Genomic DNA, 144179 nt, shown 5'->3' on the forward strand with positions numbered 1-144179 from the left:
GAAGTGGGTATACTGGGCATTGTTAACAAGGAACCCCCTCGGGAGTTACGAGCGTGAGGCGCTCTCTCTATGCTCACATATTTTCTGTGGTACTGGGACCTGTTTCTGTTTTTGCTTTAAATCTACATCTCTGACCCATGAGTTTAGTGTTAGTTAACACAATTGAAGGATCTAGATGACGCATCAGATTATCCCTGTTGGTCAATGAACTTTTGATGTAATAACAGTAGGTAAGGCGTGTTTCGTTTACAGTTGTTTGAGCGGGGGGCGGCCTTACCTTTTTTCCCCCTATACTCCTATTGATTAAAATGGTGTGGGATACCCCAGCATGGGGCCGCAGGTTAACTGAGTGGGGAGGTTGCATCAGTGGGGAGGCTGCACCTGCCACCCCATCAACAGCGACTCACCCACCTCCAGGCAGGCAACCCCGCAGGGCAGCCACGACCAGCAGGCACCCCCTTCACCTCACCATCACAGCGGACATCACAGGGTCTCAGGCCTCCAGGCTGTCTAAGTAGTCCTTCAGGGGACACGGCCTCACACAGGTCCCGGTGCCCATCCAATGGGCCGGGAGAGGCTGAGAGGCACTGACATCCCACAGCAACTGCACCTCAGTAGAGCAAAGGCCTCTGCAGGATCATCGCAGTGAAGCCGGAGGGCGGGGCCAGTCCCACAGCAGGGAAGCGGTGGTCGTCAATGGGGCAGCGCCGCAAGGTACCTGGCAGGAGACGCGGACAGCAGCCCCCCTCCACCCAATCGGCGGTCAAACAGGCCCAGAAATGCCCAGGCCACTGGACCACCACACCGGATCAGGGCAGGCGACTTCCCAAGGCTGCCAGAGCACCGGAGCCAAGCATAGCAGGCCAGTATCAGGAAGGCTGGTTCACTGGTTGTTCACTGGAACAGCTTACTGTTCTCGTTGTAAGCTGTATTGTTGTTTTTTCTGCAGTTTCTAGTTTTTCAAGTGTTGCCCTGTTAAGTTTTGTCCCATTGCCCATCGTTGTTCCCTGCCCCACCCCCGCTCCATCCAGCATCTCTGCACGCTCCCCCCCACTCGCCACCCCGCTCCTGCCTCCCAGCTGCTCCTCCCGCACCCCCCATTTTCCATTATGGCAGAGTGCACGAGACGCGCAGCGTTGACGCGCAGCGGGCGCGCCGATTGCGCGCCGAAAGCGCGCCAAAGGTAAGCCCGTCTGCGCCCATCCGTGCCTGGACCACGCCCAGTGCCAAACCCCCTGGCCCCCGCAGAGGCCAGCCCACCCGCCGGACCTACGAGCCAGCCACCGTCAACGCACTCAACACCGGACGGACCCCCGGCTGCCACCTAGCCACCCCAGGACGCATCCACGGACCCTTCACCTACCAATCCTGCAAGTTCTCCTGCATTCGGACCTGCGCCGCACCTGCCAAGCCGAGCACCAGCCGCAACCACCTGAAGTGCATCCTGCTCAACACCTGCTCCGTCCACAGACACGCCGTCGAACTCTGGAACCTGCTCGACACAACATCACCAGACGTCGCCTTACTCGCGGAAACCTGGATGAACGCCTCCTCAGCGCACGACATCGCCATCGCCATCCCAGACGGATACAGGATCACCCGGAGGGACCTATTCAGTCAGACAGGAGGAGGCATCGCCATCGTCCACAAGAACACCAACCGTATCACGACCAGCTCCGATAACACCTTCGCCGCCGCCGAACACCTGCACTTCCAGATACACACCGACCCCAAGACCACCCTCAGAGGGACCCTCATCTACAGACCCCTGGGACCACGCACACAATTCAGCGAAGACATCGCCGACTTCATCAGCCCGCACGCCCTCCCCTCCGCTGAATACATCCTCCTAGGGGACCTCAACTTCCACCTGGAGAGCAACAACGACCACAACACCACCACCTTGCTGGACAACCTCGCCAACCTCGGACTCAAGCAACTGGTGACCACCCCCACCCACTACGCCGGCCACACGCTTGACCCCGTCTTCTCCTCCAGCAAGGACATCTCCTTCGGCCAAGCCACCGTACTCCACTGGACAGACCACAGCTGCGTCCACTTCAGCTTCAGAAAGACCACGCTCTACCACCACCCGCAACAAGCTCCCCGCAGAAGCTGGAACAAGATCACATCCGACCAGCTCGCCACATCCCTGAGCCGTAACCCTCCCGCCAGCTCAGCTAACCCCAACCAAGCTGCCAACAACCTCACAAAGTGGATCAACATCTGCGCAGACGACCTCGCTACACTGAAGACCCCCCATCAGACCCGGCAACAAGAAAGCATCCTGGTTCACCGACGAACTCATGAGCTCTAAGAAGAACTACCGAGCCCTCGAGAAAGCCTGGCGCAGAGACCCGACACCAGACAACATGACCACCTTCAAGCTCGCCACTCGAAAACACCACCAGCTGATCCACACCACCAAGAAAACCGCATTCAAGAAATGACTAGACAACAACGCCAACAACAGCAAGGAACTCTTCAACATTGTTAAAAGAGCTCTCGAACCCTAGCGCCGGTAACAACGACATCACCCCATCGCAAGACCTCTGCAATTCGCTCGCCTCGTTCTTCCACAGCAAGATCACAGATGTACACAACAGTTTCAGCACACAGCCTACGCACCCTACGACCACACCAACGCCCCACACCATCACCCTCCGCACCTGGACCCCGATCAACAACAAAGACACCATCCGCACTATGAACTCCATCCACGCCGAATCACCAACCGACCCCTGCCCTCACCACGTCTTCAACAAGGCCATCTCCGAGACATCATCAACGCCTCCTTCAACACCGCCACCTTCCCAGAGAGCTGGAAACACGCCAAACTCAGTGCCCTACTGAAGAAACCATCAGCGGACCCCACCGACCTCAAAAACTACCGCCCCATCTCGCTCCTTCCTTTTCCCGCCAAAGTCATCGAGAAGACCGTCAAGAGACAGCTGGCCGCCTTTCTCGAGACGAATGGATCCCTCGACGACTCGCAGTCCGGTTTCAGAGCTAACCACAGCACAAGACCGCCCTCATCGCAGCCACAGATGACATCCGAACCCTGCTCGACAACGGGGAAACAGCGGCACTCATCCTCCTGGACCTCTCCGCGGCGTTCGACACGGTCTGCCACCACACCCTAGTGCAGCGCCTCAGCAACATCGGAATCCAGGAGAAGGCACTGGAATGGATCTCCTCCTTCCTCGCCGGAAGAACCCAGAAAGTCCGCGTCCCACCTTTCAGATCAGAGGCCACGGAAGTCATCTGCGGCGTACCACAAGGCTCATTGCTCAGCCCCACGCTGTTCAACATCTACATGAGCCCCCTCGCGGCCATCGCACGCCAACACAACCTCAACATCATCTCCTACGCCGACGACACCCAGCTGATCCTCTCCCTCACCAACGACCCAGCAACCGCCAGAACCAACCTTCACGAAGGGATGAAAGACGTAGCTGAGTGGATGATGAACAGCCGCCTGAAACTGAACTCAGATAAGACGGAGGTCCTCATCCTGGAATCATCACCCTCCACATGGGATGACTCCTGGTGGCCCCCTGCCCTGGGCAGCGCACCCAAATCAACAGACCACACACGCAACCTGGGCTTCATCCTGGACTTCTCCCTGTTGATGACCAGACAAGTCAATGCCGTCTCCTCGTCTTGCTTCAACATACTACGCATGCTACGGAAGGTCTTCCGGTGGATCCCCTCCGAAACCAGGAAGACGGTCACCCAGGCGCTCGTCACCAGCCGTCTCGACTACGGGAACTCCCTCTATGCCGGAACCACAGCCAAACTTCAGAAAAGACTCCAGCGCATTCAGAACACCTCAGCACGACTCATCCTGGACATCCCCCGTCACAGTCACATCTCCGGACACCTGAGAGACCTGCACTGGCTCCCCGTCAGCAAGAGAATCACATTCCGACTCCTCACCCACGCACACAAATCCCTCCACAACCAAGGCCCCAGATACCTCAACGACCGCCTGACCTTCTACACTCCAACCCGTCAGCTACGATCGACCAGCCACGCCCTCGCCGCCATTCCACGCATCCGAAAAGCCACAACAGGAGGAAGATCCTTCTCCTACCTGGCGGCCAAGATGTGGAACTCCATCCCCATCCACCTCCGCCTGACACTAGACCACCTCTCCTTCATGAAGCAACTCAAGACCTGGCAGTTCGAGCAGTAGCGGACCCCCCCCCCCCCTCAAGCGCCTTGAGACCCTTTGGGTGAGTAGCACACTATACAAATGCCTTGATTGATTGATTGATTGACTGGGTCCACCGGGCAACACCAGATGTTCACCAGAGCTGACACCCTTTAGCACAGTGTGCTCAGGCCCAGAGGCTAGGCGGGGATCTGGAGAGTTCGTCTTGGAAAGGCTGCGGGGCTGCCCGCCTTACCAAGAATCGCAAGACAGCACTCCGAAAGAACCCCCAGGGCTCCCAGGTAAGCAGGCAGGTGATAGGAAGGTCGGGGGCCGGATGGCGAGTGATTGCAGAGCGGATGACGGAGGGATTCAGAGTGCTCCTAAGGTGTGACCACCATCTTGACGCTCTTGGCCATGCCCCCAACAAATTATTAAAAAATGCATTATATGTACTTCCAAATGTCAAAGGCTCATATGTAGAGACCCAACACATATGGATGAAGAAAGGAAAAGTGAATGTTTTAGTGATAAGCTGGGGAAAACATTAGCAAATGGCTATACAATTGTTACGTGGAATATAGCCAGTCTATTAAGCAAAAAAGATGCACTAGGATGTATAGATTTCATTATTGAACATGACATAATTTGTCTATAAGAAACTTGGTGTATTGAGCACGTTTACATAGAAGGGTTTGCTTCATATGGTCTACTGGAGGTGCCATGACCTGCTGAGGTGACTTGTCTGGCTCCCACCAGGTTCTGTTACCCAGAATCCCTTGCAAACCTCAAACTTTGTAAAACAAAAAACATATTTTACTCACATTTATTTGGTGGAACGTTCTGGATTCTGCATGGATTTACAAAATTTCACACACCCAGCATTCCCCAAAGTCTTCCGAGAAAAATGGTACCTCACTTGTGTGGGTAGTCCTAGTGCCCTGCGACAGGATATGGGCCAAATCGCAATGTGGACACACCACATTCTCACAGTGAAAACTGACCCTTTTTTTGCAAAGAGCCTAGCTGTCGATTTTGAACCCTAGCTATGCTGCCATCTAATGATACATAGCAAACATATACATTTTTGAAAACTGGACACCTAGGGGAATACAGGATGGGGTGACTTGTCTGGCTTTCACCAGGTTCTGTTACCCAGAATCCCTTGCAAACCTCAAACTTTGTAAAAAAAAAACATATTTTACTCAAATTTCTGTTTTGGAAGGTTCTGAAATCTGCCTGGATCCACAAAATTCTAACCTCCCCGCATTTCCCAAAGTCTTCCGAGAAAAATAGTACACCACTTGTGTGGGTAGGCCTAGTGCCTGCAACAGGAAACTGACCAAAACGCAACATGAACACATCACATTCTCGCAGTGAAAACTGACGCTTTTTTTTGCAAAGTGCCTAGCTGTAGATTTTGAAACCTAGCTCTGCCAGCACCTGGGCAAACCAGCAAAACTATGCATTTTTTAAACTAAACACCCAAGGGAACACAGCATGGGGTGACTTGTCTCGCTCTAACCAGGTTCTGATACTCAAAATCCCTTGCAAACCTCAGACATTGTAAAAAATACCCACAAATTTTACTCAAATTTCTTTTTGGGAAAGTTCAGAAATCTGCGTGGATCCACAAAATTCCACCTTCCCCGCATTCCCCAAAGTCTTCCAAGAAAAATGGTACACCACTTTTGTGCGTAGGCCTAGTGCCTGCGACGGGAAACGGCCCAAAACACAACATGAACACACTACATTTTCACAGTAAAATCTGACACTATTTTTGCAAGGTGCCCAGCTGTAGATTTTGAACCTTAGCTCTGCCGGCACCAAGGTAAACCAAGCAAACCTATACATTTTTTAAATCTACAGACCCAGGGGATTCCTGGATGGAGTGATTTCTCTGGCTCTCATCTGGTTCTGTTACCCAGAATCCTTTGCAAACCTCTAACCTTGTAAAAAACACATTCTCCTGACATTTCTGTGGTGGCTAGTTCTGAAATCTGCATGGATCCACAAAATTCCACCCACCCCGCATTCCCCAAAGTATTCAGAGAAAAATGGAACCTCACTTGTGTGGGTAGGCCTACTGCCTGCAACAGGATATGGCCCACAACGCAACGCGGAGAAACCACATTTTCACAGTGAAAACTGACCCTTTTTTTGCAAAGAGCCAAGCTGCAGATTTTTAACCTAGCTCTGCTGGCATCCAGGGATACCTAGCAAACCTATACATTTTTGAGAACTACACACCCAGGGAAATACAGGATGGGGTGACTTATCTGGCTCTCACCAGGTTCTGTTATCCAGAATCCCTTGCAAACCTCAAACTTTGTAAAAAAAACATATTTTACTCAAATTTCTGTTGTGGAAAGTTCTGGATTCTGCATGGATGTATGAAATTTCCCACACCCAACATTACCCAAAGTCTTCCGAGAAAAATGGTACCTCACTTGTGTGAGTAGGCCTAGTGCCCTGCGACAGGAAATAGGCCAAATCGCAACGTGTACACACCACATTTTCACAGTGAAAACTGATCCTTTTTTTGCAAAGTGCCTAGCTGCAGATTATGAACGCTAGCTCTGCTGGCACCTAAAGAAACCTAGAAAACCTATACGTTTTTTAAAACTAGACACCCAGGACAATACAGGATGGGTTGACTTGTCTGGCTTTCATCAGGTTCTGTTACCCAGAATCCGTTGCAAACTTCAAACTTTGTAAAACAAAAAACATATTTAACTCACATTTCTTTGGTGGAAAGTTCTGGATTCTGCATGAATTTACAAAATTTCACACAACCAACACACCCCAAAGACTTCTGAGAAAAATGGTACATCACTTGTGTGGGTAGGCCTAGTGCCCCGGGACAGGAAATGGGCAAAATCGCAACGTGGACACACCACATTTTCACAGTGAAAACCGACCTTTTTTTTGCAAAGAGTCTAGCTGTAGATTTTGAACCCTAGCTGTGTTGCCATCTAATGATACCTACCAAACCTATACATTTTTGGCTTCTGGGCATTCCGCTGATGGGAGAGAGGACCTGTCAGACGCAACACAATACGACCAAAAAGGTGACAACTGAAATATTTAGAGGCAGTAATCAATCCAACAAAGGGGAAATTAGAAAAAACCTGTGGATGATACTGAGACCTGATGAACCCTATTAACAGCTTATTTCTTACCCGGAATCATAAAAACCTCAATGGCATTAATTGAGCCCGTATAGACAGAAGACTACGCAGATTGAAAGTAGCAGTAAAGAAAATAGACACAGAAATTATTAGTCTACCCATTCAAAAGACGTGGTGCATATTGATCAGTAGCGCCCACGAAGAGGACCACGAATATATCAAACTAGGGGACCTTATAACAGCTAGGGAGATTGAATCCTTTTCGACTTTACAGACTTGTAAAGTAAAAAGTCAAGATTTTTTTAAATACATGGCTATTTTCGACTACCTCTCTAGGAAAGTGGGAGGAGCCAGTGGATTCGCTGAGGTTGAGCTCATGAATACTCTCCGGAATAACACTACTGCTCGTATTGGAGGTATTTATCAAATATTAAATAAGGAATCCCCAGACGATTTAGAATCCATTGCCACTAAATGGCACACCAAACTTGATTCCCCCCAAAGTGTCTTTTATAACTCCTTTACAACAAATTCTAATTTCTGCCAAACTACAGGCACAACATTTTAAAACCATATTTTTTCTATATATGACACCTAGCAAAATCATTAAGTGGGGCTCTGGGAAAGGAACATTATGCCCACGTTGTTCTGAGGTAGGGGCGGACTCTATACATATATTTGCAACTTGTCCAACCATTGATTCCACCCTACTTAGAATATAGAACTTACTTGGTGAAATAACAAACCAAGCAATCCTCTTAAATCCTACGACTATTCTTCTGGGAACACAATCTGACTCTTCAAGAGTAAAAGAGGAAGGGCTGATTTTCATGGCAATGGCAGTTTGGAGGAACTACGTTTCCTCCGGATGGCTAGACTCTGAGTCTCCTTCCTATACACAATGGTTGGCTATATTAGTTGCTACATATCATCTAGAAAAAGCAGTATATGCCAAGAAAGGACGAAGGAAAAGAAGGACCGGGCTGGAAATCTGGGGGGCATTCTCCAAGTGGATTGATCAACAAGGGTAGGGGAATTAAGAGACATAGTACGGGAACTAGAAGCCTATAATACCTTTTTTTTAGGTACATTGCTCTGTTACTATACTTTTTTCATTTTTTTTTTCTTGGTCTTTCTTTTCTGTTTCTTTGTACCTGTGCCACTGGCTTTTCATTGGCTTCGAGGGGTGGGGTGAGGTTGGGAGGGGGCCTTGAAGTTTCATTCTTCACTGTTCTACTAAGAGATTGTTTCTTGTGAAAAAGCCAATAAAAAAAAAATGAATCCCACAATGCACCCTAATAGTGATGAAAAACTCGCCGACAATCCGTAATGCACATTGTTCAAAGAAATCATACAGTTTCAGTGCACCAGTATACATTTCAAAATCAAGTCCCATCCTCAGTGATATAATTCCAAGTTCCTTCTGACTCTCTAAAAAATAAACTTGCTGCATGAAATCAGTTGTTCCCCCTGACATGTGGTGTATCTCATCTTCTACGTTCATCCTTTATCTTTCGTACTTATGCGGGTGCTAACACAATGAGGCCGGTAGTTTATCAAAATCATTGGGGAGTGGGTTGCACACCTTGAATGCTTCAGTTTGTACATAATTGTCAACAAATTAGTTGAAGCGTGCTCAATGGAGACGTGCCCAGCCCCAGTGGCACGTGGTACTATGCATTTCGACACTGGGACACTGGATAGTGCCCCAAACCATCGCACAATAGCTGCTGCTTGTGCAGTTAATGTTCTCGATAGTTCATAAATTTAAACCTGTTTACTCCATATTTTCCAAATTTCATCCCATAACTTGTAAACCGTTTTACATCCACATGTAAGGAAATGCCAATTTTCTAAGTTCTCATCTTCCTGATGGGCCATCCGAACCTCTTCTATCAAAAAAACGTGCAAGCATATTTCATCAAAAGAGCAGTTTATTGCAAACCCAATGCATTTCGGGCCCCCATGGGCCCTTCGTCAGGGGGAACTGGAAAATCAATAAAACAGATGTTGAAATACACTGCGCCTCTGTATTTATAAAATTCACGAATTCATTTGTTCACAAAACATTTCAATGACACACATTGCTCTAACTGGAAATATATATTTTTCTTATCACGATTAGCATGCATTATTAAACTTGAATATGGTCTGATGTTTATCTATTAACATATGAATCCGTGACCTCATTTTTCACACCATAGCTTTAAGAATTCTGCGTTGTCGCCCCTCCTTTCAAGTTAAAGGCCCGTCTGTTTAATGCCATACATTCCTCTTTATGAGACACTAATCCCTGAACATCCTGTGTGTCTAGATAATCCTCAGGCTCCCCACCTTAACTCCTTACTTTTCCTCTCATGGACCTAACATTGTTGGTTACCATTTAATAATTCTTTACCTTTACATCAACCCGTTTCAACATTTCACTTCGTGAATACACATAATTGTGGCTAGTATTACAAGATGAAAGCCTCTTACTGGTCTCACCCTCTCTTTCTAAATGTTATCACAATGCCTGCTCACGTACCTGCTAACAAGTATCCAAACATCTCTCACCGTCTCAAAGATTGTATCCCTCGCCATTTCTCCCTCACCTGATCTTAAACCCAACTGCTGCCCCTCCTCCTAACTAGACCCTCCCGGTTTGCGTGACGTAATCACCACCTGTAATGCTCCGATTGCTTCGAGGTTTCTCACGCACTCTGAATCCCACAATGCACCCTAATAGTAGTGAAAAACTCGCCGACAATCCGTAATGCACATCGTTTAAAGCAATCACACAGCATCAGTGCACCAGTATACATTTCAAAATCCAGTCCCATCCTCAGTGATATAATTCCAAGTTCCTTCTGACTCTCTAAAAAATAAACATGCTTTATGAAATCAGTTGTTCCGCCTGACATGTGGTGTACCGCATCTTCTACGTTCATCCTTTATCTTTCGTACTTATGCGGGTGCTAACCCAATGAGGCCAGTAGTTTATCAAAATCATTGGGGAGTGGGTTGCACACCTTGAATGCTTCCGTTTGTTCATAATTGTCAAGAAATTAGTCGAAGCGTGCTCAATGGAAACGTGCCCATTCCCAGTGGCACGTGGTACTATGCATTTCGAACACTAGGACACTGGATAGTGCCCCAAACCATGGCACAATAGCTGCTGCTTGTGCAGTTAATGTTCTCAATAGTTCATACATTTAAACCTGTTTACTCCATATTTTCCAAATTTCATCCCATAACTTGTAAACCGTTTTACATCCACATGTAAGGAAATGCCAATTTTCCTAGCTTCTCATCTTCCTGATGGGCCATCCGAACCTCTTCTATCAAAAAAACGTGCTGAAGCAGATTTCATCAAAAGAGCAGTTTATTGCACACCCAATGCATTTCGGGCCCCCATGGGCCCTTCATAAGGGGTAACTGGAAAATCAATAAAACAGATGTTGAAATACACTGCGCCTCTGTATTTATAAAATTTACGAATTCATTTGTTCACAAAACATTTCAATGACACACATTGCTCTAACTGGAAATTTATATTTTTCTTATCAAGATTAGCATGCATTAATAAACTTGATTATGGTCTGATGTTTATCTATTAACATATGAATCCGTGACCTCCTTTTTCACACCATAGCTTTAAGAATTCTGTGTTGTCGCCCCTCCTTTCAAGTTAAAGGCCCGTCTGTTTAATGCCATACATTCCTCTTTATGAGACACTAATCCCTGAACGTCCTGTGTGTCTAGATAATCCTCAGGCTCCCCACCTAAACTCCTTACTTTTCCTCTCATAGACGTAACATTGTTGGTTACCATTTAATAATTCTTTACCCTTACATTAACTGTTTCAACATTTCGCTTCTTTGGCGGTGATTTACTTTTTAGCTACCGCGTCCGCCACCATATGTTTGATGGTATCTAAAAGTTCAGAAGTAGGGTCACGCATGAGCGGATGATAATTGGTGCGGACCCCTAACAGTTTTAGTATTTCTGCTTCATAGTCCGCGGTGTTGAGTACAACAACCGCCCCACCTTTATCGGCCGGCTTGATTGTGATTGTGGTGTTCTGTTGTAAACACTTTACCGCTAACCAATCCTCCCTGCTCACATTCTGCCCTTGTTGGCGAGTGTGCTTAGCTTCCAGTGCATCTATCTCATGAAGTATTCGTTGTTCAAATACTGCGACCTCAGGGCAAGAAGAGAGTTAGGTGGACAGAAAGTGGAGGGGCGATGTAGGTTGGTGTCAAAAAGGGACAAAGGGGATTTCTCTTTATCAGCAAAGAATTTATGCAGCTCGATCTTACGCATCATTTCGGACACTTCCGTCCTACAAAGAAAGTCGTCATGCTTAGGAGTGGGAACAAAGCCCAGACCCTTGTTTAATACCTTTCGCTCAGTCGGGGTCAATTCATATGAGGACAGGTTAACAACAATGCCATTACAGTCCGGTACCAGAGGTTCACTTATGGCCCCTGGTTCCACTTTCGGTCCACCTAACTCTCTTCTTGGCCCTGAGCTCGCAGTATTTGCCCTGTTAGAGAAATATAATGGGCAGAAGGCAAATGAGTATGGATATCTTTTACGCTGTATGCGCGTTTTGAAGTTCGGCCAGCTTTTTTGAAGACATGACGCGCTCGCTACTTTGCCCTGCTAGAGGAATATAATGGGTACAGAAGGCTAGTGCGAATGGACATTTTTTACGCTGAGCATATCGCAGTGGGTGTAGATAAAGTTTGGAACTGAGCCATACCATCATTGTATGGCGCTAGGTGTATCCTTTGTGATCAATTGGATGCCCTTTGTGAAATATATGGTTGAGAGTGGTGAATTAAGATCTGTACCTTTCTGGCTCACACATAATTGTTTTTCCTTGGATGCACTTACTTTCCTAGCGGGCTTGATTTTTACCAAGGTACCGAAGGACATGTGATCAGCTGACACGGGGTCCTATGTATGGTTGCCGGTACGTCTGGATGTGGCAATCATAAGGTAATGTCATGGCCTTTATATCTATGAGTTATGTGTGAGTGACCGCCCTTAGATAGCCCCTGGTGAGGGGTGTTTATGACTTTACCTCTGTGTTCTGTATTATTCCTTGATACAGGTCCGAGACATACATATAGGTGTGATGATTAAGAACTTCAGACTGCCCTGATGAAATTGCTGAATGGATAGCAATGAAACATGTTGGCACTTTGAACTTGTATGGTATATGAAAATCCATTTTTAATCTGGAAGGCTTGCAGCACCAGAATAAAGATAAAAACGTAGCAACCCTTACCATTAAACTTTTTTAAATTTTGGTTGCACTTTACACAGTACTTTATTCATTATCACTTGGTTTTGGGGTTATATGTGCACTGATTTATTATTTATAAAAGTGCACTTTGGTATTGGTTATTTTCTTTACATACTTTACACAGAGAGAGTGACCGATGATGAGAAGTGGGTATACTGGGCATTGTTAACCAGGAACCCCCTCGGGAGCTACGACCGTGAGGCACTCTCTCTATGCTGACATGTTTTCTGTGGTATCCCACACCATGCGTGACCCTGGACTGTTAGGGCGCACTAACGCAGTCCAGCCCGAGACTGTGGCATCCCCTGGCATTGCAGTGAGGCGCGGGAGTAACTCGACGGTCATCTCAGGCAGTGACGCTTCCGTTGTGGTAGCACCACCCTCCTGGGTGAGTCTGCGCTTGACACTTGCCAATCCCCGCTACGAACCCTCACCCTGCTGGGGGCTGCACATGGGACCTGGGGCGACTCCGTTGTGGGGTTGAGGAGCGGGGGTGCTCACATTTCCCACCCAGTTCGCTGTGGTGCTGGCCTGGGGAGTAGAGGCACAGCTGTTGATTGGGCGGTGGGGGCAGCCTCTTTGCTGGTGTGGCCTTCCCCCCTCTCTCCTGCTGCAAAGTGGTGTTGGAGCCCTCTCTCGAGGCATACCCGGCACCCAGCTTGACCCTGAGCTGCAGTACCTGGCTGTGGTGGCCTGGCCTGCTAGTGCTCTGCTGGGATGTGAGGGGCATTTCAACTGCCAGTTTGGGCAGTTGTGGCCGTACCTTTGGGGGTGTCCCTCTTGGACAGAACTGTGTTGGGCTGTGGTAGTTACCTGCTGTCACCATTGGTGGGTTTCGGCCACCACATTGGGTGGTGGTGTCTCCTTGGACCTGGCCTCACCCTAGTCCCTCCTAAGACTCTGGCTTCATCCCTTGCCTCGCTGGCGGGTGGCTGACTTGCGTCCCTCTGCTCCAGCGGACCCGGGAGCTTTACACAGAGAGAGTGACCGATGATGAGAAGTGGGTATACTGTGCATTGTTAACCAGGACCCCCCTCGGGAGTTTCGAGCGTGAGGCGCTCTCTCTATGCTCACATATTTTCTGTGGTACTGGGACCTGTTTCTGTTTTTGCTTTAAATCCTCATCTCTGACCCATGAGTTTAGTGTTAGTTAACACACTTGGAGGATCTAGATGACGCATCAGATTGTCCCTGTTGGTCAATGAACTTTTGATGTAATAACAGTAGGTAAGGCGTGTTTTGTTTACAGTTGTTTGAGCGGGGGCGGCCTTACCTTTTTTCCACCTATACTCCTATTTATTAAAATGATGTGGGATACCCCAGCATAGGGCCGCAGGTTAACTGAGTGGGGAGGTTGCATCAGTTGGGAGGCCGCACCTGCCACCCCATCAACAGCGACTCACCCACCTCCAGGCAGGCAACCCCGCAGGGCAGCCACGACCAGCAGGCACCCCCTTCACCTCACCATCACAGCGGACATCACAGGGTCTCAGGCCTCCAGGCTGTCTAAGTAGTCCTTCAGGGGACACGGCCTCACACGGGTCCCGGTGCCCATCCAACGGGCCGGGAGAGGCTGAGAGGCACTGACATCCCACAGCAACTGCACCTCAGTAGAGCAAAGGCCTCTGCAGGATCATTGCGGTGAAGCCGGAGGGCGGGGCCCGTCCCACAGCAGGGCAGCGGTGGTCGTCAATGGGGCAGCGCCGCAAGGTACCTGGCAGGAGACACCGACAGCAGCCCCCCTCCACCCGATCGGCAGTCAAACAGGCCCAGAAATGCCCAGGCCACTGGACCACCACACTGGAGCAGGGCAGGCGGCTTCCCTAGGCTGCTAGAGCACCGGAGCCAAGCATAGCAGGCCAGTATCAGGAAGGCTGGTTCACTGGTTGTTTACTGGATAGCTTACTGTTCTCGTTGTAAGCTGTATTGTTGTTTTTTCTGCCGTTTCTTGTTTTTCACGTGTTGCACTGTTAAGTTTTGTCCCATTGCCCATCGTTGTTCCCTGCCCCACCCCGCTCCCTGCCGCTGCTCCCCCGTGGCCCCACCCCCGCTCCCTCGAGCATCTCCGCACGCTCCCCCCACTCGCCACCCCGCTCCCGCTTCCCAGCTGCTCCTCCCTCACCCGCACCCCCCATTTTCCATTTTTGCTGAGTGCACGCGTACGTGCAGCGTTGACGCGCAGCGGGTGCGCCGATTGCGCGCAGAAGGCACGCCAAAGGTAAGCCCGTCTGCGCCCGTCCGCGCCTGGACCGCGCCCAGCGCCAAACCCCCTGGCCCCCGCAGAGGCCAGCCCACCCGCCGGACCTACGAGCCAGCCACCCTCAACGCACTAACACTGGACGGACCCCCGGCTGCCACCTAGCCACCCCAGGACGCATCCACGGACCCTTCACCTGTCAATCCTGCAAGTTCTCCTGCATCCGGACCTGTGCCGCACCCGCCAAGCCGAGCACCAGCCGCAACCACCTGAAGTGCATCCTGCTCAACACCTGCTCCGTCCACAGACATGCCGTCGAACTCTGGAACCTGCTCGACACAACATCACCAGACGTCGCCTTCCTCACGGAAACCTGGATGAACGCCTCCTCAGCGCACGACATCGGAATCGCCATCCCAGACGGATACAGGATCACCCGGAGGGACTGCGTCAATCAGACAGGAGGAGGCATCGCCATCGTCCACAAGAACACCATCCGTATCACGACCAGCTCCGATAACACCTTCGCCGCCGCCGAACACCTGCACTTCCAGATACACACCGACCCCAAGACCACCTTCATAGGGACCCTCATCTACAGACCCTCGGGACCACGCACACAATTCAGCGAAGACATCGCCGACTTCATCAGCCCGCACGCCCTCCCCTCCGCTGACTACATCCTCCTATGGGACCTCATCTTCCACCTGGAGAACAACAACGACCACAACACCACCACCTTGCTGGACAACCTCGCCAACCTCGGACTCAAGCAACTGGTGACCACCCCCACCCACTACGCTGGACACACGCTTGACCCCGTCTTCTCCTCCAGCAAGGACATCTCCTTCGGCCAAGCCACCGGACTCCACTGGACAGACTACAGCTGCGTCCACCTCAGCATCAGAAAGACCACTCTCCACCACCACCGCAACAAGCTCCCCGCAGAAGCTGGAACAAGATCACAGCCGACCAGCTCGCCACATCCCTGAGTCGTAACCCTCCCACCAGCTCAGGGAACCCCAACCAAGCCGCCAACAACCTCAAAAAGTGGATCCACATCTGCGCAGACGACCTCGCTACACTGAAGACCCCCCGTCAGACCCGGCAACAAGAAAGCATCCTGGTTCACCGACAAACTCATGAGCTCTAAGAAGAACTGCCGAGCCCTCGAGAAAGCCTGGCGCAGAGACCCGACACCCGACAACATGACCACCCTCAAGCTCGCCACTCGAAAACACCACCAGCTGATCCACCCCACCAAGAAAACCGCATTCAAGGAACGACTAGACAACAACGCCCACAACAGCAAGGAACTCTTCAACATCGTCAAAGAGCTCTCGAACCCTAGCTCTGGTAACAACAACATCACCCCATCGCAAGACCTCTGCAATTCACTCGCCTCGTTCTTCCACAGCAGGATCGCAGATATACACAACAGTTTCAGCACACAGCCTACGCACCCTACGACCACACCAACGCCCACCACCACCACCACCACCCTCCGCGCCTGGACCCCCATCAACAACAAAGACACCATCCGCACTATGAACTCCATCCACGCCGGATCACCAACCGACCCCTGCCCTCACCACGTCTTCAAAAAGGCCGACTCCATCATCGCACCCCATCTCCGAGACATCATCAACGCCTCCTTCAACACCGCCACCTTCCCAGAGAGCTGGAAACACGCCGAACTCAGTGCCCTACTGAAGAAACCATCAGCGGCCCCCACCGACCTCAAAAACTACCGCCCCATCTCGCTCCTTCCTTTTCCCGCCAAAGTCATCGAGAAGACCGTCAACAGACAGCTGGCCGCCTTCCTCTAGACGAATGGATCCCTCGACGACTCGCAGTCCGGTTTCAGAGCCAACCACAGCACCAGACCGCCCTTTTCGCAGCCACAGACGACATCCGAGCCCTGCTCGACAACGGGGAAACAGCGGCACTCATCCTCCTGGACCTCTCTGCGGCGTTCGACACGGTCTGCCACCGCACCCTAGTGCAGTGCCTCAGCAACATCGGAATCCAGGAGAAGGCACTGGAATGGATCTCCTCCTTCCTCGCCGGAAGAACCCAGAAAGTCCGCCTACCACCTTTCAGATCAGAGGCCACCGAAGTCATCTGCGGCGTACCACAAGGCTCATCGATCAAGCCCCACGCTGTTCAACATCTACATGAGCCCCCTCACGGCCATCGCACGCCAACACAACCTCAAAATCATCTCCTACGCTGACGACACCCAGCTGATCCTCTCCCTCACCAACGACCCAGCAACCGCCAGAACCAACCTTCACGAAGGGATGAAAGACGTAGCTGAGTGGATGATGAACAGCCGCCTGAAACTGAACTCAGATAAGACGGAGGTCCTCATCCTGGGATCATCACCCTCTGCATGGGACGACTCCTGGTGGCCCCCTGCCCTGGGCAGCGCACCCAAACCAATAGAACACGCACGCAACCCGGGTTTCATCCTGGACTCCTCCCTGTTGATGACCAGACAAGTCAACGCCATCTCCTCGTCTTGCTTCAACATCCTACACATGCTACATAAGATCTTCCAGTGGATCCCCACCGAAACCAAGAAGACGGTCACCCAGGCGCTCGTCACCAGTCGTCTCGACTACGGGAACTCCCTCTATGCCGGAACCACAGCCACACTTCAGAAGCGACTCCAGCGCATTCAGAACGCCTCAGCATGACTCATCCTGGACATCCCCCATCACAGTCACATCTCCGGACACCTGAGAGACCTGCACTGGCTCCCCGTCAGCAAGAGAATCACATTCCGACTCCTCACCCACGCACACAAATCCCTTCACAACCAAGGCCCCAGATACCTCAACGACCGCCTGACCTTCTACACTCCAACCCGTCAGCTACAATCGACCAGCCACGCCCTCGCCGCCGTTCCCCGCATCCGAAAAGCCACAACGGGGAGGAAGATCCTTCTCCTACCTGGCGGCCAAGATGTGGAACTCCATCCCCATCCACCTCCGCCTGACACAAGACCACCTCTCCTTCAGGAAGCAACTCAAGACCTGGCTGTTCGAGTAGTAGCGGACCCCCCCCCCCCCCCCCCCCTCAAGCGCCTTGAGACCCTCTGGGTGAGTAGCGCACTATACAAATGCCTTGATTGATTGATTGATTGACTGGGTCCACCGGGCAACACCAGATGTTCACCAGAGCTGACACCCTTTAGCCAGAGTGCTCAGGCCCAGAGGCTAGGCGGGGATCTGGAGAGTTCGTCTTGGGGATTCAGAGTGCTCCTAAGGTGTGACCACCATCTTGACGGTCTAGGCCATGCCCCCAACAAATTATTAAAAAATGCATTATATGTACTTCCAAATGCCAAAGGCTCATATGTAGAGACCCAACACATATGGATGAAGAAAGGAAAAGTGAATGTTTTAGTGATAAGCTGGGGAAAACATTAGCAAATGGCTATACAATTGTTACGTGGAATATAGCCGGTCTATTAAGCAAAAAGGATGCACGATGTATAGATTTCATTATTGAACATGACATAATTTGTCTACAAGAAACTTGGTGTATTGAGCACGTTTACATAGAAGGGTTTGCTTCATATGGTCTACTGTAGGTGCCTTGACCTGCTGGGGTGACTTGTCTGGCTCCCACCAGGTTCTGTTACCCAGAATCCCTTGCAAACCTCAAACTTTGTAAAACAAAAAACATATTTTACTCACATTTATTTGGTGGAACGTTCTGGATTCTGCATGGATTTACAAAATTTCACACACCCAGCATTCCCCAAAGTCTTCCGGGAAAAATGGTACCTCACTTTTGCAAAGAGCCTAGCTGTCGATTTTGAAACCTAGCTCTGCCAGCACCTGGGCAAACCAGCAAAACTATGCATTTTTTAAAACTAGTCACCTAAGGGAATACAGCATGGGGTGACTTGTCTCGCTCTAACCAGGTTCTGATACCCAAAATCCCTTGCAAACCTCAGACATTGTAAAAAAAACACACACATTTTACTCAAATTTCTTTTTTGGAAAGTTCAGAAATCTGCGTGGATCCACAAAATTCCACCCTCCCCACATTCCCCAAAGTCTTCCAAGAAAAATGGTACACCACTTTTGTGCGTAGGCCTAGTGCCTGCGACGGGAAACGGCCCAAAACACAACTTGAACACACTACATTTTCACAGTAAAATCTGACAATATTTTTGCAAGGTGCCCAGCTGTAGATTTTGAACCTTAGCTCACCAAGGTAAACCTAGCAAACCTATACATTTTTTAAATCTACAGACCCAGGGGATTCCTGGATGGAGTGATTTCTCTGGCTCTCATCTGGTTCTGTTACCCAGAATCCTTTGCAAACCTCAAACCTTGTAAAAACTCATTCTCCTGACATTTCTGTGGTGGCTAGTTCTGAAATCTGCATGGATCCACAAAATTCCACCCACCCCGCATTCCCCAAAGTCTTCAGAGAAAAATGGAACCTCACCTGTGTGGGTAGGCCTACTGCCCGCAACAGGATATGGCCCACAACGCAACGCGGACAAACCACATTTTCACAGGGAAAACTGACCCTTTTTTTGCAAAGAGCCAAGCTGTAGATTTTTAACCCTAGCTCTGCTGGCATCCAGGGATACCTAGCAAACCTATACATTTTTGAGAACTAGACTCCCAGGGGAAAACAGGATGGGGTGACCTATCTGGCTCTCACCAGGTTCTGTTACCCAGAATCCCTTAAAAACCTCAAACTTTGTAAAAAAAACATATTTTACTCAAATTTCTGTTGTGGAAAGTTCTGGATTCTGCATGGATTTAGAAAATTTCACACACCCAACATTACCCAAAGTCTTCTGAGAAAAATGGTACCTCACTTGTGTGGGTAGGCCTAGTGCCCTGCGACAGGAAATATGCCAAATCGCAACGTGTACACACCACATTTTCACAGTGAAAACTGATCCTTTTTTTGCAAAGTGCCTAGCTGTAGATTCTGAACGCTAGCTCTGCTGGCACCTAAGGAAACCTAGAAAACCTATACGTTTTTTAAAACTAGACACCCAGGACAATACAGGATGGGGTGACTTGTCTGGCTCTCATCAGGTTCTTTTACTCAGAATCCATTGCAAACCTCAAACTTTGGAAAAAAAAATGTTATTCACATTTCTTTGGTGGGAAGTTCTGGATTCTGCATGGGTTTACAAAATTTCACACACCCAGTATTCCCCAGTGTCTTCCGAGAAAAACGGTACTTCACTTGTGTGGTTAGGCCTTGTGCCCTGCGACAGGAAATGGGACAAATTGCAATGTGGACACACCACATTCTCACAGTGAAAACTGACCCTTTTTTTTACAAAGAGCCTAGCTGTAGATTTTGAACCCTAGCTCTGCTGCCATCTAAAGATACCTAGCAAACCTATACATATTTGAAAGCTAGTCACCCAGGACAATACAGGATGGGGTGACTTGTCTGGCTCTTACCAGGTTCTGTTACCCAGAATTCTTTGCAAACCTCAAACTTTGTAAAAAAAAACCAACATATTTTACTCAAATTTCTGTTTTGGAAAGTGCTGAAATCTGCGTGGATCCAAAAAGTTCCACCCTCCTCGCATTTCCCAAAGTCTTCCGAGAAAAATGGTACACGATTTGTGTGGGTAGGCCTAGTGCCTGCGACAGGAAACGGCCCAAAACGCAACATGAACACACCACATTCTCACAGTAAAATCTGACAATATTTTTGCAAGGTGCCTAGCTGTAGATTTTGAACCTTAGCTCTGCCGGCACCAAGTTAAACCTAGGAAACCTATACATTTTTTAAATCTACAGACCCAGGGGATTCCAGGATGGGGTGATTTCTCTCGCTCTCACCTGGTTCTGTTACCCAGAATCTTTTGCAAACCTCAAACCTTGTAAAAAAACACATTCTCCAGACATTTCTGTGGTGGAAAGTTCTGGAATCTGCATGGATCCTCAAAATTCCGCCTGCCCCGCATTCCCCAAAGTCTTCCAAGGAAAATGGTACCTCACTTGTGTGGGTAGGCCTACTGCCGGCAACAGGAAATAGGCCAAATTGCAACGTGGATACACCACATTTTCAAAGTAAAAACTGACCCTTTTTTTGCAAGGTACCTTGCTGTAGATTTTGAACGCTAGCTCTGCTGGCACCTAAAGAAACCTAGAAAACCTATACATTTTTTAAAACTAGACACCCAGGACAACACAGGCTGGGGTGACTTGTCTGGCTCTCATCAGGTTCTGTTACCTAGAATCCTTTGCAAACTTCAAACTTTGTAAAACGAAAAACACATTTTTCACTCACATTTCTTTGGTGGAAAGCTCTGGATTCTGCATGAATTTACTAAATTGTACACCCCTAGCATTCCCCATAGTCTTCTGGGAATAATGGTACCTCACTTGTTTGGTTAGGCCTGGTGCCCTGGAACAGGAAATGGGCCAAATCACAACGTGGACACACCACATTTTCAAAGTGAAAACGGACCCTTTTTCTGCAAAGAGCCGAGCTGTAGATTTTGAACCCTAGCTCTGCTGCCATCTAATGATACCTGACAAACCTATACATTTTTGAAAACTGGACACCTGGGGAAATACAGTATGGGGTGTCTTGTCTGGCTCTCACCAGGTTTTGTTACCCAGAATCCCTTGCAAACCTCAAACTTTGTAAAAACAAAACCATATTTTCCTCAAATTTCTGTTTTGGAAGGTTCTGAAATCTGTCTGGATCCACAAAATTCTAACCTCCCCGCATTTCCCAAAGTCTTCCGAGAAAAATGGTACACCACTTGTGTGGGTAGGCCTAGTGTCTGCAACAGGAAACGGACCAAAACGCAACATGAACACATCACATTCTCGCAGTGAAAATTGACACTTTTTTGCAAAGGGCCTAGCTGTAGATTTTGAAACCTAGCTCTGCTAGCACATCGGCAACCCTAGCAAAACTATGCATTTTTAAAAAGTAGACACCCAAGGTAAATTTGGGTGAGATGACTTGTCTGGCTCTAACCAGGTTCTGTTACCCAGAATCCCTTGCAAACCTCAAACTTTGTAAAAAAAACAACATATTTTCCTCAAATTTCTGTTTTGGAAAGTTCTGAAATCTGCATGGATCCATAAAATTCTACCCTCCTCGCAATCCCCAAAGTCTTCCAAGAAAAATGGTACACCACTTGTGTGGGTAGGCCTAGTGCCAGCGACAGGAAACAGCCTAAAATGCAACATGAACACACCACATTCTCACAGTAAAATCTGACAATATTTTTGCATGGTGCCTAGCTGTAGATTTTGAACCTTAGCTCTGCCGGCATCAAGGTAAACCTAGCAAACCTAAACATTTTTTAAATCTACAGACCCAGGGGATTCCAGGATAGATTGATTTTTATAGCTCTCGCCTGGTTCTGTTACCCAGAATCCTTTGCAAACCTCAAACTTTGTATAAAAAAAAACATATTTTACTCACATTTCTTTGGTGGAAAGTTCTGGAATCTGCATGGATGCACAAAATTCTACCCGCCCCGCATTCCCCAAAGTCTTCTGAGAAAAATGGTCCCTCACTTGTGTGTGTAGGCCTTATGCCCTGCGACAGGAAATAGGTCAAATCGCACATTTTCAAAGTGAAAACTGACCCTTTTTTTGCAAAGTGCCTAGCTGTAGATTTTGACAGTGTCATATTGTTTTCAAAACAGTAATATGGCGTTTTGGTTGGCCACGGTTTATGAGAAGTGTTCGACACAATATTATATGTTTAGGTTTTTGAACATATTTCAGGCGCATGCTAGCTCTGTTATGTCATGTTTCACTGAAATTGTTTGGTACAGTGATTCATGCATAGGGTTTTAAATAGTTTTTATGTTTGGGGGATTTAAGTTTGAAACATCCTCTTTGGAGTTGTCACGTTGTGTATGTACCATGAGTTTATTAGCACTTGGCCACAAGGTAGATATGGTTAATTGTAGTAGGTTTGTGCCAGTAATGAAACCCTCTGCAAAGTTCTTACTGCAGAAAATGTATACTTAATCCCTAACAAATAACAAACCTTGGAAGTGGAAATACACACACAACACCCTTTTAGCTGCTATCAAAATCAATTACATCAGAGGAAATTGAATGATAAAGATAAGAAATATAAAGCTATAGCAGTGTGTTTCTAGACCAAATGCACCCTTTGACAAATAGCCTGTTCTTCATTATGCCTAAGTGGTCTTTCAACAGGGAACAACAAACAGAAACATGACAGTTACACCTCAATGTTTACTAACTGGAAAGGAAAAGCAAGTGTGTGAAACAGGCACCATTTAAATTATCCTCGCTTGAGCGAATTGGCAAGATTCAATCTGATAAAGTGGTCATTTGATCTGTGGTGTGAATCTCTGGGAGGAGATCGAGGAAATGCTTCCAGTATAAATGTAGGTGTCCTGCATTGATAAATTCACCAAGAGCTTGAACATAGTATTGCAGTCAAATACTCACTACAGTCTCATCTCTCAGACATGAAGATCGCTGTGGTGTTCCTGCTGGTGGGCGTTAGCACTTGCTATGGTAACAAACTTTTATTTTACAGATTTGTATGTACTGCGTTTCTAAGGAAGATCGTTGTTTTATTGTCTGTCCATTTGTTAACTAACACCTTCATTCACTGACTCACACAACTACTTTTAGAGTTGATTAATTAGAAATTCAAGGCAGTGGAATAATGAAAATTGAATTAAGGGAATTCCATGCCCAATATGCTAAGATGCTTCCCATAGCCTTGAACTTCAACTCATATTTTATGGTGAAGACTGGCAGAGGAAGGCAGTCATACGTAAATGTAAATATCTAACATGTATAGAGATTCTAAGCATTTCGCCTTGTTATAACTCCATCAGCAGCAACAAGGAGACTATTAAAGTTTAAAAGGTAGGGTGGGGGTCAAAACTGTGATGTCAGGTGTCAAAAGGAATATGTCTGCACTTCCTTAACTGCTGATATTTTGTTGAATCAATATCAGTGAAAGAGTTGCACATGGAAATGAAAGAATTATTTAGCACTGGTGTGTGGCATTGAAAATACTAATGGTAGAAGCATAATTGAAGCATATTTAACTCGTATTGACCTCAATAACCTTAAGGTCCAGCATGGCACACATACCTAATTCTAAGCAAATAACATCGACTGGTATGGCATGATATAAGATCAACATGCTTCGTGACTCCATAAATGATAATGGGTAGTATATTCATGGAGCCCTCCTTTTAGTGTTGTGTTTAATTTATGCTACTCAAACATGTCATTAACCCCTGCTAGTGCACCAATAATTGTGGCTGGTTTTATAGGGATTTAGCTGAAGGTGGGTCTTCCAACTGAGGTTCCTGTTAACTATACATCAATAATATGGTATAGGCAATAAACAATATGCCAGCTGACTTGGGTCTGGTCATGGTCAAATTCACAAATCTATATTTAACAAAAGTGGTGCAATGACACTCTCTTTTCAATGACATTTCGACCTGTGAGAGGTCCCCCTGCTCTGCTGTTGTGTAACTGAACAGCAGATCAGAAATTATTGTGTAACTCGCTAATATTCAAAATTAGGACGTCTGGAGCACACATCTATGCTACTTTTCCATCTTCTCTTGTCTATGGTCCAAATCCACAAAACAGTGGGGATGATCCAGACCCAATTCTATCTTTTCCTTTAGGGATATTAGCCACCTGTTTTCTAACTTGAGTACTGTTGGATGATGGACATGCTATTGAAGCATTTTTTCAGTGATAATGTAAATTCATATTTTAGGGTTTTGAATCATTATTTAAAAACTGACTCCCTTAATCTTTTTTAATACGTTTAAGTGAAATATTAAGGATATTCTACCAAAATCGGTCTTGCAATAATGCTTAACTGTGAGATTCCTCAAAATAAATTTGGGAGTTGTAATTCAGGATCAAATCCATCAAATGATCTCTTAAATGCGATGCTATCACTACAGGTAAAAACACAATGTCACTGCTATGCAATCATACATGTTTTTTACATTAAGAATAATATTTTACTACTAGATACTAGTGTTTTGAAATGAATCATGATTCTTCCAACTGATAATATATCTTAGCAGTTCATGGTTTTTAGAAAGTGTATGTCTTTTATGTTCTAGATCCTGTAGTTTATGTAGGAATTGATGCACCAAGTCTAAAACCGAATGTGTTTGTGAGTGGGTTAATGAGAGAGTAAATGATTGACTAGGTTTTTGAGTGAATTACAACTCATATACAGTTCATTCCACACTCCTATTTAACTTCAGATGTTTGTACCAAATCTTAAAAAGCATATTGCAGACTGTCATGTATTTTTGTTCTAGGTTTTGTTCACTCACATGGTGGTGATGATTATGTTCAATTAACCAGGGAGGGTACGTTCTATAGTACAAATTGTCTTGTAACTATTGTTTATTGGAAGGTTCCTCCAAATAAATACATGTATTTAACATAAAAGGCTAATCACTATAATAATCTCTTACAGTTACATTTGTCACTTTGGGCACTACAGAAAAACCTTAGTGATCTAATCATGCATGCTCTCTGTGCATTTTAGTATAATGTGAAGACTTAAAAATAGTACATCTGTTGTAAATTAATTCTTAATCCCAGCAACTGGCCCTAAATCTGGACATTTCATGATTTTATAACCATTATCCAGTTTTAATCTAGACACAGTCAAATATATGTGTACTGTTTTTATAAAGTTTAGAAATGGAGAGATTTGTGAGTAGTGTCAGAAGCTATTTTTTTTTAAATGGAGTACAAGAAAGGTTACAGACTTTTATAGCCGACCAACTGAGATGCCCTATTGAATAATCTGGGTTCCTTCTATATCTATGTAGCACAAGGTGTTAAACAAGGTGCTATTTATCATACCTCATACATAAAGATACTCTAAGGTACGTTATTTATTGGGTTTGATAAATATCACTAATTAAGAGTTTTGTAGAATAACATGTGGATTTTTATGTTCTCTGGATATGTTATGTTATGTTATGTTATGTTAACTATTTTTTATATAGCGCACGGATGCCGCAGCCAAGAGGCGTCCCGGCGCTTTGGAGATCTGAAAAACACAACACAATAAAAATAGCTGGACAAGAAGCAGACTAAACTGTGGAGAAAAGGAAAGTCTTCAAGGTCTTCCTAAAAAGAAGCAGATCTGAAATTGAGCGGAGAGGAGCTGGAAGAGAATTCCAAAGAGCAGCCGCCAGCACTGAAAACGAGCGACCACCCACTCTGGCCCTTTTAAAACGAGGCACTATGGCAAGGTTGAGACTAGCAGAGCGAAGAGCTCTGGTAGGAGCATAGTGCAGAATAGTCTGTGCAAGGATCGGGGGAGAGGCTAGGTTAAGGATTTTAAAAGTTAAGCAGAGGGCTTTAAACTTAACTCTTTGCTCAATCGGGAGCCAATGAAGATTGTGGATGGTTTGGCGAGCTGAGACAAATTTCGGGAGGCCGACAAGCATCCTGGCCGCCGCGTTCTGAACCCTCTGAAGACGGGACAGTTCGGCCTGGTTTAAGCCCAAAAACAGAGAGTTGGCATAGTCCAGTCTGGTAAGAACCAGAGCCTGGACCATAATCTGTCTTGTCTCAGCATCGAAAAATTTAAAAATGGGTCTCAGACCATGCAAAGTACCAAAACATACGCCAGCCACGCGTTTGGTATGGGAAATAAACGAAAGCTTGTCGTCAAACCACACCCCAAGGTTTCTGACTTCACTCACAGGGGTAGGCACAGGGCCAAGATCAGTAGGCCACCATTGATCTCCCCATAGACCACTTTCCTTACCGAAAATAATGACCTCGGTCTTAGAGGCATTTAGTTGTAATCGGTTGTCCGCCATCCAGCCAGCAACCGCTTTTAACGCTGACTGGAAGGTGGGGGCGTCCATGCTGGAGTCTCCATTCAGTGCCACCGCCAGCTGCGTGTCATCGGCGTATGACACTAAGGAAAGACCAAAACTATGGGCAACCTCCGCCAAAGGCTGAACATACAAATTAAATAAAGTGGGACTAAGAGCCGAACCTTGGGGAACACCCTGAAGAATAGAACGTGACGCAGAAACAAAAGGGGGGGTGGACACTTTAAAACCTCGATCCTTAAGAAAAGAGCGAAACCACTCAAGTGCCGTCTCTCCGACTCCAGCCTCCATCAGACGATGTAATAAAATCTGATGGGACACCGTGTCGAAAGCGGCACTGAGGTCTAAAAGAATCAGCGCCGCCGTCTGACCCTGATCCAGCATCTTCCTTATGTGTTCCACCACAGCCAAGAGAGCTGTTTCAGTGCTATGACCTGCACGGAATCCATTCTGGGAATTATCCAGTAGATTCGTTTCATGCAGGTGAGCAGATAAAATGCGGTTAGCATGAGCTTCCGCTAACTTGGCTGGCCAAGGAAGAAGGGAAATGGGCCGGTAGTGTTCTGATTTGGTCGGATCGAGGGTAGGTTTCTTAAGGATCGGAATGACCATGGTATGGTATGGTGAATACTGTACACATTTCCCTGTTAAATTTAGGCAGGTTTTCCCTGTCAAAATTTAAGGAAAGTTGAGATATTTAATGTAATGTATGTTTAACGGATATGATACATACCTCCCAATTCAAAATTCCGACCAATACACAAACGGGACTTTACACACAGCTCGGAAAATACCAGCCGATTCAAAGTCAGGCCCTTAGCCTGCTAAACGATGTATGGTAATTAGCTGTAACAAGCTATTAGAGATGAGAGACTTTGAAGATTTAAGGATTTCAGTCAAATCCTGAGACTGAATAAGTTATTGGCCCAATTATGTGTGGGTGTGTGTATATATCTATATCTATCTATTTATCTATATATATACACACACACACACATATATATATATTCACTGAAAAAACCATAGGTTATAGACCATATATAGTTAGGAATTAGCATTTACAAAACCTTATTTTACTCGCACAAAACCATTGAAATTCCATATATAGTTAGTTGCACTAACTATATATCGCGCACCCGCAATCCACTGCTGATGATGTCACATATTACATCATTCATGACATGGTCAGTGACATCACTGATGACATCACTGATGACATCTCAAATGACATCACTGATGACATCACTGAAAACATCTCATTTGACATGACTGATAACATCACTGATGATATCATTCATGTGATAATACCATGAACCTCTTCAGACTCTAATATAACCTTAGATACAATCAGTGTAAACAGACAGTCACAGACTGTCACTCATCCATGGAGTTACTCACACACCTAGTCAGTTATGCCAAAAATCAATCACACCTCCATTTTCTCAACTATACAGTTATACACACCTTACTTATTCAAACATATACTAACACATATTTACTTTACTCTCTTATACAATCTCTGATACATGTTCACAATGATCCATACAGCCACTCACACATTCACTGGCTCTTATGCACAGTTATTTATAGATGTCAACTCTCACATGTACTGTGTTTTACATATGTACTTATTTTGACATGTAGCACTGAGATATCCATTCACTCACTAATACACTCATGCACAGTCAACCGCCCATACAGCTGTTTGCACATGCACTTTTGAATCTATACATATAGTGAATCAACTACTCACACATCTATGTACAGAGTCACACACCTTCCAGCCACCCATACACACACACTCAGTTTCCCATACAAATACTTGGACAACCAATCAACCCATACAGTTACTCATATAGCTACTGATCAACATATGCAGCAGTTTGTAGAACAACAGATATAATGATGCACAAATTAAAACAGTTTAGTCACTAACCCATGCACTCAGTGAGACACATTTAATCACTCACTCAATCAGTCAGTCATGCACCTACTAAATCCTTCATCCAGACACTTATACATCCACTCATTCTTCAAAATATAAGACATATTTTAACTTTACAGAAACATACAGTCACTGGATGTTGTCATCAGTGATGTCATCAGTGATGTCATTTGAGATGTCATCAGTGATGTCATCAGTGATGTCACTGACCATGTCATGAATGATGTAATATGTGACATCATCAGCAGTGGATTGCGGGTGCGCGATATATAGTTAGTGCAACTAACTATATATGGAATTTCAATGGTTTTGTGCGAGTAAAATAAGGTTTTGTAAATGCTAATTCCTAACTATATATGGTCTATAACCTATGGTTTTTTCAGTGAATTTTCAAGGTTTTGTAAATGCTAATTCCTAACTATATATAGTCTATAACCTGTGGTTTTTTCATTGAATTTCATTGGTTTTTTAAAAGCTAATATCTGTAGCTGTAAAATATACTCTTTATTACGTGACGTATCACGTAGCCACGTGAGACGCCTCATGACGCGTCGCCTCTGCAGCGCAAACCAAACCCGTAACGTAAGCGCGCCGGAGCACGCTTACAGATATATATATTTTTTTAACCTTAATTAGACAAAATCCACACATGCACATATCTTGAGGCCTTGCAAAGGCACATCAAACAAACAATCCCTACCGCTCTGGACTGTTTAGAATGTTGACAGACACCGGAGAGCCAATCAGCTCCGCTTCGCAAAGTTCCGATACGCGAAAAGTTCGCGAACCGGAGCGCTACCCGGAGCGCTGTTACAGATATAGCTGCCCGGTTAGCTGCCGGTTAGCTGCCTGGTTAGCTGCCCGGTTAGCTGCCCGGTTCGCGTACCAAGACGCGTCTCTACGGCGAAAAAATCGAATCTTTTTTTTTTTTTTTTTTAGCTTAGCTGCCGGTTAGCTGCCTGGTTAGCTGCCCGGTTAGCTGCCCGGTTAGCTGCCCGGTTAGCTGCCCGGTTCGCGTACCAAGACGCGTCTCTACGGCGAAAAAAAATCGATTTTTTTTTTTTTGCCCCGCGTGGCTCTATAATATCCCCCTCATCAATCCTAGGGGGTCAGGAGGGGTCTACCTTGCCCCCTTTCCTTCATTTCCCCCTTCGTTTTTCACCACATCTTGTCTCTCGAGAGACAAGATGGCAGCCGCTCCGGACTGTTTACAATGTTGACAGCCAATCAGCTACTCCTCCGACTCACGTTACGCTGCCGGTTAGCTGCCCGGTTAGCTGCCCGGTTAGCTGCCCGGTTCGCGAACCAAGACGCGTCTTTACGGCGAAAAAATCGGATTTTTTTTTTTTGCCCCGCGTGGCTCTATAATATCCCCCTCATCAATCCTAGGGGGTCAGGAGGGGTCTACCTTGCCCCCTTTCCTTCATTTCCCCCTTCGTTTTTCACCACATCTTGTCTCTCGAGAGACAAGATGGCAGCCGCTCCGGACTGTTTACAATGTTGACAGCCAATCAGCTACTCCTCCGACTCACGTTACGCTGCCGGTTAGCTGCCCGGTTAGCTGCCCGGTTAGCTGCCCGGTTCGCGAACCAAGACGCGTCTTTACGGCGAAAAAATCGGATTTTTTTTTTTTGCCCCGCGTGGCTCTATAATATCCCCCTCATCAATCCTAGGGGGTCAGAAGGGGTCTACATTGCCCCCTTTCCTACATTTCCCCCTTTGTTTTGGCCTCCTCTTGTCTCTCGATCCTACCGAGAGACAAGATGGCGGCCGCTACGGACTGTTTAGAATGTTGACAGACACCGGAGAGCCAATCAGCTTCGCATCGCAAAGTTCCGATACGCGAAAAGTTCGCGAACCGGATCGCTGCCCGGAGCGCTGTTACAGATATATATCTTGATTTAAACGTTAATTTCTCAAAATCCACTGAAGCACATATATTGAGACCTAGCAAAGGCACATCGGGCTAACAGTCCCTACAATTTTGCCAAGTTTCGTGTAAATCCATTCAGCCGTTCGGGCTAAAAGTGAGTCCAACCGCCCTATGGAAATTAACATGGGAAAATCGCGTTTTGGGACCCCCCTTTTTTCTCAGCCCCCCCTTGACGAACCCCCCCCAAATTTCCAGGAGCTGCTCAGAAACAAAATGTGCCATTTTCCTGAAAATTTCAGCCGATTCCGTCCACAAACGCCAAAGTTATTAGGCATAGAATTTTCAAAAGTCCCATAGAGAAAAAATCCTAACTATATATACCTACTGGCTATCGCCAGTAGGTAATATATATGTATATATGGAGTAAGAGAAAGCGTGTGGTGAAACGAAAATATATAAAGTGCAGACAGCAAATTTAACCGTCATTATTATTATTACAGGTATTGTGCACCAACATGAAGGTGGCGATTATGGTCGCCCACCCAGTGGTGTAAAGGTCCCCGAAACAAACTGTCTTGAAATAGTTCTGGTAAGTTCAACACATAAATTGCCTTTGCTTACAACATTACATGAGAGAATAGTACATAGTATATTAGCCTACAGTGAGTTAACTAATATGTAGCTTCTATTAGGATCCATTGTTGTGAGCATTTAAAATGCCCCTTATGATGCCTCAGTGTATAAGTACCTCCATGCAAAGAGGAGAGTGTTCAATGATGCCTGCAAATGGCTATGTCACTTGCTCTAACAGTAATCCCAATAAATAACCTTCACTGAAACTGAGATGACATATGTTCTGCTGTATCCCTTCAAGAGTGAGGTTTTACTGTGCATAGTGGTATGAAGCAAAAACCTATTTAAAGCTGTAGGAAGGGTGTTCTTGAACTAATGTTGTGTCAGACGTGCTGGCTAGGTATTGGAAATGTCACAATTTGGTTCTCCATTGTGTTAATCGTATATTAAAATGACAATACATAGGTTTTATTTAAACAATGTAGACAGGGCATTACGGAGGACAATTCACAGTCACAGTATTAACATACATGGGCGCATTAACTCCAACCTCTGAAATGTAATTGAGTCAAGTATCATTTGGGCATGAGAATTATGCATTAGTGATGATCTCTGGATTCAACATCAAACACTGGAGTATTTGTCCTAATAGAGAAATCCAGCTAGGACCAGGTAACTAATGCATGGTTAATGAATTATTTCTAATAAATGTACTTTAAATTTCTTTTAGAAAAAAGATGTGAAAAATCTTCTGACTGCCTTACAAAAACTATTCTGCTCCTACGAAAACTGCAAGGTAAAAATATTCTCTTCTCAATATATAGATTTACAGTTCATGTTGACATCAACGACCCCTCTGGGACTGTGCAGTCTGCATCTGAGGTTTATATGTCTCTCACAGAGGGAACAGGATTGATCTCTTAACCTAGCTCACTGGGCTAGTTGCCTTTTCACAAAATCTGTGTGTACATTTTAGATCAAAGGCATTAAATACATCAATTCCATTCAAATGTTCATATCTCCAAGATGGTGAAATGGAGTACCCTTACACTAGGTTCTAGTAATATTTGCTATTTCCAGAACTATGAAATGTTAAATTGTTTGTCCAAGCACTGTGGAAGAACACTGATTAGTATTATTCTCAGGCATTTCTGTAGCCAGAATCTAAAAATCACATCACTGCTTCCAGAAGAATTAGGGTGGTATGTATGCCTTATCAATTTCCACATAACCAACATTTCATCTAGAATTCACACAAATCTCTCTTAAATTACACTGAATGGTGTGTCTCGGTCCTCATATAAATCTCTCCTGTGAAGTCATAGTTTCAAGCTACAAATGTTCCCCAATCATGATTTTTGCTTTTAGTGCTGGTAGCCCAGTACACTGACCCACGCAGTAATGTTTGTCACTTGGTGTGACCTCTTATAAAATATATTTACAAGGCTGTATCACCTACAACTCCCTGTTTACCATGCTTAGTGCATTTCACCTACCTTCTACCACTGTGTTTTTGTGTGCCCGGCACCTCACTACTTAGCACTGTGTTCCCCATACTTATTGCTGATAGCATTTTATGTTCTGCACCTGGTTGCTGACCATTCTATGTGCTCTACACCCCATTTACACTCTACAGCAGTATGACTCCCACTATATATCAGGGGCGGTTCCTTCATTAGATTTTATAGTGTTTACCTCCCACCTCAGTTGCAAGCCCCCTCACGCATTGCCATTACCCAAAAGTATTAGATTTACTCCTCCATTGTGTTGTTAATGTATCTGGGTGGGATATGGCATGACTAATCCTGCTGATAGGTAGTCAGCAACTACAGCTTGATGCGCAGATCAGGTTTGACAGGTCTGTTACTGTGGTCAACCAGACATGATTACTTTTAGCTTCTAGAACCTGCGCTGCTAAGGAGCCAGAGGGAAACACAGCACAGCTGGCACAGTCTCATTTGAAGCACTGGGTTCATCTGGTCACACTAATTATTTGCTTTGTTCTCATTCTTAATAAAAACCACATGAAAGCAATGCATGTATTTGTTGTTTTTAAAGCTGACCTATCTGCACTGACGAGTGCTTTGAAGGCAGTGGAGGGTACAATACAATTAACAATACAATACAATACAATACAATCCCATTTAAGAAGTGCACAGATAAACTCCAAGGGGGCATTACAGCACTAGACATTACTACAGAACATGGCCCATCGCTGTATGGCTTTATTTTTAAGCCTTACATTGATTGGTCATACTTTTGTTACTAGCAGAGTCAAGTGATTCATTTCCTCACAGAAGTTTGAAGAGGGCAGATTTTTTCTGTGTCTTCTCCAGCCCAGAGTGTGTGCTTGTAGGCCCCGATGGGTAGCTGTTTTCTGAATTCATATTATGCGTACTCTAGTTTCTCATGATTCTATCTGTCCCTGCGCTATATACTAGCTGCAGTATGCATTCCAACCTCTACAGAGTTGTAAATGTGCCAAAGATGCCTTTGTTTTGTCCTCTGTGTTTTCAGCTTATTCTGGGCTCAAGACATATATAAGGGTAACCATATTTGAGATATATTGATACGCTTTTTCTGGCCATACAACTTTTTAAATCTGTCTTTTCATTTCCAAGGAAGAACAGAAATAATGTGACCCAATTAACAAACGGAGCAGTCAGAACCCAGGGATCCAATTGTAGCAACTAGGAGGCATTGGAGTGGCAAAACATTCTTCATAGTGTATAAGTCCCCTCCCAATCTGCTTCATTGACAGGAGTTTCTCTTGCTCACACATGTTCTCAAGAGCCATCATCCAGTGGGCGTGTTGAGGCAGAGCTCCCAAGGAAGTAATTTCGTACAGGGCACTATCTCCGATAGCTTTTTGAACACATCAAGATATGTAAACCCTCATCTCAGTAAAAACCACAGGAAGACTGTATTGCACACAGGGTTATTTAAGAGGCCAGGAGTGAAAACCATGACTGATGCTGCGTAGCAGAGACCTGAAGGACCAGGGTTTTTTCAAAATGCCCTGGACCCTCAGGTCTTAGCTACATAGTAGCTGTCGCTGTTGTGATTCCCGATCTTCACTTCTCCCAATCGGAACTTCCCAGGGGGTCGGCCATCAGCTCTGGTCTTACGCACTCCTGTGGCCATTTTAGGGCCAAATGTACAACCAATCCGTCACAAATTGTGATTTCTTGTGACTTGCAAAGCTGAAGGTACTGATATTTCTTAGTCACATTTTACGATTTCTAATTGGGTCACAAATTACCTGCCTCAGCAATATTTATGAGGCAGGTTGCAATTTGTGACCCATTGGCACTGGGCAAGAATAGAGGGATGGCGACCTGCTGGGGGCAGCAGCCCACCATGTCTGCGTTTGCTTTTTAAATAAAGCAACTTTTTTTTGGGAATGCAGTCCATTTTCCTCAAAGTGCAAGGTAAGTAGGGCAGTGTGTCTGTGCGAGGGCAGTGTGAGTGATGTTTCTGCATGACTGCAGGGAGAGTGCTGAGTCTTTCTGAATAAATTTTCATTTTACTTTAAAAAAAACAACAACTTATAGCCAGCTTTCAAATGTACTTGGGAGGGAGAAAAGAGCTTTCTTTTCCGCATCTACCCCCATGTTTGCTTCAAGTTCACTGTAACTTTATATTTGACTTTCTGCCCAATCACATTTTAGTAGTGCCAGATGCCACTGCTCGAGATAATCTAAACCCCAGGAACGTTGATTCTATCTGCACTACAAGTCAATGAGCATCGCTGGCCATCCCTTTGTCTCGACTGTGTCCTTTCTGCCAGCCTGTGCTTTCTGCAGCTTAGCATACATATCCACACTCTTTTCACTCTACACCCTAATATCTACTACACTCTTTACTGTACATACATCAGTATTCACCAGTCTGTGCAAATCGTACCGCAGTGTGAACCACTTAGAGTGCTGTACACATCTTAGCCTTCTAATGTGTGCCAACATTTCTGATGAATTGATAAACTAACTTTACAATACATGTACAGGGTTGTTAGCAAATTTTTCATATTAATTCATAACAGTAAGATTTGTTGATACTCTCACATGCAATGAAATATTGCAATAACATTCACAATTGTGATATTTTTAAATAGTTATTGCACATACATTATTGTCAAAAGTCTCAAAGGAAGTACAGAACTTCAGATGAGTAATTAAATGAAGCAAAGAAGACATAATCATTCTATCAAGTTGTCTTGAAGGCAACGTATCTGTTATATAGAAATAATAGTAACCAATGTCTGTGGCACTGCTGGAGGAAGGGAGAGCTGCTCCTCCTCGAACTATTGGAATGCTTTTACTTTATCTATTGAGATCCACACAGGCAGTCAGTACTATGAAACTCAATTAATAAAATATCCTTCCTGCTGAAATCATGCATCCTTCCCTTCTCTTGCAGATATGAACTCTGTATGTCATTTGTGATTAATTTCTGATCTTTTTCTCCAGGACCATGATTGCAGCCTGGAAGAATGGACCAACCTTTTAGCTGAAGTCAAATACACACTGGTAGAGTATTGCTAAAATATTTTCATATTAATTCTCTTTATTTTAAGAGGTGTTTCAGAATGATTTTTCAGTGGCAAAAATAAGATCCATCATTGCAGTATTTTTTCATTTTATAATCCTATGTCAGTGAAACTATTGCAATCTATGATATTTTAAAGACTAGTGTGCAATCATACCTTTGTATTGTTTTAGTCTAATTATTTTGTTCACAACCGATCACATATAAAATTTTCTTGTGCTGTGTCATTTAGAAAGCTTATAGTTGTGAAAACATTTGTTGTATTATTTTATTATTTTCAGGAACACACTGGATGTGCTGTGGATCACCTTCTGTTAGGTGGAAATCCAACATTGGTAAGTTCCTAATTGCTGGCTTGTTTTGTTCTCCCATTCCAGAATTATATCTTCTCTCCTATTCTATCCTTGACTCACATTTTCAGTCTTTGGAGATGTCTCACCTCGGTACCTCAGTGGAGTTCTATATTAATTGTCTCTGGTGATGTCTCCATTGAGAATCTCAGTTCAGAATTTGATGTCTCTTTCTGGTGATGTCCCCCACAAGTATCGCAGTACAGTACTTGTTGGGTATCTTCAAGGTGAGGATAGCTCTTTTAAAGGGTTTTATAAACCCTCCATTGCAGCACTTTGATAGTTCTGATAAGGCTGCACCAGCTCAATATACATGATAGCTCAACTCTCAGGTGATGATATATAGCCCTCCACCCCAAGAGGTCTAAACCCAATATGGCTCACTTAGGAGTGTGCTTCAGTCTTACTCCTGCGACTAGCCCAGATGTAAAGTCACTTCACTTTGGTGTAGCTGTTATGTACTTCTATAATTATTGCTCACACCCTGATTTTAATAACCCATACAGGGCCTAATTACGATGGCTAACAGACTTCTGTCCATCTGCCATCTTCCCGTGGATGAGGACCGCCCAGCTATAAGGTGGTGGTCCCACATTTGCAATTACAATGTAGCCACCACCACGGCAGACGCAAAAGGCATTTTTTCCATTGCAGTGGCTGCTGCTGGCTGCAGCACCTGCTGCAATGGAAAAAGGCAGGTTTTGGTTTTCCCTGCACTATGCGGCAGGCACCATGTGGTGTCTGCCACATGGTGCAGGAAAACTGCAGGGGGGAACCAATTTCCCCCCAAGTGCAAAAGCAAACTGCCCCTGCACAAGGTTTGCCCACAACGGGCCCCCAAAGGCAATTCCACTAGCCTTTCCCTGGCGGGTGAACCACCATTGAAAAGCTGGTGGAGAGCAAGCATTATAATCTCACCAGCGGTTTGGCACCATGTCATATATTATAAGTTGAGACACTACACAGAACCGGCGGGCTCTTGGAGCCAGTCGAATACGTGGCAGTCGGTGTTTCGGACCACCACGGTGCTGCCCCCATCCTAATATGGCATGCAGAAAATGGCCTCACGATGGTGGTGAACCAGCAACCAACAGCCTGTCAGTGGTGGGCTCACCACCATCGTAATGACCTCCATAGTCTTTTGACCCAAGAACTTGATAAAGTAACAGTACTAAAACGGAACATGTGTTTGGAGTTCCTGGAAGTTTTTGGCCCACTTCAATGATTGTTTGCAGCGAAAATATTCATACTGGTTCGCTAATACACGCCATTATACTTTATTGAATCTTTTTGATTCTTCAACATAGATTGGAAGAATCAGTAGCTCTGGTGTTGGTGTCAGTGCTTAGGAACAATCTCATTTGTTGGGTGGAAGCTCCCAATCAGTGAAGCCAGGTTGGTACGTTTTCCCTATCATGTGCATTACTATAATCTCACATTTTGTCAGTTATGTTTTCCATGCTTCTGTAGTATCCTCATGTGTGTCTTCCTGTTACCAGTCTGCACCATAGCACCCATGACTAACTTTAACAAGCTGTGTTGTGTAGACATCTGAGATGTTTCATGCCTTGCCATGTATTGATTGCTATGAACATGTACCAAATAATCCCTTTGGTGACATTTCAAAAGGATTTCTTGTAGATGAATACCATGCCCATAACTATGACATTCAGAGTGCTTTAAGAAGACTGGAAATCCATTCTCCTCACACAATATAAGTCTCTGCTGCTGACACTGTGGTGAATGTGCAAGCAGCACAGGGTTGATTAGAGTTGGTAAACTGTGAGCAGACGTGGGCAGCAGGCTCCATTTGATACATGGCAAAAGTCTAAATAAAACTTGGAAATGGTATTTGTGAATGGAGGAATCTGTATTTTCAGAAATCATTAATCTTGAAATAACTTTTCTAGTCCAAATTAAATTTGGATGTGGGAAAGTTAAAAATGTCTGTAGCAACATGGTGGGATGGTTATCAAATTAGGATTTTCATGGGGTCCGAAGCAGTAACTCAGTACTAAACAGAAACAGAATTAAAAGCATTTGTTTATGTAGGTTTAAGAGCTCTATCTCACATAAAGTGAGCACAGACAGTGCTAACTTAAGAAAGGTCTGTGTCACAGTTTTGAGCTGACTGAGTTCTTAAAAAGTTAAAATACAGCAGTTTTTTACCACTTTGGACAAAGGATAATAGCTGTTTGTCACTGTAAATGTAAAACAAAGCTCTCCAAATGACTGGAAATGAGGATGACGGCGTTGATGTATTTAAAATAAACAACAGCATAGAACAACACAACTGACACATAAAGAGAACACAACAGTCAAAAGAGAATACAACACAACTTCTGGAGTAAGAAAAATCAACAGCACAGTGTAATTATAGCAAAACACAACAGCCCAAACTACAAATAGAATATCACCAGATTAAAACTGTCAACACAACACTTATATATAAGCATTTATTTACACATATTGCCAACCCCAAAATCTGTTTTTGTAATATAGGGGTAAAAGTGTTTGCGCCAAGCACTTCCTCACTTATCACCAAGGACATATAATAGCCAAGGGCAAAAATGTTTTGTGGTTCAGCTCAATTTATTTCATGTATGAGATTCATGCAGTTAACATTCTTTGGATTGGAGGACAATCCAAGCTCACATCATTTACAGTTTCTCTGTTATCTTCTAGGAGACAATTGCGGCTGAAGTTGGAAGGGCTCTGCAAAAACTCCGTGACCCAGTCAGAGATCTTCTGGTAATAACTTATTTGTGTTAGAATTGCTGCCCAATTTAGCTTTTGACTGACAATTAAATACATAATTTCCTGATGCTTTGAAATATAAGGACCAATGTAAGCAAACAAGAGAGGAGGCATGAATCTTCCCTGACCCCACACTGTATATGCAGGAATTGCTGGCTGAAATCTTAAAATAAATATATTTACATGTTGTCCCAAGTTTCCTTTTAAATGAAAATGCATGGCTGTATTCAGAGCACCCTTTGGCATTTAGGCTTCTACTTTGCAATTAAACTTGGAAATTAAAGAATGTTTCCATTAAACCTCACTGGCTACAAAGAAACATGCTCAAACTATAAGTGTGTACACTAGGAAAGGCAGCCCTTAAACTGCTACAGTATCCTCCGGAGAAGAAACATATAAGGATTTTGAAGATTTTGGCTCTGTCTCCAACCATCGCTCTTTACTGACCACCACTAGATATTCTAGCCAGAGCAAGATGCTGACTTTTAATGCTGTACTCACAGAAATCCTCACTATTGTATCTTCTAAAGCTCTTTACTGTTTTGACGTTAGCTTCACTATGCACTTCTTCATCCATGACATTAGCAAATTTCTTGAAAATACAAGTGGTCATTTGATAAAAGAAATACAAGCGCTCCAAAGGCTGGCTGTCAAATGCACTTTCTACACTCAGTTACGACTGAGATCAATACCCAACTCCCATCGCTACTTCCCTGTTAAGGATCCATGTCCTTGTTCAGATCTATTTCCACAAAATTGCTCCTAATTGCCTCTCACTGTCAGAAACTTGAATCCAACTCAAATCTCCTTCACTCATCCATCAAACTATTTAACAACACTCCTTCTTTCAAGCTTTCTCATTTTGGAGGCTTTCTGCAGAATATTGTCTTGGACAGTCATTTAGAACATTTTCCATCACGCTCACAGATACATATGGGCATGATTAGTTTGTCTGGAGGATTCAGTGATATGTTGTGTAGGAGAGTAGGGTCTGCTATCCTATGGTCACCCCAAATTTTTGCTTTTTGCTTCACTGGTTTCTGACTTAATGTGGCTGTGGGCCTGCTAATCAGACCCACAGCCTGCTGTTCTCTCTCTAAATTGATGCCAATGCACTCTAGGTGCATTACGAATTGGAACTGGTTCACCTTATGAGCCCCTGTAATAGTGCACCCTAGGTGCCCAGGGCATAGGTGTATCCAAGGCCTACCAGGGGCTGCAGCACGTATTGTGCCACCCCTGGCCTGGCCTCCATCTTTGACACAACTGGCTGAACACTCAGCTGGGGTAAGTCGGTGTAACCACCTCTTACTTAGGTACAGTATGCCTGTGCCTAACCCTAAACTGGACACATATGTTCCTATCAGCCACTCCTATGGAAGGCCTCATCAATCCTGGAGGCAGGGTGCTTGGAAATATGTGAGATGGTGCTCTAGCATGAGCTGAGCCTGTCTGCAGCTGTCGGGAACCACTCCCTAAGCTGTTCCGGGATATTGCCATACCATATACTCTTAAGTGCATTATAATCCTCGCGGTTAAATGCTATCTTTGGTTTGGCTTTATCAAAACATGTCGAGTAAGGTGTCATACGAATTGGAATACTATCCCCTCGCCAGTTCTGGCGACGGGGATAGCATTCCACCCTTCTAGAGGGACACGACATGTGTGTAGCCTTAACCCCGGTTAAAGTTAAACAGAGCCTCAGCTCCACAAAATGGACGCTGCCACCACAGACACAAGTCTGGCCTCCTGCTGCTGACCGAAACTCGGCAGATGGTGGCCTGGACAAAGGGTTTCCTGCCTTGGGAGGTGCGAGCACCACCCCAGACAGGATTTTGTGTATTAGGTAGGACAGGGCTGAAAAGAATCAGACATGCCCGGGGCACACAAGGTGTCCCCGTGCATAGGCCAGCCCAAACCGGTTCTGGGGCCTTCCAGCCCCAGTCCTGGCGCGGAGCTGGACAAAGGAAAGGGGGTGTAACCGCCCCCCTTCCTGGTTCCTCCCAGAGGAGGGACCTAGTAGGTGATCCACCCCCTAGATTGGAATAAGAGGGGGAGCAGTGCCATTGCACAGCAGATCATCCCGAAATCAACTTAAACTAAGAAGAAGACTGGACTTCGACATTCTGCTGCACAGAAGACTGAAGAAGAATCTCCCTTGTGGCCAAGGAGTGACCACCCTGTGAACACAGGTACCAACCAGCAACTCGACGTCTGCTTTGCCGCCGCCTCCCGCCGGAGCCCGAGCCCAGAGCCCGACAAGAACCAGATTCCCAGACCTCTCAGAGCCCGATCCACAGTCCCAGCAAAGAAGGGACCCGTGGAGGCACCGAGTGACGTGGGACCGGACCTCTTGGAAGACACTCGTAAAGCTGACTGCGCAGCTTCTGAGGCATCCTCGACGTTGTGCTTTGGGGACTGAGAACCCCCACCACCGAGCAGCCCTTGCACCGAAGATCAGCCCCCCAGCATCTCCACGATCTGCGTGGGGCCCTTTTGCACTGTGCCACTCGACGCGCCATCCCGGCCACTAGCCACGCGGCCAGCGGCCATCTTGGCGACGAACCCGAAGATTTAAACAGCAGGTCTGGTTGCTCCAGACCTACCCAAGCTCCTGTGAAAAGGAGCACCCGCTCTGACCTTGCTGGTCCGAGTGAACAGCATCTTTCAACTTCTGCGTGGCTTGCATTTGCCAAGGCCTGTTTGCTCCGATCAGGTCGCCGACACCGCCAACAGCGAGAAGCCTACGTGGGACAGCTCGTGACCGACTCCTGGACGTCCTCGACCCCGGGTATCCACGTGGCTGCAGAAAGAAGCTACCCGACAACGCCTGTTTGCACCCGACATCACCTGGTTCCACTCTGGTTCCACGGCAGTCACTGGCTAGTGACTTTGAACACTGTCCCCTCTGCTTTCAGGTCTTCACATCTTCAGATCCACCCTTGGATCCACCGGAACTCTTCTCATCGAGCCGCCTGCAGCATCTCCTGCTCCAAGCACCATCGACCAGCGTGACGAAACCCGACACATCTTCGACCCTGTGCACCCGCTTCCTGTGGGTGAGGTAACTCAGCTCCGCCGGTGCTCCTGCACTGGTACACATCCCAAGGGCCTGTGTTTTAAGTTTCAACTCCGTAGGTCACTCGGAAGGTTCCTAACTTTCTAACTTTGTGCTTTTTACGCACCATAGACTTTGTATTGAGAAGTGCGTGCACTTTGGACACTGCACCCGAGTCCCGTGGGCCTTTCCCGACTTAGTTAACTCCAGTCTCGAATAGCTCCAGCGATTCCCAAGGCCCTAGGCCTCTTCACTTTCCTCCTGGTATCTCTTATACCACTTATTTAGTATATGGTTTAGGTGGCCCCTAGGGCTCATCCATATTGTGCAACTTTTGTGTATTTTAAACTGTCTTGTGATTTTACGCTTGTGCTTCTGTGCTCATAAAGAGTCCAGGGGATTTTATAGTTAATAAATCAATATATATTTTCAATATATATCTGTGTGGTGTCCCTTTCATTTGGTATTCAAGGGGGTTGTGTATGGTATAACAGCTGGCTTCACATGCCTTTCAGAGTTTAGCCTAAGACTGCTTTGTCCACGTTACCACTAGGATAACTGGTCTACAAGGTTGAATTACAACCATCATCATAAGGGTTGCTTGGCATGGTACAAAGTGATCACTAGAACTAGTGAGCATTATATACCAGGCCAACTTCTCACATTGGTGAGCAGCGGATTGGGATCTGAGCTTGCTGTTGTTTTACCATTACAATCTTTGAGATTATCATTTGAAAGATCATACAGGTACCTGCTAGGTACATATAAAACAAGACTAGTATACTTAAGTTCTACTGAACTTAGTTGTTGTAGAGCAAAGGGAGTAGCACACCCTAGCTACAACTACTAGATAGGTTTAGTAGGAAAACACCAGTGTAGGTAGATTGCAACACATCCACCCACACTAGAGCAATGTCTGGAACAGAGGGGTCCAGTGGACTTACTCCTGTTGAGAGTGACCCTCCAAGGGCACCATCCCAGTTTGCTATTTTTCCTTTTAAGGAATTAAGACAGCTTTGTGTCTTAAGGGGTCTGAAGACAGGGCCTACCCCTACTACAGACCACCTAAGAGAGCTCTTGGATCAGTCTGAGGCTCTAAAGACCTCTAAAGCAAACCCCACAGGGAATGCTGAAGGAGGCCATCCTTCAGAGGATGACACTGTAGACACCCCTACCCCTATCATCCTAGTAGATGAGGAAGCCTCCACCACTGGAGCTCCTCAGGTAGATGAAGAGGAAGAAGAAGAAGAGGAGGAGGAGGTGGAAAGCAGTGAGTCAGATGATGACAGAGATAGTCAGGTGCTGGTCAGTAGACTGAACCAGGCTAACTTAAGTCAACTTGGGAATGAATCAGGTAACAACCCATTCAGACCCCCAGGTGGACTTAACCAGGGCCATAGGAGGAGAAGGCATCACTCAGGTGAATCCAACACCTCCCATGTCTCTAGAGGCTCTCATGGTCACTCCAGAAAGGAGATGACTAGCCCTCAGAGAAGGGAACATGAGGCCAAGATGAGAGAGGCTGAGCTTAGGATCCAGAGGCAAGAGTTAGAGGTTGCCCTGGCTAAGGAGAAACTTGCTAGAGCAAGACAGCCTAGAGAGAGTGGGGTAATAGAACCCACTGGTGGCAGCAATATCCACAAGGATAAAGACAGGTCTTTTGATAATAGAAACCTGAGTAAGATTGTGCCCCCCTACAAAGCTGGGGATGACATCCATAAATGGATCACTGCAATGGAGAGAGCCTGCAGAGTACAGCAGATCCCTCAGGAGCAGTGGGCAGCAATCTTGTGGCTCTCCTTTGAAGGTAGAGGCCGAGACAGACTCCTCACAGTTAGTGATGGGGATTCTAGAAACTACCTGGTCCTGAAGAGTGCTCTGATTGATGGGTTAGGCTTAACCACTGAACAGTACAGGTTAATGTTCAGAGATACCCAGAAGACACAGACTCAGGACTGGTCTGAATTTGTTGAGTGTGCCACTAAGGCTCTGGAGGGATGGTTGCTGGGAAGCAAGGTTACAGACTATGAAGGATTGTACAATTTGCTGATGAGAGAACAAATTTTAAATAATTGTCAGAACCAGCAGTTGCATCAACATTTGGTTGACTCAGATTTGACCTCTCCCCAAGCATTGGGAAAGAGGGCAGATAAATGGGTAAGAACCAGAGTTAAGCAAAAGAACCAGAACCAGAACCAGGGTGGTGACCAGAAGAAAACAGACCAGAAGGGTGGGGAGCAGAAAGCTAAAGACCAGAAGTCTTCAACAGGGCCCCAAACTGAGACAGAGGGTGGGTCCCAAACTTCCAAGAAGAAGAAGAAAGAAGGTCAGAAGAAACCCTGGTGTAAAACTTGTAAGAACACCTCTCACTGGACAAGTGAGTGTAAAAAGGGTGGAGCCCCCAACACTGCAGCCCCTAAGGCACCTGCACCCACTAGTACAGTTAGCAGTGTTGGTCCTCAAGCCAAGGGTTTAGTGGGAATCACTTTGGGAACTGAAGGAGATTCTGACCTAGTCAGAACCCTTACACAGGCTGTTCTGGTTTGTGAAGGGGACATAGATTTGACCCCTGACATAAGTCCCAGTAACCTGGGCAAATACAGACAGACACCTTTGATTAACAACAAAGTGGCTCAAGCTTACAGGGACACATGTGCCAGTGTCACTATGGTGACACCTAACTTTGTGGACCCTGGACAATACATGCCAGGCGATGATTACCTGGTGACCAATGCCAGCAATGTCACTACTACACATAGTGTGGCACTTGTTAACTTTTCCTGGGGAGGGGTAACTGGCCTAAAGAAAGTTGTGGTTAGTGCTGATCTCCCAGTAGAATGTTTGTTGGGCAATGACCTGGAGAACTCTCTATGGTCAGAAGTTGAGTACAGGACTCATGCAGAGATGTTAGGGATATCATCACATGTCCTTGCTGTGACCAGGTCACAGGCCAAAAAGTGCCTCTCTGAACCTCAGGTCTTGGATCCTGGAACAATGGACCAAGTACCTCCCAAGAAGAAGAACAGGAGGGTTAAGGCTGTGCCTTCCCAACTGCCTACAAGTGAGGATCAGGCTTCACAGGAAACTGATCTAGAGACCCCTGAAGGAACTGTCCCTGAAGAACTTGAACCTGATCAGGTTGAGTTTCTGGGGACAGGGGGACCTTCTAGGGCAGACTTGGGGCAGGCTCAGTTAACCTGTCCTTCTCTTGAACCCCTCAGACAGCAGGCTGCTGCTGAGGCTGCTGGGAATGCTCAAGGTGCCCATAAAGTATATTGGGACGATGGACTCCTTTATTCAGAGGCTAGAGACCCCAAGCCTGGTGCTACCAGGAGGTTGGTTATACCTCTGCAATTTAGGGGCTTCCTACTCACCTTGGCCCATGATATTCCTTTAGCAGGACACCTAGGCCAGAACAAGACTTGGGACAGGCTTGTCCCTCACTTTCACTGGCCTCACATGTCTGAAGACACCAAGGAGTTTTGTCGCTCCTGTGAAACCTGCCAAGCCAGTGGTAAAGCAGGTGGAACAACAAAGGCCCCCCTGATACCACTACCTGTGGTGGGGGTTCCCTTTGAGAGAGTGGGGATTGATATTGTTGGTCCAATGGATCCCCCTACAGCATCTGGGCACAGATTCATACTGGTGGTAGTGGATCATGCCACCAGGTACCCAGAGGCAATTCCCCTTAGGACCACAACAGCTCCTGTTGTGGCCAGGGCCTTACTTGGAGTTTTCTCCAGAGTGGGGTTTCCTAAGGAGGTAATATCAGATAGAGGTACCAACTTCATGTCTGGATATTTGACAGCTATGTGGAAGGAATGTGGTGTAAACTACAAATTCACCACTCCTTATCACCCACAATGCAATGGGCTTGTTGAGAGATTTAACAAGACCCTAAAGGGCATGATTAAAGGATTACCTGAAAAGCTCAGGCGAAGATGGGACATCCTTCTGCCCTGCCTTTTGTTCGCTTACAGAGAGGTCCCTCAAAAGGGGGTTGGCTTCAGCCCCTTTGAATTGTTGTTTGGGCACCCTGTAAGAGGACCCCTGTGTCTTGTGAAGGAAGGATGGGAGTTACCTCTCAAAAAGCCTAAACAGGACATAGTGGACTATGTACTTGGTCTCCGCTCCAGGATGGCAGAGTACATGGAAAAGGCATCCAAAAACCTTGAGGCTAGCCAAGAATTACAAAAAGCTTGGCATGACCAAAAGGCTGTCCTTGTTGAATTTCAGCCTGGACAGAAGGTATGGGTGTTGGAGCCAGTGGCCCCAGCAGCACTCCAAGACAAATGGTCTGGACCCCATACAATTCTGGAAAAGAAGGGAGAGGTTACCTACTTGGTGGACCTAGGAACTCCCAGGAGCCCCCACAGGGTGCTCCATGTGAACAGATTGAAGGCATATGTCAGCAGGGCAGACATGGGCTTGCTCATGGCTACAGATGAGGGACAGGAGGAAGAGAGTGACCCTCTCCCAGACCTGCTCACTCAGAACCCTGAGGATGGCTCAGTTGATGGTGTGGCCTTAGGTGGCAGCCTCACTGAACATCAGCAACATGACTGCAGACAAGTTCTACAGGCATACAGGCATATGTTCTCATTGACACCCAGTCAGACTAACTGGTGTACACATGTGGTGGACACTGGTGACAGTCTTCCTGTAAAGAGCAAAATTTACAGGCAACCTGACCACGTCAGGGACTGTATAAAGACTGAGGTGCAAAAGATGCTGGAATTAGGTGTCATTGAGCCTTCAGAGAGCCCCTGGGCTAGCCCAGTGGTTCTGGTCCCCAAACCTCACACCAAAGATGGCAAGAGAGAGATGAGGTTCTGTGTGGATTACAGAGGACTCAATGCTGTCACCAGGACAGATGCACACCCTATTCCAAGGGCAGATGAGCTCATTGACAAGTTGGCTTCTGCCAAATATTTGAGCACATTTGACTTGACAGCTGGCTACTGGCAAATCAGGTTAGCTGAGGAGTCTAAAGCCAAGACAGCATTTTCTACCCCTAGTGGGCATTATCAGTTTGTGGTGATGCCCTTTGGTTTGAAAAATGCACCTGCCACCTTCCAAAGGTTGGTGAACCAAGTCCTCACTGGGTTGGATGACTTTTGTGCAGCTTATCTGGACGATATTGCTGTCTTTAGCTCCACCTGGGAGGATCACCTGATCCACCTGAAGGAAGTGCTTGAGGCTCTGCAGAAGGCAGGCCTCACTATCAAGGCAACAAAGTGCCAGATAGGGCAGAGCAAGGTTGTATACCTGGGCCACCTTGTAGGTGGAGGCCAAGTTCAACCACTGGAGAGTAAGATCCAGACCATCAAGGACTGGTCCCCTCCAACTACCCAGACTCAGGTCAGAGCTTTCTTGGGCCTGACTGGGTACTACAGGAAGGTTGTTAAGAACTATGGGTCCATTGTGACTCCTCTTAATGATCTGACATCCAAGAAGATGCCCAAAAAGGTTCAGTGGACAGAAATCTGTCAAAAGGCATTTGATGACCTGAAGAAGGCCATGTGCTCTGCACCTATCCTGAAGAGTCCTGACTACTCAAGAGAGTTCATTGTCCAAACAGATGCTTCTGAGTTGGGAGTGGGAGCAGTGCTTTCACAGCTTAATGTAGATGGCCAGGACCAGCCCATTGCTTTCATTAGCAGAAGGCTGACCCCCAGAGAGAAACGTTGGTCAGCTATAGAGAGGGAGGCCTTTGCTGTGGTGTGGGCCCTGAAGAAGTTGAGACCATACTTATTTGGCACTCACTTCAAGATTCAGACCGACCATAAGCCCCTCCTATGGCTTAATCAGATGAAGGGTGAAAACCCCAAACTACTCAGGTGGTCCATTTCCCTACAGGGGATGGACTTTACAGTGGAGCACCGCCCAGGGACTGACCATGGCAACGCAGATGGTCTCTCCAGGTACTTCCACTTAGAACATGAAGACACAACTGGTCAAGGTTAGTCTAATGTCCCTGCGTTTGGGGGGGGGTTATGTAGGAGAGTAGGGTCTGCTATCCTATGGTCACCCCAAATTTTTGCTTTTTGCTTCACTGGTTTCTGACTTAATGTGGCTGTGGGCCTGCTAATCAGACCCACAGCCTGCTGTTCTCTCTCTAAATTGATGCCAATGCACTCTAGGTGCATTACGAATTGGAACTGGTTCACCTTATGAGCCCCTGTAATAGTGCACCCTAGGTGCCCAGGGCATAGGTGTATCCAAGGCCTACCAGGGGCTGCAGCACGTATTGTGCCACCCCTGGCCTGGCCTCCATCTTTGACACAACTGGCTGAACACTCAGCTGGGGTAAGTCGGTGTAACCACCTCTTACTTAGGTACAGTATGCCTGTGCCTAACCCTAAACTGGACACATATGTTCCTATCAGCCACTCCTATGGAAGGCCTCATCAATCCTGGAGGCAGGGTGCTTGGAAATATGTGAGATGGTGCTCTAGCATGAGCTGAGCCTGTCTGCAGCTGTCGGGAACCACTCCCTAAGCTGTTCCGGGATATTGCCATACCATATACTCTTAAGTGCATTATAATCCTCGCGGTTAAATGCTATCTTTGGTTTGGCTTTATCAAAACATGTCGAGTAAGGTGTCATACGAATTGGAATACTATCCCCTCGCCAGTTCTGGCGACGGGGATAGCATTCCACCCTTCTAGAGGGACACGACATGTGTGTAGCCTTAACCCCGGTTAAAGTTAAACAGAGCCTCAGCTCCACAAAATGGACGCTGCCACCACAGACACAAGTCTGGCCTCCTGCTGCTGACCGAAACTCGGCAGATGGTGGCCTGGACAAAGGGTTTCCTGCCTTGGGAGGTGCGAGCACCACCCCAGACAGGATTTTGTGTATTAGGTAGGACAGGGCTGAAAAGAATCAGACATGCCCGGGGCACACAAGGTGTCCCCGTGCATAGGCCAGCCCAAACCGGTTCTGGGGCCTTCCAGCCCCAGTCCTGGCGCGGAGCTGGACAAAGGAAAGGGGGTGTAACCGCCCCCCTTCCTGGTTCCTCCCAGAGGAGGGACCTAGTAGGTGATCCACCCCCTAGATTGGAATAAGAGGGGGAGCAGTGCCATTGCACAGCAGATCATCCCGAAATCAACTTAAACTAAGAAGAAGACTGGACTTCGACATTCTGCTGCACAGAAGACTGAAGAAGAATCTCCCTTGTGGCCAAGGAGTGACCACCCTGTGAACACAGGTACCAACCAGCAACTCGACGTCTGCTTTGCCGCCGCCTCCCGCCGGAGCCCGAGCCCAGAGCCCGACAAGAACCAGATTCCCAGACCTCTCAGAGCCCGATCCACAGTCCCAGCAAAGAAGGGACCCGTGGAGGCACCGAGTGACGTGGGACCGGACCTCTTGGAAGACACTCGTAAAGCTGACTGCGCAGCTTCTGAGGCATCCTCGACGTTGTGCTTTGGGGACTGAGAACCCCCACCACCGAGCAGCCCTTGCACCGAAGATCAGCCCCCCAGCATCTCCACGATCTGCGTGGGGCCCTTTTGCACTGTGCCACTCGACGCGCCATCCCGGCCACTAGCCACGCGGCCAGCGGCCATCTTGGCGACGAACCCGAAGATTTAAACAGCAGGTCTGGTTGCTCCAGACCTACCCAAGCTCCTGTGAAAAGGAGCACCCGCTCTGACCTTGCTGGTCCGAGTGAACAGCATCTTTCAACTTCTGCGTGGCTTGCATTTGCCAAGGCCTGTTTGCTCCGATCAGGTCGCCGACACCGCCAACAGCGAGAAGCCTACGTGGGACAGCTCGTGACCGACTCCTGGACGTCCTCGACCCCGGGTATCCACGTGGCTGCAGAAAGAAGCTACCCGACAACGCCTGTTTGCACCCGACATCACCTGGTTCCACTCTGGTTCCACGGCAGTCACTGGCTAGTGACTTTGAACACTGTCCCCTCTGCTTTCAGGTCTTCACATCTTCAGATCCACCCTTGGATCCACCGGAACTCTTCTCATCGAGCCGCCTGCAGCATCTCCTGCTCCAAGCACCATCGACCAGCGTGACGAAACCCGACACATCTTCGACCCTGTGCACCCGCTTCCTGTGGGTGAGGTAACTCAGCTCCGCCGGTGCTCCTGCACTGGTACACATCCCAAGGGCCTGTGTTTTAAGTTTCAACTCCGTAGGTCACTCGGAAGGTTCCTAACTTTCTAACTTTGTGCTTTTTACGCACCATAGACTTTGTATTGAGAAGTGCGTGCACTTTGGACACTGCACCCGAGTCCCGTGGGCCTTTCCCGACTTAGTTAACTCCAGTCTCGAATAGCTCCAGCGATTCCCAAGGCCCTAGGCCTCTTCACTTTCCTCCTGGTATCTCTTATACCACTTATTTAGTATATGGTTTAGGTGGCCCCTAGGGCTCATCCATATTGTGCAACTTTTGTGTATTTTAAACTGTCTTGTGATTTTACGCTTGTGCTTCTGTGCTCATAAAGAGTCCAGGGGATTTTATAGTTAATAAATCAATATATATTTTCAATATATATCTGTGTGGTGTCCCTTTCATTTGGTATTCAAGGGGGTTGTGTATGGTATAACAGCTGGCTTCACATGCCTTTCAGAGTTTAGCCTAAGACTGCTTTGTCCACGTTACCACTAGGATAACTGGTCTACAAGGTTGAATTACAACCATCATCATAAGGGTTGCTTGGCATGGTACAAAGTGATCACTAGAACTAGTGAGCATTATATACCAGGCCAACTTCTCACATGTTGTGTTTCACTAATCCCCAAAAATAAATACACCACATTATTGTTTTTTAATGAGTTACACATCTGGGGAAAAAAGTACTCTTATGAGCCAGAAATCCTCAGCTGAAGAGGTTTCAGTAAGCCTACACTAATTTCCCAGCAAGGGCTGATCGCTGCAACTTTGTTCTACTTTAACAAACAAGGTTTAACTATGCAGGGTATTCTGCATCTATTGACAAGTTCTCCCTATGAAGGACCATGCAACAGGCTAATTCTGATCTTCAAAGGGTCCCTTATGTCTAGAGTGTCACAGTGAGCTACAAAATATTGTACTGAGTGAGGCCCTGCATTACAACCAGTGGTTGATGTTAATTCAACATTCCACCCTTCACATTTTTGTTTCTCCCATTTAAGGATCAGACCATAATTAAACTAAAAAGTGGTCACATTTTCTGTTTGAAACTGTTATTCTATGTAGCAGCAAATCTTGTTCAGCTGTCCTTACCAGAGAGGGTACCCGGCCTGGTGGAGCTGTCCTTGGCTATAGCTTAAAGCCTTAACAGCTGTACAATTTCAAATTCCAAAAAGAGACTAAGCCCGAAAATGTCAATCTTAACTGAGACTTCATCCATTGGCTCTCATAAACAATGCCTCCTCCTCGGACACTGCCTCATGCCTGGTCCATCTGAACTGCTACAATCTCAGAGACTTTTTGCGGAAATTTCTTCTAAATGCAAAGGTAACCGGGCCCAATCCACTATTTGGATCCAACTCATGCCCCATTCCTGTCACCAAATATATTTTTACTTTTCTTTTTTGTAGATTTATATAGAGCAAACTCGACCTGAAGGTATTGAAGCGCTTTACATGAGTACTGGTTACGTTACTCAAGGACACATTCCAATTTTTTTTTTGGGTACGCACGGGGAGATTAAGCGATTTGCTCAGAACCACAGGATGTGGATGCGACCCCGAAGCTCAAATCATGGTTTCCGAGCTCCAAAGTTTGCAGCTCCAGCCGTCAGACCAGATCCTCTCCCTTTGATCAGATCTTGCACAATTAGATGTCTGCGGTTGGTGCTTTGATATGTTAAGCACTCGTTTTCACTACAACTTTAAAAATTCATATCTCTGCTACTACTGATTGGATTATGGTGATTTTGGTGACACATAGTTTATTAAAATGTACTCTATTTATCTAAATTCATGTGGAATTTTTCTTGTGTTGTACTTTCACTTTATTAATGGTTGTGAGCTGAATACATAATTACACATTGCCTCTAAAATCCCCTGACTGCTTTGGGCCAAGCTTCCAGAGTGTTAAGCACAGATTAATTTAGAGACTTTGGTGGTTCATCCTGACAGGGTTTGGGCCTGTTCCTTGAGCAGGATTTACACCCCACTCTACCTACAATGCGATTTCTCACAGTGGCTACGCTTGGACATTAGGGTAGAGGGTCCAAGATCAAAGAGGCTGCAGCCACTACATTAACCTTGCTGCATTTTATCAATACTAGCAATGGCTCATTAGTTGGCCCAGAGTTCCTAATGTGAACCATATGCTCCTCCAATTTGTTGGAAGATTACAGATGTGCCTCAAACGTTTGGTACAGTGGGGTTCCTCATATTAGCACTCTTCACCATGTTTTATCCTTCTAAATCATAGCCTAGTACACAAAGTTTGCAGATGATTTTCTGCACAGTTTTGATTCCACAGGCGGAGGAACACAGAGGCAAAGTCATTGCTAACAGATATGCTAGGGGTGGGATTCATTTGCTTTTAGACATTATAACTATGGCAGAGTCATGGTCTACTGTTTTTTTGCCCTTTATAAAAGGTCCCACTGAGGCAGCAGTATATTCTCAGAGGGTGGTACACCATACATTCATTGTACGAGCAGCAACGGGCAATCTGCTATGTCATGAAAAAAATTGCTGGAACAATACTTGTAAGGGACTCTAACATAGATGGTTCCATGGACAATACTGTGCTTCATAATTTTTTTAATCAGGCCTATACCTTTGATTTTATTAAAATTACATATATGTAATACTTACTCACAGACTGTTTAAGCTTGCTCTCTTCATCCATTGGTCAGTCAGTGTGTCATTCGCATTTTTGTTCCCCCAGCACAGCATACAGCATAGTGCACAGAGTCAGCTCACTTTTGCCATAGGCTTATCTCTCCGTGAGTGATGACAGTCTGATCTTGCACAATGTTCACTAACATGAAAATTGGATACAAAAAATGCATTCAAGTTTTACAGTATTAAAAATGTTATTCACAAACAGTAGCAAAGGTTGAAAGCCAGCACCAAACCTATTTACTTTTACAATGCCTGTTCATTTTGTAATTTCTGGAGGCTAACAATGAAACCAGTTTCAGGCTTTATAGGGACCCAAGTCGACCAAGGAAAATAGAAAAACAAACAATGGTAATACTAGTAGGTCTGGCTTTAAAGGAATATTGTATAGTGATGGGAAACACTACAAGACAATAGAATGGATATGTATTTTTGTTGAAGCAAAGAACTGTAAAGTAACATTTGTGTAGGTTAAAAGGTCAGGTGAGATTTCAATTAATACCTAAACATCCTTGTAGGTTGATGACTGCCCTCCTCCCAACTGTGCTGCTGCCAGAGAAAAGCAACATAAATTATGTAGTCATCTAAGATACTTTAATAGCATTATGTTGTCATGCATGTGATCCTGAAAGTTCAAGCTCAAGCAGCTGAATAATTAAACTGATCACAGCTGTGTAGAGGACAAGCACTTTTTTGTGAAATCACATATATTCTACACAATCTAAACATGTACTCTTGTCTCCCAACATGTGGGTGAAGCAAAAGTTCCTCTCTAGTGATGTTCATATACCTGTCAGGCGACAGGTGCACAGGCTTATCAAACGATAGGAATCAACCATGATCAGAACTATAAGAAACAGACCGTGAAGAAATGCATCATTCGATTTCTCATGACTGTTGTTCAACTATTGAGTATTTTTTAACTGGCCCCACTGGCAGAATTTTCACATGATATAATTTGTCTTTGTTGATGATACTCCTTTAAGCAAGTGCAGTTTTTGAGCACCTCCCTCCATCTAACTACATTGATATTCTAAGTCTACGCCCTGTCCTTCTGAGTTTGCCCTACGACCTCTTCCCCCACTCTGATTCAGCATCTAACTACATGTAGGATCATCCATGTGTTTCAGCTTGAGCTTTAGTTTGGTCACCATCGCAAATATTGGAAGTCAGGCAGACACACTTCTATCATACACACACGCTTGGAAAAACGATTCCCAACTGTGATGAAACTTTTGATTCTATTCTGTTTATTGCATGGTTAGGAACCATATTATCTACCCACATCCATCTGTCACCTCCCACCACCACCCGCAGCACTCTGATGGCATTTAGAATGGTATTGTGGCTATGCTTACAGTGGCACATAATGATACACCACACTGTTTTTTATAGCTTACATTTTCCTTTTGCTTTATGCATTACCCTGCCCGATATGGGATGCTGATATTGTTTTAATATACATGATGGTCTTGTCATTTTCGTTTTGGAAATAATTCTGGAAACTTAGAATTAAACTGCTTTTCACAGATGCACTATTTTAAAATGATTACTTGAGAATGAAAATATATCCTTTTTGTCCATATATATTTTGTTACAAATTATTTTTCTCATATCCAAAATGAAATAATATGTCACATTGATTTTCCTTATTATAAAAAGTAACTACTTTTTCTAATTGGAAAGCAATGCATTGTGCTATCCTGTCAAACACATCTCAGTGATCCCCTTTGCTACTTTCTAGATCCAACTTAAAGTCGAGAAACCTGTGTTTGATCTGATATGTAAATTGCTGGTAAGTTGCCCTTCTTAAGTTTTTCTTGTGGTTACCCTTAATTGGAAAGAACTTTGGCCTGTCACGTGCCTCAAAAAACACACCTAGGGCATCACTTATTTTATTTGTGATGGGGAGTAAGGGTGGGCGTAAAATCCGTTTCGTGGGCGAATTTGTGGATTTTCCGTGATTTCGCAATCCGCGAATCTCGCGAAATCGCGGTAAAATCAGCGAATCAGCGTGGACGAATTTTCAGCCAAGCAAGGGTTACAGCAGCAGGTGCAAAAGTTGAACCTAATTTCTTTGTAACCTTTTACAAAAGGGTTACAAACAAATTAACTTCAACTTGGACACCTGCTGCTAATTGCTTCCTGGCGCCTCGTTGCCTACTTGCAACTATTCTCTGACCCTTGAAGCAGGGTCAGAGAATAGTTACAAGTAGGCAACGAGGCACCTCTCCAAGGAATTAAACCTCATCAGGAAGCACTTACAGATATAAAAAACAGGAAGAAGGGAGAGGATGGCAAATACACCCATTTTGAGTTGTCAGGAGGGGTTAAACTAAAAGAGACCTTTACAGCACAATTTTCATACGCATTTTGCTAAAAATAAAAAGCTGTATGTTCTGTAGGGGCAACTCAGGAATCTGGCCCTTCAGAGATCCGGCCTCTCTTTCTTTCTCTCGTTCTCTCTCTCCCTCTCTCTTTCCCTCTCTTTCTCTCTCTTTCTATCTATCTATCTATCTATCTATCTATCTATCTATCTATCTATCTATCTATCTATCTATCTCTCTCTCCCTCTCCCATAAACGACTGCATGGGTAACTTCGCTATGCAAGCGGCTCGCGAAGACACAAAAATCCCTGCGAACACGCAAAAAACACTGCAAACACGCAAAAAACCCAGCGAACATGCAAAAAACAAAAATCCGCAAATTCGCACAAATCCGTGAATTTTGCGGATCGGGAATTCGCAAATCCGCAAATTCGCGGATCGCGAATTCGCAAAATTCGCCCATGCTTAATGGAGAGTCTATACTCCTCCGGTCTGTGTATTGTTGTGTGACTGGTTGAAAGCCTACTACTCTAAGAGATCACACTGCTACAGCCCTTGTGTCTCTGCTGGGAAGCCACCTTAAAATGCATTACAGATAAACTATCCACCTATTTGTTTTTCTTGCTGTTTACTTCAAGTGGTTGATAGATTTGACTTTGCCCTATTTTGTACCTACAGTGAAGAAAACAGAATGAACAGCAGATTTTTGAAGCACAGACTTAGCCCAAGGGCCATTTGCTGATACCTAGATAAAGGGCATTGCAGTAATCTAATCTGGACAATTTTAATGCAACAACCACCCTTTTAAGGGCATCAAATGAAAGGAGAACTGAGAGATTTTCCTTATAATCCGGATGAGCCCAAAGCAGGTGGCCACTGTCCTAGAGACCTGCAAGTTCAAGGATAAGGAGTCATCCACCACCACTCCCAAGTTTTTACCATGGGAAACAGGAGTAGGACAGGTGCCCAAGGAGTCAGGCCACCACTCTCTAGACCAGATGTCTGTTCTGTCTCCAAAAATATGGACCTCCCCTTTCTCGCCATTCAATTCTAGATAGTTATGACCCATCCATGACGAGACTGCTTGCATGTAGGTTTTAATATTCTGTGCAGAGTCATTGACATTCTGCGTGATCAGCACCATTATTTGGGTGTTGTCCGCATAGGACAACACTTCCAATGCAAATGATTTCACCACTGTTGCAAGTGGGGCCACATAGATATGAAACAAAGTGGGGCTCAGGGAGTAGCCCTGAGGCACTCCACAAACAAGGAGGGCAGCATCCGAATAAAAACTTCCCGGTTTGACTGTTTGAGACCATTCACCATAAAAAGGAGGCAAGCAGGTCCAAGGCCAAGCCCCCAACACCTATCTCCCTGAGACGCTCCACCAATCTCAAGGGAGACAGGATATCGAATGCTGCGGTAAGATCCAATAAAATCAAAAGAGTGGTATGTCCTGCATCCACCTGCACTTGTATATTATCGAGAACCGTAGTGAGGGCAGTCTCCGTGCTATGTGACCTTCTGAATCCATGTTGTGAGCAATCCAGAATGACATGCTCCCTCAGGTAGGCACTCAGTTGAAAGTTCAAATGGGATTCTAGGATCTTGGCTGGAACCGGCATCGGACGCATGGGACAGATTTTTTTTAGATTTGATGGATCTAAAGAGGGTTTCTTAACAGTAGCCTATCTCTGCTGCCTTCCAAGTCAGAGGGTCACTGGCCCAATGAGATGGCTAAATTTAGGACCGTAGTGAAATGCAGGATAAGTGCCGCTTTCACCAATGTGAGAACCTTTAAAGGACAAGGATCCATGGGCGATCCCGATTTAACTCTTTCCAATAGGTGCTCAACTACCTCGGGAGTAAGCTTTGGAAACGCACATAGACTAGGAAGTGCCATGTTGCTGGAGCTATAAATGGGAAAGATTTCAGGCAGGGCATCAGATATCTGATTCCGATTTAAAATCTCCAACCGGGCATGTGTATCAGATATCTTGGAGCAGAAAAAGGAAGCAAGACTGTCGCAAAGCTCCTTAGATGGCTCCATGGAGTCAGAAGCCGTAGGCACAACCAGGGAGTTAAAGATGTTAAAAAGTTCCTTAGGCAATGAATGAATAGCAGGTTTTTAAAGCGCAGACTTAGCCCAAGGGCTATGGTTATATGTTAGCAAGAAATTCATCACAGCATCAAGTCTCATTTCACTGACAAGTACAACAGAAAAAAAAGGCGCTTGTGATGTGTGCCCTTTCCACATCAGGCTTTATATGCCTCCAAATTAAGATCAATACAATGTAGTTCCACCTTATGTGTAATATGTCGGTTAGAGTAAATTTCAGGCCCTGAAGTAAATCTTCATATCAAAATATCAAATATATAAGCCTCACACCTAATAGCTAATAGAAAACAATGTATTAGGGTCTAAGAGAAATATCTGATGCATCAGACAAATGCGTTGACCTTAAGACTGCAGATTATCTTTGTTGTCAAGCTAATGATATGTTCCCAAAAGAGGGTTTATTGGAACCGTGCCTGTGAAAATGTTAGGTGAGTAGTTACGTTCATCCTCCTAGCAATGAATAGCTCACTAGGTCAGATCCAATTTGGACAGTAGGCCTTACTGACAAAAGATTCAAGTTGGAAGCTGTAGCCGTCAAATTACCATTTCAGTCTAGACCTTGGGAGGATCTACTGCATTTTATGCATTCTTCTCCCTTAGAACTCTATAATACTTGTATTCTGTCTTTAACCAGCCTTGCGTGCTTTAGGCATATAATGAATGGATTTCGGATACATACCAGAATATAGTCTTTGGAGAGTTCGCTTTGCCTACAATATAAGCAAAAGGAAGAAATGATGGATGACATGCTGAACAATGAAACATTCCCCCCCAATTATAAAGACTTGTGTTTAATCTATTGTTCTTTTGCTGACCCCGCCACCCCAGTTTGGATCTCCTGGGAGCAGTCCAGCCCAAACTGCCAAGTCAGATCCTCCCTGAACTGGAACAAAGCAACCTGGAACCACTTAGTGCGCATACCCTTCCTACTTAGGAACAAATGATGAATGGAATGCTGAACAATATAAACATTTACCCCCAATAACAAAGATCTGGGTTTAATCTTTCAGTCTTTTGCTCACCACCCCACCCATGTTTGGACCCAACCAAATGCAAATCAGTCTTCTCCCTTCTCCTCATGGGAACAGCCTAGCCAGAACTGACAAGCCAGGTTCTCCATGGACTGGAAACAAGCATCCTGGGCCCGGTTTCAAGCCATAACCCCTTATCAGCCAGCCTAGCTTGAATCCAGTGGCGTAGTGAGCATGGGACCCAAGTCGGGCCTACTCTTCCCAATTAGGGAAGCAAAAGGAACAAATGATGGACGAAATCCTGCACAATGCAAACATTCAACCCCAGTCACAAAGATATGGGTTTAATCTTTCGCTCTTTTACTCACCACACCAACCCCATTTGGACCCAGCCATATGCAGATAAATCTTGACCCTGCTCTTCAGAGGAACAGTCTAGCCTGAACTGCCAAGCCAGGTCATCCCGGGACTGGAAACAAGCATTCTGGGACCGGTTTTGGGGCATCCCCCTTAATCTTAATAATAGTAAGCACAGGTACCACATCAGGGCAAAAATAGAACAAATGATGGACGGAATGCTGAACAATGCAAAGCAGTTTGGGCTGAACTTTTCTCAATCAGGGTCAATACTGATTTGCAAATGACTGGGTTTTAATTGGAAAGGCATGGAAAGCAAAAAACGATTTAGACCCAGATCTCCATACTGGAGTGAATGTATGACATTGTTCTACATTCTTGCAATCAATTGTTCATTTGCATTTGTATCTACAATAAGGGCCACAACAAGGGCCACATAAGTTTGGTGGACAATCACAATATTTCAATGTAAATTTAGATTCATGAGGTGGTTACAGAAGTTTGTAAATTGACATATAATATGAAGAAATATTCTTCATATGATAAGAGAGTACAGAGACCAATTTAAATGCCATTTGTTTTGATGAGGTAAAGTACAAAGTAATTGAGATAACTACCTCCGTGCATGGACTAAAATACACACCGTGAGGTTTGCTGGTCAGTTTTTAATTGTCTTACAAGCAGAAGTAATCAGATCAAGTAAAGGTTTTGTTTACGGACATCCAACATTCCAGATCATCTACATGCAGATAGCAAGAATTCACAAGTGCAAGTTAAACTTTGTGTATTTCAACGTTTAATTTACTGGTAGGTTTCCAGCTAAATTTCCTGAAAACAGGCACACATCCTCAAGGACACGAGTAAAACATTTTCAGGAGGAAGGCTGGGTTGGAAAAAAAACAAAATTGATAAGATGCAGGAAAACGATTTTGTCTAGAGGTGGAAAATATTTTACCCTTGAGAAGTGAAAAGTTACTTGGTGCAAATACACTGAGGTGTTGCTTAAGGGTATTCTTTTAAAATGCAATTGTTTATGTTTGTGAGTTTTCCTTGGAAAATGAAATATTAGCAGATTTGCAGAGTCGGCTGCCTATGTATTTGAATGCGCGTTCACTCAAAGTTAGAAATCTTGGACTGTTTTCTTTTCATACAATCTTTATAATAAAAACTAGTCCAAGATGTGTGCCCTCAAGAGCTGATGCTAAGCACTTAATGCTGCCATTTTGCAAAGTTTATCTTATTTTATTATTCTTTACCGTTACAACGCACTGCCTCCAAGAAGTTTGGACATCTTGGAACGCTAAAGTTATAATAAAGCAACCAAATGAAACATGAATTTGAACAGGAGCTTCTCCAATATGCTCCACAGCAAATCCTGCTAAATGATTAGTGTGAAATGGACGTTAATCTGACATATTCCAAGTTTTTTTAAGGTATTCTGCAGAACACTGCTGTAAGTCCATCCACAATGTAACCATCACAAATAAACAGTTTTATGCAAACACTTTCCATTTAAGTTATGGACTCCAGCATCTTCCTTGTCACAATTATATTTAAAGTTTCTTTTCAGTACTGATGTTGTCTATAAAATTGTTTCACCAATTCTACCCACAATGCTCACAACCCATGTCTTGGACTTTGCATTACATGTGGAAAGTGGATATTCTGTACGTATGCTTTTAATTTCCCTTTCTCATTGATGAATTGTTCAGTGATCTATAGTGATGTTTTCTGCAATTATTCATTTTGCACATGTTCATCAGAATGTGCCTCCTGTGTGGATGTTCTCATCATGTGATTTTGCTTTTCCGACTGTCATCAAACTTTGTTATTTTCTCACCAGGGCGATGTTTTGCTAAAGGTTGGAGAACTTCTGGTAAGCCTAAGAATATTCCCCTTTTGGTACATTGGTAATTTTTAGGGATAACGTGCATGCTGCATGAATACATATTTTACCATTTTAGCTGTTGAATATAATTTACAACTCAGAATATCAAAGTTCGTGTTTTTCAACAAATGAGTTATCCATTTGATTCTGTAAGACAAGGTTGTGTAAATACAGTCTCCATCAAAGCAACAATAAAATGAGATCATCTAGAAAGATGCTATGTGTGCAATTTCTTATTTTCAATGCAGAAACAATGTCATTGCATTTTTAGGACAACCTGACTACCAACTGCCCTCACCCCATGATGGAAGGTAGACCGTTAGAAAGAGTCCCAACATTTGACTATTTAGGGTTGACTCTAACTGACAATATGGGGTGGGGGGCACAAATGGCTAGGGCAAACCTAAAATTAGTACAGACAACTGCGGGAATTTTAAAAGTTAAAAAAACTGTGCGAATAAAACTATAAGTGCCCCACTGGAAATCTTCAAAGTTCAAGCAAGATCTTCTTCCCTATATGGGGCGGAACTTTGGGGACATGTTCCTTCAACCGACCTAACCATTACAGAAAACAACTTCATTAGGCAAATTCTAACTCTGCCCAGAAGCACTCCTCTAGTCCCACTCAGGCTAGACCTGAATATTAGGCCTATAGCCAAAGCTATTGCCTCACGCCCCCTTCTTAATTGGAGGAGGCTGTGGAGCACCCCTGAGCTGGAAAGCTACAAAAGGGAATTAAAGGTGCTCCTAGCCTCCCCAGGAGCAGGTAGAATTCCATGGCTACGTTTTGCAAGACAATCTCTTGCCCAAATTGTATACGAAAACCTGTGGCTAAATCCTGAGGTCACATCCTTAACTATTTCTAAGAAAACATTGTCCGGTGCTGTGAAGGACGTTAGTCTCGGGAGGACCATTAGCTCAGTACCATCAATGAGCCTGACTGGCGCCTTCCTGAGCCATAAGTCCATATACAGTTTTGAACAACAAATAGATGCAATCCAACCTACTTTAGCGAAGAAGCTGTATTTACAGTTTAGATTTGGAATGCTGCCCCTTTACTCTACGATAGACAGGTGGACAGGGGGTCCAGTACATTTATGCCCCGGCTGCAGAATCGAAAATGAAACCACTCTGCATGTTATTCTTTTCTGTACAGCCTATTCACTCATAAGAAGAAAGTGGATAATACAATTATGTAATAATTTGGGCATAAGGGACTACCAAGTCTTCTTTAGGATTTTGAAGTCTGACACGAATCCCTTGATAGTGTCTGCTATAACCAAATTTCTGTTTTCTATGTGGTCTATTTGAAGGAAATCACTCAAATAATATGGCACTTTATGTTTTTATTTGGCTGAGACGTGAGAACTATTTTGGATCAACAAATGTTATCTTAACTTTTTAAAAAAAAGAATTTTAAAAATATTTAAATTTTTAACGTTTTAATAATTTGTCTTCTCCCCTCCGATTGCATATGATGTATTTTAATTCTTATACTTACAAATGAACTGTGGAAAAGTGAAAATGTATATTGTATGTACTTTTATGGTTAAAACTAACCAAAATAAAGTTTATTGAATGAATGAATAATTTACAACTCAGAATATCAAAGTTCGTGTTTTTCAACAAATGAGTTATCCATTTGATTCTGTAGGACAAGCTTGTGTAAATACAGTCTCCATCAAAGCAACAATTAAAATGTGATCATCTAGAAAGATGCTATGTGTGCAATTTCTTATTATCAATTCAGTAACAATGTCATTGCATTTTTAGGACAACCTGACAGGGAATATAAACCTCGGGGTAAGTCCTTTAACTTTCCCTTATGTTGTTTGGTCACCTGAAATAAACCACAGACTTCTTTTAATTAGAATATCAGCCTCTTTTACTAGAGACATTTCCAAATTTACGACAGTCTGGAAAGTTGGAGCTGGCATACAAGTTCCCTCTCCCAGGATCCTCTTCCATTTTCCAGTCTCATCTTCTCTCAATCAGAGTTTCCATTTCTCTCATCTATTCATTTTCCCTCCCTTTATTGTTTTCAACTCTTCCCACAGTCTTACAGTGTGCTTCTCTCCACAGACTCAGTTTTTCAATTTCAAAGCCTGATGCATATTTTATCTGTCATTTATTTTAATTTTATCTTTACAAAGAAGAAGTGGATATTTAAAAGACTCTATTACTTATTATAATGGAAAGACTAGTCTGAAATGTACATTTAGATTATCTGTATATGCCTGTTGTGCTATCAATAACAGGTCAACTATTTGAATTTAAACTCAAATATATAATAATTAGAGAGAACTACGGCAATGTTGGCGATGACAGTATAATTCCTTTTTGTTTCTCTAACACGTTTACATGTCAGAAATCAATAAAATTGGCTATCATAAAAACTCTAAAATAATTGAGCATATTTCTTGAAAAGTTATAATCTTTAAATAACAATGATGACATTATGCTGACTAATATCTTCTGACTTAAAATGTCATGATTGAGTTACTCTTTGTCAACATTAGTACCCAGTACAGTAAGCTCTGGACTTCTTTGCTTGCTAAAGAAAGTCTTGAATTGCAAAAACTATAAAATATCAGGCATTTCTCTTCTAATAACTTTTGATAACCTAAATAGATCTTCCTGGTGACTGAAAATGTCTTTGGTGTTCAGGTTAGAGTTACACTTAAGATGGCAAGCCCATGTCCCATGTTTCAGATAGCAGAACACTTGCTAAAGTGTTTATATGCGACATTAATGTAGGAATAATGATCAATATCTCTGATTACAGTTCTATAACACTGTTAGGAAATGGTGTGTATTATATGGTGGGGTTGTGCAACCTTCAGGACCAGTCATTCTATAACTCTTCTCCACAGAGATTGTAAGTGCTGATTAAAGACGGTAGAGAAGTGTTTGATTTGAGATAAGATGTAGGGTGTTCCGACATCAGTTTTACCATCTGTTCAGTAGGATACCTGCTGTGAACATCATTACTCAGAGACTCATGCTAACTTAGCCAGTCCCAGCAAAAGATCTCAGTGAGATAAGTGCCTCTAGAGGAAATCCTAATCACAAATTACAAGCCCCTATACCACTGCATTATCCTTTGATTCTTCCAATTACATTTCTGTTCGGTTGAGTACTTATAAAACCTAATATTCAAAGTCCTAGAAACAATGTACAAATATGTTTTTGTGTGTGCTATAATTAAACCCTTCTACATGATTATTTTGCTGAAAGTCTACCTTTTAAGAGGAACAAATCATAAAAATATACAACTTTATCCAGGTCAAGATGGCCCTTGGATCTCAGCTTTCTCATTGTGAAATAATGTCAGTGAGAACTAGAAGGATTTCATCCTCAGCTGATAATGTTTTTTTCTCAAATTAAATTTTTTACGGAAACGAACTTCTCTGGAATAATAATACTTTTGTCTTCAATATAAGGGCATCGCTGGTGGTCTTGTCGGTGGTGGTCTTCTTGGTGGTGGCCTTCTTGGCAAATGAATTCAGGTAACACCAACTTTTAGTTACAAATATAAACATGTGCTGCATTTGTCATGATATCATCCTTGCATCCCACCTCTTGCAATCCATCTGTGTGACTGACAGAGAGATGATACCAACACAAGGCATTGCTTAAGACAATATCTAGCTTAAACAAAAATCTGACTGTGTTGATCCCACCTGGTAGTTGTCTTAATGTCCTCAATTATCCCAAAGGCAATCAAAGAACTGTTGTAATATCACCAGGAACTACCAACTCTCCTCCAAATAAAGAGGCTAAAGGACTAAAACCACAACCAAAAATTAGGGCAAATTTTGTAACTCTACCACCTAGAAATTCACTTTTTGACCTGATAAACACTTAACAACAAAAGGAATGGTTCCAGGTCCACTGCTAGAAAAAATGGCTTTGCCCCTAACCACCATTAATTTGCAAAAGGTAAAACAAAAATACATAATTTATGCAATACATAACCTTCATTTGTACAGTAATTCAAAAGCATTTCCATTGGCACCTTATCCATGTATGTGGCCCATATATAATGCTTAAATACCTATTTCCGAAATTCATAGAGAAACTTGAGTAACTAACTACTGAAATCCTGAATTGTGTTCATTATTTAGATGTAGAATTATAACATTTATACCATATTACATCCATTCCCATGCAAATCTTTTGATTTTTTAACCCGTTCTATGCTCATGACGGAGCCGCTCCGTCACATACAAGATGTTTCAAATGTTATGACTCTTGTGTGCATGGATTTAAAAACGTTCTTTCCCAGTTAAAGATGTGACTTACATATGGAAAACGCATTGACTCTGTTCACACTCATAAAACTAGTTAGCCTTTTCAGCAATATGGACTGGAGCCTTGCTGCTGAGGGGTGGTTAACATGTGCTTGCATCCCATCTCTACCTTTGGTGTGCAGCTTGAAAGGCTCACATGTTGCGAGTCACAGTGCTGCAGTAGAGTAACTTGACATGGAGTTAGGTACATCATGCCTTTAGAAGCGCATTTTCTTCTCAGTGGCTTGAACACTCTGTGTTCTCTATATGGGCAAAAGATGCAGATGACATTCCTAAAAGGAAGTGAAGTGTTAGTCCCTGGAAGTGACGCACAGTTTGGATGCTGCTGAATATCTGTGCCTGCACAGCAGGCCAACACTAGCGCCAACCAGTTTGATTGCTTTTACATTAAAGAATGGAGGAGAGAGGTGTGACACTTCCACACCCTTTTGCTTAGCATGACATTTCAGTTTATTTTATTGCATTGTGTCTATACTAGGGCTGATGTGATCTCCAGAACTGTTTATTTTCATTCAAAACCTGACAGAATGTCATACATTTGGCTCAAGAACTTCTCAATTTACTGTCATAGTGTGCCAATCCACTGTAAAACGTCTGAATAAAGTCTACCCGTGTTTCTACATATTTCTAGTACACCAGGAGAGTGGAAGGAGCCAATGACATTTTGCAGAACATTTCAGGGGGGGGGGGTGCTGCTAAGATGTTGCATGGGAAGTAGCACTCCAGTCTGCGAGCCTCGTCACTGCTCTTGCATCACCTATCACTGCCCACACGTGGCAGCTATCCCTCTGCAAGCCTGGTTCCAACTATCCACCACATGGGTTCCCCTTCTAGTATACATGTTCTCAATTAATGTCACTATGGACATGTGTGGATGGAGAACACAAACCTCAGGACTATAGATCAGGAACTATCCAGCAGGAACATCCTCAAGGAGCATTACAATACCCTATTCATGTCACCTTACAACTAGATAGTAATGGAGTGCTTTGAACTCAGTACAGGTGACTTCAAGCTACAACGAGTGCAATAGAGGTGAGCCCACAACATTTCAGGAATTGCAGAGGGATCCCAAGCCACTAATTGCCTAAAGCAGTGGCCCAAGTGAAATACTATCTGTACCTTTTCCCTAACTGGATTACTCATGTTCACACTATATTAACTGGTCTTGGCTCCTACTGACTTTGACTGGCTCTCATTTTTCCTATGGCATTGCCTGACACATGTGCCCAGTGTCCCTACTAGCTCTGGGAGGTACCTCAGTGACCTTCTTATTGAGTCTCATTCCTTAACTTTAGTTTTCACGACATAGTTTCACAATACACACGAGACGCAGAAGAAACACTGAAAATATAATGGAAAACTATGGAAATTAATTTTTGGTGATTTTCCAACAAAGTTTACTATTTAGTCCCCCTTTTTTCAATAAAGTACTTAATGCATTTCCTGCACTAAATCTCTTGTATCATTTTTTTCTGCCATGTATTTATTTTATACGAATGTGCATTTATCACAATGGAAAAAAAACTGGCAGAATGTAATTAAAAATGCATCTGTGTGCTGTTGGTTACCAACAATGGTGTAATGTCCTAATAGATTGGCAAATTGGACCAAACAATCAACCCATGACTACAGGATTATGCTAGTTAGTCCAATTACACAATTTTCCAGGATGGACTACATTGTGGCATGTATGTAGAAAACTCTTGGTAAAAAAAACGAGATTGAAAGTCATTATTTTGGTGTAAACACTTCCTAGCTATAGCATAAACCTCCCATTAATAATAACTGAAAGCCATATTGTTTTATAGATTTTGGTATAATAGCAAGCTTAACAATTGTTTTATGCTGTATTTCTATTCTCTTCACTTTTCCTCAGTGAGTTGCTCAGTACTTCCTGCTGTTTTCTCTTTCCAGGGGATCACTGTCTCTGACCTCTGCACCAGTGGAAGGATTCTGATGATGACAACCACACCCTCTCCTTTCTACGTTTCTTTGCATGAGATATCCTCATATTAAAGTACCCACACAACACATGTTGTTCAGTGTGAACTTAATTTTATCCTGCTGTTCTTTGTGCTAGTTCTCCAATAAAGTAGGAAAAGCATAAGAAATACAGCCTCATCCGAGTTATTGTCTCTTCTCAGTGTTTTTCAGTGTACAAATACCACCATGCTAATACTTAAGATTACTTAAGTTACTGTGCTAATTGGTAAAGCATTGTGGAATGCATATGTAACCCTATAATTTACAGCTCTAACAAAATGCACAAATATGGTACATAAGGCTGTGGATAAACAATTAATATTATATTATTATCATTGTTATTGAATGTTTTTGGTCACAATAGTTCTGGTGGCACACTGCGGACTCTCTCTTAATGAGATATTTTGCACTTAATGCTGACATATTTAGCATTTGCAAACAAAATATTTAGCATGTCAAGTCAAGTCAAGTCAAAGAATTTATATAGCGCACTACATACCCAGAGGGTCTCAAGGCGCTTAGGGAGGGGAAGAGGATTACTTGTAAAATATCCACGTTTTAAGTTGCTTTCTGAATGCTAGGTGGTTCTGGGTAAGGCGAAGGTAAGTGGGGAGTGAGTTCCATGTTTTAGCAGCCAGGTATGAGAAGGATCTGCCTCCCATGGTTGTCTTGTTGATGCGAGGTACAGTGGCGAGGGCTTGGCTGGAAGAACGTAGTTGGCGGGAGGGGGTGTAGAAGGACAGTCGTGAGTTGAGGCATTCTGGTCCGATGTCGTAGAGTGATTTGTGTGCGTGGGTTAGCAGTCGGAAAGTGATCCTCTTATTGACGGGTAGCCAGTGGAGGTCTTTCAGGTGACCAGAGATGTGTTCGTTACGCAGGATGTCTAATATGATCCTGGCTGAGGCATTTTGGATTCGTTTGGATTCGTTGGAGCATAGCATAAGAAATGCATTTGGGTATGTATGGCACTTCCAAATGAAGTATGGTAAGAGTCATAACATTTTTCAACTGTGTTTTTTTATAAGTACTTCACACATAAACCCTGATGTAAAATACTGTTTTGCAGTCACGAAGTTAGCAATAAACAAAATCTTAGGCGTTGCAAGTTCAAAACGCAGTTACACTGTACCAAAGGGACTTTGATTCATAAAGTGCTTCTCAAGACTCATTTTGAATCATGAAGAGAAGGCACAAAGAGGTATGCCGCTTCTCATTAGGAAACCAAATGAAATGTATCAGTAGTTTTCAACCTCATTGGAGCAGACATTTGTTCACTTGGGAAAATAGGCGAGTGGATCACGTGACCACAGCCTACTCCTCCCATGCCTTCCCAAATAATAAAATATGTTTTTAAATCATCACTTGTTCTTTTAATAGACAAAAGTCGGCTTAAAAAATGTTTTACATTTAGCAAAGCAAGTACAAGAAAATTGGTTTGCTGTCTCTTGCAGACTGTCATCCCTGCATTCATAGCGATTCACAAGGTTTGCAAATTGTGTTCTAACTAATTCTTATTCCTTAGACAAGTCTTGCGACTGTGTGAATACAAAATTTGCAATGTGACTCCTTGGTTCATAATTCACATTGCAAATTGCATCGCTGCTCACAATCAATTGAAATACAATCTGCACATCCTGGTTTGTGAACAGGAATTTATTACACTAAGGAGATATCCTACTATCATGAGCAATGTAGATCTATAAGTCACAAGCATCATGGTGACATAGCCAGACATGGCAAACTTTCCTGCTTCCAAAAGCAGAGAATTGCAAAAACAACAGTTGAGGGGCAGAATGCGGAACAATGTCATACATTCACCTCAGTACAGAGATCTGGGCCTAAATCCACAGTTTTTTTGCTCACAATGCCATTCCAGTTTAGACACAGCCATATGCAAATCAGTCTTGACCCTGTGCCCCATGGGAACAGGCCAGCCTGAACTGCCAAGCCAGGTCCTCCTTGGACTGGAAACAAGCATCCTAGGACCAGTCTAGGGCTTTCAGCCCTCATCAGCCAGGATAGCTTGATTCCAGTGGCATGGAGAGCACGGGCCTCACGTTTGAGCATACCCGTCCCACTCGGGCGACAAATGCAAAAACAACAGTTGAAGGGCAGAATGCAGAACAATGTGATACATTCACACCAGTACAGAGATCTGGGCCTGAATCCATCTTTTTTTGCTCACCATGCCATTCCAGTTTGGACACAGCCATATGCAAATCAGTCCTGACCCTGTGCCCCATGGAAACAGTCCAGCCCGAACTGCCAAGCCTGGTCCTCCCTGGACTGGACACAAGCATCCTAGGACCGGTTTTGGGATTTCAGCCCTCATCAGCCAGGATAGCTTGATTCCAGTGGCATGGAGAGCACAGGACTCACGTCTGAGCATACCCGTCCCACTCGGGGTGAGAAATGCAAAAACAACAGTTGATGGACAGAATGCAAAACAATGTCATACATTCACCCCAGTACAGAGATCTGGGCCTAAATCCATCGGTTATTTTTCTCACCATGCCATACCAGTTTGGACACAGCCATATGCAAATCAGTCTTGACCCGGTGCCCCATAGGCTGGACTGTTTCCATGGGGCACATGGTCAAGACTGATTTGCATATGGCTGGGTACAAACTGGAATGGCATGGTGAGCAAAAACACTAGTGAATATTAATCACTGCTGGGGGACATTGTCTGTATGTTGTTGGATCTAATAATAGCATTTACATGGAAATACTCTTTTTCAAAATGCCTCCCTGAGTTTCCTTTCAGCTTGTGGTCGTGAAGAAGCCCTCAGTAGTGAAGAAAATACACCCAATTGGTGACTGGATTCCTAGACACCCATGAGCATAATCCGTGTTTTCTTACTTCGTTTTTATTACATTTCCTCTTGGCCAGAGTCAGGTCTGTTGTATTTCAAGGAGCAGATGGAGTAGATCACTGGGAAACAAATGACTTCTTCGGAAAGGTAATGAAGGACATCACAAGAAAGGTGGCATATAGAGCATTGATGATCCGTTTATTAAACTAATCTACATAGTTGTCGATACTACCACGAGACTCAGGCACAGTATGCTCTAAGTAGGTGATCAATTTAGGATGGTCCAATTTAGGCCATGAGTGATCAGAAATGTTACTTGACTCATTGGTTTTTATTTTGGCCTCTATCCTTAATTGACAAAAAATTGCTTTGTGGCCCATCTATGTCAGTTCTAAAGTAAAAAGAGTGTTGACTAAAGCTTGGCAGAACTAGCTATAGGCAAGAACACGGCCTGCTAAGTGAGTTGGTCCTTGTACAAGTTACAGCAATTCAGAAGATGAAAAAATAGCATCTCTGTGACTTCCTTGTCAGATTCCCTGTCCACATGGAGATTTAGGGCCAGATACATTACCCATCAATATGCGACTCGCAAATTGCGTCGCAAATTGAGATGTATAACAGTGTCTCTGACACTGTTAGGGTTCCTAATGGGGTCGCATATTGCATGCCTCATGAATATTAATGAGACTGTGGGGTGGTGGCATGCCGGGTCAGCAAACCACTATGTCTGGGACTGTTTTTAAAGTCCTTAAAGGAAACCGGGATGCATTTAAAAAAGAAAATTGAAACTTTTCAGTTTAAGTGTTTTAAGGGCTGGCAGTGGTCCCTGGGACCCCTGCCTGCTACTAAGAATATTTTCGCACATATTCACAAAGGGAAAGGGTTCCCTGGGGACTCCAGTTTGCAAGTGGTTGACCGCCTACTTACAGTAGGTGGTAAACGGCAATTGTTTTGTGGCAGAAAATGTGGTTGCAAAACAATTGTACATGGCATGGTGACTCACAATTAGGAAGGCGGTACAAAAGGGGGTGGTGACGGATGGAGCATCTGAACCAATCAAACACTCACACCTAGTCAACAGAACTGGGTTTAATCCATTACCGTTCTTTAGCCCACTCTGCAACCCCAAGTTAGACATGGTCATATGCAAATCAGTCTGGCCCTGTGCCTCATGCGAACAGTCCATCCCAAACTGTCTGAACTGGGTTGGCTTGGTGAGCAAAATAACGATGGATTAAACCCAGATCTGTGACTGGGGGGTGAATGTTTTGCCATTGTGCAACATTCTGTCCATCATCTTGTGTGTTTCACTATTAGGAAGGGACATCCCTTCCTAATAGCGGGAGTTGCAAAAGCTATTTTGCAAGTCAGTGACTCTCAAAATAGCATTTGTAAATGCCATTACCCTTTTTTGCAGTCGCAAATGGGAGGACCTCCTGTTTGCGGCCACAAAAAAGATCTTACATTTGGCCCTTAAATCTTAAAGCAAAATAAAATTGTTAGTTTCTAGACTACAGAGATCGACTCCTGTATTGAAGTAATAACCTTCTTCAAAGGCCCAGAGCTTCTGTAGATTAATACCATTTTATTGGATTATTTTCTATTAATTGGAATTTTGAATGAGAAATTTTGAGAATATATTCTGTAAAAGAAAGCAAATAGTCCACGAGGAGGCAAAAAATCTACTTTTGTAAATAATACTCCATTGTCTAATTTGAAAAGATAACCAGGAGTAATGTAAGGTCAGGGGACAAGTCCGCTTGGTTCTGGTTATAAACGGAGAATCAAAATGAGTGTCCCAGACTCCTCCCCTCCGTCTCAGGTTTTACCATGAAACAGGCATTGATTAAAATGGATGTTATATTATGATGCTGACAGGTATGATATATGGGTCAATTAGAAATTCTAGAAGATAAGGGGGGAAAAATGAAATGTGTGTGCTGTGCCTTAGATATTTAGTTGCAATAGTGAGGCAATTCAAACTAATAGGTTCCTTGTGGTGCAACTTCAATGGCTGTCCCGATAAATGGCCGGGCGTTATCTTGGGGAGGTATGCTCAGAAGCTAAACCCTGGCTGGTGCTGCTATTCGCTGACTACTTTCACAAGTGTTGAAATCAAAAGCTAGTATGGCTAACATATATTGGGCCATATGTATCAACACATTTCCCCATAGACAGAGAATGGGCAAAACCCTTTGATACATCTGGCCCATTGTCTCTTCTGGGGCACTCCGTTCTAAACCCCTATACTGCCCCTTGTCAGTTCACCCCAAAGCTGGGGCTATTACATGGGCAGGGAATTTCGTACCTGGACAAGGCGCTTGCTTCTTGAAGTGGAAGCCCTTTTCTCTTAGGGCAGTTTCTCCTATTTACCCAACTAGCTGAGGAGAACTGGCTCCCTCCAAGGCAGTTCCTCCTCCACAGGCAACTCATATACTCCTGACAGTGCCTCTGGGATCTGTCTGGGGGTAAACCAATCACACACCCGGTGCTTCAGGCTAGCCTTGGGACCGAGTCGTCACCTCATCGCCTGGCTGTACAATGCCATACATGAGTTGTCGGCCACACTGCAAGAAACACTTAGCGAAAAGTGGGAGGAGGAGTTCGGGAGAGTGCTTCATGATAAAGAATGGAAAAGGCTCTAGAATTCCCCCAAAAAGTCTCCAGAAACTCATGTTTGAAGAACATACAGTTCTTCCTCCTACATCAAGCTTAACACCAGTGCAGTTACACAGCCACTTCCCAAAGTCCCATTTTGCCTACCCCTGATGTCAAACCCCGATGTAATGCTTATGCACATGTTTTGGTCCTGCTCAGACCTACAATATTACTAACGCACCATCCACAGAACTTCACGGGAGATCACAGGTCTACAGTACATGTACGCTTGTGAAGCCTGTTCGCTAGGTGTCTTCAAGTGCAGGAAGCAACACAAGGTGCACACATGCTTCGCAGTCCAGGCCCTACTTTTAGGCAAGCATGCAATCACACTACACTGGAGCACACCCACGCTCCCTCAGTGGAGTCATGGGAGGAGGAGATGTGCAAATGGGCCACTGCAGAAGAGGAAGCACTTCTATATGAGGAGGTGTGTCGGATTCGTCAAAGCCCTATCTCCACTGCAATGGGCCATTTTGCCCACACAGGTCTGTCAAATATGTGACAAAGATCTTGCACCCCGTCACCTTGGGGCTAATTAGTGGCATCCAGGCAAGCCCTCTTCTTCCTAAGTGCATAATCATCCCCACCATTGTCAATTACAAAGGAGTACCATAGTCTCCCAGCTCCTAGTCCTGCGTTCCATATTGGTACTAGAAATGTGTCTGCCCTCCCTCCACCGTGCCGCCCCCCAGTGTTTTCTTCAAGTTAACAGTTTAGTTTTGCTTATGGGTGAGACAAAATAATGCAACAACTACCACCTACTGTCACCGTCTGAAGTTTCCATCATAAAATGGAATAATCTGCTATGTCTTTGGCCTACAACTGTATTCTTATGTAATGTACTTTGATGCATATGGTTATAACCTGTAATGCTCCTTATAAAACCTATCAAACCCAATAAAATTAAAATAAAATAAAACAAAGTTAAATTAAAACAGCCATTTGTTAAGCCAATAGGTCTCACCTACGCAACAGATATAATCTTTGCAAATGTGATTTAGCGATGTGCTCTCAAATGGACTATCCGGCATTTCACCCTATACTTCTCAATATTAAGTGTGGGCCGAGAATTCATTTTCGATAGCGGAATTGGCGGATTTTCTGCAATTTTGCGATCCGCGAATCTTGCGAAATCGCAGAAAAATCTGCGAATCCGCGAGCGGGATGAATTTTCCATGAAGCACTTACAGGGTTACAGCAGCAGGTGCCCAAGTTGAAGCTAATTTCTTTGTAACCATTTACAAAAGGGTTACAAAGAAATTAACTTCAATTTGGGCACCTGCTGTAACCCTGTAAGTGCTTCCTGAGCGGCCCTTCATTGCCTACTTGCAACTATTCTCTGACCATGCTCTGACCCGCGAAGCAGGGTCAGAGAATAGTTACAAGTAGGCAACGAGGCTCCTGTAACAAAAGTTAAACCTCAGCAGGAAGCACTTACAGATACAAATAAAGCAGGTGCCTGAGCTCAAAGTCAGTAACGTTTTAATCAGCCCAAAACATTAGCACTATCGAGGCTGGGCAAGTGTGCTTTAACCCTATATCTGCCGTCGAAAATGAATTGTAATACTCGAGGGAGGTCTTTGCATCCATGAGTTTCTCGAGCGTGATCCCCGTGTAGTTCCTGTGGCCAGGAGGCTGCTTTCTCCTCACCTGCTGCCCTGCTCGCTCTCTGACCCTTTACACAAGAGGCATGTGAACACGCATAGCAGCCCTGCCCGTTCGGCCCCGCACCACACACTAGCGGTATCAAACGTCTTCCCGCCCTTTCCCCACTATGATGGACAGCTTCGTCCATCATAGTGGCATCTTCGAGGATAACTATGCAGGGCAGGATTCATTCTGGCACGAGGCTCCTGTCCCAAAAATTTTACCTCAGCAGGAAGCACTTACAGATACAAATAAATCAGGTGCCCGAGTAGAAGTCCAAAGTCAGTAACGTTTTAATTAGCCCAAAACATTAGCACGGTCGAGGCTGGGAAAGTGTGCTTTAACCCCATATCTGCCGTCCAAAATGAGCTGTAATACTCGAGGGAGGTCTTTGCATCCATGAGTTTCTCATGCGCAATCCCCGTTCCTGTGACCAGGAGGCTGCTTTTTCCTCACCTGCTGCCCTGCTCGCTCTCTGACCCTTTATACACAAGATGCAAGTGAACACGCATAGAAGCCCCGCACCACACACTAGCGGTATCAAACGTCTTCCCGTCCTTTCCCAACTATGATGGACAGCTCACTCAAGGGACCTCGGCGCATTTTGGCGCGGTGGCAAAGTTACAGGCATACAGGGTCACTGAAGGTAAATCTTCTGGCCCTTTACACAGCTGCAGTGTAGGAAATGCAATATACATTTACCCAATGAGGTAGCATTTACTAATTAGCTAGTAGAAAGTACTCCAGTTGAGTATAGTGCAATGGCAAAAAAATCTGCGATTTCGTGGGAAAATCCGCAAATTTGCAGAATTTTTCGCGATTTCGCGCACATTCGCAGACATCAGATTTGCAAACTTTGCCCATACTTACTCAATATATCATCTACCTCCACTCTCTGACTCATCCCAAATCCCAGTTTTTTCAAAAATGTTAACCAAAATAACCATTTCTAGACTCTTCCTTATTCTATCCCTCCTTAGGTCACTCCAAACCTCATATTAATACTATGATCTCCCAAACAACTCATTTAAATTCTCCCCTTATCTACACCTCCTTTGACTCATCCCAAAACTCACTTTACTACTATGATCCCCCCAGTCCATTTCCAGAGATTCTTACCCCTCCATCTCTCCTTATACTCATCCAAAACCTAATTTTCTACTATGATCTCCCAATAAACACTTTCTAGATTCTGCCCTCTTCCCTTTCCCAATTATCCTTTTCAAAACAATTAACAGAAGCAATGTCCACTGCTCATATTTTCTCGAATTTCACTATTCTAATCCACCACTAATCCTTTTTAGGTTACAGAATATCATGCTACTCACCAAAAAGCGCTTTGACGCCTCTTCAGGGGTAGTAAGTGTTATATAAATACAATTACAATACAATACAAAACACATATGTGCTGAGGGGTAACCTACCTGACATTTCTCTCTTCATTAACGTTGCAGCACATTTGAGGAGACTACTTGTGAAGGACTATAACCTAATCACCAGTTCTGAAATGACAAAGAAATTCTGACACTTGCTGAAGCTTTAGTAGATGACTGAGATACTCATATCCCTTGTGACATCATGGTATCAAGTTAATCCTTTGCCTATATTTAGCGCAGGGTACTGATTAATCTCTAGGCACAGGCGGGTTTAGGATTGGCAAAGAGATATTCGAATGTTGATATAAATTGGATAGTCAAACACACATAAAGTGAAGGGAGAAGTGCTAGTAACAAGTACAATTACTGGCAATCATTCCAGTAGGATTCCTGCACATCATTCACCATACCACATCAGTTTGTACCCTGCCGTAGGCAAATCAGTCTCGCCTCTGCTCCAGTAGGAACATTCCAGCCCAATCTTCCAGGTCAGGTCCTCCTTGAGCCGAAATGCAAGCAACCTAATACTTGTTTTACCTTGACTGGGGCTTGTCAGTCAGATGTAGTTTGGTTTCAGTGGCACAGTGAGCAATGACACCCACGTCTGGGCAAAGTCTGCCACTTAGGGCATCACATCAAATACACAAAAGATGATGGGAGGAATGTTTGACAGCAATCTAACCACTGTGAATCACTCCGGCAACATTCCAATCCATTGTTCATTTGCCCACCATGCCCTCTCAGTTTGGACTCAGCCAGCCAGTCTTCAGTTGCCTATGTTCTAGTCTAGAGCAGTTTGCAGTTCAGGCTGGACTGTACCTATTGGAGTAGGACTGTGAGAAACTGGGTTGTCAGCTGACTGGGGTTTGAGCCCTGGTCAAGCAACAGCCAGAACTCTTGCAGGGTGAACCACAAAAAGTCAGCAAATTATCCTGTGCATAGCCCTGGGTAACTTGGCACAAGAAGCAGTCAGGCTTAACTTAGAGGCAAATTGTGAAGTATTTATGCAGCACACAAACAGTAATAAAGTGAAAATACAACAGAAGAAAAATCACAAACCGATTTTAGAAAAATAGAGTAAGTTTTCACCAAAACAGCAAAAATCTAATCAGTAGAACCATAGTTAATAATTTTGAAAGGTTTAAGCAAAATCTAGTGTTTAAAAGCTCTAAGCGCTAGCCATGGGCATCCAGCTGCGTGAGGCCAGGTCAGAGTCAAAAGTTATGGCAGACCCTGCAGTAGGGCGGTTCGGATACAAGAAGTGGATTGGGCCTGGTCAGAGCTTTCCTTCGGATACAATGCAACGGTTTCGCCTTTGGAAAAGTTGGAGCTATTGGCATTGTAAATGACAAAATTTGTATTTATGTATTGGTTTTGAAAACAGATAAATAAATGGCATTGTCATTTACATTGCCAATAGCTTAATCTCTCGCAAATGTGAGACCTATTGTACCCTACGGACGATCTCAGCAGACAGCAACTGTGGTTCTGGGCAAATCCTCAATCTCCCCGTGCCTACCACACATATGAATGTGTCCTAGAGCAACGCAACTGTTGCCCATGTGGCGCTCCAATCCTTTTGTGTCATGTTTGCGCTATATAAATATGCAAAATATAATAATAAATAAAGCATTATTTTAATGTATATAGATGCATGATATGGTTACCTGATGCGCCAAGGACCAGTGTTCAGTCTTGGACTTTCCTTTGAAACCTGTTTCGCCAATGTCAACCCATTGTCAAGCATTAACATCCGGATTACGTGGAACAAATAATATAGGAAAAACAATGGAACAAATAAAACCGGAATTTTTAGTGAACGTAATAATCAATGAGGGTTATCATTTTTTAAGGCTCCATTTCATTCAATTCTTTCCGCATAATGTTTTTTTTACAAATGAAGGGCCCCACTCATAGACAGTAATTTACTCCTGTTTCAAGTCAAGGTCTTTCGAATTCCCTAAAAATGGTAGTGAACATTCTACAAAGCCAATGGGCCTGATTCACAAAGATAAACCTAAACTTTTATGTAAGTTTACACGTGCTCTAGTAACTTTACTACTGTTTTGGTATTCACATATTACGAGTGTAATTTTACTTTTAGTAACTTTACCAGTAGTAAAATTCCACTCACAGTTTATGAATCAGAAAAAGTAGTAAAGTGCCTACAACAAGTGTAAATTTACAGAAAAGTGTAAGATTACCTTTGTGAATCAGGCCCTGGGAGTTTTAGATTCATTGGAAAGAATGTAGTGGGGAGTCTCAGCGATAGCCAACTGAGAATCAATTGCAGCTCAGAGAAATCTTTTATTAGAAGCCTGGCACGTGGATGCAGCACAGAAACCAACAGTATTTCACATGTCATTCTAAGGGATTCACCTCTTTGGGGCAGAATCGACAACTTATTCAAGAAAAAATCATCTTATCACAGCAGTTAATGGAATGTGGCTTGCTGAAGGTTTCAACTTCCCCAGACTTGAAGAAGACTTTTCGTCAGTCATCCAGAAGACAGCAAGTAATGGCAGGGAAAAGGAAAGGGATTTAGGGTAATATCTAGATTACGTCCTGGCAATCTCTATTAATCCCAGTTTTAACTGTCCTATCTCTGCCTTTACAACCCATCTGTCTTATTTTTGACCTGTCTGGTCTTCACAACAGGTTTGGAATGTTGAAAGAATGCTGAGAATGTCAACCCCTTGGGGGCACCCACGTCAGGGTGGGTGAGCCTTGCATTTCAGCATGAAGTTTTTCCTGTGTCAAGGATGTGTGATCAATTTCTCGTAACTTGGTCAATGACAATAAGACTAGGAGTAATGAAGATTTCCGGCAAGTATTCAGGACATTATTTACTATGGGAGGAGCAAAAATAGCGCAAAGTGGATTTGTACGTTTTTTAACCTGTCGAAAACTATTCATAGCGTCAGTCTATTTTTTGACTTTACAGTATCGCAGTCAAATTTGACATGGAAGGAAATACCCAGACAAAGATTGTGTTAGGCTTGAGTTACTCGTGTTATTGTTATGGGGAGAGTTATATGGGTAATAATCATGTGAAAAGTCAAAGTTTTCCCTCCTAGCGAAAACAATTGTTTTGGTATCTCTTCTTCACTAAACACATGACCTATTTCTTTTAAATGCTCACTCTCAGCGCAAGCTTCAGCTGTCCTGTGCGCTAAAAGGATACATTTAACAAAAGTAATTAGATACTTCAAGATTGACTACTCTTACCCCAGACCACGTTTAACATCTCTTGATCAAATGGTCAAAACAGAAGACTTATTATAACACTGGAATGTTGGGAGCTCAGTTGAAGACAGTGAAATGGCTCCGGGCTAATTATGGCTAGTATAAGCCTTTAGCTTCAACAGTCCAATGTTTGCCCTTCTGTTTCTCCCTTTTTACTTTCAAACAAGTCTACACTCAGTGGGTGGAATGTTCTAACAGCATTGTAGCAGTTTCTTCCTCAGGCTATACCAGTCGTCAAAAGGCGCCCCCTTCTTATAGAGCCTCACCTGTGGCTCTGTACTATAATTTAAGTTCAGGGCCTTTAAGAACAGGCAAAGTTTTCTACAGCTGGCTTTAAGGTTATATTTCAATACGTTGGAGGGGAGGATTGGTGGAACTAACTCAAATAATTTTCAGAGCAAAATATTATTCTTATAAAGAATCTGTCCATTTTGTACAAACACTGGGCACATTTGTGAGGGATATAATTATTACTTTTGACAAATAATTATTCCCATTAGGCATTTCACCACCCATCCCCACGATGACCTCTCATGAAAAAATCATATGTGTCAGGGAATAATACACTGAATCAAGCAGTGATGTATTTCATCAAGCAATATCCATTAGCCATTAACCAGTGGTCACACACGTATATGCCAGCATCCCATCAGCCAGTAGTCAGCCATTAGAAAATTATCTTGCTGAGAATCAAATGGTCTATTGTCCGCCATATGCACCCCTTATTCTAAAAGTCCATCTCTATGGTGCCTCTTACCCAATAGTCCTATTGCCCTACCTACAGTTAACATTTCTTTAACCGCTTCTATGCGGCTGGAATTACCCTGCCGTGCAGGCGAATTCCACGCATGCGAGGAACGGAAGGCTCCCGGCCGTCCTCCCCAAACGCCCACCTTGACGTAATGTAAGAGGCTAACAAGAATGGGCACTCAATTAGGAAGTTATTACACCATCAGGCCATACAGTCATGAAGAAGTCTGTGATAGCTGATGAGGGATTTGAATGAAGGACTATTAGTTTCTACCACCTATAAGAAGTCTCCAAACCAACCATAGCTGTGATTATCTATTAGCCATTAACCAGTGGTCACACACTTATATGCCAGCATCCCATCAGCCAGTAGTCAGCCATTAGAAAATTATCTTGCTGAGAATCAAATGGTCTATCGTCCGCCATATGCACCCCTTATGCTAAAAGTCCATCTCTATGGTGCCTCTTACCCGATAGTCTTATTGCCCTACCTACAGTTAACATTTCTTTAACCGCTTCTATGCGGCTGGAATTCCCCTGCCGTGCGGGCGAATGGCCCCGGCCGTCCTCCCCAAACGCCCACCTTGATGTAATATAGGAGGCTAACAAGAATGGGCACTCAATTAGGAAGTTATTACACCATCAGACCATACAGTCATGAAGAAGTCTGTGATAGCTGATGAGGGATTCGAATGAAGGGCTATTAGTTTCTACCACCTATAAGAAGTCTCCAAACCAACCATAGCTGTGATGTATTGGATCTGAAGAGCCACACACCCTTCTATCAGTTCTAGTGCCATGACAGACACCCTTGGAGTCTGACTTAAATGATGGTGAAGAACTGTCTGCAGTCTTCGCTAGCCTGACCCACAGCCCATTCCTCTAGAAAGAGCTTGATCGGAGCTATCAAAACCAGATAAACAGCTAGACTATCAACCTGGCTCTGCTACTAGCTATCTTAGTGCTGTTGGCTGACTTCAAAAAGAAGGCTCAAAAGTCTTGACCCGCCAGCTCCGGTGTTTGATTTTAGCTGGCCGGTGGAAAGCACATGGAACAGCTAACCCAGAAACCTTCCCCAGCCACACTGCATGAACAGACTTGAGTTATGGCCCAAACTCTGATGTCCTTACTGACTCCAACCCAAGGTTGACTTGAGTCACTTGGGGGCAGTAGAAGTCCAGCTCAGCAGTGCACTATAGCCCAGTGCCAAGACTGGGCTTGAGTTATGTGTATGGTGGCCAGAGAGAGAATTCTAGGCCAGAATTCTTAGCTTAAACTGCAGGCTCAAACCTGTATTGTCGGTCTACAGGGCAAAGGCCTTCACTCACAGAGCTGTAGGGTTTTACCTGGAGTGGGGGCAATGCCTGCATCCTAGATAAACCCCACCTTACCTCCAGTGGGGGCTACAGTCAGGGAGGAGAGCTCTTTCTTCTGACAGTATGAAGGAGAACAGTTGCCTCCAGTGGTGGGAGGACACCTGCAGTTTCCCCAGCCCAGCCATCCTCCTCTGCTCAGCTTTGCTGCACAGAGAGAAAATACATGTCTGTTTTGGGCAGGCTTAACCTTAGCACTGGTCCAGTTTAAAGACAGAATGGTGGTAGGTGTCCCAGTCATCCACATTGTAGGAAGCTGTGTTGTGTTAATGAACAGTGAAAACATACTTATTAGTGATTATTACGTTCAACTAAAGCCACGATCGCCCAACTCGTCTGGAAAAGGAGAATTTTAAACTGCTGCATATTACATTATCGAGGTAGAGGATGGGAAAGTTATCAACAGGGGAGTTGTATCCCGCAACATGTTTTCCTATTCTGAAAGAGGAGCACAGCAGCTCTCTTTATACTAACATTTGAAGTAAAAAAACATTGCTTATTTTAAGAAGTCGGCTGAAGGAGGGAACAGAGAAGGAAATTAAAAAAATAAAGCACTAAAATAAATATATAAATACAATAAAGGAGAGACTAAAAGAGGCAACAGTCAGAGAGGGGCACATACCTAGGAAACATCACCTGCGAACTGTTTAAGCCAATCTAACCATCGATGTACATCGTGGCGTTCGGTGAGTAGGTTGTTCCCAGCCTCCTCTTCATTCTCAGAGCACTAATGAGCCAACATGTTTGTAAGTCCTCAGTTTGGGGAATTGGCCTTTTGGGCACTTTTAGCACCACAATCAAGGGTCCAGGACTGATGGGACACCTCTTGAAGGTTCAGGACTACTTGGCTGGGTCCAGATGCTGATTCAAATTGGTGGAAACCTTTTATGTCCCTGTGGCTTTCAACAGGAGGCCAGAAAAGCAGCCCTTCAAGTCACTTCTGATACTCCTGGGTGCATGTGAAGATGCAGAGCTCAACAGCAGAGCGGGTCTATTAGGGTTCAAGTCAGGCTCCAAGCAGCAAAGCAGTCCTGCCATGTACAGCAGTAGTCTGAGAGAGTGCACAGCAGGTCACAGCATCAAGCAATCTTCTGAGAGTCCTTCCGCAGGTCCAGGAGTGAACTAAAAAATATGTCGGAAGGTCCTATCTTTAATACCCTGGTACCCTTCTTCTGGAAGGTGGGAGAAGCTTCTGGAAAGCTTCTCTGCAGTGCATTGAATTTCCTGACTCCCCTTTCCTGGCTCCAATCTGACTGCAGTGACAATCCAGGGTTAGTAGGCCCTTTGTGTGAAGGTGTAGGTGGGGCTGTGCTCAGCTTCACCCATCCATCCTCCCAGCAGATAAACCCTTGAGGCACACCAAATCCCTCCTCTGTGTGACCGGTTGGGAGAAATTAAATCTGGGAGCTAACCCAGTCATGTGACCCAAGATAGGCTATAGACCCAAAGGGCAGCAAAATAATAACTTTCAAAAACTAATATAAAAACAATTGATGAACCGAATGTTGAAACAATGTCAAACTTTCACCCACATTCAGAAATCTGGGCCTAAATCCATAATTTGCATGCCATTCCAGTTTGGATGTATGACGTGACAACGCATACTGTTACCACGCATACCTTTACAACGCGGTATTTACAACGAATACCGTTACAACGCATAGCGCTTAGAGGTGCTGGATAGTGGTAAGTATAATTTTATATTCCAACTCCAGTCCCCGTGGACACTAGGGAAGGTGTTGGATATAAAATTATACTTATTCCCTATCCTAGAGCTCCCCCCAGCGCAATGCGTTGTAATGGTATGAGTGGTAATGCCTGCGTTCTAATGGTAGTGCGTTGTAAAAATTCAGTTGTAAACGTTGTATACCTTCCAGTTTAGACCCAACCATATGCAAATCAGTCTTGCCCCTGCTCCCCATGGGAACAGTTCAGCCTGAACTGCCAGGCCAGGTCCTCCCTTGACTGGAAACAAGCATCCTGGGACCGGTTGTATGCCATTAGTCCTTATGAGTCAGGATAGCTTGACTCCAGTGGTATGGTGAGCACAGGACCCACGTCTGGGTATACCTTTTCCACTTAAGGTGATTAATGATAAAAGAACAATTAATAGACAGAATTCTGAGACAATGTCAAAAATTCACCCCAGTACAGATTCCGTCAATCTTTTGTATACATTTTGCTTTCTCATCCTAATTGTGCCGGGCAAGCCCAGACCTCCATCCTGGGCTCACGGTGTCACTGGATTCAAGCTAGGCTGAAAGGGCCTGTTTTGCATGTACCAAGAGAAGCCTTCCTTTTGCACTACTGTTTTGGTAAGCTCAAGAATTATTTCATTTTATTTGCACTCCAGCAGAGTTTGTGCACAATGAGAAAGAGTAGGGCACGTCCTCAATTAAATATAGGTCACAACGTAAATATGTGCACAGTAAATGTTAGACTGTATCGTAGGAAGGGGTGAAAAAACAATTCCAAAGAGAATATGATTAAGAACACCCAAAAATCGATAAAAAAGCAGGGGTAAGTGAAGTTGTGGTTTTGTTTCCTCATAACACCGTAATGTATGTTCTGAAATTCACTGAAAAAAACAAAACAAATTTAAAGTGCATTTGTGGTTAAAAAAAATGTAATTTGCCAATTTTGGTTGTGTAAACGAACATATCTTGCAAACTTGTCATGCACCTTCATGCGACCTCACATGTGACATCACTTGTGAGTGATATGCTTAATGGCATTATTGATGACATTAATGATGAAGTCTCAGATGTTGTCATACAATTACACCAATACTCAGTTATTTGCTGTATGCACTAGGAGTTATGTACTAGGCCAGTCCTCTGTGACCAACCAATCCACAAACCCTTTGTTAACACATAGCAAAGATTTCCCACTGAGTTTACACCTGCAAAAAGGCCCCATAGGAAATCCTCTGCCTCTGATTAACCCCCATTTTATTGATTTATGTATTTATTTATTTTAAAAGTTTTATATAGCGCTGGCTAGACAGAGGGGTATCAGAGAGCTTTATAGAAGTGTGCGGACGTAGAGTAATCTAAACTTTAGGTCAAAAACAATGCAATAAGAACCAATATAACAAGGAAAGCAGATAAATATGAATGCTATTTACAAAAGAACAATAATAATCTCATGGGGTGGAAGTAATAGGACTAGGGTGGGTGTAAGGGAGTGAAAAAGGAGAAGATAAAGCAGGGGGATGATGAGAGTGGAGGTAAGGGGAATAGGTCAATGGGAGATCAGTGGGAAGCTGTATGTGAGGCTAGATGTCAAAATTAAAGGTAGAGGCAAGGAGGGGGGTATGGGGGAGGGGTAGGTGTGGAGTGAGGGAGGGGCGTTAAGAGTGTTGCAGGGATTCTGCTCATACACAGAACTGTGCACAGAGACCCAGGACCTCAGTGAATTGTGGTGGACCAAAAAACTCAGTACCTAGAACCCCTAACCGACTAGCATCAGTGTCACATTGGCTCTTCGTCCTATAGCAAGGGAACCAATGATAAGACAACCCAGAACATGCAACTTAGGTTACTCTCAGGAATGGTAGGAATCAAGAACACTCTTTTGTTTGTTATTCTCATACCAGTCCACAACATGCGGTAAAAAAGAGACACTGTAAAGTTTAAAATGTTTATTTTAACGATGTGCTCTAAGATGCAGTATTTTTGATAACATAAGCAGGCATATGATTAAAAATAATATGATCAGCATCTGTCTGTCTGACTGTTTTTTGATGATGCAGAATAGTTCTCTAGGTCTATTCTTGGCCCTATCGAGCTGTGTGCGGAAGGAGACCTTTTCATTGAGGATGTGTTTTTTATAGTTGGCCCTTGCAGATCTAAGGAGGGCTAGATGGGAGAGGGACGGGTGTTGCCTCCATGTTCTTTTGGACAGTCTAAGGAAGCATCTTTCATTGTTGAGATCAGAGTTGAACCAGGATTTGGAAGACTAGTTTCTTTGGGCTTTTATTATAATGTTCTGTGAGTGCGTTAGCATTATGGGAGAGGGGAGCGAGCAGTAATTAGGCTTTGAGTTTAGTGTCTAGTTCGCCAGGTGGGATAAGATGAAGGTTTCTGGTCACTTTCTTGTGTTTGAAGCTTTTGGCGTGGAGGGGGGCCGTAGAGGTGATCGTAAAGAGGATGAGGTGATGGTCAGACCAGTTGAGGGGTATGATGTTGGAAAGGGAGGCCACATCATTTTTAGTGATGATGGCATCAAGAGTAGCCCCTTTGGTGTGAGTTGGAGAGTGACAAATGTGTTTAGGGTCACTAATCTCCAGAAGATTTGTGAGGAGATTAACTACATGGTCTTTGATATCATTCCAGTGGAGGTTGACGTCACCAAGGATGAGGTTTTTAGAGTTGGGAAGTGAGGATTTAATGAGGAGGCCGTATCTTCCACTGCGAAGGGAAGGGATTCACCAGTCGGATGATAGATAATATGTAGGCAAATAGGTGGGGCGCCCTGAATTTTAGGTTCTGCTCCCAGGTATTCAAAGTTGGCAGGGTCAGAGTTCTTGACAAGCAAGAGTTGAAGATTGTTTTTAAAGATGATAGCTAAACCACCTCCAGTTCTATCAAGTCGATCTTTTCTGAGTATGGAACAACCAGGGGGGCGAGTAGGCCAAGGATAGGTGTACAGTGGACCTTGAGCCAAGTTTCTGTAAGGAAGGCAATGTCAATGTGTTCGCTGAGAATGGTTTCAGCTATTTTAGTGGCATGCCGGACAGCTGAGCACATAGATAACAGTACGTAGTGGTATTATGAAGGCAGTCTCTCTCCGCTCCCCAGGTGTCACTTGTATCTTACAATAGCATTGTACACATTTGTGCTTTATACAGTTAACAATTCAATACCCCAACTTCCCACCACCCCACACCACATGAGTCAGGTTCTGATAGCCGTACACAGTGCTTTAGGTTTTAGATCTAGCATCAAACAACATTCAGCTGTAAAGGACATCAGGGAAACGCATCTCAAATGCTCTTGATTATTGACAACTGCGCACCGAGCATGGCGGCATCATACATCCAAGTTGCCCACACGGCTCTACAGGTGAGCAGCCGAAGATAGTCTGTGAATTGGAGAAATCGCAACACGCATCCAGCACTCCTCTGTAGTGGACCCCCCTGCATCGAATTACCCCGAGCCTCCCTCCCCTACCAGGGAGCCATCATGCACACCGCTAGTGCTTCTGTCTGCATCCAAAGAGAGCATATACGCCATATACGGGCCCCAGATATCACGCGGGCGCGAGTTTGCAGGGAGCCCCTCGTGGTAGCAAACCAGTTGATCCCTGCAGTATGCCATGTCCTGCAGCCACAATCGTACCTCTGGTGCTCGCCTCCCTCCCCAGGCCATAGCCACTCTACGTTTAGCAATCTGTAATGCCAATAGTCTCACACTTGCAGGCACTCAGATGCCATGCCCAATAGGCATAAGCGGATATCTAGCGTAACCTCAACCGACGTCATTGTAGAGAGTGCATCAGTCACAGCGACCCAAAAAGCATACACACGCGCACAGCCCCAGGCCAAGTGTACAAAGTCCGCCCCATCTGCCCCACATCGAACACACTGAGATGTCTCTCGAAGACCATACCTCGCCAGCTGTACTGGGGTGTAGTACCATTGATGCATAAACTTATAGTGTATAAGGTGAAAGTTGCCGTTGGCAACAAAACTCCCAGTCATGGAGCAACACTCAGCCCATTCATCATCTGTTAGCGGGTCAGGCAAGCACGCATCCCACCTAGCCTTTGCTGTCACTGCACCCCCCACCCCCTCATCCTCCTGTGAGGCTTTATAGAGTCTGGAGAGCAGTTTAACTTTATCCGGCGCGGTGTACAGCAACTGCAGAGCACCCAGCGATAATGGTTCCTTCGGATATGTAGGATATAAGGTGTGTATGGCAGCTCGGAGCCGGGCATATATAAATGTGGACATAACCACTTTCGGGGAACTATCTGTCATATCCCGTAGTGAGAGAAAAGAGGCACCTGGATAAAGGTCCCCTACCTTGTTGAGGCCTACCCCCTGAAGGAGCTGTAAAGCCCCAATCTCACTGGAGACCGAGATGTCCGTGTGATACAGCAGTGGCATATCTGGGGCGTATAGCGGCAGCCGGTCCACCCGCCTACCCAGTTCTTGCCAGGCGTTAGCGGTGGATCGCACCGTGTCTACTTCCCCCTTCTCAAACACAGAGTGTGAATTAATGATCATTGCTTTCAATGGAATAGGCAGAACCGCACTTGCCTCAAGCGCCACATGTGGCGTGTACGGCGGGGCTGACAACCAATAAGCAGCAAACTGCGCCTGAGCGCATAGGTAGTATAGCTTCATATCCGGGATGGCGAAGCCCCCCAAAGCATATGGTTTAGTCAGTACGTCCCATTTCACTCTTCGTTTCTTACCGGCCCACACTAGCGTTATCAGTAAAGACTGTAATCTAGCAAAAAAATGCGATTTAAGCGGGATAGGAATATTAACAAAAAAATATAAAAACTTTGGCAGTATTACCATTTTAATGAGAGATACACGGTCAGCAAACGTGAGCGGGAGGCGAATCCAGCGCACCACCTGATCCTCAAGCTTAGCAATAGCCACGCCATAATTAGCCCTAATGACTTCCTGACTGTCCCTGTGTATCAAGATTCCAAGGTAGCGTACCGGTTCCTCGGCCCACTCCAAGGGGAATTCCAGTGGGAAGGGAACCGCAGTGTCTGTGAGTCGTAATATAACAGACTTCTCCCAATTGATGGAGAGCCCTGAGTGATGGCCGAACCGAATAAACTTGCGCAGTACAGGCTCAACATACCTCACTGGCTCCCGCACATATAGGACCATATCATCGGCGTACATGGACACCGCCAGAGACCGAAGAGGAAACCTCAGGGCAGCGTCCGCATATTGCTGCCGCAGGACACATGCTAGGGGTTCCATCACAAGAGCGAATAGTAAAGGCGACAAGGGACAGCCCTGTCTCGACGAACAGGAAATGGAGCAGAGACATGGCCATTCACCCGAACCCGCGCCACGGGATTCCTGTATTGTAAAGTCACCAGTGACGTAAAAAAAACGGCACTCCCATACGATGAAGTATCGCTATCATGAAGCGCCATGCGACCGAGTCGAAGGCTTTTGCAGCGTCTAGCATGACAGCCACCGCAGCCAGGTGCGGTTTGAGAAGATGTAGCACCGCAAAGAGAGCTCTCAAATTGTGGGTGGTGGATCGGAGGGGAATAAAGCCAGACTGGTCCGGCAAAACCATGTCCGGCAGGAGCGGACGTAGTCTGGTCGCCAACACTTTCGCTATAATTTTAAGATCAGTGTTCATAAGGGATAATGGCCGATACGATTTGCATTTGTTTGGCGGCTTACCCGGCTTCGGAAGAGCAACCAACAGCGCCTCTCTCATTGTGGCCGGAAATTGACCCTGTTCCACCGCCTCTTCCAGAACCATCGCCAAATGCGGGAGCAAGAGATCCACATATTCCTTATACAATTTGGATGGCAACCCATCAGTGCCCGCTGCCTTGCCATTTGGTAAGGACACAATTGCATCCCGAAACTCCCCCTCCGTAATATGGTGCATAAGGAACTCCTGCTTACCCCTTGAGAGCCAGACCAGCGCGATATCTTCAAGATATTGTGTGATCTCATCCTCCCCCGCCGCCCCTTATACTCATACATTCGTTCATAGTATTTGGTAAAACAATTCAGAATGTCAGTTGCATTAGTGACAGTGGTATCCCCGTCCTCTATTTCCTGCACCACGCAATGCCTAGCCCAAGGTTCCTTAATACGATCTGCCAAACCCCGCCCTGGCCGTCCCCCTTCACCATAATAGCGTGCTCTGGTTTGTTTGGACAGAAATTTTACCTCCTGGTCCGCCAGATCATTTTACTCAGTTACTTTCACACAAATATCAGCCAGTAAATTCTCCTCAGGGTGTTCTTCTAGCTGCCTTTCCAACATCATCAATTCGCCCTCAAACTTGGTCATCGTGTCTCTCAACGACTTAAGCACACTCGATTGCAAGCCTATACATGCTCCCCTCACCGTCACCTTGAAGGCTTCCCACACCGTGCACATACTGTCAACAGACCCAACATTCTTGTCAAAGAACTCCTCAATAACTGTCCTCAGACGCTCACGCAATACCAAGTCAGTCAGAGTGCCCAGCGGTAGTCTCCAGGTAAAAGGGGCTGGCACATGCGACGGCATTCCTACCTCCATACACACTGGCGCATGATCAGAAAGTGTTCGGGGAAGATGCCCAACATCCAACACCCATCCGCTGACATCTCGGGTCACCAACCAATAATCCAGCCTGGACCACGTGTCATGAGCTGATGTGTAACACGTGCCCTCCTTCCGCCCAGGATGTTTCAACCGCCATGCATCCACCATTCCAAGCCCTCCCATGCCATCTAACACCGCGTCAGCTGTTCTCTTTCGCGCAGAAGGCCTATCCTGTTTCCTGTCCAATACTCCATTCAGAGTGACATTCAAATCTCCCCCACAGATTATAGCTGATGGGGGCAATAGGTAGACCCTGTTCCATAGATTGACATAGAAATCGGGGTCGTCAGCATTGGGGCCATAGACATTTATGAGCGTAACCAGCGTACCACACAGCTTACCATGCAAAATAATATATTGATCGTCCTCATCTATTTCCTCATGCATTGAGACAAATGGTACATTTTTCTTGATCAGAATCATAACACCTCATGCATAGGCCGAATAACTCGAGGCTAGCCGAGTACCAGCCCACTGTTTCGCCACAGTTTCAGCCGCCCTCCCCCGTAGGTGAGTCTCCTGTATGAAAGCCACGTGTGCGCCATGCCTGTTCAGGAATGCTATTCAGAAAAGGGGGTGGTGATGAACAGAGTGTCTGAATTAAGCAGACCACTCTTACCCAGTCCAACGATCAGGGCTTGATCCATCACCGTTATTTATCTCACTACACCATCCCAGCTCAGAACCTGGCTATATGCAAATCAGTCTGTCCCTGGCCCAGTGCATCATGGGAACAGGGCAGACTAAACTACCAAGCCAATTCTTCACCAGAAAGGAGACAAGCTACTGGGGACTGGTTTCTGGCATTTCAGCCGTCTTCGGCCCGGCTTGCTTGAATCCTGATGGTGCAGTGAGAAAGGGACTCATGTCTGAGTATACCCTGCCACACCTATAGTGGCCAAAAACGATTCAGAAAAGGGGGTGGTGATGAACAGAGTGTCTGAATTAAGCAGACCACTCTTACCCAGTCCAAAGATCAGGGCTTGATCCATCACCGTTATTTATCTCACTACACCATCCCAGCTCAGAACCTGGCTATATGCAAATCAGTCTGTCCCTGGCCCAGTGCATCATGGGAACAGGGCAGACTAAACTACCAAGCCAATTCTTCACCAGAAAGGAGACAAGCTACTGGGGACCGGTTTCTGGCATTTCAGCCGTCTTCGGCCCGGCTTGCTTGAATCCTGATGGTGCAGTGAGAAAGGGACTCATGTCTGAGTATACCCTGCCACACCTATAGTGGCCAAAAACGATTCAGAAAAGGGGGTGGTGATGAACAGAGTGTCTGAATTAAGCAGACCACTCTGACCCAGTCCAAAGATCAGGGCTTGATCCATCACCGTTATTTATCTCACTACACCATCCCAGCTCAGAACCTGGCTATATGCAAATCAGTCTGTCCCTGGCCCAGTGCATCATGGGAGCAGGGCAGACTAAACTACCAAGCCAATTCTTCACCAAAAAGGAGACAAGCTACCGGGGACCGGTTTCTGGCATTTCAGCCGTCTTCGGCCCGGCTTGCTTGAATCCTGATGGTGCAGTGAGAAAGGGACTCATGCCTGAGTATACCCTGCCACACCTGGTGCAGTGAGCTAAAAAACGGTGTTGGATCTAGCCCTGATCTCTTGACTGAGTGAGAGTATTCTGCTTAATTCAGAAACTCTGTCCATCACCCCCCCTTGTTGTTAAATATTTTGTCCACCCTAAGCGTGGAAGGGTATACTCAGATGTGAGTCGCTTGCTCATTGCACCATCAGGATTCAAGCAAGCCGGGCCGACGACGGCTGAAATGCCAGAAACCGGTCCCCGGAAGCTTGTTTCCTTCCCAGTGTAAGAATTGGCTTGGTAGTTTGGTTTGCCCTGTTCCCATCATGCACTGGGACAGGAACAGACTAATTTGCATATAGCCAGGTTCTGAGCTGGGATGGTGCAGTGAGCTAAAAAACGGTGTTGGATCTAGCCCTGATCTCTTGACTGGGTGAGAGTATTCTGCTTAATTCAGAAACTCTGTCCATCACCACCCCTTGTTGTTAAATATTTTGTCCACCCTAAGCGTGGAAGGGTATACTCAGATGTGAGTCCCTTGCTCATTGCACCATCAGGATTCAAGCAAGCCAGGCCAACAACGGCTGAAATGACGGAAACCGGTCCCCGGAAGCTTGTTTCCTTCCCAGTGTAAGAATTGGCTTGGTAGTTTGGTTTGCCCTGTGCCCATCATGCACTGGGACAGGAACAGACTAATTTGCATATAGCCAGGTTCCGAGCTGGGATGGTGCAGTGAGCTAAAAAACTGTGTTGGATCTAGCCCTGATCTCTTGACTGGGTGAGAGTATTCTGCTTAATTCAGAAACTCTGTCCATCACCACCCCTTGTTGTTAAATATTTTGTCCACCATAAGCGTGGAAGGGTATACTCAGGTGTGAGTCCCTTGCACCATCAGGATTCAAGCAAGCCGGGCCGACGACGGCTGAAATGCCAGAAACCGGTCCCCGGAAGCTTGTTTGCTTCCCAGTGTAAGAATTGGCTTGGTAGTTTGGTTTGCCCTGTTCCCATCATGCACTGGGACAGGAACAGACTAATTTGCATATAGCCAGGTTCTGAGCTGGGATGGTGCAGTGAGCTAAAAAACGGTGTTGGATCTAGCCCTGATCTCTTGACTGGGTGAGAGTATTCTGCTTAATTCAGAAACTCTGTCCATCACCACCCCTTGTTGTTAAATATTTTGTCCACCCTAAGCATGGAAGGGTATACTCAGATGTGAGTCCCTTGCTCATTGCACCATCAGGATTCAAGCAAGCCGGGCCGACGACGGCTAAAATGCCAGAAACCGGTCCCCGGAAGCTATTTTCCTTCCCAGTGTAAGAATTGGCTTGGTAGTTTGGTTTGCCCTGTTCCCATCATGCACTGGGACAGGAACAGACTAATTTGCATATAGCCAGGTTCTGAGCTGGGATGGTGCAGTGAGCTAAAAAACGGTGTTGGATCTAGCCCTGATCTCTTGACTGGGTGAGAGTATTCTGCTTAATTCAGAAACTCTGTCCATCACCACCCCTTGTTGTTAAATATGTTCCGGTATGCTAGCATTTGTCTAGATTTCTGTGGACGATTCAATCCTCTCACATTCCAGGTAATACAAGTCAGCTTACCCCCCCTGTTCATTGAACCAAAACTCAAGTACATCCTGTGAGCATTTGAAAAGGTGCAGTACCCCACATATAGTGCATAGCAGATGATAAGCAAGCGAAATACAGACAGCAGGTGCTGCCGCACAAGTATCGTCTCCCAGCGACCAAAATCGACTCAATTTCTTTCCCACCCAATCCAACCCCAAATCAGAACACTGACCACAAATCGCCCTGACCCTCAAGACCAGAAAACCCAACATCCCCCCTCCACCCACTTCAGCACCCCAAACCTGCCAAAGCTTCCCCACCCCCACAGACCCCAAAGCCCCAACAAGACAACCATTAACGTGTGGGGATCTCCCTTATGACGGGGGCGCAGAGTCGCCCAGCTCTCGCTAGCGAACTAACGAAGAGCAGACCGTGGAAACATGTGTACATCCCACCTCTCCCACTCCAGCCCTACAGTAGCTAAAAGAGCAAAAATGCAGTATGTAACAGCCCTCAGCAATTGGCGGAAGGAGAGCCGTAATAGCATCACCCTACCCCTCACAGCACATGACAGAAAAACTGTGCCTTAAGACAGCATCTGATAGCCTTCGTACAGTCCAGCTGCGGACATACTAGTCCAATACAGGCCCACCCTGACGCAGCCACCTCCCAGTGCAAATTGTCCTATGAGACCTGGTCTATCGGCAATGCAACATAATAAAAGTGCAATCATCAAGTCTCAATAAACTCAGCATACATAATAGGCAAAGGTGTCCGCTGATAAAGGAAAGTTTAGTGTGATCAGTGTTTTTGCAGGTCGAGGAATGGGCCTGCCCAGTATCAGGAAGCCGAGCAACAGTCCGTGATTGTCCGCCATTCGCGAAGACCAACCGTGAGATCACTTAAGCCACCTCCTGCTGCAGAACGTCCTCACCGTCCTGCGCCATATTGGAATCCCTTTTACGTTTTTTGGCATAGTCCATGCCTGCCTTAGGGGAGGCAAAGTTTTGTTATCTGAGGGAGGCCCAATCCGAAGCCTAGCCGGATACAGCATGGCGTAAGGGACATTTTCGGCGCGAAGAAGCTGTTTTACTGAGGCGAATTCCTTACGCGCTGTTTGCACCGCAACTGTGAAATCTGGATAGAACTCAAGTTTATTTCCCTGATACTCCACAGTCCCTTTTTCCCGGGCAAGGCGCAAGATAACATCTCGGTCTCTATAGTTGAGAATACGGGCGATGACACGGCGAGGCTGTGCGCGTTCCACAATGAACACACTCGATAGTTGGTCAGCCCTAAAAATGTCCACCAGCATGCGCTCCATAAAATCCTCCATTTTACCCACATTCGTGGATTCCGGCAGGCCCGTGGCGCGGATGTTATTGCGTCTGGACCTCCCTTCCAACTCCTCATTCTTAGCCTGAATGACCGCTAAAACTCGCTCCATATTAAACACTTTCGTGGTCACTGTGGCCAGCCCATCCTCAGTGGCAGACACCCTTTGCTCCACCTCGCCCATGCGTTCATTTTGCCGGTCAAACTGCGTCGCCATGTGGTCCAACCTATGGTTAACCGACTCCATGGTGCCCTCTATGGATTGAAGTGTCTTTTGCATCGCCATCAAAGTGGCTTCCAGGTTAGGGGTGCCACCGACCGCCCCGGGGGGGTCATTGTCTGTAGGGCCCTGCGAGGATGACATCGCCGTCTTTTTAGCGTCAAAGTTTAGCTTGGGTTGGTTTCGCCCAGGCCTGCCCACCTCGAGACTCTAGGTCTTCCGACCAGCCCGGCAGCTGTAGTACAAGCGTGGTCCCCCAGTGCTCCACTCTGTGCAGGGCCTCCAACTTACAAGAACCAGTGAGGCCGGAATGCACCTGACCCCCCCTGCCGCCTTCAAAATGCAGCCGCCTATCGAAGATCCAAAGCGCCGATCCACACCGGCCAGGGCCTCTCTCCCAGTTCGTGCAGCAGCCCAGCCAGCAGTCGATTATGCAGGCAGCGACCCCCCACTCGTGTGCAGCATTCAAAAATGCTCCCCGAGATCCCTCTCAGCCAGAGCAGCCGCTCCGCCCACGCCCACGCCAGTCGCGGCTCGCTCGGCGCGGCCTAGTGTGGCCCAGTGCCACCTCCGCAGCCCCGGGCTCGCTTAGAGCCCCACCTCACTCACTGCTCGTAGCAGGGCCGAGCTCCGGCTCTCGCGGTCCTCGCTCATCTGCTCCTCGTCGGGTCCCGCTCTCTCCGCCATAGGCTCTCGTCACAGGCACCTCGTCCGTCCCCGCAGATCAAGGGGAGCACCGCAATTCAGCAAGGCGGCCGCCGGCCTCAAGCCACAGGACCGCCCACCTCCAGAGCCGGCCCGGCGTAGCACCGCAGCTCCAGAAAAGCAGGTCCAGCGTCCCGCTCGGCGGCAGAAAGACGCCTTACCGCTAACCGCACCGCTGCAGCTGTCAATTCCCGTCGGGCTGGGAAGGCGTAGCAGCAGGATTCTCAGGATAAATGAAGGATTTTACACGGTCTTGGCGGAGCCTCACATATGTGCGGCCATCTTGCCTGGCGCCCTCTAGCGCCCCCATGGAGTAAGAGGATAGTAATGGTGGAGAAGATGCTGAGTATGATAAATAATGTAATTTAAATAAGGCGGTGGAATTATCAGAGAGCAACATTCACTTTCTAAATCAGGATGGAAATGGTGAAGATTCAAAGTCATGGGTCTCTTTAACTGATTGTGATTCAAGATAAGGAACAGAAGGGGAAGATGCTGCGTATGACAAATAATATAAATTAAATAAGGCGGTGGAATTATCAAAGATCAACATTCACTTTCTAAATAAGGATGGAAATGGTGAAGATTCAAAATCGTAGGTCTCCTTAACTGATTGTGATTCAAGATAAGGAACGGGAGGGGAAGATGCTGAGTATGACAAATAAGTTACATAAAATAAGGCAGTGGAAATGTCAGAGAAGGTACAAAGCTGTGGGCCTCTTTAATTGAATTGTGATTCAAAATAAGGAACAAGATTCATCTGGAGTGGCCATTCTGAGAAGGGGTTGATAAATATAGTCATGACATGCCGATTACTAGAGAAACAAAATGTAAGGCAAACTGGGGAATGCAGCTGGGGCAAAAAAGAAAGGTTCCAAACATGTAAAGTTCCAAATATGTAAAGTTAAAGTTAAAGTTAAATATGTAAAGTTATAGTTATAGTTTAAGTTAGGGCCACAGCCAAGAAATGCAATCGTTTAGCCGTCCGAGTTTAGTAGACTCCATGGCCTGCCCCCAAGTCAGGCTGTCTAGAACGCCTCAGTTGTTGAGACCTCTGCGTCATCTATGTTAAGTTCCGATCTCCCGGTTAGGGGAACAGGGTGGAGCAGTAGAAAGCCACTTACCCCGTCATCAATGTGAGCAAGCGGCCCTGAGAAAATATCTTCTAATTTCCGGCAGGAAGGAGGATGTGGTGCAGGGGGCTGTGTGTTGTGGCCCTCATCCATGGTAGCAAAGTCGGGGCGGCTGGTAGAGGTTCCTGAGCGGGGTTACTGGGGGCAGTGTGCAGTGGCCCTCATCCACGGCAGCAGGATCGGGGCAGCAGGAAGAGTTTCCCGAGCAGCAGAGCCAGGCCAGCAACATCTGTCCCGGCGCTCAGGTGCAGGACTGTGTTAGAGGACTCCTACTTGTGGCAAGTAGGGTGCTCGCATCGCCTGGCAACGAACCTCCAATGGATGTCACAGCAGACGACAAGCAGTCCAGATCGTGAGCTCGTCACGCAGCCAGCAGGTGCCCGCAGTGGAGGCTGCACCGAGGAGAGGCCCGGGATCTGCACGGAACTCTCCCCACCCATACATCCTACATCAGCCTAATCTCTGAAGTTCCAGCGTGCTTCTTCCAGGAGGACAGGGCAATGCGACTAAAAGATGGAGAGAGGTCCACACCGGTGGGTCCCTTCAAGTAGGCAACAGTCAGCGAGGCAACGAGACGAGACACATTCAAACCTGGAGCCCGATCACCGCAGGAGTATCATGTCCAACAGTGGTGCAACCCCGCATCGGTGTCTCAGGGGTTGTAAAAGATGATTACCAGTCGCACATCTGGCCGGATCCTACTGTGGAGCAGAGAAGGGGGCAGGCGAGACGGCAGAGAGCCCGATAGCTATATAGCTCATTCAGGTAATCTTTTTGTTGAATGTAGTCTTAGTAGGTTCCTGGTAGGGTTCTTGGTAGTTTCCTTGTGGAATTGGCAGTGGATTGGCGGTGGATGTGCTGCGGGGAACCTGCTCATGCACAGAACTATGCACAGGAAACCAGGACCACAGTGAATTGTGGTGTATCATAAACTCAACTCAGTACGTAAAACTCCTATCCAACTAGCATAAGTGTCTCATTCGTTCTCTGTTCTACAGCGAAGCTACCAATAATTGGGCAACCCAGACCAAGCGACTTAGGGTACTCTCAGGAATGGTGGGAATCAAGAACATTCTTTCGTTTTTATTCTCATACCAGTCCACAATGTGAGTAATCAGAGACACGGAAACGTTAAAAATGTTACTTTTTAACTACGTGCTCTAAGATACAGTATTTTGGCTAACATAAGGAGGCATATGATGAGAAATAAAACAATCAGCATTGTTACAATTCCATAAAACACAACGGGAGAAATCATGTTACAGTGATAGTGGAAGGTCTCTAAGCTTAAACGGGGAACCCCATACTTCCGCGATCAACTGAGGTGAATTACATCACAGGATCAGCAACGCTCTCTCTCTGGAAAGGTTTTTTCTCCAAGTGCCTGAATCATGTATGCAGTGCAATATTAAAGGCACTCGAATTTCAGTTAGCTACAGCTGTGTGCATGTTGTGTCTAGAGCTTGGGCCAATCAACCTGAATCAACAGCATACATTGTTATTATGACCTTGAAGACTTCTGCACACAGTGTACAGACTAAGATAGCTGTGTAAGTCTAGGGATGTGAAAAACAGACTTTTCTCATAAGAAGAAAAGTAAGCAGTTTAACTTACAACAACAGTTACATGTAGTGTTGTGTGCAAAAGCGGCAAAGTGGCAAAATGGCATTTAAACATCTAATACAGAACCCTGCCTTCACTACACTCTATCCTGATCCGACCACAAACAAAAATGGAAGTAATTTAGGAATGCAGAGTTCAAGTTCGAGTGAGACAGAACCAACTTCTTATCTTGATAAACTGGATAATTTGAAATGATAAGTTCGAAGTTTGTGAGGTAAAAACACCAGGAAGGGGCAGTATACTGCTCATCATGGAGGGAACAAAGTAGTAAAAAAATCATTTGTGTACAGTACACTTTGAGGATGTTCAAGTGCCAATTTAATCCATCAGCTTATAGTCACAGTATGTTGCAACAGCCTCCAAGAGGAAGTCATTGTTAACATCAGTAAAGAATTCAGCCATCCAATTTAATAAAGTGAATGAACATACAAGTTCTTCGATAGCTGGAGCCTCTAGCACCATCAGAGGACAACTTGCGTGTTCTTCGAGGTAACTTTGTGCCTGGAAGTAGTGTGCCACTGCACATATATTCCAATTTCCTAGAACTCCATGCGCAGCCGCACAGGCTATATTCCCGACACCAAATCAAGCCAACTCATGAGCCACAAAGGGACTCATCAGTCAATCATATTCCAGGGCAGCAGACACTGTATTGGAGAGACACAAATCAAAAGCTCATTCAAAACAACAAGAAAGGCAATGGAAAACGGGTTACACACAAGTAAAGTAAGAGAACCAGAAGGATAAGCCATAGGCTACACTCAAAGTGGTCAGAGGTAGCGTTCCATAGTATTCAAGCATCCGGTTGCGAAGCTGGAACAGCCAGGGAAGGCTGTCTTGTGACACAGATTGTGAAGCTCTTTTGGAGCAAGTAGATCAGTAGTAGCACCCGGGCAGCCAAGGCGAGAATTAATGGTAACCCACCGAAGATGCTGGAAATAGAATGAAAAAATTGCGGTATCACACCAAATAATGTTTGGAACAAGGTCACAAGGGTGGAGCCCACAACTTTGAAAAAATGTGCCAAGCCAGTTGTTGATGAGGCATTGAATATTGTGTGATTCAGAGCTCTGAAATGAAGTGGGAGATCAGTATTCAAAAGCGCATGCACCTCGGTGCGGGTATTAGCTACATGAAGGACAAATGTTCCACGAGAAGAAGTTAGGGCGACTTCTTTTTGGGACAATAGACCCCTTATTCTGCTCATCTTGTTCCTCTGCTTTCAAGGTCGGTATGAAAGGCCAGATGGATATGTCAAGCCTCCCATGCGGATGCGGGAAAAGCACATTTTTACAACAAACTACACGTTGGGAGATGTTTACAATGTACAGAATCCCTACCAGCATGCCACGGCAAGCGTCAATATTTAAAAGCAAATGACTACCGTCAGCTAGTAATGTGAACGTCAGTGTTATAACTGGCACTGGATTTCCCTTTAAAATGCATGCTAAATTTGAGGCTTGGGCGTTAAACGCCCCATACAATTGTATATTCTTGCATACTAATGAGTGATCAGGTGTAGAAGTGCACTCCTCCCTCTTCAAATAAACTTCTTTACCCTCTCTCAGGCACCTGTATGTGAATGGTAGTGACCATACCTCATGGAGAAAAGCGCTGCCCAACTGTTTATATCTGCCTATGGCATAGTGTTTCATATATGAACTGAATTTAAACAAGGGGAAGGACAGTGTTTTAAACCCATGAATGAGCCACACAGCTGAATTAGATTCGGCAACAGAAAATGGTAAAGGTTCCAATTTTTCAATATGTAAAAGTGAATATGTTGCATCCTTCATGGACATGAACTGTTGTTTTTCAGTCAGATTAAATGGAAAAAAGATAGATGAGGTATTCATGTATCCCCAAGGCCCTTTGCCAGATTTTAAAATTTGTAAAGTCCAAGCAAACTGCATTACAGAATGCAATTGATTTTGACCATAGAACAAAACAGATACTTCATCCTGTGCAATATTCACGACAGATGAAACAATATTATCTAATATGTACATTCTGGAAGAAGACGTATTAATGCTTTTATCAACGACAGCAAGCACTTTTTCTAAATTAGCTTGATCAATAGTCCTTAATCAAGAGGCAGCTTCAATTTGAGACAATTTCCAATCTTCGTTGTAATTAGCATATACCCATCTTTTGAACCTGTCACCTATAGGGCCTTTACGAAGTGATTCAAAACTACACCATCAGTCAATTGGGACAAATGAAGTTTAATTGATGCTAAGGTGGAATGTTTAAGCCAGTTTTAACATAATTTGCCGAAAGAATAGGTAGTAAAAGAATGGGAGTTTTCAAAACGTGGGTCCACCCTAACCTGTGTATAGACTGGGGACAGACCCAGAAAATGATGTTGGCATGAATCCAAACTTTTTTGCCATAATAACCAAACCTTGGGATCCAAGCTGGAAATATTGAAGGAGAAAATGTTAGCTAAGGACTGTAATTTATCAAGGGACATATCTGTGTGATTCTCCCATGTAGGATAAGCACCCAGATCAGGAATGGTATGGGCATTCATATTTTAGAAGTAGCCAATCCAAAGCAAGTAGTTTGTGAAATATTAGAATTAAAAAACAACATGTGGTTAGGGACAAGGGACGCACAATGTAAAGCGTCTGTACCTTGCACCTGCCAGCTTTTAGAACCCCAACAGATTTAATATCAATTGCATCTTTCCACAGATCATAGCCCCCTATAGCTAATTGATCCATAAAGGATTTTGAATACAGTAATTTAGTATGCGTGAGCCTTACTTTGGAACTAGTCTTAGAAGCTGTTTTGAAATAAACGGCTTCAGAATATTTTTTCAATAGAATTTTCGAACTGCCTTCAATGGCTTTGTTCACCATAAGTTGGCAGGGTATGCTCAGACGTGTGTCCCTTGCTCACTTTGCCACTGGATTCAAGCAAGCCTGGCTTAAGACGGCTGGAATGACAGAAACTGGTCCTAGGAAGCTTGTTCTGGTCCAGGGAAGGCATGGCTTGGCAGTTCGGGCTGGACTGTTCCCATGAGGCACAGGGTCAGACTGATTTTCACATGGCCATGTCTGAACTGGGGTGGCAGAGTGGGCTAAAGAACGGTGATGGATTAAACCCAGATCTGTTGACTGGGTGTGAGTGTTTGATTGGTTCAGATTCTCTGTCCATCACCACCCCCTTTTTGTACCGCTTTGTTCGCCATAAGTTGGCAGGGTATGCTCAGACGTGAGTCCCTTGCTCACTTTGCCACTGGATTCAAGCAAGCCTGGCTCAAGACGGCTGGAATGCCAGAAACCGGTCCTAGGAAGCTTGTTTCCGGTCCAGGGAAGGCATGGCTTGGCAGTTTGGGCTGGACTGTTCCCATGAGGCACAGGGTCAGACTGATTTTCATATGGCCATGTCTGAACTGGGGTGGCAGAGTGGGCTAAAGAACGGTGATGGAATAAACCCAGATATGTTGACTGGATGTGAGTGTTTGATTGGTTCAGATTCTCCGTCCATCACCACCCCTTTTTGTACCGCTTTATTCGCCATAAGTTGGCAGGGTATGCTCAGACGTGGGTCCCTTGCTCACTTTGCCACTGGATTCAAGCAAGCCTGGCTGAAGATGGCTGGAATGCCAGAAAAAGGTCCTAGGAAGCTTGTTCTGGTCCAGGGAAGGCATGGCTTGGCAGTTCGGGCTGGACTGTTCCCATGAGACACAGGTTCAGACTGATTTTCATATGGCCATGTCTGAACTGGGGTGGCAGAGTGGGCTAAAGAACGGTGATGGATTAAACCATGATATGTTGACTGGGTGTGAGTGTTTGAGTTCAGATTCTCTGTCCATCACCACCCCCTTTTGTACTGCTTTGTTCGCCATAAGTTGGCAGGGTATGCTCAGACGTGAGTCCCTTGCTCACTTTGCCAATGGATTCAAGCAAGCCTGGCTGAAGACGGCTGGAATGCCAGTAACCGGTCCTAGGAAGCTTGTTTACGGTCCAGGGAAGGCATGGCTTGGCAGTTCGGGCTGGACTGTTCCCATGAGGCACAGGGTCAGACTGATTTTCATATGGCCATGTCTGAACTGGGATGGCAGAGTGGGCTAAAGAACGGTGATGGATTAAACCCAGATCTGTTGACTGGGTGTGAGTGTTTGATTGGTTCAGATTCTCCGTCCATCACCACCACCTTTTGTACAGCTTTGTTCACCATAAGTTGGCAGGGTATGTTCCGACGTGAGTCCCTTGCTCACTTTGCCACTGGATTCAAGCAAGCCTGGCTGAAGACGTCTAGAATGCCAGAAACCGGTCCTAGGAAGCTTGTTTCCGGTCCAGGAAAGGGATGGCTTGGCAGTTCGGGCTGGACTGTTCCCATGAGGGAGAGGGTCAGACTGATTTTCATATGGCCATGTCTGAACTGGGGTGGTAGAGTGGGCTAAAGAACGGTGATGGATTGAACCCAGATCTGTTGACTGGGTGTGAGTGTTTGATTGGTTCAGATTCTCCGTACATCACCACCCAGTTTTGTACCGCTTTGTTCGCCATAAGTTGGCAGGGTATGCTCAGACGTGAGTCCCTTGCTCACTTTGCCACTGGATTTAAGCAAGCCTGGCTTAAGAAGGCTGGAATGCCAGAAACCGGTCCTAGGAAGCTTGTTCCCGGTCCAGGGAAGGCATAGCTTAGCAGTTCGGGCTGGACAGTTCCCATGAGGCACAGGGTCAGACCGATTTTCATATGGCCATGTCTGAACTGGGGTGGCAGAGTGGGCTAAAGAACGGTGATGGATTAAACCCAGATCTGTTGACTGGGTGTGAGTGTTTGATTGGTTCAGATTCTCCGTCCATCACCACCACCTTTTGTACAGCTTTGTTCACCATAAGTTGGCAGGGTATGTTCCGACGTGAGTCCCTTGCTCACTTTGCCACTGGATTCAAGCAAGCCTGGCTGAAGACGTCTAGAATGCCAGAAACCGGTCCTAGGAAGCTTGTTTCCGGTCCAGGAAAGGGATGGCTTGGCAGTTTGGGCTGGACTGTTCCCATGAGGGAGAGGGTCAGACTGATTTTCATATGGCCATGTCTGAACTGGGGTGGTAGAGTGGGCTAAAGAACGGTGATGGATTGAACCCAGATCTGTTGACTGGGTGTGAGTGTTTGATTGGTTCAGATTCTCCGTACATCACCACCCAGTTTTGTACCGCTTTGTTCGCCATAAGTTGGCAGGGTATGCTCAGACGTGAGTCCCTTGCTCACTTTGCCACTGGATTTAAGCAAGCCTGGCTTAAGAAGGCTGGAATGTCAGAAACCGGTCCTAGGAAGCTTGTTCCCGGTCCAGGGAAGGCATGGCTTAGCAGTTCGGGCTGGACAGTTCCCATGAGGCACAGGGTCAGACTGATTTTCATATGGCCATGTCTGAACTGGGGTCGCAGAGTGGACTAAAGAACGGTGATGGATTAAACCCAGATCTGTTGACTGGGTGTGAGTGTTTGATTGGTTCAGATTCTCCGTCCATCACCACCCCCTTTTGTACCGCTTCAATGGGAGCCGGGCAGTATTCTCATTGTGTATAATTAACCATATTTCTAAATGTATTTGCTCTATGCAGGAAATGATTGCCATTGTGTTGATAATAGAATAACTCTGCATAATTCGCTGAGTCTAAGTAAAAATTTTCAGCATCAAATGCAGCATAATATTTCAAATCAGAAAAAGAGCCACAATGGCTTGACATCCCAATCATCAGATCGAATGTTGTGTTTCACAACATCCCCCATAGACACGAAGTACATTGGGGACATTAATAACCACTCTTGGGTCATGCATTTTAAATTTTACAGCATCCCATACAATCCCATCTAACACAGGCCAGGCAGTGATGTTGACAAAAGTCTGGTCCCTCTTCATGATGTGTGATGAGGAGTGGGTGCCAAAGTTCCATCAATTTATCAAATTGCAGATCTTTCGGTAAGATAATGTCCATTTACTAGATAAAAAAATACACCTGCAAATCCAATCGACATGAACAAAAAAATTGAGACGAGCACCACCAAGATGTAAGTCCCAGGGGAAATTAAAAAATGTCTTTTAAACCAACAGCAAAAATAGACATTTTCGATGGGGCACTCAATGTTGTAGAGTTAGTGTCAAATGAAAAACGTGACTGGTCAATAGCACTTGTCTGCACACCAGGCAACGACACATCTGTGGGATAGGCATATTCAGTATCTTCATGGAGACCACCAGCCAGTGGATTCAAAAATCGAATTAGTAACTGTATGCATCTCAATGGCAATGTCAGGCCAGTTCTTATTTGCCGAGGCCAAAACAACATTTCTCAGCATTGCTGGACAATAGACCACTGGAGTCATACTGAGAAGAATCAGCCACTCATTGTAATTTGACATAGTCAATGGAGATGTACCTGTTATCCTTGTGACCAGGAAGTGGAGGTAAAATAACCGTTCTTGTACCCTGCACGCCAAGCACTCGAACAGGCACATGATTAGAGGGGCCGAACTCCTTGTTCTCCACTCTCAATGACCAGATCACCGACTCGAGGTATCCTGTCAACTACCGGAATCTGAAGTGCAGCATCAGTTGTGGAGGGCAAGTGTTCCTTTGCAAGACTGTCTCGAGTTTCTTGTAGGTTCTGTAATACAGCAGAATGATCATCTACGTCAAAGGATGCGGCTGACGCTGCCATGTCTAGACCCTCCAGGTCCGGGACAAACATTTTTATGCCAAAGAGCATCTTGTATGGGGTCTGCCCACCCAGAGACCTTCTAGTGAGATTTTTAAGTGCACGTTGAACGCTATACAAATGGGCCAACCAGTTTCTGCCAGTACCTTAAACCTAGATGTCAAGGATTGCTTTAAGACACGAATCATTCGCAACACAAAAGAATTGCCCTCTGGCCGGTTTGGAGACGTATTGTGGGGGTGAGCGAAAATGCAGAAGGCTCGGACATTAAGGGCTTTGTATGTAACCTCTTGAGAGACCTGCTTCAGGATAGGAGTGATATTGCCTGGGATAAAGAACTCCAAAGCGTTCATAGAGACCTTTATAGATTACATACGGGTAGAGAAGCCCCAAGAAGAATTTTAGTTAACTTCTTATTTTATTCAATTAAGGAGTTGGTGTTGGGGCGAGCATTAAAGGAACGAGAGATAAAACACGGGGATGTCCCAAATCAGATATGTTCGGACCTGGGTAAAAGAACCTCTCAGCGACAATGGGAGCTGGGCTCTAAAATGAATGAGTTGCGTTCAGGGGGGCTCAAGTCCAAATTAAATTTCCTGCTTCGCTCAAGATAATGTGGCACAATAAAATGCACGTGATCAGAGACCCTACGGTGGTGGATAGTTTGCTAAAACAGATGGCAAACCAAAATATTGACAGTTCATGTATATAGGTGTATGTAGAGGAACTACACAGCGAGTAGAAAGACACATCATATGTAAGAGACACACGTTTTAATAAATTTGTAGGAATGTACAGCAAATATATAGCAATATACAAGTATAATATTTTTGTTTATATACCCGTATAAATCTGCAATAGATTCCCTCGTTTTTTTCTGCACGGCGGGACCTTGAAGGCCTTTTGCCTAAGAGATAGGGTGGGGGGGTTTCCCAGGGGGGCGAGTGGGGGGGCACGGGTGGCTGGGAGCATGCAGGAAAAAAAATAAAAACTATAGTCCTCTTTCAGCTATGCGGGTGGTTCCTACTAACTCATAGTGACTGGTGTATTCATGAATGTATACAGAGGGTAGGTCAATACAAGACTGACTTAGTAGGTAATGGTAGAGGTTTGAGGATAGATAGATGACAAAGAATTTAGTGCACTTTGTATCTTGGAATGTTAATGGTTTGAGGTCTGCAAGAAAGTTAGGTCGAGTAATGGAGTTTGTGAAGAGATCTGAGGCAAGCGTTATATTATTGCAAGAGACCCACCTAACAAAACATGAATGCGTGAATGCTTTTAAAAAACTGGTCTTGGGTGCAAGATAATGTCTGTTCAGATCAAAGTAGTAATACGAGGGGGGTTGCTATACTTATAAGAAAGAATGAGGGTATTATAGTAGAATGCCAGCAGACAGATTTGTCTGGGAGGTGGGCCATGGTCAAGATAAAAGTACAGGGATTATCCGTGATTGTAGTCAGCTACTATGGGCCTAATGAGGATAATCCAGATGTATTAATCAAATTGGAACTATGCTCAATGCTGTTTAATACTCCAGTACTAATTGGAGGAGATACCAATTTAGTATTTCATAAAAGTTTGGATAGAACCTCCAAAGCCAACTATGTTGCGCCACTTAAAACTATGGCAGTGCTTAGAAATATGATTAGAGAGTTCAATTTGATTGACATCTGGAGACATAAGATGGGATTTCACTTTTTTTAGTAAAAAGTATAGTCATCATTCCTGAATCGATTATTTTTTACTGAATCATGACCTGGTATCTGGGGTTGAAACTATTAAGCATGTACCTGCTATACTTTCGGATCACTCAATTGTCCTCTTATCATTAAAAATACCTGATAAGAGAGGTATAGATAGATGGGCTCTCGATAGGACAATTTTGTTGGATGAGGGGGTAATAAATAAAATAAAAGAGGAGGTTGTGGTATTTTTTGGGGGCCAACAGGGGGTCAGCTAAACCTCAAATTGTATGGGACTCCCTTAAGGCTTTTTTGAGATCTATAAGTACGGGCATCATGGTGGGTAAAAAACGAAGGGCGAGGCACGAAGAAGAAAGGCTACTTGAATAAGAATAAAGAGCAAGAGGTACAGGAAGCTTCCCTTGAGAGCTCTAATAATGTGGCCTTTCTTAGGAAACAACTAGAAATGTTGCAAGTAGAATACCAAGAGGCTTTGGATAAATTATTGATAGATAAATGGAAGGTTAGTAAATTGCAGTATTTTGCTTATCGGGAGAAGAGTGGTACCTTGTTGGCATGGAAAGCAAAGATTTATAGGGTGGGTAATCAAATAGTATGCCTGACCGACCATATGACAGGGGACACATTGGATACTAACGCCAAAATTGGGTCGGAGGTCTCTAGACATATGAGTAAGTTGTATGAGGATGAAATTTCCCTTGGGAGGGATAACATTGAAGGTTTTCTAAAGGAAATTGAACTCCCCGTTTTGAGTGAAGACCAGAAGACAATATTAGCTGCGGGCACTTTTTCACTGTGGTCCAGTGTAAAGTGCGTGCGCTCTCTGTGTGTGTGGTTAGAGTGACCTGCCCTCCCATAGGAATGCATGAGGAATATGTGTAACCATGGTAGTTCCTGATGTGTGGGGAGTGCAGGGCCGAGTTTAGTATGTGCGAACTCGTGAGATTGAATGCTGCACAATGATGTGTGCGGCATGAATGTTTCTAGTGTGGAAGTGCCACTTCTAGACATGACTGTGCTGTGGGCTTTTGTACCTCCGAAATGAAATAGTTTCCAGATCCCAGGTGGTAGACCAGTGATGGAGAGAGGTCCTGATATGGTGGGAGAGATGTGTTCTGGTGGGTGCTTCCCTGGGAGGGTGCGGAACCCCAGAAGTAGAGGTAGGGTGGGGCATTCTTGCCCGTGACCTCCGGTCAGCCTGAGGGTATGGTCCCTAGGTTGAAGGATCCGTGGTAGTTGTAGCTACACTGAGAGGAAGAGTGGAGAATGGCTATTGTGTGCCAGGGGTTACTGCCCCCCACTCTGTGAAGTGGTCAGGACCTGTGACATTTGGATGGCCTAGGGCCCGGTCCTGGCCGTGGACAACTAGAGAGTGCCAGTGGGGTATCCTAGTTGGGCCAGAGAGCTGTTGTTGAGAGAAATCCATGTGGGTTCAGAGTGGCGTAGAACCGGAGGGTGTCGCTGCCGTGCGGGCCCGTGTCCGTGTTTTGTCGCCCAAAGCAGGGAAGCCCATCAAGGGATTGATTGGTCTACCCTGCGTTTTGGCTGGAAGGGGGTTGTGTTGGACCTGGCCCTTTTTGGCAGGTTCACCCCGAAACTTTTTGCTTTTGCCTAGCCTGTTTCTGTAACCTGGTGTTGGTGATTTTAGGTCTCTGGGCACTTTTTCACTGTGGTCCAGTGTAAAGTGCATGCGCTCTCTGTGTCTGTGGTGAGAGTGACCTGCCCTCCCATAGGAATGCATGGGGAATTTGTGTGACCATGGTAGTTCCTGATGCGTGGGGAGTGCAGGGCCGAGTTTGGTATGTGCGAACTCGTGAGATTGAATGCTGCGCAATGATGTGTGCGGCATGAATGTGTCTAGTGTGGAAGTGCCACTTCTAGACATGGGTGTGCGTGTGCACTAAGTGTGCTGGCACGTGAAAGGCTGGATCTGGCTGGTGAGCCTGGCTCCAGGAGTCTGCATGGGTCTGCCCCGGTGGTGAGTGGTGAGATTAGCATGAGTGATGTGAGGGAGGAGTACACCTGGGACCTGAATAGGGCTGGGCTTTCCCCACACAATGCTGGCTCCACCCCCTGTGGTGCGACTGATGACCCTAGCCTGGCCAGTGAATAGAGAGAGGGGCTGAGCTCATCAAGAGTGCTCCCAAACCAGCTGCGCCTGGTTTTGCCCCCACCCTGCACCTTTAGACAAAGGATTGTGCTGTTTAAAAAGGGTGCTGTGACACCCTGAAGATGTTCTTGTCTTGCTACTTGAATCTGCCAGGGGCGTGCTGCTGCTGGGGCCCAGGTGAAGGCTTGCCTCCCTGGGCCCTGCCCTGCCCCATGACGCCTGATGGATTCCCTGAAACCTTTGGGGGCCTGACCTTTGACCTGGACTGGTGTGTCTCTAGCGCTGGGGAGTGCTTTATTTCTACTTGGACCGTGTTCGTCCTCTAGCGCTGGGAGCGCTTTATTTCTACTTGGACCTTGTTGGTCCTCTAGCGCTGGGAGCGCTTTATTTCCACTTGGGTTTATAACAGTGAGCAACCCGGAATACCCTTGAGGGCCTGGGTAAATATAAATGAAAGGGTAAGGAGTGCCTTCAAGGGGATTTGTTTTGAAGGACCTATTCAATGGTCCTACAGTGAAATCAATCAACAATAAACCTTTATCCAAATTACACAAAAAATGGAAAGGGGCGACCAACTCGGTCCCCCCGAACGTATGGTCGAGTGCCTCGATCCCCCCGGGAAGCCATTTTTGGGCGGGAGGCGCGCCTCAGCTGGTATGCCCGAAGCGGCGTAGCTGGGGCGCGCTCGTTCCCGCCCTAGAGTGGGCTGGCCTAGACACCGACGCAGCCAGCCACGCCCTCGGGGCAGGCAGGGGCGGGTATACGCCCGCCCTGAAGATGGATAAAAAGGGACGCAAGACCAGAAGACATCCTCTTGTTCTTGTGCTCTGAAGCTGCACCTCCTCGCTGCACGTGAGCTCGGGACAGAACGAAGAGCCAATTTTGAGCGTTTTAATCCCTCTTTTTGTCTTTTAGATACTTCGTCTGGAAAAATGCCCAAGAAAGGCGCGAAAAGAATGTCGACTGACCAGTTGGTTCGGGCCCTCATGAAGGACATGTCCGAAATTAAGAAGCGGTTGGCGGAGCGAGACGGGGAGGAGGGATCGGGGCGTCCACCGGCCGGAGGGAAGCCAAAGAGGCCGAGAAGGGGGCCGGTCGGGGGAGACGTCCCGGTTCCCTGTTCCCCGCTCGAGGCGCCAGCCCCGGTACCGGTCCCGGTACCGAAGGAGGGGAATCCGATCCCCGTAGTAGTCACCCCGACATCCACTGAAGATATGCCTCCCGAGTTGGCGGCACAGTTAGCGGCGTGGTTGGGGGACAGCAGCGAGGGCGCCACGGCTGCCGAAGCGCAAGCACTCATTAAACAGTTGCGCGAGAAGCGTGATACAGCCAAGGTGCCCGCGTCGGATGCGGTGATAGACAAGCCACGAGTGGCGGAGGCAGCGTCCGGTGCAGGTAAGCGGCCATTGCCGATCGCAAGGGATGAGTCAACACCCTCTCGTAGAGAAAAGTTGGGGCAACATGTTCCTTTGGCAATAAAGGAAAAGATTTGGGCGGGGGAATACGTAAACATTTTCTCCTTGCTCGTTGATCATTATGAGGTGGAAACTGTTAAGGGCCAAAAGGATCTGATGCACCCAAGTGTTTGGCGCGCAAAAATGGCCGCCTTTAAAGTGAATGAGAATATTGGCAACTGGGGTAATGCTTGGGGAATTTTTACGTCAATTTTGGGGGAACGTAGGCCTGAATTGCTCCCTGAATTTCCAGTATATCAGTCACGGATTATGGGGTACTCGACATCGCACCAAGGTAACCAATGGTTCTGTTATGACAACCTTTTCAGGAAAGCGATGGAGCATAACAAAAGTTTGACCTGGGACTGTTACGATTCTTTGACATGGAATAAAATGCAAGAGTCAGGGATGTTGAAAGTGCCGTTGGTGGGGAGTTCTGTCGGTGAGTCCTCCCGCCAAAATGGGGGGACGCCCTTTCGGTCGGGTACGGGTACAGACGATTATCCGAGACCCGCCGGAAGTACAGGGAAGAGGGGTTTCTGTTTCAATTTCAACAGAAGTAAATGTACTAGGCCCCCGGGATCTTGTAAATTCAAACACGAATGTAGTGGTTGTGGGGCACCCCATCCTGAGTCCTCGTGCAGAGCCAAATCGGGTGAAAATGGTGGTAGAGGAGGCGCCAAACAGGTCTAATATAGTCCGAGGGGCGCCTTTACCAACCCCGATTGATACCCTGGCAATGATTCCCTGGCTCAGCGAATACCCGGATCGTACTTCCGCTGGGGTGCTACGAAACGGTTTTTCATACGGTTTCCGCATCCCGGTGGGGGACTTTCAGGGTATCGGGACGTGCAAAAACCAACTTTCCGTCTTGCAGCATTCGACTGTAGTACAGGATAAGATCCGGAAAGAGGTTACCCGAGGTCGGGTTGCCGGCCCGTTTAGTGTTCCCCCGGTACAGAATTTTGTTTGTTCTCCTTTAGGGGTGGTCCCCAAGAAGGACCCAGGTGAGTTTCGATTGATTCACAATTTATCAGCGCCTCATGGCCTTTCTGTAAACGACGCAATTGATCCAGAGATATGTTCGGTGCAGTACGCATCATTCGATGAGGCCGTAGCCATTTTGAATCGCCTGGGGCCCGGGACGCTGATGTCCGAAATCAGATATCGAGTCAGCGTTCCGTTTGCTCCCGGTATACCCGGAAGACCAACGTCTTTTGGGATTCATGTTTCAAGGTTCGTATTACATGGATAGATGTATGCCGATGGGGTGCTCTATATCTTGTGCATATTTCGAGAAATTCAGTAGTTTTCTACAATGGGTTTACACGAAGAAAACGGGTTTTCGGAATGTGATGCATTACCTCGATGACTTTCTGTTCCTTGGGGCTGCTGGGGATGATGAATGTGCCCGGGCCTTGACTGAATTTTGTGTTTTAATGAATCAATTTGGCGTGCCATTGGCACCAGGTAAAACGGTGGGTCCCACGACTTGCCTCGAGTTTCTCGGGATCGAGTTGGACTCTAGTGAGGGTTGTTTTCGTTTACCAGCTGCCAAAGTGTCGAAATTCAGGGCAGCCCTGCAAATGTGTATTATTGCATCTAAAGTTACGCTGCATCAATTGCAGCAATTGGTGGGGAAGTTGAATTTTGCCCTAAGGGTGATCCCGATGGCCCGCCCCTTCTCCCGTTCAATTGCCCAGGCGATGGTTGGCCTAAGAGAGGGTCATCATCGCACGAGATTATCGGCAGAGGTCCGCCAAGACATGCGTATTTGGTTAGCATTTTTGGCGGATTTCAATGGTCGAGTCGTCTGGAACAAACCGGCCTTGTCCTCTGAAGAGCTTGGTCTATGGACAGATTCAGCGGGAAGCATGGGTTTCGGCGCCATCTTCGGCACAAAATGGTCGGCACAAAGGTGGCCAACATGGTGGCATGAAGAGGGGCTGACGAGCAATATTGCTTTCCTTGAACTGTTTCCCATTTTGGTGGCCCTCAGAACCTGGCCCGATGGATTCAAGAATCACTCTGTCATATTTTGGTCTGACAATATGACCGTTGTAGAATGCATCAATAGTCAGGCAGCACGTTGCAAAATGATTTTAAGGCTGCTTAAAGAAATTGTCTTACTGTGTATGCAACTGAACGTGGTATTCAGAGCAAAACATGTCCCAGGGGTGATGAATCAGGCTGCTGATGCACTGTCTCGTTTTCAAATGCAGGCTTTCTTGGGTTTCCTTCCATCAGCGGACCCAGAGCCAGCACCCTTTCCCGAAGCTCTCTGGTCTCTCGGTGCCCCGAACTTCGTTACCTCGTGGGAGAGAGTCTAGCACCAAGGACGAGGAAGGCATACGAAGGGGCGTTTCGGGCTTATTTAGCCTTTTTGGGGACTGAGAGAGGGGGGCTTTGGGGGCATGAGGATTGGGTAGTACATTTTCTGATGTCCTTGCGTAAGGCTGGGAAGTCGGTGGCTACAGCCCAGAGGCATCGTGCTGCCATTTCCTTTGTTGCCAGGGCGCATAATATCCAGGACCCGACAGCGTCTTTTGTGGTACAGAAAGCGCTGCGTGGGTGGCAACGCCTTGAGGGTCGCAAAGTAGATGAGAGGCGCCCGATAGGTCTGGATAGGTTGTCCCAGTTGCTGGCCACACTCCCCGCCACATGCTCGTCTCAGTTCGAGGCCTGTTTGTTCCGAGCTGCTTTTACGCTTGCATTTCACGGGGCAATGAGGATAAGTGAGCTGGTAGCAAGGAACAAGCGGGATGTGGTGGGGGGTTTGTGCCGGGAACACGTTCAGATCAGGGGTGAGACGATGACTGTATCCTTTGTCAAGTCAAAAACCGATCAAGGTGGGGTGGGTGACTGCATAGTCATTCGCAGGATTTCAGGGTCTCCCATGTGTCCGGTGAAGTGTTTAGAAGATTACCTAGCACAAAGGGTGGCATCATGGGGGGGGACATTGTTGAGACACGCGGACGCCACCCCACTGACGACGTTTCAGTTTCAGCGGGTGCTCGCGATGTCAATTACCGCAGCGGGCTTGGACCCGGGTGAGTTTGGGACCCATTCCTTTCGGATAGGGGCTGCCACTGAAGCTACAGCCAGGGGTCTTAATGTGGAACAAGTAAAACGAGTGGGGCGTTGGTCCTCCAATTGTTATAAGAGGTATGTGCGGTTGCACATGTTGTGAAGCTGTAATAATGTACTCACGCTTCTTGTCTTTTGTTTGGTTTTCAGTTACGCAAGCCTTCGAGGCGGGGCGGACTATGCAGTCGACCCAACACCAGGCCAGCGGTCAGACATCACCGGCTGTGAGAAAGGAGGTGTGGGTCGTGGGCCACTCATACGTGAGGCGTGCCGCTGACGTATTCGAAGCAGGTGACATGATTCACGTAGCTGGGGAATACGGGTACAGAATGTCCTTCTACGGAAGGGGCGGTCTCTGTATTGACCAGTTTCAGGCATTCTTTGAGGGTTTGTTAGGGCGGACGAGGTCACCGCCGTCTATAGTCATAGTACATTCAGGGGGCAATGATTTGGTCACCACCGGTAGACGACTTCTCCTGGAGGCAATGCTTTCCACTGTAAGTTGGTTGGCGAGGAAAGTTCCGGGGTGCATAATTGCGTGGTCTCATATGATCCCACGAAAAGTGTGGCGGGGGGCTGTTTCGATCCCTGCTTTGAACCATTCTGTTAGAAAGCTTAATAACAAAGTGAGTAGGTTGTTTCGTTCCAGGACATTGCATTCTATCTCGCACGGTTGTATTAATGATGACAGTATGTATCTAGGGGATGGTGTGCATTTGTCTCGGGTGGGAAATGAGTTACTCATAGGAGACTTCTTAGCATGGTTAAAAACGTTGGCACATGACCTTTAGCTAGGAGTTTTGTGGGGGGCCCGGATAGCCGGTCAACTATCCGGGCCTGTGGCGGTAAGGTCATGATCGGTGAGCACTAATTAGTAGATCCCTATGAGTGGGCGTCACCCAACACGGATGGGAGCGCTCGGGAGAGGTGGCCATTGGCCCCTCAATGGGGAGGCGGTCCCTTCTAAGGATGGGTCGCCGGAAGTAAAGGAAAGGCGGTCAAGGCCCCTTCCTTTGTAGGAGGGGTTACAGCCCCCTCCTGGGGAATTTCCCGGGGCCAGTGACATCTGCGACGGCAGATGCGGTAAGTAGTGTGGGGTTGGGATAAGGTCTACGGTACCTGCTAGATACCTCACACGAGTATTCGAACGACCTTTAACTGGCGTCGAGTCTTTAGGTGCCCCCGTCAAGTCAAGGGAAATTGGGAATAGTTGCACTTGAGGTACGCCTCCATGCTGTCGCCCAGCCCAAGTGGGAGGGGTAAGTCTGGTTAGGGATCTTGACACCGGTTATGATCTTGCCGTTGGCCCTTAAACGTTAGGTTGTACAATTTCAATATGTCAAGAAATGTTTTGTAGGATGCTAGTTCGGCTAGGAGAACCTCTGTATTAGAGAATCTGTTAAGGTTAGCCAAACATCGTAATATGGTAATGAAATTGTACATAACATGAAACGTTTAATGTTTTAATTTTGTTTTAATAAATACGGCCGGGATGGTCACTCCATCCCACTTCCAAAAACTTCAAGAACTGTTTCCGGTTTCCCTCCTTTTGGGGATTGATTGTGTTGAGAGGGGGTGGCGGGTATCTCGGCCATATGGAAAGGGGTGACCAACTCGGTCCCCCCGAACGTATGGTCGAGTGCCTCGATCCCCCCGGGAAGCCATTTTTGGGCGGGAGGCGCGCCTCAGCTGGTATGCCCGAAGCGGCGTAGCTGGGGCGCGCTCGTTCCCGCCCTAGAGTGGGCTGGCCTAGACACCGACGCAGCCAGCCACGCCCTCGGGGCAGGCAGGGGCGGGTATACGCCCGCCCTGAAGATGGATAAAAAGGGACGCAAGACCAGAAGACATCCTCTTGTTCTTGTGCTCTGAAGCTGCACCTCCTCGCTGCACGTGAGCTCGGGACAGAACGAAGAGCCAATTTTGACCCACCCACCAGCCCCTGAAGACAGCCAGTTGTGTATAATAAAGTTGATTAATTTTTGCTTCGGTTTTCATATACAAGTTGTAGTGCCATATTGATGAGTTAATAAAGAATGGTTGTTTTGAGTATGTTTGCCATTAAAGATATTCAGTTTAATGTTGAATTTTAATGCATGCTCTTTCGGTCATAGTGGCCAATGTATTCGTAGGTTAATTTGCACTGTCGTATTTATTTTGGTAGGCGGTAAGGTCATGATCGGTGAGCACTAATTAGTAGATCCCTATGAGTGGGCGTCACCCAACACGGATGGGAGCGCTCGGGAGAGGTGGCCATTGGCCCCTCAATGGGGAGGCGGTCCCTTCTAAGGATGGGTCGCCGGAAGTAAAGGAAAGGCGGTCAAGGCCCCTTCCTTTGTAGGAGGGGTTACAGCCCCCTCCTGGGGAATTTCCCGGGGCCAGTGACATCTGCGACGGCAGATGCGGTAAGTAGTGTGGGGTTGGGATAAGGTCTACGGTACCTGCTAGATACCTCACACGAGTATTCGAACGACCTTTAACTGGCGTCGAGTCTTTAGGTGCCCCCGTCAAGTCAAGGGAAATTGGGAATAGTTGCACTTGAGGTACGCCTCCGTGCTGTCGCCCAGCCCAAGTGGGAGGGGTAAGTCTGGTTAGGGATCTTGACACCGGTTATGATCTTGCCGTTGGCCCTTAAACGTTAGGTTGTACAATTTCAATATGTCAAGAAATGTTTTGTAGGATGCTAGTTCGGCTAGGAGAACCTCTGTATTAGAGAATCTGTTAAGGTTAGCCAAACATCGTAATATGGTAATGAAATTGTACATAACATGAAACGTTTAATGTTTTAATTTTGTTTTAATAAATACGGCCGGGATGGTCACTCCATCCCACTTCCAAAAACTTCAAGAACTGTTTCCGGTTTCCCTCCTTTTGGGGATTGATTGTGTTGAGAGGGGGTGGCGGGTATCTCGGCCATACACACATTAATGTTCAACACAACGCCTCTTCCTATCTATTTATCAAATTTAAAATCAGCAAAGGTGTCATCAGTATCTACAGAGTTATATATTTACCAATCACTGATATTCCTGTAGTTCTGCTTATATATTTGTATCTAAATCCTTCTGCCTTTTTAACTGCATGAGTGCTGCAGCTTTTCCCGCTGTGCGCTGAAAATTAAAAAAAAACGTGTTACATGACAAAGCCAGCTCGTCATGCGCGCAGCGCAGGTAACGCCCATGACGAGCTGGCTTTGTCATGAGCACTGAAGGGGTTAATATTGATGATAAATTCAATCTTTTTTCATATACTCCCGTCTTATTTGTTTTTCTTGTATAATTTTTTGTATATGTGTTGTGTTGAACATTAATGTCTGTTTTTTGTGTTATTTGGATAAAGGTTTATTGTTGATTGATTTCACTGTAGGACCATTGAATAGTCCTTATAATTTGTTTACCTAAATTAATCCAGAGAGATACTTCAAAACAAATCCCCTTGAAGGCACTCCTAACCCTTTCATTTCTTTCCACTTGGACCTTGTTGGTCCTCTAGCGCTGGGAGAGTTTTATTTTTCCGATAGAGCTTAGGAGCACTGTGTGCCAAGAATTCACCGCCGGCCCCAGGGATTACCGAGGAGATGCTGTGCCCGCCTCCCTGCTCGGGGCCCTGCTGCCATTGGTGGCCCTCCGAGGCAGGAAGCCAGGCATATTTTGCCGGGACGGGGACGGGGCGTGCAATCTGGCAGGAAGTCCCGCCCGCCGCCCCGAGAGAGAAGCAGCTGGCCGAGGAATGGCCACCTGGGGCACCCGTGAGCTGGGAGGGAGCCCCGGGGGAGAAGGACCGGGTGAAGCGAGCGAATTGGCAGAGGCAGGGCTCTCGTGTGGAGAGAGAGAGCCCAGCCGACGGACCAGGCAAAGCAGAGACCGGCCGCATCCGGAGGAGACGAGCCCACTTGTCCCATAGGTGAGAAGAGCGGCTCGGCGTCGGGGGCACGTTGCCGGTGCCCACCCCTCCTGCCAGTGATTTGGAGCCCACGAAGGGCTCCGGGGGCCATGTGTAGTTAGAGGGGGCATCGGGGCACATTGCCAATGCCTGCCCCCTCCTACCTGTGTTGTCTTAATTCCTTAGAGCGGCCCCAGTTGACAGAGGGCCGCTCCAACGTCTTGGGGGGATTTTTGGAATTTAGAGTCCCCCTAGAGAGACTCCACAACGCCGCATTTTTCTGCTGAGCCTGCGAGGCTCAGGGGCATATTTTTGTTTAGAGCCAGAGAGGCTATGGGGCATATATGTTGTTTAGAGCAGAGAGGCTCCTGGGGGCATAGTTACTTCGAGTCCCGAACAGGGGGCTCCAACGTGGGCTATATTTCTTTGAAGGGCCCAGGTTCTTGTCCCCATGCTTTGCCTCATTATGATTATAGAGCCTAGCGTGCTCCAAGGTGCACAGTGGATTTCAGAGCCAGATGGCTCCAAACAGTTGGCGCAGTCCTGTTCTAGGGTCAGTGAGGATCCTGTTGCAGTTTTGTTGTTTCCCAGCTGCCCAGCAATTAGTGGGCAGCTGCACCATTTAGGCGCCAAGAGAGAGAGAGTCTGTGTGTGGGACGGAGATGGCACAGAGGTGCCAGGCCTTCCACAGCTGGGCAGCACTTAGTGCCAGCTGCAACGTTTAGGCCCTGTGGTTATTCCCAGCTGCCCAGCAATTAGTGGGCAGCTACAACGTTTACGCCCCTAAATGTGATTTATTCTTAGGAGGCAGAGTCTAATGTGTTTAGGCTAGTGGGAGATTGCCTACTGTAGTTATACTGTTTAGGCCTAAATGTGATTGCGGCGTAATGTGCTTTGACTTTATGCTTGTGTTATACTTCTAAAGGTGCTCATGCTTAGAAGTTTGTCTTGCCCAGTATGTTATACTAGAGCGGTTATGTGTCCCTTGCGTGATCTAGGCCTATGGTTATTAGTATTGCGCAGTGTGTACCTACCTGTTACCAGTGGTTACTGGTTGTGATCTATAAGTGTTATTTGGTGTTACAGTTATTCTAAGTGCTAGTTCTACTAAGTGCTGATTCTGACAGTGGCCCACGTGGCCCTGTCCTGGTGTAAATAATTCCTCGTGAATATTGCCCATGCCAGTTGGCACAATGTGTATTGTGTGATTACTATCTGATGTGTTTTGACAATACAAAAGTAATTTTTATATAACCTTGTGTGGAGTTCCTTTTGTGGTGTGCCTAGGATGTTGTTGCTGTTGTGTGCGTGCGCAAATGCTTTACACATTGCATCCGGGATAAGCCTATCTGCTCGTGCCAAGCTACCAAGGGGGTGAGCAGGGGTTATCTTGGCGTGTGGCTCCCTTGCCCTGACTAGAATGGTGGTCTCTGCCTGGCTTTGGCGTAAGCCTTAGCCAACCAGAAATCCCAGTTCTAACATATATATAAGTAAGCAGGACCTAATGTGTGATCCCAGCAATAAAGAGAAAGTATGGCTTGAATTGGTAAACTGGTTTCAAAATCTAGGGTCCAATGATTAAGCCAATGTTGAGCTGTGTGTCCGGTGTCCCTTCCGTGCTATGGGCACTCTCGGGAAGGGTGGAATTGGAAACAGCTTTTCTCTCTTGATTGGAAGGACTCCAACCTGGCCTGGGTTTTTACCAGAAAAGGGTCCGAGTATAGTCAGCAAGTAAATTGGCAGAATGAGGACAAAAATAATAAAAGGATGAACAAATTCATACTATAAGTTCTCCTGAGTTTGAAATGAGGAATCAAAGATAAACGTGACATCCGGAGACGTCAAGGAAGTGGACCATTGTATTCAACGTGAGTGCAAAGCTTTAGAATTTGGTACCCTGGATCTCGTCACTACCTCAAGGGAAGGATACGGTGTAACAACCAACATGTTTTTCCTCTGTGACAGCGCTCTCTCTTTTAGAATCACCATGTGCACTGCAGTCAAAACTTTTTTGACAGAAGAAAAGCGCATTTCAGCTAAAGTGTACAAGTGTGACTTGTAAGCAATAGGGACTGTGTCACCTTCATTAAACGTCAAGTACGTAAAACCCACTGGGCCTGACACAATTCTTATTACCAGGTTTGTGTGGTTGTTACGCGTCAGTAAGTATTTTGATTCAATAAGATCAGCCTGCAAAGATTGCAGTATAGATGAATGTTTTGGAAGCCAGCAAGATTTGGTAAAAGTTGGTTGTATCAGAGCGTAAAGCGGCTTGATACGTTGGGCATAATCGGGAATGTACGTACGGCCGAAATTTGTTGGAGCGAGCAGAAGCATGCATTTCTCCAGGAAATTTGCCCAGAAACAACACTGTATATTCAGCAATGTGTGATTTAGCAAAGTTAAATTTGTATACGAAGTCCGCAAACATGACAATGATGCGGTCAATTCAACAAAGATTTAGTCGACTGTGAGATAAATATTATCAACGTACGAGTACGCATCAGGGTCGATGCTCTCTAACAGAGAGACAGCACGTGCGGCAAAGATGCTTGGGCTGTTTTTATAGCCCATGGCCAATCTTTTGAACTGTTTTTTTTGCTACCTGAAGTAAAATCTGTCCATTGATTACTAATAGAGGACAGGTTAGGACTAAAAAAGCCATTGGAAATGTCAAGTGTGGTCTTAAACCTTTTTCTCACAAGTATAACAACTAGGGCATAGCCGTGGGTATTCTGTAATGCGCAGGTCCGACAATAAGAGTTCAAATGCCGATAATCCAAAACTAGGCGGTACGACCCATCAGGTTTGGTCTCAGTGAAAAGAGGATAATTCATGGGTGACACACATGTTTCAACTACACCTTGATATTCCAATTGATATTCCAATTGTTGAATAATTTCTGCAAATGGAGCTTTCAATTCTCACCGCATGGGATATTGGGGTTGTGGCTTCCATTGACAGCAATGGAATCTCATGCCTTGGCGCAACATTTTATCCCATCCAACCTGAGTACGGTACAAAGCCAGGGCAAGCACCTCAGGCCAATCTTTTGAAAATTCTGCTCCTTCCCCTTTGGCACAGTATGTGTGATACTAGGGAGGATTATTTCCTCCCCTCTTGGAGAGGCCAAAACGAAAGGTGGGGGCAAGTCTGGCTCTGTCAACAAAATGTCATATGTAGAGGTCAGATATTCCCCCAAAATCCATTTCATTTTATGTTGTATGTCACCTTTAAGTATTAGGACTATGTCTTATAGTCTGCCGTGGAGCCACCCTATTGTCAGCAGTTTCTACTGTGATGAACGTATCAGTTGCTGTCGCCTTCAGTTACGGACGCAGTGCTTGACGCACCACTGTAACCTCTGCTGCACTGTCTAGCAGCGTTAGAGTCCATGTCAGGTTCCAAAGCTATGTTGTCACTATCCGTGGCATACTTTTTCAGAAACTGTGGGCTTTGACGTGGAAAATCGTCCTGCTTGCCTTTACCATCAGCCGGGCACCCCGACCTTGGCCGTGTTCACCTCCACCGGCTTGTGAGACCGGTGTTTCCTGTGAAGAACGAGGAGAACATTGATCAGGAATCTGAAATCAATCAGGAGACCTAATTTTCGTGCGGTCTCGCAAATCATATATGAGCTCAGTAGACACTGGTATTGGGGACACAGGACGCGACCCTTGTTTATTTTGCTGCTTCCCCTGTTTTTTATTTGTCCATTTCTGTTTAGGAAAAGCAGGACAGTCGTCTTTAGTAGACCTAGCCGTTTGCGGTGGTGCTGCTGTTTTAGTAAAAGGCTTAACACCCAAACTATTGCGGCCCATGGTCTTATAAGCCTCCGCAATAATTTTCGGCAACTGCCGGGGTTTATCGGCTTTGGCAAAGAGGCGCAAAGCATTAGACTATTGAGTGTTAACCACATCTCCCTTGACGTTTGCAAGGATGTGATCAGCAACTACCTTAAACACTCTGACATGCTTCATTCCTAATTCGACCTCCACCTCTGGACCGTGCTCATCCTTAACACGCTTGAGCACGGAGGGCAGAACAGTCATAGACGGTGTGCCGAAGCACTTTGTGTAGACTGCTGCAAATACTTTACCCCAGTACTCACAATTGGTTGCCTCAGACCCCAAGCCTTTTTGCAAACTAATGGTTAGAATCCTGTGTCTTTCCATAGGAGTGGTATTAGGAAAAACTGATTCCAGTTGGTCAAATTCCTCGGCAAGCCAAAAAGGCATATCGTCCTTATTCTGGGGGCGCTTGCCCATTACAGAATTAACCATGACGGGACTAATGGGCATCCTGGCCTGTCCAACTGGTTGCGCCGCAGCCCCAGGTGCCCCCACCTGAATGTTGCATGAAACGTATTGTACTTAAGCCATACGTACCCCCAAAAAAAGAGGTATAAAGTTGACACAAGTCGTCAATCGGGACATTTAGAAAATGTGGATGTTTTGTGAACCCGGCCAAGAATGGCTAAGTGGCCCCAGGAATAGACAAGGGACCTAACCGAACCAGAGTTGCGGTGTGGTGGAGGGCGCCATTAAATTAAATACGATGCTGCCATGTTGAAATTGGAATCTCTTGTGTCCTAAATGAAGTATAGTACACGGATATCGCAGTGGGAGTGAATGTATGGAATGTGTCATCATCCGCATGTACTGCAGGAAACGTGACAAAAGAGTAGAAAAGCTCAAAGGGAACAGCTGCATCAGCACTCAACACAAAGATTACCGACATACCCTCCCCAGGCACTTCAAACTGCGCCAGATGACGCTGGCGCGCAGTGCGACTATGCTGAGCTATATCAATATCACCCAAAAGGCACAGAGAAGACAAACAATCTATATGAAATGTAACACAAAAAGGGGTAGTAATCTAAAAGTTAAACCTTTTTTAAATGTCAAGCTTGAATTATCAGCGACCCTTGAACCCACCAGGTAGGTCGCTCCCCCTCCGCACAGCACCGCCTGTATCTCCCTGCCCCAGATGGCATTGCTGAGGAAGTTCAAGGCCCTCCACCACCCGCGGGCTCCCACCTGCGCCTCATCCCTGGTTGCCAGTGGTAGGCCGTAGGTAGGTTTGTTCATCCTCCGCTTTATTACTTTTATTGTATTGCCTGTATTTTCATTGTTGTGTCTGTGACTGCGGTTGTCTGTTTTCCCCCACTGCCTGTATGTGGTCCATGCCCCTTTTTATTCCCTCTGTTCCCCTCGCTGTCCCTGCTCTCTCTCTGTCCGGTCTTTCCTTCTTTACCCCTCGCTGCCCCCGTGTTTCTGCGCGGTTTTCCCTTCAGTTCCCCTCGCTGCCCCGTGTCTCTGCCCGGTTTTCCCTTCTGTTTCCTTTGCTGCCCCCGTGCCTCTCTGACCGTTCTGCCTTCTGTTCTTAGCTGCCCCTGTATTTCTGTGCTCTGTATTTTGCCTCTGTGCCACTCGTTTTTCCTGTATTTCTGTGCCCTTTTGCCTTCTGTGCCACTTGTTTTTCCCTTGTTTTTGTGCCCCTTTTGCCTTCTGTTCCACTTGTTTTTGTGCCCACCTGCCTTCTGTGCCACTCGTTTTTTCCCTCATGTTTGTGCCCTTTTGTCTTTTGTTCCACTTGTTTTTTGTGCCCTTCTGCCCTCTGTTCCACTCTTTTTTTTGTGCCCTTCTTCCCCCTGTGCCTCTCGTTTTCCCCTCATTTTTCTGATTCTTTTGTCTTCTGTTCCACTCGTTTTTGTGTCCTTTTGCCTCCTGTTCCACTCTTTGTTTCCTTGTTTTTGTGCCCCTTTTGCCTTCTGTTCCACTCGTTTTTTTGCCCAGAGGCCTTCTGTGCCACTTGTTTTTCCCTTCATTTTTGTGTCCTTTTCCCTTCTGTTACACTTGTTTTTTTGTGCCCTTCTGCTCTCTGTTCCACTCGTTTTCTTGTGCCCTTCTTCCCTCTGTGCCTCTCGTTTTTCCCTCATTTTAGTGCCCCTGTTGCCTTCTGTTCCACTCATTTTTTGTGCCCTTCTGCCCACTGTTCCACTCATTTATTTGTGCCCTTCTGTCCTCTGTGCCACTCGTTTTTCCCTTGCTTTTGTGCCCCTTTTGACTTCTGTTCCACTCGTTTTTTGTGCCCTTCTGCCCTCTGTTCCACTCGTTTTTTGTGCCCTTCTGCCCTCCGTGCCACTCATTTTCCTCAATTCTGTGCCCTTTTTGCCTTCTGTTCGACTTGCTTTTTGTGCCCTTATGCCTTCTGTGCCACTCTTTTTTCCCTCAATTTTGTGCCCCTTTTTCCAACTGTTAACTTCGTTGTCCCTCACTGTCCTTGCTGCTGCGTCCCCTGCATCCCCGCCCCCCTGACGGCCCACTGTCCCTTCGCTGCCCCCGCTTCCTGCCTCCCAGCTGCTCCTCCTTCCCACCTCCCCATATAGGCAAGCCCGTCTGCGCCCATCCGCGCCTGTACTGCGCCCGGAACCAGAACCCCTGGCCCCCGTACCCACCATGACGTCCGCCGCCACTACGATGCCAGCACTCTGCATGCTCACAACTCCGGACATAGCCACACCTGCTTCAAGGCCGCCCCAAAACGCACAACAAGCCCCTTCACCTGCCAGAACTGCAGCTACACCAGCCTCAGAGCCGGCAAACCACCCGCCAAGAAAGACCCCAACCACCTCCGATGCATACTACTGAACATCCACTCTGCACGCAAGCATCCTGTCAATCTCTGACACCTGCTCAACACAACATCCCCGGACGTCGCCTTCCTGACAGACACCTGGTTTAATCACTCCCCCGCACCCGACATCGCCATAGCCATCTCAGAAGGCTACAAGATCACCCGCAGAGACCGCACCAACGGAGTCATAGGAGGAATCGCCATTGTTCACAAGAACAGCATCAGGGTCTCGACTAGCACTGACGATGCGCTCAGCATCGCCGAATACATGCATTTCCAGATCCACACAGACCCTAACTCCACCCTCAGAGGCACCCTCGTCTACCGACTACCCGGACTCAGTCCCCAGTTCAGCGACTCCATCGTCGATCAGCACTCACGCCCTGACCTCCACCGACTACATCCTCCTCGGAGATCTTAACTTCCACCTTGAGAACAACAAGAACAACCAACTCCACAACCGTGATCGATAACTTCGCCAACCTCGGACTGAAGCAACTCATCACAACGCCCACCCACTCCACCGGCCACACGCTCGGCCCTGTCTTCTCCTCAAGCCCACACATCTCCGCCAGCCACACAACAGAACTCCTCTAGACCGACCACCGCTGCATCTACTTCGCCTTCCAGAAGCCCACCACATACCACCACACCCAACAGATCACCCGTCGCTGCTGGAGCAAAATCACCGAAGACCAACTACACGCAAACCTTGCTCTCACCCCACCCACGAAACCCTCCAACACCGACGACTCTGCCCACAGTCTCAGACGCTGAATCAAGGACTGCACCAACACCCTCGCCCCACTGAAGAACCCCCCCCCACAGAGACATCAGCAAGAGGGCCAGCTGGTTCACCCCAGAACTCCTAGCCTCCAAGCAAGCTTGCCGGAAACTAGAGAAGAAATGGCACAGTTAACAAACTCTGGACAGCCATGCAGCACACAAGGACGCCATGTGCAACCACCACCACCTCATCAGGGCAGCCAAGAGGACCTCCTTCAAAGATCACCTCGACAACAATGCACACAATAGCAAGAAGCTCTTCAACATTGTGAAGGAACTCTCCAACCCCAGCTCCAACACCAACAACATCCTGCCATTGCAAGCCCTGTGCGACTCCCTTGCCACCTTCTTCTACCCCAAGATAGCACACATCCACGACAGCTTCAACACCCAGACAGCCCCAACAGACAGCAACACAACAGACCCTCCGCACACCATTGACCATGACCCCCTGCTAGCCTGGGCCAGCGTGAGCATCGATGACACCATTAAGACCATGCACACAATCCACTCCGGCTCTCACTCAGACCCATTCCTGCACCACGTCTTCAACAGAGCTAGCCGCTCCATCGCACCCCACCTGTGCAACGTCAGGAATGAATGAATGAAGAAAGGTTTTGTATAGCGCAACGTTCACTCCAAGGAGCATCTTGGCACTTTGTAGGCAGTAGGAAACAGGCGTATGAAGGAGTAAAGAGATAAAAGTACGAGAGAGAGAGAGAGAGACTTTGAGAGGGATGAATTAGATTAGTGACAGCGCTAGGAGGTCTGGGGTGGCGAAAATCCATGTTTTGAGGAGTTTCCTGAAGGTGAGTTCCGTGTGGGTATACCTCAGCTGGGTAGGAAGGGTGTTCCAGGCTTTTGTGCCTAGTACCACCTTAGATTTTCCACCCCGGGTTTTCAGTTTAAAATTTAGGGACAGTTAGCAGGGTTTCAGCTGTGGTACGCAAAGTTTATTTTTTGTTATAGCGCTTGATTTTAGATCTCAGATATTCTGGACCAGATTCACTTACAGCTTTATAGGTGATGGTCAGAATTTTGAATAGGATCCTTCTATGGACTGGTAGCTAGTGAAGAGTTTTAAGTGCCTCAGCTGGGGAAGAGCGCCTAGGGATTCCGAGTGCCAGCCTTGCGGCAGCGTTCTGGACTATCTGTAATCTGTTCACGGCCGCCTTTTTTTGTTCCAACATAGAGACTGTTGCAATAGTCCAAGCGGGACAGGATCAGGGCCACCGCAACAGTCTTCCTGGCATGCAGAGGGAGTAGATGACATAAAATTATGAGGGTTTTTACAGTTTGGAAACACATGCCAGCAATGGTGAGAGCTCGCTTATGGAAAGAAAGTGTTGGGTCGAATTTTATTCCTAGATTTCTTGCAATATCTACAGTAGTGGGTGGAGAGTGTGAATAAAAAGGCCACCATTGGGTGGATTCGAAAACATTGGACTTTCCAAACAGCATGATTTCTGTTTTAGAGCTGTTGCATATGAGATGATTTAGTTTCATCCAACTCATTACTGTGGTGCGGCAGTGGTGGAATTTTTCTTCCATTGCTGTGGAGTTTTTGTCTAGAGTGAGACTCAGTTGCGTGTCATATGCATAGGCAATTGATTCAATATTAAAGGTAGCAATCAGCGAGAGGCGTGGTGACATATATGAATTAAAAAGGGTAGGACTCATCAATCTCTCCCTCGAGACCGCGACTTTCCCAGAGATCTGGAAACACGCCAAGATCAACGCCCTACTCAAAAAACCTAAGGCTGACCCAAGAGACCTCAAGAACTTCCAGCCCATCTCTCTGCTCCACTTCCCGGCCAAGGTCATCTAGAAAAATGTCAACAGACAGTTAACCCAATACCTTGAAGAAAACAGAATCCTGGACCCTTCCCAGTCAGGGTTTCGCAGCAACCACAGCACCGAGACTGCCCTCATCACCGCCACCGATGACATCAGGACCCTGCTGAACAACGGCGAGACCATAGCACTCATCCTCCTAGACCTCTTTGCCGCCTTCGACACCGTCTGCCACAGCACACTACGCGCACGCCTCCATGCCGCAGGGATCTGGGACAAGGCTCTGGATTGGACCACCTTCTTCCTCTCTGTCAGAACCCAGAGGGTCTCCCTCCCCCATTCCATTCCAAAGTCTCCAAAATCATCTGCAGCGTACTCCAGGGATCCTCCCTCAGCCCGACGCTGTTCAACATTTATATGGGCCCGCTCGCACACTTAGCTCGACAGCACGACCTCAACATTATCTCCTACGCCAACGACACTCAGCTGATCCTATCCCTCACCAAGGACCCCATCACTGCCAAAGCCAACCTCCACAAAGTAAGGAAGGCCGTCGCTGACTGGATGAAGACCAGTCATCTGAAGCTGAACTCGGACAAGACGGAGGTCCTCATCCTCGGCTCCAACCCTTCAGCCTGGGACGACTCCTGGTGGCCGACGGCACTGGGGGCAGCCCCGACACCCACGGACCACACACGCTACCTGGGAATCATCCTCAACTCAACGCTCTCAATGACCAAGCTAGTAAACGCCATCTCCGCCTCCTGCATCAACACCGTCCGCATGCTTAGCAAGATCTACAGATGGATCCCGACAGATACAAGAAAGACAGTCACCCAGGCCCTTGTCAGCAGCAGACTCAACTACGGAAATGCCCTCTACGCGGGAGCCCAGACCAAGCTCATCCAAAACGCCTCGGCACAACTGATCCTCGACGTACCATGCCATGGCCACATTTCCCCCACCTGAGAAACCTGCACTGGCTCCCTGTCAACAATAGTATATCCTTAAAGCTTCTCATGCACTCAGACACAGGGCACTCCACAAGACCGGCCCAACCTACCTCAACAGACCGCTCTCCTTCTACACCCCCAACCGCCAGCTACGCTCCGCCGAACTTTCACTCGCCACTGTCCAGAACATCCGAAGAACAACCAGCGATGGGAGATCCTTCTCTCACCTCGCAGCCAAATCATGGAACCCCCTAACACTGAGCCTACAACAGACCCAAGACCTGCTGACTTTCAAAAGGATACTCAAGACTTTGGCTGTTCGATCAGTCGCACCCCCCCAGCATCTTGAGACACTTGCGGGTATTTAGTGCGCTTTACAAAGAATTGATTGATTGAATGTACCTATAATCCATCCATGTAGGTAGGTTAATCCGTCACGCCTGCTATCCGGAAACAGGAGTGAGGGTGTTGTGGACAAATCTAAGGAATACTACTAAAGTGTCTCAAATATAAGACCGAACGTAAGGTGCGCCATGTTGCGTGGATTCTGCTTATGCACAAAAGTATGCATAGGAAATCAGGACCTCAGTGAATTGTGGCGTAACAAAAACTCCCATCAGTACCCAGTACCCCTATCCGACTTGCATCAGTGTCTCATTCGTTCTCCATTCTACAGCGAAGCTACCAATGATTGGACAACCCAGAACAAGCGACTTAGGGTGCTCTCAGGAATGGTGGGAATCAAGAATACTCTTTTGTTTTTATTCTCATACCAGTCCACAACGTGAGTAATCGGAGCCACAGAAAAGTTTAACATGTTTATTTTTAGCTATGTGCTCTAAGATGCAATATTTAGGCTAAAAAAATCAGGCATATGATTAGAAATAAAACAATCAGCATTGTCACAATTCCATAAAACACAAAGGGAGAAATCATGTTACAATGATAGTGGAAACAGGTCGTATAGTGCCTTGTGAACAACCCTCCCATTGCTGGGAGCGAGGTTTTATAATAATAGAAGGTCTCTAGGCTTAAACGGGGAACCCCATACCTCCAAAATTAGCTGAGGTGAATTAAATCACAGGATCAGCAACGTTCTCTCTCTCTCTCTGGAAAGGTTTTTTCTTCAAGTGTTTGAATCATGCATGCAGTGCAATATTAAAGGCACTCCAATTTCAGTTATCTGCAGCGGTGTCCATGTTGTATCTAGAGCGTGGGCCGATAAAACTGAATCAACAGCATACATTGTTATGATGACCTTGAAGACTTGTGCACACAGTGTATAGTCTAAGATCACGGTGTAAGTCTAGGGATGTGAAAAACAGACCGTTCTCATACGAAGAAAAGCAAGCAGTTTAACTTACAGCAACAGTTACATGTAGTGTTGTGTGCGAAAGCGGCAAAGTGGCAAAACGTCATTTAAACTTCTAATATGCTTATGCTAACATAGCAATGTGTGCAAGCAGAAACCTGGCTTCACTACAGATGGGCGGGTAAATAAGGGATATTTACCAATTTGGTAATCCTTAACCAGGGAGCTCCAGGGCGCAGCTCCTACACGACAGCCATCATAAAGTGTCACATTGCACACAGTTCTCTGCTTTGCAAAAAATATTTTAGCTTTAGAGCCTCACAAATATATACTGAGATAAACTGTCTCTGAGTGGCTCACCCTTTAAGTGTACATACATCCTTAAGCCATGAACAATGAAGTATATTCTTGAGTCAAGTCCTGCACCCAACCATCCACAACTAATAAACAGTCTTTGTCAACAGCACTTTTCGACTCTTAGAAGTGATTATTGCCTATCTGCTTCCTTGAAGTGTCAAATATTCTCATCTATTAGAAAAGTCTTGCTCCAGGATAAAAAAAAAAGGTTGGGGTTCGGGGCTGTATACAAAAGGTTAATGAATTGTAAGAAAAAAAGCTTCCATGACCTTAAGTACTAATATGCGGTGGCAGATGCCCAATTTTTGCTAAACCTTCACACTAAAATGTCTAGTGAAAAACAAAGAAAAGGGCTATTTGAGAATGATAAAGGTCAGCTTTGTTGCATTGTATGCTCTATGTAGAATGACTGCCATAGCTGCATTTGGTGTCCAAGTAGAAAACTCAATAAATGGAGGTTTTAGATCAGAAGACAATAAATGGATCTTAGGTTGCAAGGGTCGAAACAATTATACCTTCACACACCCAGTAAGTCATGTCCTATTAAAATTAAAAAAGCTCAGAGGCATGTTCACAAACTCCATTTTGCAGTAGCTCATGTAGTACTACAATAGTACTTCAAGCATATTACAAAATGGTATTCACAAATTTTCATGTTGAATTTCTGCCCCCACATTTACTATTCTATCTGCAGAGATCTCTACCCGAACTGTGAGTCTTCAACATGTAACTATATGTATTAGATTTCAATGTGTAAGGAACGGAGGTTATTGGCTGGTAACTGGGAAATAATTACAACTTAATGCGAGGGAATCACGCAGGAGTAAGGAAGAGTTTAGGAAGGGTAAAGGAGGGCCATTGAGGGGTTGAGAGAGGGATGCCACTCCAAACGTGAGTAAGCTTACTGCTATTCACAAACTGCATTTCCAAAGTTGATATTGCAAGAAAAGATATCCAAAACAGTAGTAAATTACTCCAGCTCAGTTCAGTATCAAACTTAACCAACCACTGGTACTGCAATATTTTCCCATTGAAAAGAATGGAATTGGGAACCTGAAAGAAAACCCCCTAAAAATAATGTCACTCTCAATTAAATTATTATAAATATTAAAATATATAACAAAATATAATTTAATTTTAAAAGTATATGTGCATAGATGATAATTATTATTTAATTCTAAACTATTTTAATACACTTTTGTAAATGTGAAAAGAAATGCACCAATCATTTTTATTAAAACACAATTGAATTACTTGTTGTTACTATGATACATTACTTTTAATAATTTTCAATGGATACTAAAAAAATTATATTTTTAGCTTAGTGAGTAATTCAGCTTAAAATGTAAACATCAGAAAATATCATTTTGACAGGTTTACATTAATTAATACTTCCATTCAAAATTAGATTGCCATTGATGTACCATTGATTTCTTTAGGTCTACATTCTAAAATGAAAGAAATAAATAAATTACATTAAGGTTTAACTTAAAAATATTTTAATTTTTTTTTCCAATTAAAATACGTTTTTTGTTTTCTTATACTTTACCGTACGAATACTCCAGATTGGAAGTAGTGTGGCTCACTGGTTAGAGGCAGCAGACCCGAGAGCAGAGGACGGCCTGGGACCAGGGTTCGATGCGCGGCAGGTTTCTGGACCAGGGTCAGCGGACTCGATAATTCTCTCGCCTCGGTGCCCACTCTGATCAGCGATCACACTCGGCAACTCTGGGCATTAGCTTGCCTCATCTTCACTAACGGCCCCACCAGACCGCTGGGGATGCCTGGTCTCACCCTGGAGATACCCATTAAGGGACCATCTCTCAGGGAAGCCAGGAAGGGTTTTGCAGCGGTCGAAGCGCCTTGGGACCCTACGGGTAAGTAGTGCGCTATATAAATGCCAATACATTTACATTTACATTTACATGTCTGTATGGTATAGGGTAAAAAAAATTTTTTTGTATACCTTAATAATTTTCCAAACTGATGTAGAGAATTAATTAAAGTTTATTTAATGATATTTACTGATTTAATGATTGAATTTAATGTTACATTGTTTACTACTCCATTATTTTCTAAGGGAAGGTGCTGTAGCACCAGCAGTTGGCCATGTGTGCTGCTGGACCAATTATAACTTTCATTGGAGTAGCCACCTGATTTTGCGTCGGGCAGACCGCCAGTTTCATGGGGATGGAGTAAAACTTACTCTGTCAGCGTAAACCTTCCTCCAATGGTGTGTCAGAGATGGGGCCATCTGAGGATGCATATGACACCGTCCGCCCTGTTTAAGGTGGACGGCATTACCAGTATATCTTCATGTCTATCACTGGGACAGGAAGTAAAAAATAATGTCCCCCTTCCAGGAAGAAAAACTCCCATGGAGAGGGGGTATTTGGTTTTTTTTGAGTTTATTTTGAAAAATAAAGCACTTTGGATCATAATTTTGATGGCCAGTTGCAATGTTTGATGGTGCCATCCGTCAAATATTACCAACATTGATAGCCACCATGACAGATCTTCCGGTCAATGTATAGATATGCATCACCCTGTCCGCCTTTATTCCTTTACTCCATCCTCCCAACGTTAACTTAGGCACTAAGGGCCATTTGTATGACCCAGTTTGTGTCACTTTTGCACCACACAACGTGGTGAGAAGTGTCCCAAATGTAAGTGATATTTTTGAAGCCACAAAGCCACTTAGCATGGCTCCAAAAATATGAAGTAAAATAACGCAGTGCAAATCAATGCATTGTGTTACTCTGCCCTGTGTAGGAGTTCCATGGGCTTTCCATGGATGTTCTCACCAAACTCCGAAGGTTTCTTACTCATTTCCAGTTTTACAAGACCTTGTAACCTTGGAAAAGTGCCAAAAGATATGCTTCTCCAGGTGAGGTGTACAGAGGAGAAATATATTTATTTCTCCACTTTCTTTCCTCTCTTTATATGTGATGCATTCAGCAGCACACATATGAATTGGAAAATGCCCCTTCCTGCTAAAAAACATCCTGTCGCTGTGTTGGTGTTAGGCTGTCAAAATGGTGCCAGAGCAAGGGGAAAGGACAGGAATGGAACATATTGAATAAATACAGTGCATTCCTGCCCTTTCTCTGTTGCGCAGGGCAGTGCAGTATGGTGACATGCTGCCCTGCGCCACTAATTTCATAAATATGGCCCTACGTGTGTGTGACAGGGCACAGCCAAAAATCAATACCTTAGCAGATTCAGCTAGAGAGCAAGTCCACTGAAATATCCTTGCACTATGACTCCTCCACCATGTAAAAAAACGTAAAGGTTAGAAAATGGACCTACAATTTCCAGGAGCCAACCTTCTCATACTTTAAGGAACATATACAGGATATTGTTGAGGTTCTTCTCGGTGCACAAAGAATCTAGCTAAGTTAGGGCAGATGCCCGAGATAGAACAGGACTTATGAACAACCAGAGGAAAAATAGCATTTGGCCTCAAGCATGTTACGATTTTTTGAGTCAAGAAGAGTGCTTATCCAAGTATAGATGCGTTGCCAATGCAATTCATACATAATCAGAGGACTGAGTGTAAAGAATGAATGTGAGGCCAAATATTTATTCACTTAATAAGCCTCTATGTCTGAATCAATGTGAGGGTAGAATGAGACAGGAGAATAAAAGGTACCACACCACTACTAAGCATCTCCCTAAGAGGAAAGTCAAGCCCTCAAATGCATCATCACAGGAAGAGTTATAAGACTAAATTGTTTCAAACTTTGGAAATATTGATCCTGTGTGGGCAATACCATCATTGACCAAGACATTTTGTGCAACAAGGGGTGCCCATTTTTATTGAGTTTTAGGTGACACCAATTTACAGTGTCTATAGTGGGACACTGCTCCAAATAAAATCAAGATATTTAAAGCTCCTTTTATAGTGAAACTTCAATGCCACAAAAGCTCTTTCTTAAGATCTTGAATTGAAGGTAACTTTGCCCCATGAGCAATCAACAGAGCATAATGCACAATAGATGAGGTGCTTTTTGGGTCGGTAAATGAGTCATAGGATGTCAAGGCTGAAAACATATGTCCTGAAAGCAAAAGATGATACTGTAAGCAGACACTTCACCTTACTTTACTGAAAAAGTTTACATTTTATGTTGTAAGGGTGGTATGATTGTTTCTTCTGTTATGCTGATTAGTCTGGCACTATTGACGGGAAAAAAATAATACCTGCTTCAGTTTTTGCCATGATACAGCAAATGGGAATCAATGATTTCCAAGGATGAGATTAAGTAAATGGTCAGAAGACATCCTTAATGTTTTGTGTTAATGAGCACAGTTTGTATTCGAGGAGTATATGGTTTCTGTTGCCGAAACCAATACTATCAAGACATGTGACATACTAAGATGTATTTAAATATTTAATGAGTTGCTCCTCGATGCAGTTGAGGTTTCCAAATTAGTTCTATGAAAGGGGGCTCTATAAAGGAAAATACTAAACCAGGTATGCAACTGCATACTGCAAAATAAAGGCAAAATGAAATTATTTTAAAAAGCTATTCAGAGAGAAATCCTAGATGCAACAGAGGTTGAGTTGTTATGGCTCCTTAAGTATAATGGGTTTGTGCCAGTAATCAAACACTTTGCAAAGTTCTTATTGCAGAAAATGAAATGGACACTTAATCCCTAACAAATAACAAACCCTGGAAGTGGAAATGCGCATACATCATGCAACAGCACTTTAGCTGCTATAGACATCAATTACATCAGAAAATATGATGATAAAGACAAGGGAAAAAAGCAACAGCAGTGTTTTTCTAGATTAAATACCTTCTTTGACAAATACACTGTTCTTCCTTATGCCTAAGTGCTCTTTTGACATGGAACAACAAACAAAGACATCGCAGTCACACATCAATGTTTACTAATTGGAAAAGAAAAGCAAGTGTGGGAAACAGGCACCTTTTAGGTTATACTTGCTTGAGTTCATATTCAAGATTTAATCTGATAAAGTGTTAATTTGTGGTGTGATGCTCTGGGAGGAGATAGAGGTGATGCTTTCAGTATGTAGGTGTCCTGCACTGATAGGTTCACCAAGAGCTTGAACAGAATATTGCAGCTAAATACTCAATGCCGTTTCATATCTCAGTCATGAAAGGTTGCTGTGGTGTACCTGCTTGTGAGTGTTAGCACTTGGTATTGCAGCTAACTGATTATATTTTTGTTATTACTGCCAATTTAAGGATGATGTGTTTTACTGTCTATCCATTTGTTAACTAGCATTTTCATTCACCTCTGACTCATAAAACTAACTTCAGAGTTGATTATTTAGCTATCCAAGGCAGTGGAATATTGCAAATTAAATTAAGGGAATTCAGTACCCAATTTGCTAAGATGCTTTCAAGATTCCCACTAGCCATGGAATTGAACTTTAACCAATATTTTATAGTGAAGACTGGCAGAGGAAAGCAGTCAGTCATAAGTGTAAATATCTACCTGTTTAGAGATTTTAAGCCTAGCTTCTTTCTCTTACTCCATCAGCAGCAAATGGGAGACAATTAAAGTGCAAAAGGTATCTTGTTAAATCAATATCTGTGAAAGAGTTCCACATGGAAATGAAGAAATTATATAGCACTGCTGTGTGGGATTGAAAAGGCTAATGGCAGCTGAATAATTAATGCATAACGGCATAACTAACTCGCATCAACCTCAATAACCATGAGGCTCATCTAGGCAAAAAAAAAAAACACGAGTAGTATTGAAGATGAAGGATCCACATGCTTGCTGGCTCCATAAATGATAATGGGTAGTATATCCTTGGTGCCCTCCTTTTAGCGTTGGGTTTAATTTATGCTACTAAAACATTGTATTATCCCCTATCCTATTTACAATTTTACTCATTTATCAATAGTATATTATTGACAATAAACAATATGCAAGCAGATTTGGCTGTGGTTATGGCCAAATTCACAAATCTATATTTACCAAAAGGAGTCCAATGACACACTCTTTCCAATGTCATTTCGACCTATTTTAGTTCCCCCTACTCTAATGTTGTGTAACTGAATAGCAGACCAGACATTATTGTATAACTCACCAATAATCATAATACGCACGTCTGAAGCACACAGCTATGCTATTTTTCCAGCTTCTCTTATCTATAATACAAATATGCAAAACAGTGGGGATGATCCAGCCCCAATTCTACCTTTTCCTTTAGGGATTTTGGATGTCCCTGTGCTATCAATCCAGTATCTATCAAAACACCAATGCTGGCCTATCTCAATGACATAAATCTAGAACTTTACAAAATATATCATTGCAAACTGCTATGGAAGTTCCAGTTCAAAATATTTTCAAGAACATATTTTTCCAGTCTTCCAGCTAACGGTTTCCAAAACATAAGCTTGCTACCTATTTTCTAACATGAATTCTCTTAGATAATAGGCATGCTATTCAAGAAATTTTTAAGTGATACTGTACATTCATATTGTAATGTTTGACCTATTATTTAAATAATATCTCCCTTGGTATATTTTGGTATATTTAAGTGAAATATACAGGCTTTTCTACCGAAATCGTTCAAGAAATAATGCTTAACTGCAAGGTTCCTCCAAATAAATATGGGAGTTGCAGTTCAGAAGCAAATCCATCACATGATCTTTTACAGGCTATGCTATCACTACAGATAAAACAAATATGTCACTGCTATTCAGTTATGCATGCTTTCTACATTAAGAATAACTTTCACCTGCTAGATGCATGTGTTTCAAAATAATTCATGAATCTTCCAAATCACGTTATATCTTGGCATTTCATAGTTTTTAGACAGTGGGTGCCTTTTATGTTCTGGATCCTGTAGTTTATAAGGAATTGATTCACCAAGTCGCCATAATTGTACTTTATAAACATTAATTCCTCTTGGAGAAGTTCTCGAGAATATCCAGTGGCAATTTTTATCATTGTTTTTATTTTATTATATAAACTGTGAATTTTAATTCTCATATTTTTCCCTACTTGTACCCAACCCTTTGTACTTTTGCACTTGGCACTGGCACTTTTGACCCAGACTCATGGCAGTTAGCTTTTTACATTTGTGTACTTTGAAATTATTTTACTGTGCACTGCGCTATATTGCGAATTAAGTCATCTGCTCTAGACACTTTGTTAGCCATTCTCAGGGATAAAATATTGTATCTTTACGAGGAAATATGGTTAAATGCAAGCTACAAAGAACAGCAGCTGACACTCCACACACTACTATTGTCTTTTTCCTAGTGCGCACAGTCAGTGTTATTACTGACGAAACAGATAGAACAGAATGCCACCTATAATTGGGACCCAGCATGGTGACAGAAGGGCAGGCTGGCGAGGGTGGGGATTTAGTGCTGGAAGAAAATGTAATGACAAGGGAATTTATTCATATCAAGCAACAAGGTACCCCAAGGTCAACTGAAAGTATATTAGGAGCAAATACACAGGATAGTCCCCCACGTTGGCATACACTGGACAGATCACCTATTCCAAAAAGGAAAAGGGGTTTAAGAAGAGTCAGGTAACTGTGGGATGTAATAAAAGTAGGAAAGGACTGCTGAAGACTTTGGAAGATACTTGATGATATAAACGTCCAAGGCACATCCAAACATTTACAAATTACACAATTGTTGCCTTAGTGGCAACAAACATTGAAGAATTACTAAAACTACTTTACCATAAATTAGAAACATTGACTAGCGTAGTAATCAAGATTCGTGGGTTGATAAAAAATACAAATGATAGTCTAGGGGAAAAAAGGAATGTATTATATTGGAATCCTATTGATCAGCTACCCCAGGTAACAGCTGCCACAGATAAGGCAAGATGTATGATGGCAGTAATGCAAGGCGGGGGCAGCTATATGCAGTAGGTATTGGGAATATAAATGAAAGGAATTAGTTAGGTATCCACCCCATTTAAGCCAATGGAGTATGAATAACCAACCTTATCAAAACAGAGGGGATGGGTCTGAGATAGATCAACTGACAACAAAACATACTGATCTAAGAGTAAACATGGCACTAGTGCTGACATCCCCATAAATTTAACACCAGAATGTTGCCCGTTTGTCGCAGTTGTGGTTAATGTCCCCCCATTACAATTGGGCCAAAGGGAGTCACACTGGCTAGATAAGAATAGTGGGTACCCAGTTTCTGGAGCAAGCCAGATACTCTTAACAAAAAGAGAAAGCTGGATTGGCCCTTTAGACAAGAGTCTAAAAAGAGACTTGAAAATCATTAAATTCAGATATCCTAGCTGGGCAAAAAATACCCTGGATGGAGCAGTTTTCACATCATGCCTCGATTAAAATGTGCATAAATGTATAGATTTTTAAGGCCTGCATATAACAAGGAAATTGAAAAAGGCAATTTCTGTCGATATATGCCATGCCAACTTAGTCCTAACATGCGGTAACTGTGTCAAACAGTTCTCAAGCCCTGAGTAATCGACAGGATAATGATTGACACAGGGCTGCTGTTTACCCATTGCGGAGTGTGTGTCTACTGGAGGCGGGTTAAGTGAACTCAGCGCCGGGGTACCAATTGCTAACAAATTATTTTTTTTGATAACCAATTTTTATTGATTTTAGGTTGCAGCAAAGAAAACAACACCATTCAAGAGTACATGGTAAAAGGCAAGGCAAAGACACAAATATATCACATCAGCATAAAAGAGTAGACGTGCATAGGGCCGATATATATCAGCATACCCACTCCCATTCTAGACAGTGTATCTGTCCGTTTTAGTCTTCTATCCCTCCGACCCATTTGCCCCACATTCAACAAAAATTCCTTGGACAACATCTGGCCACATAGAGAGGCCGTTCCTGCGCAGCACACCAGTCCACCCCTGTGCCCATGTAGGTGCGGTAGTGGTCAGTTAGTGAGCTGCAATGTCCCTCTTGGCCACTGCTGTTGCTGTGTTAAGAAAGAGCTTCTCAGTCCTGGTGCCATCCAGCCCCTCGGTGATACTCAGGATAATGTGTATAGGGTCAAGGGGATCCTCCCAGCCCAAGACCTCCATGAACTCCCCAGTTACGGATTCCCAGTACCACTGAATCACAGAACATAGCCATACCATGTGATAAAAAACTGCCTGGGGGTGAGGACAGAGGGGGCAGGAAACATCAGGTCCAAGCACCGCGTGGTGGAGATGCAACGGTGTAAGATAGGCAGTGCGTAGGAAATATATTTGGACTAGTCGAAGCCTTGCTAAGACTGCAATTATTTTAGGAGCCATCAAGGCGTCTCTCCAATTAGCTTCCTCCAGGGCCCCGATCCAACCCTCCCACTTTCCTGGAGTTGAGATAGGGAGTTGGGGGTGTTGTTTGCAAGTGAGTGATAAATGCGGGAGATTCCTCCTTTCCCAGGTCACTGATCATGACTTGAGCTTCGGGTGGGCTATATTCGGGTGAGGAAGTGCCGTCCGATATACAAGAGCGGAGGGCATGGGGTAGCTGCAGAGGTCCTAAGAACTGGGAAGAGTGGAGGGAATGTCGGGCCTGTAAATCCAGACATAACCCAGAAGGTAAATCCCAATGAGGTCCCAGGGTTGAAATCCCGAAGGAGAAGCACCTCCCGGAGTCTGGTGCCACACCACAAGGGGGTATACTGGGTCAATTTGTCCGACCAGCGGGTATGGCGCAGTGAGGCCTGCCCGGCCAGGAGCACTTCGCATGTGACCTCAGGGAGAGCTTGGGGAACAGTGTCCCCTTACAGCATCCCTTGGATAGTAGAAAAACGGAGGGTGTGCAGTTCCAGATGGTACGCCGGGCCGGAGCAGCTGCCATTAAACCATTCATGCACAGTCAGGAGCTATGTCGCTAAATACTAAAGATATAGGCTTGTCATTCCAAGACCTTCATCATAGGGCGGGATGCAGCATTGGGCCAGGGCCAGCCTGGGCCACCGTCCTCCTCATAAAAACTTAGCAACCAAACTTTCCATCTCATGAATCCAGGACCTAGCAAAAGAGAGATGTGATTCTGAAGCATGTATAGAAATCGAGGTAAAATCATCATTTTAAATAGGGCTATCCTGTCCGTAGGGTTCAAGGGTAGCGTTCGCCATTTAAGGAAGTCAGCGCGGACCTGCTTAACCAGTGGGGTGACGTTAAGCAACCAGGCAAGTTTGGGGAGAAGAGCCACCCAGTTCCCCAAGTACTTGAAGGACTGCTGAAAAAGAGGGATCGTCGACTGCCAATCAAAGCATTCATGTGACCGGTGAAGGGGAACCCGAACAGACTTGGCCGGGTTTAACTGGAAGCCCGAGGTGCGCTCAAAGAGGGCCAGGGCCCGGTGGCATCGGAGCCCCGATTGAGCAGGATCCGCCAGAAACAGCAGCACATCATCAGCATAGTGCCCAATCCTATCCTCTTCAAAACCGGGCCACTTCCACCCAATGAGAGAGTGGTCTGATCGAATAGGGTACGCAAGGGGGTCTATTACCAAAGCAAACAGAAGTAGTGAGAGGGGGCACCCTAACCTCGTACCTCTTCTAATAGGGAAGGGATGGGACAGAGCTCCATTGACGAGGACCTGCGCTTGGGGCTGATAATACAGCGTCCTCACCAGGTTGCGGAAAGGGATTCCATGGCCCATCTCCTCCAACACCGCCTCCAAATAACCCCAGTCAACCGAATCGAATGCCTTCTCAAAGTCTACGAGAAGGAGCGATAAATGGGGGGGACAGCAAGTGCCAGTTCGCGAGGCCAAGGTGAAGACGTCTAAGGCAGTGCTTGGTCCTTCCGAGAGGCATAAAGCTGCGTTGATCCGGATGAACCAGACTAGCCAGGTGCGGTCTGATCTTAAGTCCAGTATTAATAAGGAAGATGGAACTGTAGTCTGAACAGCAGCTCGAGGGGGGCTTAGACTTAGGGATCACTACAATGGTGGCTAGGTCCATCTCTGGATGGAAAGAGCCGCAATCCACCGCTTCGCGGTACATCGCCACTACAGGTGAGACCAGGGTGTCTTGGTAGGACACGTAAAATTCTTGGGGAGCCCATTTGGTCCCGGTGTCCTACCGGCCGCCATGCATGATATGGCATCCAAAACCTCCTGGGGGGTGATCGGGGGCTCCAGTGCCTCCACCTCAGATTCACTAAGGCAAAGAAGGGGGAACCGGTCTAGTCGGAGAAGCTCAGGAAGCGAAAGGCTAGGGGGCAGATTTACAAGCCCCCTGCGCCACCACTACATCACTTTCCATGACATACTGATGGCACAGAGGGCTTATCCATATTTACAAGGAGAGGAAAAGCCACCCTGCGTGACTTTTCCTCTCCTTGTAAATATGGCCCCTTCACATGCAGCACAGTGTATGGAAGGGGCGTTCCATGGGTGTTGCTGTGGGTGTTCCCTCGCAACACCCAGGGAACAAGCACATCTCCAGATTTACGAGAATTCGTAAATCTGGAGATGCGTGTGAATGCTACACCACCCTAGAGGTGGTGTAGCAAGGCGCAACAAGGATAAATGTTTTCATTTCTCCTCGTTTTTTCGTCTTTCGATGTGTGCTGCATTCTACAGCACGCATTAAAAGAGTAAAAAGCCTCTTGCCATTTTTTTTGTGCAGGAAAGTGTATCTTCCTGCACAAAAACAATCTCCTTATGTACACATGTCGCATCTCTGTGCTTTCCAAAATAACGCAGCACGGCACATCAAAATGACTTGCTGCACTGTGCTGCGTTACTTTGTTGTAAATCTGTCCCTTGGTGTCCGTGCTGAATAGAGATTAGCATAGTGAACGATGAAGCATTGGGCCACTGCTCTCTGGGCGCAGTGGATCTTGCCACCCTTGTCAATCATCTCTGGTATTATACAGTTGGCCATAGGGTAAGTGGCAAGGCGATGGAGGAGCGTGCTGTTTTTATCTCCCCAACCATATACTCAGGCTACGGAAGATCGCTCAAGCAATTTGGCAACCTCCAGGGAGGTCTGTCTGATTTTGTCTCTCAAGAATGCAGGCCTCCTGTCCTGAGTCTCAGTTCTGTCCTCAGGGGGAAGTGTCTGGAGCTGGGCAACCTGCGCCTCTAAAATTGTGAGCTGGGAATCATGCGCCGTATGGGTAAGTTTGAGTTGGGCTTTGGCAAAACTCCGAACAGTGGCCTTCCCAGCCACTCAAAGGGTACGAGATGAGGACACTGAATCTTGATTTGTGGTGAGGTAGAGGCGAAGCTCAGCACCAACTTGGCTTTTGAACTCTTCATCCTGGAGAAACCAGGCATTGAGTCACCAGATTGGGCGCGAGGACGGAGGTAGAGAGCCTATGTGCAGCATCATCAGAGAATGGTCCGACAAGGCCCTGGGGAGGATAGTAATAGTTTTAATCATTCAGCAATCCTGGGCTGCCAGGAAAAAGTAGTCTATGTACGTGCGTGGGTGGTGAGAGGCTGAGGTATGGGTGTATTGTCACGCTAAATATTAGTGGAGAAATGCACACCTTCTCTTTAAACTGATTACAAATTTTATTCATTAAATTCATTATAATAGGTTGTGCAGCTATGGGGACAGAAAGGTGTTCTCTTTGAGTTTTGACTAATTTACGACGCAAATGGGTGGAGCGCTGAATAGCTAGCACGCCGACAATTATAAAAATGGACTGTATGAAGCATCGTCAAAAACAGTTTAAAAGGAAGGTGTGCACTTCTCTACTAATATTTACATTGAATGAACTTTCACCGCCCAAAATGGAGTAGTTGCACCCAGGATGAAATGTAGAGTGCTACGAATACAAGGAACAAAGAGATTAAGATCGTGAACACAGCAGCCACGTTCCCCTGCCAGACTCGAGTGTATTTTAAAATTTAACATTGTGACTTTAAAATGTGTTCATTGGAAGAGTGGCTAACACTGTTGTGGGACAATGTAATATAAAGAATATGTCCTGGTGATGTTGTAACACGTATGATTACGTTCCAATAGCTGAAGTTGAGTTAGATGCTGACAATGAGGGTGGGTTATCAAGGTATGGGAAGAGAGGGATTATGGGCAATGGAGTTTCATTGCAGAGGTATTAGGAGAAGAAAGACCGTGTAGCTTTAATTCATGTAGTTGATCACGTAGCATGCGAGAACAAGTGAATGCAGCTGACGAGTGTAGGGTGCTTAAGGCGAGCGTCTACAACCAGCTAGTTATGTTTGTGTCGACTTGAAGAGTGGGAACAAAATGGAACTTGTCCGCAGGACGGAATTGTAATCAAGGGAATTATGACGGGATTGCGCCAGCAACTGTCGTATTCATGTTTTAAATAATGAAAGCCACGGTAAGCGCGTAAATATTACTAGTAGCACTGAGTTGAACGCATTGTTTCAGGGAATAATAGAACACTTTGGTATCGCACCAGTGCATAGCGATGTTGGGAGAAGAGATAATAATAAGTCTAGAAGTGAAGAGTCATGAATTAATCATGTCAATGAAAATGTCAGCAATGTCATGTGTACACGTTGAACAACAGAGCAATGAAGTAGATGTCAGTTTGCCACTTTATATGATATGAATGATAATAATGCATAACAATGAAATGATGTAGATTACATTTTTTTATACTTTAGAAACCCCCGAAGAAGGGATTATTCCCGAAATGCACTGGGTGTCTTGCATTAAAAAACGTGGCATGAGGAAACAGTGACTCCTGTGTTTCTTGAAAAGCGAAAGAACCATGTAAATGGGTAGAATGGATTGAAGAAAAAAACGGAGTAAGAATAAGATAAGAAAAAGATAAACACTATTGGTTGAAACTTGGGATAAATGATGAACTGATTACGAATTTGATTCATTAAATTCAATATAATAGTTTGTGCAGCTATGGGGACAGAAAGGTGTTCTCTTTGAATGTATTGTCACGCTATCAGGTGCTAAAGTCTCCAGGCATCCCGAGACCCAGGCTGGCAGCCCATGCCTGGAGGAGGCCAGATTGGGCAATCCTAGAGGCCGAGGGGGCGAGGCGTTGTCAAGGCCGGGATCCATAACTGCGTTAAATTCTCCCCGAATAACGGTCATTCCCAAGGGCAAGGCAGCGACCTATGAGGTGAGAGTGGAGGCCAACCGGGTGGGAGGAGAATAGACAGCCAATAGGTTAAGAGGGCAATCCCCAAGGGTCCCCTCCAGGAAGAGAAAGCATCCCTGAGGGTCGTGCGTCACACTACTTGCCACCAGAGGAACAGTGTGATGCACCAGAATACTACTCCTCTTGACCCTCTACTGAATCCAGAGCCATATCACACCAGGAAGGGGCAGAGGTTGCTCATCAAGTGGGTCTCCTGAAGCAGGATTATGTCTGCGGCTTGACGCTGAGCATATTGCAGGACTGCTGCACGCTTGACCTTATCCAGCAGGCCATTAACATTCCAGGACATTATATGGAGTGACAACACCCCATTATAATCGCCAGACAGGGGGAAGTCATGTAAGGAGCCGGACAGACAGCAAGTATGGCAGAAGCCATCAGAGTAGGACTGCGTCTAAAGCTAGTGAATATGTTGCCATAGTGTTGGGTAGTAAGCGCTCACCTAGATGTAGAAGTGGGAGGCTCGTGCAAAAAACAAAAAGAACAAAAAACAGAACAAACAGGCACCGGAGGCCCAATCCCCCTAACCCCTCCTCCCTATACTTCAGGAACAGAAGCATCTGTTGCCCGAGCAGTAAACAGTGAAGCAAAAAAGGACCAAACTGAAATGCTTGGAAACAGGGAATTATGGAGGACCCCTCCTCGTAGTAGAATGTTCATATTTGTAGCCATTGGAAAACAAAGTTAGTGATTAGGCAGAGTGCTCTCTGGACGAGACCGGCCAGCATCTGAAGAGACAAAAATGTTTAAGTGGGCCCTGGAAGGAGCGTCGGACTGCGGGAGAGATCAGTGTCTCGCAGGTCCTGCAAGAACGGATGAGGTGAAGCAGTCCCGGGGTCGAAGCGGACCGAGGAGCTGGAGCGCTGTCCGTCAGGGAGAGTCTCACCAGGCAGCTCGGGCGTAAGCCGCCAAGAAGGACCCATCGGAGAGTCCGAGTGTGCATACCTCTGGCCCCTGCGCCTACCAAAGCGCCTACATCTCAGTCAGAGAACCGGCAAGTCTCGCAGGGCACCTCCAGTGCCAATGGATGGGGCTGGATTTGGGGCACCTAGTCTCAACGGGCGGTCGTCTGTTGCCCATGTCCATGCTTCATCAGGTGTATCAAAGAATAGAGTTTTATCTTGAAACACTACTTGCAGATGGGCAGAGAAAAGGAGTCTATACTGTATGTTAAGCCAGCGTGGATTTTGCTTGACCTTTCCAAAGGAACAGCGTTGGTTCTGGACCTCCCGGGTGTAGTCAGGAAAGATCATGATCGTCAGATTTTCATATTTAAGATGTTGCGTTTTATGGGACCCGGTTAGAATAGCGTCCCGATCTTTGAAGCTGAGGATCCGCAGGATGATTGTTCTAAGAGGTGCTCCCAGCTGCGGGCAGGGAGCAAGTGAACGGTACGCCCTCTCGACCTTGATCCAGGGGGTGCAGCCAACGCTCCATGAAGTCTGCCATCAGACTCTGCTACACACCTTCCGTAAACCGAACCGGGTCCTCTGTTGCCCATGTCCATGCTTTATCAGGAGTATCAAAGAAGTGTTAAGCAAGCATAGTTTTTTCTTGACCTCTCCAAAGGAACGGCGCTTGTTCTGGACCTCCCGGGTGTAGTCAGGAAAGATCATGATCGTCAAATTTTCGTATTTAAGATGTTGCGTATTATGGGACTCGATCAGAATAGCGTATTGATCTTTGAAGTTGAGGAACCGCAGGACGATTGGTCTAGGGGGTGCTCCCGGCTGCGGGCAGGGAGCAAGTGAACGGTACGCCCTCTCGACCTTGAACCAGGGGGTGCAGCCAGCGCTCCATGAAGTCCGCCGTTGGACAATGCTCCAGACCTTCCATAAACCCGACCAGGGGGAGGTAGTTACGACGAGACCTGTGTTCAGCCTCCTCGGCCAGCCGATCCAGCTCCTGGGTATGAGACTAGAGTTGAGTAACCTGGATCTTGAGTTGATTGACTTCGTCTTCCACGGGGGATATGCAGGACTCCGTTTCTTTAATCCGGGCAGTAGCATTGCTGAAGTCCTGCCAGATCAGAGTCATATCTGCACGGACTTCCACAATCCTACTCTCAACCGAGGATTGCAATGCGTGGATAGCGTGAAGGAAGGTAGAACGGTCCGCCGCTGTAGGATTTTTTGGGACCACCAGTCGCAACGGAGTCCGTGGTGGCGAACCGATCCATCTTGGTTTGGGTGGCGGGGTTTTGGGTACCCTGTCCCTGCCCATGGCTACTGTTCAGCAGCGCAGAGATGCAGCATTGTCTACGGGTGGCCTGGCAGGCCAGAGAAGGGAGGGCAGTGAAGGGGGGGAAGTGAGCAAGGCACGGCTACTCCACACAGCCTCACGACCACTGTCGATGCCTTCAGCAGTGGACCCACACGGGTCAGTAGGGAGAGCTCCAGGCGTACAGATCTACATGGGGCCAAAGTTGTTCTCGGGCCACGGCTCCCGGGTCCGCTGGAGCAGAGGGATGCAAGTCAGCCACCCGCCAGCGAGGCAAGGGATGAAGCCAGAGTCT

The 144179-nt window shown here is 45.6% G+C and overlaps 1 protein-coding gene and 1 long non-coding RNA gene across 2 annotated transcripts; both read left to right on the forward strand.

Annotated features, from left to right (window-relative positions):
* The first annotated feature begins 23214 nt into the window (after nucleotides 1-23214).
* Nucleotides 23215-53489, forward strand: LOC147688962 (ranaspumin-like). The gene is made up of 7 exons (XM_086939847.1): nucleotides 23215-23308; nucleotides 30971-31059; nucleotides 31774-31839; nucleotides 35513-35572; nucleotides 35873-35926; nucleotides 38627-38692; nucleotides 53364-53489. The coding sequence occupies exons 1-7, from the start codon at nucleotides 23260-23262 to the stop codon at nucleotides 53487-53489; spliced, it is 510 nt and encodes a 169-aa protein (XP_086795973.1). The 5' UTR covers nucleotides 23215-23259.
* An 820-nt stretch (nucleotides 53490-54309) lies between these two features.
* Nucleotides 54310-66524, forward strand: LOC147688963 (uncharacterized). Its single transcript, XR_015300573.1, has 5 exons — nucleotides 54310-54361; nucleotides 60188-60220; nucleotides 62006-62035; nucleotides 63676-63741; nucleotides 66463-66524. It is a non-coding gene; the product is annotated as an uncharacterized LOC147688963 (long non-coding RNA).
* The last annotated feature ends 77655 nt before the right edge of the window (nucleotides 66525-144179 follow it).

This window comes from Lissotriton vulgaris, chromosome 10, assembly GCF_964263255.1.
Source record: "Lissotriton vulgaris chromosome 10, aLisVul1.2, whole genome shotgun sequence".
Taxonomy (NCBI): Eukaryota; Metazoa; Chordata; class Amphibia; order Caudata; family Salamandridae; genus Lissotriton; species Lissotriton vulgaris.

Coding starts and splice junctions, on each gene's coding strand:
- LOC147688962 (XM_086939847.1), top strand. CDS start 23,260: ATGAAGATCGCTGTGGTGTTCCTGCTGGTGGGCGTTAGCACTTGCTAT. Junction 31,840..35,512: donor GCTCCTACGAAAACTGCAAG/GTAAAAATATTC, acceptor CTTTTTCTCCAG/GACCATGATTGCAGCCTGGA. Junction 35,927..38,626: donor TAGGTGGAAATCCAACATTG/GTAAGTTCCTAA, acceptor GTTATCTTCTAG/GAGACAATTGCGGCTGAAGT.